This window comes from Phalacrocorax aristotelis, chromosome 3 (assembly GCF_949628215.1).
Source record: "Phalacrocorax aristotelis chromosome 3, bGulAri2.1, whole genome shotgun sequence".
In the NCBI taxonomy this organism is placed as follows: Eukaryota; Metazoa; Chordata; class Aves; order Suliformes; family Phalacrocoracidae; genus Phalacrocorax; species Phalacrocorax aristotelis.
The window spans coordinates 92,938,781-93,069,684 of NC_134278.1; the positions used below are offsets into that span (position 1 = coordinate 92,938,781).

General features: G+C 42.9%; 1 pseudogene; it reads left to right on the top strand.

Annotated features, from left to right (window-relative positions):
* The first annotated feature begins 48,249 nt into the window (after window positions 1–48,249).
* LOC142055069 (small ribosomal subunit protein uS5m-like) lies at window positions 48,250–119,399 on the top strand (annotated as a pseudogene).
* The last annotated feature ends 11,505 nt before the right edge of the window (window positions 119,400–130,904 follow it).

A 130,904-nucleotide genomic window follows, 5' to 3' on the forward strand; every position in this document is an offset into this window, starting at 1 on the left:
ATGTGCAGAAAAAGTAAGGATCTCCCTTAGCTGCCTGTGTCTGGGTACCTATTGGTGCTCAGTTAATATCTGGAAGTGTCTTAGACTGGAATCATTTTTGTGTAGAAATGGAGGGCTGTGTTCCGTTAAGTAACAGGGAAGACTATATCCTGTGACCTTTTCTCTGGTGGCTTGGTATTTATGTGTAGCAGTTGAAATAAGCCCAATATGGCTTCCTGGAAACCAAAGCGTTCTGGAAGACAGTGCTGAGCAGTAGGCTACTAGTGCCTGCAAAGTTCCTGTAGTCTCTTTCTTCCCCACTCCCCAGCAGATTCTGGGCTGAGATGCACCCAGATTTTCCAGGCAGTGATCAACATAGTGGACGATAAAATGGATTTTACTTTAAACGGGATTTTCAGTTAATTGAAGCTAGTTAGAACTTGGTTGCTTCTGCAAATTGTAGATACCTATCTGCACCTTTAGACTTTCTAAATGCCAACGAATTTATTTTTTTTCCCAACAGGAACAGTCAAGCTAAATGCTCTTTGGCTGAATAAGCAGCACTGTATAAAATGTCTCGTGTGTGAAAATGTTTTTTGTACATTTATAATTGTGTTGAAGTAAAAGAATAGTATGAAGTCATTCTTCTTACAGTTATTCAGTAGGTCTACAGTAAGTAAAAACAGGCTGGAATAAGAAGGTCTGCTAACAGTGTGCTAACAGTGATTATAATTAGTGTTCTGTTAACCAATGAGTTGGGTTTTTCCGGACATAAATTGTGTTAGGAATGCAAAGCAAGGCTGACATCAGGAATGAATACTTCCCTGGTTTAAACAGCTTGCATCATTCCATCCAAACTCCGCTCAAATTCTTGCTTTGGAACCCAGAAAGAATGAGTCACATGTGGCTGTAGTTCATCATAGGTGCCTCTTTATTGAGAAACGAAACCTTTTCTGAGCCTGAAAGGTCGTAGCTTTATGTTGAATACGCATAGGAAGTTTGGAATAGAGATCAATGTTTGGAATAATGACCAAGTAAAAGAGCAGTGAAAAGGTAATCACTTTGTGGTTGTATTTATTGCTTGTATTTATTTTTCAGTGACTTCAGTTCCTCTGTCTGAGGTAATGTGAAGGTCTCCTCTCATTTGGATGCTACTGGAGTCCAATAAAATTACTCAGCCAGCGGAGTGCATGGAAACCACCTCTCTGTGCAGAGGAGTTGTGTGTTGTGCAGTTTATAGGGTGGGGCAGAAACATGATCTGCTGTGACTGTCCTCGCTTCAGAATTGCAAATGAATAGCAGCACTGCTTAACGCCTCATGTGGCTTTTTGGAATACCGCTGCCTTTACATGCAGGCTAGTGCGCATATACCATCTTCCTTTCTGCATCGGTTCAGAGGTGCAGGGAACATACAAAAATCTGCTACTGTAAAGTGGCAAACATTATTACTCTGCATATGCTAGACTGACAGCACTGTCACCTACCTGGCCTTCTGGTGGAATGTACAACAGTGGGTCATCACCTCAAAAACACCGTTGGGAATTCCGTTAACTTGGGAGGTAGATCCTGATGCAAATTACTAATTTCACTCTTCCATGACAGACAGCAGAGCAGCTTAACAGAGCATAGGGAAACTTCTGGCCATTAATAATCAATGAAGGGAAACCGTGAAGGTACTGAATAAGTACAGTCCCTCTCCTGTCCTGCCCAGTCCAAAGATAATATGAAGCCTTTGTACCTCAAATACTTCTAAGTTTTGTGTGCCCAGTTTGTCCATAGTTGGCATCTACCAGACACGGCTGCATCCAATGATGACAGCTTTTAATACTCTGCATTTTACACACTTATGTGGATGCGCACGGGTAGTTTAGGCATGTTGAAAGTTAACTCCTTACGGCCTTGTCAATGAGAATTCTTGATTCTCTTTTAATAAGCACATCTTTATTCTTACCGAATCTGTGTTAAATTTCACCTTTTCAAACTAATGAAGCTTCATTTTTATTTTTAAGTCCTCTTGCAAGCAGCTTGACAGATTTTTCTAATCTAATAAACTGAATGCGAAGCGGCAGCGACCTCCTAACATCATTCTGTTACTACTTATGCAATCGAGGAGAGAGCTGCAACGTGCCACTTGGAGTATGGATCCAGTTGTTGCCCCAGCGCCACTCAGTGATGTGTTCTAGCTGAAGTGGGGAATAAAACAAGTGGATTTGGGGGTTACTTTTTTCCTTTGCTCTAGTCAGCCATGTATTTGTTGAAATTAGAAACCTATTTCTGTCGACAGATTCTCTGAGCTAGCAGGTAATGATGTCTGGGGTTTTATAGCAGTGATAAGAAATAATGCTAAAAGGATACACAACTGTAGGCTTTAATTTTTTTTTCCTTAAAGGCTATTGTTTCTATCTGTACTGAGCAATAGAATACAACACAGATGCCGAATACATGAAAAGGAACATTAGAAGTTGTCACCTCATCTGATCATGAAGAAAATGTTTGTAGTACTTGCATTACAAAGAGGATAGCTTCTGATGCCTCTGCTGAGGGGAAGGAGGGACACAAGCCAATGTCCTAGGCAAGTCAAATTGTTTTGGTCTGATTTTGAAAAAGACAGCTAGTATTGTTACTTGAAGCATTAGATTTGTCTAAATAGCTCTGGGCCTTACAACTGTCCTACGTTCTCCCTGACACACTGAATCCTTGAGAACTGAGTGGCTTTTAGATCGTAAAATATTTGGGCAAATTCTTAATTATAACCCATTTCTGACAGGAACTTAAAGTATGCTGAAAATTGGACTCGTGTTCTTTAGCAGTTCACATTTTCTTTAATTGCAGACAACAACAGGTAGCAGAAAGGGAAAAAAAAAAAAGAAGAGAAGCAGCGCAGCAACGAAAGAAAATGGGGGAAGAAGCCCAAAGGCTAATGAAAGAAGAAGAAAACAAAACTGATGTAGAAGTGTCCGGACACAAGCCAGGCATCAGTGGCACAGTGCCAATGAAAAAGAGAATTTCAGCTCTACAACATACATATTGGTATTGATTTAAGTATTTCTAGGGCTGCAGCATTTCTAGGACTCCAACTGTTTGGTTTCAGTACATTCTTCAGGGCATCTTGGAAGGCAGGGTTCTCTCCGAATATCTTCAACGACTAGTAGGTGGTTATTAAAGGAGAAAAAAAGCCCACAGAAAATCATGCCTTGATGGAATGAAGTTTCCTGCAATAGTCCTATTCCAGCACCCTTCTTTGCAGCAAAAGTGATTGAGCAAGGATGTTGACTGAAAGACATCCTTAATGAATAGTTCAAGCCTGGAGAAAAGAATGGAAATACCTAAGAGTGTGGTAAATCTCCTGTATTGTCTATGCTTACCCAAAACATGTAATTAAACAGTTTTAAAGAACCCTTTGCTTCCTGCCTGATCGAGAATGTCTGCTTTTGCCTTTCCATAAAGGTATTTATAAATGTTTCACATTTTTCCATGGGAGATAATATTGACGCGTGCAGAAGAAAATTACTTGTTAAAGGTGACCTACGGCTCTCAACGTACTCCTGGTAGAGTACGCTCTGGTAGAGCACAAGTTACAGCTGAACACAAAAGTGGATTTCTTGTCACTTTGTCACTTGCAGCCCCTGTGCTACCATGCCCCTTTACAACACTACAGTGGTTAACAGCAGGGGCATCGCTACACAGCAGTGGTGCGTGCTGCTCCTTTCTTACGAAGGCTAATGTTGTGAACGTAGGGGAGCAATTCAATTGCTTACTTGTATTGGTAAATTTGTATTTCTAGCAGAAATTCTTCTAGTTCCTACATTAAGGGGAAAAAAAAGTCTCACGCTGTATACTTGTTGCATAGGTAGTACAACTGAAAAAAAGGTGTCCTCCTGTGAATACATCTAAGTGTGAAAATTCTCAGTTCAGTTAACAGCACTTCTCAGGTTCCATTTTTGTACACTTACTGTATGTATTTACAGTGGGATTCCTGTCAGAAAAGCGTGCAAGGTAAATAGGCAGTAGAAGACAACAGTAGTTTAATGAAGAAGAAAAGTTAATGTCTGCTGGAGGGCAAGGTGTGTGGGAGGAGGAGGGTCCATGTGGTTATTAGGTGCAGCTCAGAACTTCAGTGAATACCTCCTGCATCTTCTGCTGTGCGGATGCTATTATCCCTGAATTCATGGGCTGTCTTGTGGCAGATGAGTGAGGACAGCAAATCCTGTGCCTGAGACGGGTTCCCTGTGTATCCAGGGTCCTGTGAAGTTGTAACAGAATGGGAAGGGGCGGGGGGACTAGATCACCTCTGCCTCGAAAAATAGAATTTTTAACTAAGTTAACAATGTGAAATAGGTGCAACTAGATGTTATTTATTAAAAATAACAAAACATTGGCTAGTTAAGAAGTTAGAAACAAAGCCCCTGACTGCGTCATGAGAATGCTCGTGTTTTTTGAGCCTTCAGCCGTTTTAAAAACGATTAGGTGCTGCCACCTCCTGCACATCAGCCCTCCTGCGTTGCTTTGCCCTCTCCTGCTGCGTACTCACACTGTTTTGCTGTTCTTCCCTCCATTTCCCTGCCTGTACTTGAGCACAACTGCTCTAGGAATTGCTCCCATCTACTCTACCAAGTCCTGACGTAATGCCAGAAAGGGTACAGCGCTCTCGTAGCTAGTAGTCTGTATGTCAAAACAGCATGCATTGGTTTCATATGTTTTCCTGCGCTATAGTTGCTTGTGTCTGCAATGCCCCATGTTCATTTGTCTGAAGGGTTTTGGAGGAAAATGCTCCCCTGTTCTGCTCATGTAGGACATAAATAAAACAGTGGTTCAATTTTAGCACATTTCTAGCGGTTGGGATTTAGGTGAGGTAGTTGATTTGGGGGGGGAAAGAAGGCAAAATGAGGAAGTGATCAGAAGTGAAGAAGAGCCTTGTGAGTGGGTGGACCTAAGTAAGCATGCAGGTGAATCTCTGGTGAGGCGGTGGGCAGTGCCTGTGCCTCGGTGTTTTCAGCAGCTGAGAGGCATGTTGGGTACCTCTTCAGCTGAATATTAAAGAAAGGCTTCTTTGAGCCTGGATTAGAAAGAGAAATGCATAATGGGATTATCAATAGGTGTTGCTTCAACCAGGGAAGGAGCCGCCTTGGTTCCTATGCTACCCTGTAAGCATGAATTCAAGCAGCCACCTGCTACCTGACCCTTAACCTATGCCCTGCTTGTCCTCCCCACCTGCACACTTTGAGGCAAGACTTCAATTCTTGCCTCAGTATGGTATGAACAATTTCTCAACTCAGAAAAAGGAGGAGGTTTTATTGAACTCTTTGGAGGCTAATCGTCCTCCCCTAGCTGCTCCATACAGCAGCAGCAGGATCCAGGTGAATCATGACTAAGAGTAAAGCCAAATATTAGATGGGGAAAAATCAAGATGGTACATTTGTCACAACAACTGGGATAGCCTCTGTGGATTGGGGAGCAAAGGCCAGTCCCACAAAGTCTGGGACTGGAGCATTTATCGTGGTACTTCAGGCCTCTTCTTTCAAAGGGTACCTTGAGCTGTCTACATGCTTGCAGGATGGAGGAGGAAAGGTGGCAGCTTGGAAGCGAGCTGTATTTCAGGTAGAGATCAGAGCACGGACTTCTATCAGGAATGTGACGGGAACTCTCTTGCTGAGCATAGTTAAATAACTTACGAGAGTTGAGCGGACAGAAGATTTTTAAGGGCAAGAAGCAATTTTGACGTTATTCTGGTGTTAGCGCCTTGTGTCTTAAACATGGACCACGTCCAAAACATGGTTTGAAATGAGTTCAGCCTATTGACATTTTAAATGTAAGTGTAGGTTCATACTGCTTTGTTGCCTGCCTGCTGCAAAAGACACCCACGTAGTCACAGGTGAATCTCTCTCCTAGAACTGAAGATCTAAACTAGTCCTCTAAACTATGCTCCATTTCACCACCACTCAAAGCAAAGATCACTTAAACAATAGTGGCTGTTAAAGAGAAACCCAAAATTGTGATAAAGATGGTAAAATCCCATATAAAATATTGCGCTCTCAGCCTTGAACAGACATGCTTTGAAGTAGCAATAAGGCATGTTGTGTCATGTGTTCCAGTCCCATCCCCTCCACCCGCCAACCTATTAATTTTGGCCCTTGTGCCCAGGTACTTAAAAGAAAAGCTTTTGAAAGTGACTTTGCAGCAACTATGTATTGCAGTAGTGTCATAAGGCAAGTCAAGTGGCCTGCAGGAACCCAACAAGGTAGGTGAGCGTGGAAGAGGAAGTTGCTGGCAGAGGAAGCAAGGCGCTCTCGTGTTCTCATCTTTGTGAACTCTTGGAGCCTGTGTTACATCAACATGCCTGTTTGATTCCTCTTCCTTAGTGAAATGCTTAATGAACACTAGGGAATCTGTTGCAAACACAAGTAATTCAGAACCCAGGCATTACAAGGATGCAAAAGGTCTCTGAATTGCCTCTGTAAGCATCGGTGCATGTCACCCTCTTGAGTGTTGCAAATGCTCCCCACATGCTGGCCAACTATTCCTCCTTCCTTGTGGCTAATAACTCCATTCTTCCCCAAAGCGGCAGGGCAGTGCATGGCATTGTCTGGCTTCACTAGGCTTCTTCTGCTCTGGGTTGCACAGAGAAATATTACACTTGCTTTGCTGGAGGGGAGAACAGGAAGCCAGTGAGGTTTAACCGGCCAGAGGTGTTGTTGAAAGGTTGGGTGGAGGCAGGCAAACACCGCTATGTCGCCTGTTGGTTAGCATTGCCCTCCTCTGAACTATGCACAGATTTCAAGTTTTGGACAGGAAGAATTTGTGGTTTGATGGTCACAGTGGCATCTCGGTGGGCACACTGAGACTGCATGGCTCTCAGATTAATTAAACAAGGTATTCTGGACTTCTGTTAAATGCCGGGAAGACTGACACTCTCCTGGCAGCACAGAAATGAGCAGTTACAAGCTTCTGGAAGATTGCATTGAATTAAAGATTAGGCACTTGCATTTGTTAACTCAGCATGGGTACAGTCATGCAGGTGGCATGTGTGTCCACAGACCAACTGGAGCCTTTTTCTCTGCCTGAGTGCTTATGCTTGGAGCTGTAATGAAGTTTTTCTCAGCAGAATTCTCTTCTTTGGGTCCTGATGGTTCCTTATGCCCTGATACAGTGCCTCCGCCAGCTCTGCCTGTGCCCAATAGCTCAGCTGAGACCGGCTATTTTATATGGCTTTGCTACAATAAAACACTCACACATTTACCATTTCTAACAGGCTTCATTGAACTTGTGATTATAAAGGTAATTTACAATGAAACAATTAAATAAACAATAAGCTAAAGCACTATACATTTCAAAGGGCTCATATGACTACAACATTCCAACACATTAAAACTTTAAAACAACATTAACACTCAAATTGTACCTACACCTATACTTATCTTTCTAACACGTTTCAAGACTCTCAACAAAGTACCTTTTTGGTTACAGTCCCTGTAAACACACAAGACCAGTGAAACACTCAAGCAATTGTACAACTGAGAAGAACACTACACAAGACAGGAACAAACAATGTGCTGGAAACTGCCTGGGGAATAGGGGGTTTACCTCTAAATTGAACTGACTCTTTGGACAACGAATGGATAACACTAGCATGCTCTCTGGAATACATGTGTGACATCCTTAGCGGGAACAAGCCTCCGTGTCACTCAACACTGTAATTTCACAAAAGCTTTAGGTTAGTGCTGCCTAAAGAAATAGCCCACCTTTCTCTGGCCGTTTGCTCCCGTGCACGTCTCACGCTACTCTTGAGCCAGTGCAAAGTGCTGGTATATTTGCCCAGTGAAGCAGCCAGGGAAACTCATTGAGCTTAACAAACAACAAATTAACATTCAGCAAACAAACATGAAAGAGAACTCACTGTATTCTCCTTGATCTCCCTGGTCATGTTCACTGTGCAGATACGTTGGCACCAGAAAGACACCAGCGCGGTGGGGTGGGGGGGTGGAGAACATGGTGACTGGGAGCAGGAGGACTATTTCTGTAGGCAGCAGTACTCTCAAAAAACACCAGTTACAAACATCCTGTAGAAAGGCTTTACCTTTTCCATTCTCAAACAAGTAACATGTTTTCAAACCAATTTATAGGGCAAATCAAATAGTCAAGAGCAAAACGGTGGACTAGGACAGAACTGCAAAACAACGCTCTAGTACTGTAAATGAGATCTGTTCCTGCTCCATGAGTACTGAAAGGCCGCATGACAGTTGGTACAACAGGGGCTGCTACAGCCAGATCGCTGGCGAGTCTGCTGCTCCAGTATCTCTTCTTTATTCCTGTCTGAGAAACAGTATTGACGTACCCAAAGACTTCATCATCATGAGGTTCTGTAAAATCAAGTTCTTTCACAAAATGGTTTTCATTAACTCCGTGCTCCACCTTCCTGCATGGAGGTGTCACAGGAGACAAAAGGATGGTCGAGTTTGGCTCACCTGGAGTTAAGTCCACTACGATACCAGAATCACTGAGGCTTTCGAGAGAAATTGACCCAATTCCTTCAGTGAAGAAGGCGGGCTTAGAGGACAGGCATCTTGAGCTCTGAGCTCTGAACATGTTTTGAATGAACTGCTCCCCTTCTAGGCTATATGGCACCACATCAGTGTGGATGGTCTGCTCCACCATCATGTTTCTGACTTTCTCCTCCTCCTCCTGGGAAAAAGTTAGTTTTTCATCCAGAACATTTTCAAGCATCTCTTGATTCACAGTAGAATTGGAGGGAGCTGGCTCACTCAACTCAGAGGTTGTGGTGGTCAAACTCTCTTCAAATAAATCAGTCCCGTTAGCTGTGTCCTCATGAAGAAACAGCCCACTATCTGCCAGCTCCTCCAGAGCTTGGTCCTCTGTGGTGGGGCTGTCTGGCATCGTGGTACACAACGGCTTGCCCTCAGAGTCACACGTGTACTCCGGGTGCTGCTCATCTCTCACAGAGCTCTTCAGGGCCATCTCCATGCTCGACACCAAAGATTCCAGTTTCTTGTTTTCAATGCTTATTTCTAGGAAGTATTTCTGAAATTTTTTGTCTTTCTCAGCCAAGCTGTTCTTCATGCTCTCAATAACTTGCTTGAGTTCTTTAATTTCCCTCCTTGCTTCCAAGAGGCTCAGCTCCATCTCCACATGATTACACTCGTCTTCGATCCAGTCTTCCTTCATACGTTCCACCTGAGCTTTGAGCTTTTCGATTTCTCTTTCCCTGGAGCAAAATAAAAATATCGTAACACTTCTGGTGACTGCCTAGTTAAAGAGTCAACGTGAGGCTCCACCTCACTGGGGTGGCTATGCTGCAGAGATGCTCCAAGGAAGAAGCAAATTCCTCCATGCATCATTTGCTGCCACCTCTGAGAGAACTGGCAGAGATGTCAGCTGGCTGCCAAGACACACTGGCTGATTCCTAGCTGGAGTCACCAACCTTGCCACACAGCCAGCAGCCTTGTGGGCTATGCTGTGATCCTGGACACTTTGAGGTGAAAGTGGTGGCCTCTGGGTTAGGTCCAACCAGTACAGCGCTTAACATCTCATCTACTGCCTCACCCTGGAGGAAATGACAAACAGCTGCCTGGATGTGTCCCCTGTGCCTGCCAGCAGCTCGTCACGTATAGCCAGAGCCAACAGTGGCCTCAGACAGCAGGATGGCTCAGGGCTGCAGGCACCTGGCTTGCTTTGCACCCGGCTTGCTTTGCACCCCCCCAGCCCAGCATGGATCCAGAGGCTTCTGCCTTCACTTGCAAGCAAGTGGGGAGAAGGGCCCCCTGCGTGAGATCCAGCCCTCACAGGTACAGATGTCGGGCCACCCAAAGCAGGACCAAGGGGTCCCTGGGACTCTACCTTGGGGCTCCATTCAAACAACCTTTTGTGCCCGTGACAAACTGAATTATCACTCTTAGGGGCAGCAGATGAAATATCATCCTGATTCTTTTTCTATCCTTGGTTTTGAAACCACCTGCAGTAGGTGGAAATTACATTTCCCACTGGCCTATAAGGAGCCTTAATGCCCCATTTGCCCTGACAGAATGTGGCTTCTCTTCCTGCCAAAATGAGTTGAGCACAATTTCCTAACCTTCACTCTTAACCACATGGCCATGGGGTAAAACAGAGAAATAGGAAGCCTCTAGAAATGAAAAACAAAACAAAAAAAAATGCTCTTTGGATAATGGTACATCACTAAGGTTAATTATAATGCCTCTGTGCAACGGTTTGGAAGGTATCAGAATACGACAGGCTATGGCACTGAGCTGTTTATCCAGCAGTGCTTACTTAGTGCAACACCATGTAATTGTTCAAACAAGACACAGTAGCAGGCTGTTCTACAAGAAGCTACCTTTATTAAGCAGTTGCTTCCATTAGCAGCATTTTCTCTACTACCAAAAGATCAATGCTGCTGTTAAACAGCTAATTTCTCCTGGCCCTCTTTCTCAGGTCTGGTGTGGGTCAGAAAATATTTCTATCAATCTTCTCTCACCACATGTTTCACAAAGTCACATCTATTCTCCAGTGTTGTTTTATTTGAAGGGCAGTCGGTTAAAAGAAAGAAAGAGAAAGCAAAGAATTTTATAAAAAATCATGCAAGGGAACACTGTTTTGAAATTGTTTTCAAAAATAAATAATTTATTACAGAAACAAGGAAATCTGCAGGACCAGATGAAAGCAAACAAGAAGTGATACAACAGGGAAGGAATAATCCTATCATCATGTATAAAATTATGGGTTGAGACCTGGCTGTTACCACTTGGGAGGGAGAGACCTGATGGGTATGCTAGAAACAAGGCATGAAAGTGCCAGCTTAAAGCATGGTAGCTGAAAGAGCAAATCAAGCATTTGCAACATAACTATAAGGAAAGAAATACACACAAACTAGAGGATATCACTGTGCTTCTCAAAATGATCCATGGACTGCCATCGGTCTGCATTCAGGGTGCAGTTCTGGTCCCACATCTCTAAAAGGATGGAGCAGAGTAGAAGAAGGTTCAACAAAGGACAAGGAATGATCAGAGATCTGGAACAGCTTCCCTATAAGCAATGATATATCATGTAGGCTAGCACTCTTCAGTTTGGAGAACCAATGCTTTGGGAGTGCTTGTGATAGAGCTCTGCCAAATCCTGAGTGGTGTGAAGAAAGTGGGTACAAGACAGTACTTGGAAGACACAACAGAAGGTTATGACATCATAGGAGTAACTGAAACATGGTGGGACAACTCAAACGACTGGGGAATCACAATGGACAGTAATAGGCTTTTTCATAAAGACAGGCAGGGTAGAAGAGGTGGAGGAGTAGCACTCTGCATTAAGGAAAAGCTCGAATACATCGAAGTCAACTATGGTGATTGCAACTGCTCTATCGAATGCCTCTGTTTTAAAATCAGAGGGGACGTCTCCGAGCAGGACCTCACAGTGGGCATCTGCTACCAACCTGCTAACCATGACGACAATGCCAATGAAGCGATACTTGGGGCACTAAAGCAAGCTTCTGGCCAACAGAACCTGGTCCTTATGGGTGACTTCAACTACCAGTGGGGAATTGGCTGACAGGCCGCACCCAAAGGGTGGTGGTAAATAGCTCTTTCCCAAACTGGCAACCTGTCACTAGTGGGGTCCCCCAGGGATCGATACTGGGCCCAATCTTATTCAATATCTTCATAAGTGATCTGGATAACGGCATCAAGTGTAGCCTGATGAAGTTTGCAGATGACACCAAGTTGAGTGGGGAAGTAGACACTCCAGAAGGGAGAGCTGCTCTGCAGGGAGATCTGGATAGGCTGGAAGAGTGGGCCAGCAAGAACCTTATGAAGTTCAACAAGGAAAAGTATAAGATCATGCACCTGGGAAAACATAATCTGGGAACGCAGCACAGACTGGGATCCACCTGGCTGGAGAGCAGCTCTCTGGAAAGGGACCTGGGGGTCCTGGTGGAGAGGAAGCTCAACATGAGCAAACAGTGTGCTGCTGCGGCCCAGAAGGCCAACATGATGCTGGGTTGCATCAAAAAGGGCATTGCCAGCAGAGATAAAGAAGTCATTATCCCACTCTACCCAGCGCTTGTCAGGCCACACCTGGAGCACTGTGTACAGTTCTGGTCCCCTCTATACAAAAAGGATGTGGACAGGCTGGAAGGGGTCCAGAGAAAGGCCACCAAGATGATCAGAGGACTGGGGAGTCTGCCATACGAGGATAGGCTGGGAGAACTGGGTTTGTTCAGCCTTGAGAAAAGGAGGCTTAGAGGGAATCTCATCACCATGTACCAGTACTTAAGGGGTAGTTACAAAGAAGATGGAGACTCCCTTTTTACACAGAGTCACATGGAGAGGACAAGGGGGAATGGACACAAGCTGCTCTTGGGGAGATTCTGACTGGACATGAGAGGAAAATTTTTCACAGTGAGAACAGTCAACCATTGGAATAATCTCCCCAGGGAAGTGGTTGACTCTGCCACATTGGATACTTTCAAGAGTCGTCTGGACAGGGTGCTGGGCCATATTCTCTAGACTGTGCTCTTGCTAGGAAGGTTGGACTAGATGATCTCTGAGGTCCCTTCCAACCTCCGATTCTGTGATCCTGTGAACTGTTAGGGCTATGAAAAAATATTAACCCCAACTTTAGGAAACTCCTTCTGTTGAAAGCAGTTGTCCAGAAGAATATAAGCAGGGAAGGTATCACGTATGCTTGTCCTCTTATTTCTTTGAAATAGATAAGAAAGTTCTGTGATGCACATGGAAAACTTGGCTGTCAGGTCATGGCATTGCTGTGTTTTTTATTGCAGTGATATCTGAAGGCCATAGTCTCTCTGAATAGAAACCACAGGGTCAGTAAGAAGAAAAATAATGTTATGTCTCATGTTATTATCAATATTAGGAATTTTTCATGCCTGTAGTGAAACTGGTGTCCACTGAAATAAGACCCTAAAATAACCCTAGATGTGGGGAAAGCAGAGTTGGGCTGCTGAAGGAGCTCATTAGTAAGGTCCCCATGGAACCTGCTTTTGAAGGTATTTGGGTTCATGAATGCTGGTCACTTTTTACAAGCCATCTCTTAAGAGCACAGGAGCAGGCAATTCCAAAGTATTGGAAGTCAAGCAAGCAGGGCAGAAGGCTGACTTTGATGAGCAGGGATCTTCTAGAACTTAAGCCATAAAGGAAAGTGTATGGACATTGGAAGCAAGGGCAGGTGACAGAAAAGGACTACAGACATGCTGTTCACCACTGTTGAGAGAAAATTCATGCAGCCAAAGCTCAATTAGAGCTCAAGCTGGACAGTACTAAGGACAACAAAAAGTGATTTTTAAAATATGTTAACAGCCAAAGAAGGATCAGAGATAAAATTGTTCTGTTACTTGATGAGGTCCGTCTCATCACAAACAGGGACATAGACAGCTGCCTTCTCGTCTGTCGTTAATGCTGATGATGGGCCCTAGGGCCCCCGGACCCCTGTGATGGAAGACCGTAGCTGGGGGGATGACAAACTCCCAGTTGACCCTAAACTTGTTTGGGACTTGCTGCTGCAGCTGGATGCACATAAGTCTATGCGGACCAATGGGATTCATCCCAGGGTACTGAAAGAACTGGCCAATGTTATCGCAGGACCTCTCTCTCTTATTTTTCAACGGTCTTGCGAATCTGGAGAGGTCACAGTCAACTGGAAGCTGACAAATGTTATCCCAATTTTCAAGAAGAATAAGAAGAATTACCCTGGTAATTACAGGCCTGTCAGTCTTACGTCAGTGCCTGGTAAAACTATGGAGAAGGTTATTTTGGGAGTGATTGAAAAACACTTAAGACACAATGAAGTCATTGGTCATAGCCAACATGGGTTCATGAGGGGAAAGCTCTGTTTAACTAACTTAATTTCCTTTTTTCATAAGGTCACCCATGTAGTTGACCAAGGGAAGCCAGCAGATATGGGGTTTTCAGATTTTAGCAAAGCTTTTGATATTGTCTCACCACTGCCACCGATGGGAGCAGGCACCATAAGAAGAGCAGAGACTGACAGTGAGGTGCCACCCGAGACAGGCTCCAACTCATGCCATTTGGGAATTGATGCACAAGGTGTGCTCCCCAGCTTGCCTTCTGCACAGGCTTCCCTGTGAATCTAAGAAGGCCAAAGTGGAAGAAGTGTCTTGTTTTTTTGGCTAAGGGACATTTTGTACACCTGTGTCTTGGTAAGGTAATCACCTCATTCTCCTTGCTGTCAGCTGAAATAATCTTCTGGTTCTCCAGGATTTTGTACTGTTCCCCATGAACAAAACCAGGATGGAGACAAGGGAGGAAACACCATCCTGTGCTCCTTGCGACAGAAGTAGGAATGGGCTTTCCCCTTGCACCGTTAGCCTGAGAGCAGCTATTTCAGGGTATGGCTGTGTCTTCACTGGGAAGGAGACGTTATAGCCTCCCAGCACTGCTGGTGAGAAGGGAGTCTAAGGGTTTCCAGTCTAATCCCCTGCTGTCACCAGCACTAGGTTAAGACAAATTCTGAAAACCTCCAGGGATGGAGATCCCTGTCTCTGATGGGCTGTCCTAAGGCTGAATTAAGAATCCCAGGGCAAAGAAGAACTATCCAATTCCTACCTATAACCCAAGGCTGAACTTAGATAAATGCACTGAGAGAGGCCAAATGCCTACCTGTTCTGTCCAGCAGGACTCAGTGTTAATATATTTTGGATATTAGCTGCCATAGCCTAAAAAAGACCCACACCTTGTCTGCTATAAGCTAGGGTTGATGTTGCAGTACCAGCAAGTTTTAGTTTCCGCCAACTTCAAACTAAATTCCAGGTGTCTTTCTACCCTAAGAGCAAAGTAATACTTAGATGCTGGATTGGATGACATGAGGTTTGAGGTTGTGATTTCAGACTGATTTTAAGAGAGTGTGGCTGCAGCTGAACTTGGGGGGCATTGTGTCAGCTTGGTACAGCCAGCCCCACTTGAACATAATCGCTCTGCCAGGAACCCTAACCCTAACCACTAACTAACCCTAACCCCTAACCCTAAACCTAGTCCCTAACCCTAACCCTCCTCCCCAGAAACTGAGACTACTCCTTCTTGCTTGTGCTTCATATTGCCCTGAGAGCAGGTAGAAGACAGCAGTTCTCACAGACATCCTGGTCCCCTTTGCCTGGGAAAACAAGGCAGCGTCCCATTGGGTGTGAACCTCTGGCTTTTACCCAACCATGGACTACCACCTAGATCACTTATCTTGGAAAGTCACATTGGTGTTTGGGGTTCTGGGGGTGGTTGGGGAGTGGAAGCTTTCAGCATCCTGACTCCTGTACCAGCATTTTTCTGAAAGTAAGGTGCTCCTCCTAGGCACAGCCGGCTGTGCCTCTCTCAGCATTCCACATGGACAGGGGGTTCGCTGGTCTGTGCAGAATGTTTTTTTATTAGTGTGGTGACAAGAGCTGGGCCAATGAGACAGGAAAGCTCCTGACTTATTTGAGAGAACCTGTCAAACAAGCTTTTCTCTGAGAGTGAACCAGTGTGGAAGCTTAGCCCGTGTGTTCAAAGCAGGGCTATCTGCACTTCAAACTGTTCGTGGTGTGAGGAACACTCTGAGCTCCACAGCTCCAGAATACATCTCTAGCTTGCTTAATAAGATGTGACAGATAACGTCCCATCCCTAGGTGTTGCTTAGTATGTACCACTCATCCCAGCCTCCTGGGAAAATGCAACATGTTGATGGCCATGTGGCATCTGCCAGCCTTGCCGCGTTTTCCAGTGCATGTGTGGAGGTGGAGCCAAACAACTCCGCACATCCCTGTCCAAATTCTAAAATGCTCTGTGACTCCCCAGTGTTGGTGGGAGGCATCTGGCTGCCTCAGGAGCAGGAACACTCTCGGCCTAGGCTCGATTATATGGAGTTATCTGACAATCATTACAACTTGCAGGTTGTTTTGTAGGATAGAGGCCAGTGGGCATTAAAACATTCTGACAGATGCTGAAACAGTGCTGGGGAAGTGTGGCCAGCTAGGACTGGCTAACCCTTCCTACCAAACAAAGATAAAAGTTGCTGAGGTAGCTGGGAACTGGCAGTGTTGTTTTTATATCTGACCTCCCAGCCAAGAAGGGGAAGCTGGGGAAAAACATATTTCCATTCATTCAGGCAGCATTGACTATATTGAAGGAATTGTAGTCTATTTGTGGCTTTTGTCAGCTAGGGAAGAGGTTAAATTCATGCAACAAATTATTCAGAAGAAATTATTTGCCAGACTCTCATTATGAGCTCTACAGAAGAGAGGAGTTGAAACATCAGATACAATTAACTTCATGTTATAAACCCTTTTGTACTCTAAGGGCCTGGTTGCTGATGATTTTAATAGGAACGTATGTCTGTTCAGCCTGTTTATATCTGCAGGTCATGCAAAATCCATGAAAATCCTGAGATATTGTCCAGGATATGTCTGAGGAACAAAGCAACACCCCAGGCCCAAGCAAGCAGAAATCAAGTGAGAGTTTCGAGTACAACTAAGCATTCCTCAAAGTAGTGAAATATCAAGGCCATAAGTATTAGCACTGAAAAGGATTTTCAAAATGTTTTGCAGCTAGCAGGATTTTGCTGAGGACAAAGCTAGACCAACACCAGTCTTCCTTCCTAATCAGATCCTTAATTACAAGGTCTTTGCTCAATGCAAGTTAATAAATCTCTTCAGGACAAGACACTGTGAGAACATGTTCTGCTCAGCACAACATGGGGTCTGTGGCCAGAGCAGCAGCCCACAATCTGTAGGGTGAAGAAAGTGCAATTGGTTCGTAAGCATGGGAGAGCAACAAATCAGATTCAGCTGACGTGAAAATGTCCTACAGAGTCTATGCTGTTTCACCAGATTGCTCACAGCAGCTCAGAAAATATTGATCTTGACTTTTTTCACGCACTGCGTTGGACTTCTTATACAAATTTATGTTCTTGTCAATTTCTATTTTTTAGCCCTGTTCCATCTAAACTTCATTGGCCAGTGTGAAATGTAATTTTAACCTCAGTTAAAAACAAAAATAGTAATGGAAATTGTTTCTTTTTCTTAGCTGCCAGGGAAATGAAAAATCAATTAGTTGCACAGTTCTGATAGAAGCAATGGGAGAATAAACGGAGGATGAGGCCTGCAGCTGACTAGAAAGCATTTCTTGAAGCATTTTGGAAGGTAAAGTTCATCATAAGTGCCCAGAGGCAAATACTGTGTATTCCTAAGGAAAATGTATGTTGGGCATTTCCAGTATTTATAGCTATCACTTATTCAAAAAGAAGTTTTTAGAGCTTTTAAGATAAATACTGATCTTAGAATAATTCCGTTCAAGTAACCAAACCCGAAACAAAGTTTGCATTAGCAAATAGCAAAAGAGAGACTCAAATCACTGTAATTATTCCCTGAAATCTCACACAAAGGAAACTTAATAACATCTGTCACTTCCTCAGCTAGAAAACAAAAAAGCATTAAAGGGAAAAACCAAGACGGAACCTGCTGAGATAGGGGCCTTAAGCATAATTCATCTGGACTTATTTTCTTTTCTAAAACAACAACTGTGATGGTGACACTTAGAATAACCTACAGTGATGATTCAGTTGCACAGCCCGTAAACAGCAGGGATCAGATTTACTTCACATCTCTACACAATCCAATGTGGGACAAATGCTCTGTAAAACACCACTTATAACTACTGTTAATAAGCAGCTGTGATTTTGTGCTTTTAGTGCAGGGCTTGTTCAAGAAACAGCTGAGACCCTGGCTTGATGTAACTGCACCCAACAGCCTCAGAAAAAGGAAGGTTCCAAAAGGTATTGCTTTGTTTTCTAAAGTATCAGAAGTACCCGACATAGACAACTCAGGTGGAAATAAGTAGAAGAGCAAGCTAAAATAGTAGTTTTGGAGCAGGTTCAAAGTGAATGGAAAGGAAAAAAGGAAAAGCTTTGTCATTGCTGGAGAAGTTGAGAGTAGCAAATGACAAGAATTAGGTTTTTTTTCCTTAATCTCACTGAGATGCCCTTTTCCCTGTGGAAAGTCACTGTGATACTTTTAAACAGGGGTAGGAGGGCAAGGGCACGGAAATTGTGTGACTTTCAGTGAGGTGCTCTGTTATAGCAGCTCTTTCCTGGGTTGCCTCCTCTCATGATAGCTCTGCTACATTTTAATTGAGTACAAGCCTACCGGGGTCAGGCAAATGCGCAAACCAGGGGAACAGACACAACCATTCTTACAGAAGCACCTGGTGTCAGGCATACATTAAAATCTACAGGACATTAGCTTTAACATCTGAAGAAGTCTTAACTATCACTGCTAATTCAATCTGGAGATGTGTTTAATTAAGCTAAGCAGATTAGCAGAGAGATCTGCAGAAGAAAGCTGTTGCTTGGCCTTAACAAGTGAGAGGTGCATTAAGGACTTCTATGCAGGTGAGACAGTGGCTGATGAGTTAGTGGGTGCCCCAAGAACCTCACTGGTGCCCTCACAGGATTTGAGGTCCAGCATTTGGCTCCTCAGCATTTGGAATTCTCTGGATGAACCCAGGTGCCCATATCCATACCTGATGTATAAACCTGCCCATCAGGTTTTTACACTGGTTCAATTCAAATGAAAATTTTAAATTATAGTTTAAACAGGCATGCTTTCCAGCCATTTCCAACCTGTCATAGGGTAAATAACCACAGGAGATGGGATCTGTAGGGACTTTGGCCTGGAATAAACTCCGGCTCAATAAAATACATAACAGGAAACAACATTAAAGGAAAATGATTGCCACTGCGAAAAATCAAATACTCAGGATTTAGCAGGTAACAGATTTACTGTTGCCTGTGTGAACTTTATTCTACCCCTCCCCCCATAACGGTTGTTGATTGCAATGTCGTGAACGGCTTTTTTCTACAGTGCTAATGTCTCTTTTATAGAGGAAATTTTATTTTTTTTAATTTCATAATATTAAACTATAATTCATTGTTAATTTGAATTCCTTCCAAGCAGCTGAGAACTTGAAAATGGCTGTGTAACATTATTTGTGACACTCAAACTGCAAAGGTCTGTGTGCTGTTTAATATTCTTTGGATGTGGCAGAAAACAGTAAGCAGTATTTGCCATATACTGTACACAGTACCTGGCATTATTAAGAGAGAGAGAGGACTAATTCTAGAGTACAGTCTGTTGAGATCAGTGTCTTCAAGAAGGGGATCTGCAAAGGACCAAAACATGGCACTGTATGATGATATTTCATGCACCCTTCATGCAGGGCCCACCACAGATGGGTGTCCACGAGAGAGGCTGCCTGGCAGCTTGGTTGCAGCTGGCAGAGGGGCAGTGCAGTGCGAGCAGCTGCTTCCATCTCCTCCACCAAGCCCCAGGAGCACATGGGCTCCAAAGTGACCAACACTGGAGTCCAGCAAAGAAGGGGATGCCAAGGTCAATATATTGAAGCACTCAGGAAAATGGGAAATTCATCTCAACAGTGTGCCACTGGGTGTTTCTTACAGGGTGCTTAGCTCCTGTCTCCAGTCCTGTGCTCACATCTAGTGCAAACATGCTGGGTGGATTCCCAGCTGGCTTTCCTTGGTACACCACTATTCATGTTGGTGAAATTGGTTGGGTTTTACACCAGCCATGGACCCAGCCTCACCCGAGGGCAGGGGGAATGGAACCGGCTGCATTTTTCTTGGTCCAGGCAGTATTACACAGCTGTTGCCCGCGCACTGAGTAGTTGCTGTTCATCACAGGATTTTCTGGTTGGAAGCTAGGTGGTTTGCACATTCATGTTGGATACGTTGCTTTATCTAGTATGCGTGTGTGCCTGTGTTATACATAATAAATTGCACAAAAGCACAATTGTGATAATATAATAATATATTTATATTATACATGTGCTTACGTATATCATGTTAGCTACTTTGATGAGAGTTAGTGGAATCTGAGAAGCAACCGCTTTTTCAGTAAAACATCGGTAAAGAGGAAGTATAAACTATTCAAGGGTTACTAAACCTGAAGTTAATGAATGGCATTAGGGACACCCAAAGTCACAAACAGCTCTTTGGACTGGGTGAATGCGCTTAGATCCAAAGCAGTGCCTCCCAGCTGGTGCCATGTGGGTTGCACTATAAATATTCACTTAAAAGGGGGTTGCCTCTAACATGAAAGAATGGGAACATGTGGTAATCCTGCTGCAAAGGCAAAGAATCCTGTCTGGATCTGTGAAGAAACCAACTGGGAAAGCAGAGGAAGGGAAGCCGATGCTGCTGTCAGTCCTTGCTGGGCACTTTCCACCAAGCGCTGTGACGTTTCAGCCTGGATTGCATTGTCAAACCGCTGCAAGAGTAGGCCATGCCCAGGGAGGACAAATCCTTCAGGTCTCACTTCATACTGGAGCTGTTTGATGTTAAATTGAAAAGAAATAAATGTTTGTATTAAAAGGAAGACCATATGACCCCACTGCCCTTTTGCCATATGAGACAGTACCATGGAATATTTTTAGCTTTTTGAAATTTGATGTTTTATGTTTCATGTTTTTTCGTGGAGAAGAGTGAAATGGAGAAAAAAAAATCTTTCTTAGGCTTTCATTCCCCTGAGCCATAGCAAGCCTCTTCCCATCCCTTACATTGCAGAATACAGAATAGTGTAGGTTGGCTCTGAAAAGCTCATCCAACTCCCTGCTCTGAGCGGGTCCAATTACATGGGGTTGCTCAGGGACATGTTCAGCTGACATTTGAATACTTGCAAGGATGGACCACTCTGATTCTTGGAGAAGTAAGGAAGAGGGTCAGCAAGACCGCTACCCTGAACTTCAGAAGGGCAGACTTTAGATTGTTAAGGCATCTGGTTAACAGAGTCCCTTGGGAGGCAGACCCACAGGGCAAAGGAGTCCAGGAAGGCTGGATGTTATTAAAGAAGGCAGTCTCAAAGGCGCAGGAGCAGGCCGATCCCATGTGCCGTAAGTCGAGCAGGCGGGGGAGAAGACCGGCTTGGCTGAAGAGTGAGCTTTGGCTGGAACTCAAGAGAAAAAGGAGAGCTTACCGCCTTTGGAAGAAGGGGCCGGGTGACTCAGGAGGACTACAAGGATGTTGTGAGGTTATGCAGGGAAAAGATTAGGAAGGCAAAGGCCCAGCTGGAACTTAAACTGGCCGCCACCGTTAAAGATAACAAAAAATGTTTTTATAAATACATAAGTGACAAAAGGAGGGCCAGGGAGAATCTCCCTCCTTTGTTGGATGCGGAAGGTAACCTTGCCACGAAAGATGAGGAGAAGGCTGAGGTACTTAATGCTTTCTTTGCCTCAGCCTTTAATAGTCAGACTGGTCATCCTTGGGCTTGTCGGGCCCCTGTGCTGGGAAATGGAGCTAGTATGCAGAATGAAGTCCCAGCTGTTGAAGAGGTGGCAGTCACCGACCTGCTCCTTCACCTCGATGTTCACAAGTCCATGGGGCCAGATGGGATCCACCCGAGGATACTGAGGGAGCTGGCAGAGGAGCTCGCCAAGCCACTCTCCATCATTTATCAGCAGTCCTGGTCAACCAGGGAGGTCCCAGGTGACTAGAAACTAGCAAATGTGACACCCCTCTACAAGAAGGGTCGGAAGGAGGATCTGGCCTCGGTGCCAGAAAAGGTCATGGAGCAGATCATCTTGAATGCCATTACGCAGCACATGCGGGACACCCAGGGGATCGGGCTCAGACAGCGTGGGTTTATGAAAGGGAGGTCATGCCTCACTAACCTGGTCTCCTTCTGTGATAAGGTGACCCACTTAGTGGATAAGGGGAAGGCTGTGGACGTTGTCTGCTTGGACTTTAGTAAGGCCTTTGACACTGTCTCCCACAGCATTCTCCTGGAGAAGCTGGCTGCTCACGGCTTGGACAAGTGCACTCTGCGCTGTGTTAAAAACTGGCTGGATGGCCGAGCCCAGAGAGTGGTGGTGAATGGAGTCAAATCCAGTTGGCGGCTGGTCATGAGTGGTGTTCCCCAGGGCTCAGTGTTGGAGCCGCTCCTGTTCAATATCTTCCTTGATGATCTGGATGAGGGGATTGAGTGCACCCTCAGTAAGTTTGCAGATGACACCAAGCTGGGTGGAAGTGTCAATCTGCTGGAGGGTAGGCAGGCCCTACAGAGGGACCTGGACAGGCTGGATCGTTGGGCCAGAGCCAACGGTATGAGATTCAACAAGGCTACGTGCCAGGTCCTGCACTTGGGTCACAACAACCCCATGCAACGCTACAGGCTTGGGGAGGAGTGGCTGGAGAGCTGCCTGGAGGAAAAGGACCTGGGGGTATTGGTTGACAGATGGTTGAACATGAGCCAGCAGTGTGCTCAAGTGGCCAAGAAGGCCAATGGCATCCTGGCTTGTATCAGGAATAGTGTGGCCAGCAAGAGCAGGGAGGTGATTGTGCCCCTGTACTCGGCACTGGTGAGGCCGCACCTTGAATACTGTGTTCAGTTTTGGGCCCCTCAGTACAAGAAGGGCATTGAGGTGCTGGAGCATATCCAAAGAAGGGCAACAAAGTTGGTGAAGGGTCTAGAGAACAAGTCTTATGAGGAGCAGCTGAGGGAGATAGGGTTGTTTAGTCTGGAAAAGAGCAGGCTGAGGGGAGACCTTATTGCTCTCTACAACTACCTGAAAGGAGGTTGTAGCAAAGTGGGGGTCGGTCTCTTCTCCCTAGTAACAAGCGATAGGATGGGAGGAAATGGCCTGAAGCTGTGCCAGGGGAAGTTTAGGTTGGATATTAGGAAAAACTTCTTCACCGAAAGGGTTGTCAAACATTGGAACAGGCTGCCCAGGGAGGTGGTTGAGTCTCCATCCCTGGAGATATTTAAAAGAAGGGCAGACGTGGTGCTTGAGGATATGGTTTAGTGGTGGACTTGGCAGTGATAGGTTAGCAGTTGGACTCGATGATCTTAAGGGTCTTTTCCAACCTTAACGAATCTATGATTCTATGATTCTATGATCCTTGTTCCAGTGTGCATTGTGAAAAATCCATTTCCCTATAAAATGGAGAGTTTCAGAAATACATATTTTCAACCATGGCATTTTCCCATCATAATACTGGATCTGTATTTTTTCCCACAATGCCAGAATATTAGAAACAAAATCAGGAAATAATAACAGGTGGCGCAAAATATTCCAAAATGAAGTAAAAAAAAATTGTCACTGTATTTTTTTGTCAGAACCACACAGTTTTCACAAGGTTTTTATGGTTTGACAGAAAGACATGTTCTTAAGGGTTACTGCCCTTTCCAGTTAGCTCTAACTAGGACTTTGGTCAGTGTTACCATGTAATGTGGTCCTGGCATACAGCCCAGTGCCACTCTTCTAAACTGTGCTCCAGAATAAGAGCTTGTGATGATGCGTTTGATTCTGTAACCTCTGTCCTGGCTTCTCTGTTGCCATTGAAATGTCTCTAACCAAAACACACTGATCTGTGAATGCCAGGACTAGGGGATTACTCTATCCATTCTGTGGTTTTGTTTGGGGTTTTTTGTTTGGTTTTGGGTTTGGTTGGTTTTCTTTTTATCAGATACATTTATATTCAATGGTGCTGTCTACAGCTGGATATGCTCATCTGGCATCGCCCTCTTCCTTCAAATGCTGTTACTAACTTTGATTTTAGTGACTGAATGAAGCTCTACATTTTGCTTTTACTGTTTCTAGGTCTTTCAAAGCCTTCTGGTCTTGATTAAAAGATGGGTAAATTACTCAGTCTTCTTAAAGACGTAAGCCCAGATTTTAAGCATGCAGCTCCCCTCAGCACTAGCAGAGTTAAGTGGTGAAACAGTTGTGGCAGATCTGGGTCCAATTATGCAGAGAACTTTAAAAAGGTTTAGAGGAAGGCAGATACCTCATTTTGCAGATTCTCCCCATATGTAAATGTTTTTTAGTACAGGAAGAGCAAATCAGTAGATGTCAGGGACTCTGACCTTCCTTTCACCACTAATGTGAGCCTACATTTTCTTTTTAATAGCCTACCAAAGGTTTCTCTTATGCTGGGCAGAAAGTGCATTTCAGAGGTTGAGAGGGCTGAAGTACATCTCACCATTTATCTTCCCCCTATTCTGGCAAGCTTTAATATACTAAGGTGTCAGCAACTCAGTGTCAGGTTGAGACAATGCTGGAGAAACCCACTGGAAGGAATTGCCTGGGAATTGCTTTTAGAGGCAGGGTGATCTACCAGCCCCCTGCGTTCAAAACTTCTGAGCCTTGCCCCTGAAAGCTGGGATATTTAAATACTTATATGGATAGAGATTCCTCCTGCTCTGCCTCCTGGTCCTGAGCCAGAAATGAGCATTTATTTCACAGTTCCAAGCCTTTTAACTCTATTTCATTAAAGAAGAAGAAGCAGGAGCAGGAGCAGGAGGAGGAGAAGAATAGCACAAGCTGAGATTCCAGAGTATCAACTTTTTTCTGTGCGTATGTATACATGACTGTACATATACATACATATATATACACAAATACAGACATATTCGTATTTATACATAAAATGTATATATATGGATATAGGTAGGTGTATTTGTATATATACATACATATATATATATTGGACTTATCTCCAAGAACAGCTGTCCATTTTTAAATGGTCTGTTTTCACAAAGCATCTACTGTACATTTCTAGTACCTGACTTCCTGAGCACAGATGCCTGCTTTACAGATGAAGGAGCTGGCTCAACAAGTTTTGTCCTGGAGCTGCGAATAAACCTACTTTTTGTGAGTTCCCTTCCAGGGCATTTTTATGCTGCTCAGCTCTGCCTCCCGGTGTGCTATTGGTCTGACTCAGAAGAACAAAATGATATCTCCACAGGAAATAGTCACGCTGATGGCTGTCAGACCCAACAGACCCAGAGCACTTGCGCAGAGAGAGATGCCAGAGCAAATGGGTAAGGTTTTCCCATCTTTTCTCCTTCACGCCATTGACGTTTGGTTTGCCCAAACCCTCCTGAGCCACCTGCTTATAATTCTCTGTCCATGTGGAGATAACAGCAGGTGGTCAGCTCTAACCTACCCAAAACAGAGTGCCCAGGTCTCCCTGGACCTTACCCTAGCACTGACCAGGAGGCAAAATCCACCCCATTTATTTTTAGAAGCAGAAACTGCAGAGGCTACAAAACCCGGTTGCGTGGGTGTTTATGCGTACATGTGCAAGTGTGTGATTGTGAGGTTACAACAGGTAGGACATCTTGTGTGAATCATCCCAAACAGGTTCTCCCTTTACCTGGGGATGTGTTTGCCTGCCACTGGGACTAGCCTGCCAATGGAGCACTAGCTCAGGTGTCAGGCCAGGGCACAGCATTCTAGCCCATTCCTGGGAGCATCCATCTACCTGAGCTCACTTCAGGCACCTGGGAATTAGACTGCTGCTCTGAAGTCTTCTCTTAGGCTCCTCTATAGACAGCAGAGAGAGATGGATACTTCCAGATGACTAGCCAGCCTATTTGAAAACAGATGTCAGTGAGAAGCTCTGTGCCAGCTGAGGTGGTGGCGGGGGCAGGGGGTGTGTGGGGTGTGTCCCAAGCCTGATCGTCAGACAACTTCTGTCAGTACTGATGCACAGCACGTTTGAAAGTAAATTGGGCTCCTCCCGTTTCCAGAATGCCCTCAATAATGAAGAAAAACGGAAATATCCCAGGTGGGCAGTGGCGACTGCAAGCATACTTAGTGCTTCAGTTATCCCCAGTTGCTTAGGAACAAAATGCAGAATACATTTAGACCTCAAGTTTTGGGAAAATACTGATGCTGAGAATGCCAACCATTTCCAGCTGTTCCCTCCGTAATGCAGGTGGGTCTTCAAAAGCAGCACGCTGGTGCCACATGCATAAGTTCAATGATGACCCTGCTTGGGCAGAGAACACCGTCAAGAGTTTGTCTTACGTGTAACAGCAAAATCAGCTTTGCCGAAAAGGCCACCTTTGTGAGCCTGCTAACACACAACTTAGTGTAATATACCTATTGAAGTTGAACATGCTGGGGCATATCTGATAGCTTGTTTGGCACTGTACATGTTGTGCCCCCAGTTGGGATGTGTATTGTGGACTTAGGAGACCTGTGTTGTGCATGTACCTGCTGGCTGGCACTGCACTGTGTGGTGCACAGCCATTCTGCCTGTGGCTCTTCTTCCTTCCATGTGACTAATTAGGGACACATTCTCATCCTTAATCTCCTTCCAAGTTCTTTCTGTTCTGACAGAGGTTTGGCTGGCCTCAGTTTTTGCTGTTTTGTTTTTTTTTCTCCAGTCCATCTCTCCCTTATTTTTAAAGACAAGTAAGATCAGGATGTAATGGAGGGAAGCTGTGCCCAGAGGTGAAATGCTTCAATAAGAGAAAAGAGGGAGAGAAAATACTCTTCTCTTTAGCCTGGCAGTAGCCAGGAAGAGCTGTAAGTCTCCTGGGAGGTCTTATTACTGAAGTTCAAAGAGGCTCAGAGGAGACTGAAAAAATATCCAGAAAGCTCTCAGCTCCATCCACAAGCCCCTTCCCATCCAATAACTTAGGTGGTAAAATATCTTGTGAGCCTCCTTTAAAGCAGTGAACTAAAGAGTGCAGAGTATGAAGTGGGATTTTATGGCTCTGTGTGAATTTCTGAAATACGTTTACACTCTACATGAAGACTCCACACAGAATTTTAATTCAGACAGTGAATGATTTAAAAGGCAAGGTGAGGACACTTCTGGCCTGGATGGAAACTGTTAAACTCAGTTTATACTCTCCTTTTGAGACAAGAGAGAGAGTGCTGAGCAGGTTGTAATTCTGGGTCCAGGGCTCTTGCAGGGCAGAGGAAGAGGCATCCAATGAAGCAATGTGTTAGGTTGCAAGCAGCCATTCATAGCATTTACTCACAGGTGAGCTATAGAAACCTGAGCAGAGAGCCATAGACCAGAACTACCTCGTAAGAAGAACATTTATCAAGAGATGGGGCTAATAGGCCTGGCCACTATTGCTGAGTAAGCCAAGTCAGGGCTTCCCTGGCACACAGGTGGTTTATTTCTGTTTCAACATAATTCCACAATAAAAGCTCTTTTTCCCCTAAGCATTAGCGATAGATGACAGGCCGTAAGTGTAATTGCATAGCTAAAATACAGCTCTTGCTGCAGCTAATGGTTTCTTTCCTCAGTAAATCATACAGGCAAGAATGTGTGCACTTGGTCCTTCACAAGTATTCTGAAAATCAGAAAAGACCAGAACATTACCTGAGCAGAAAATAGAATAATGTATTCACAATTCATATTCAGGGCATTGGTTCTTTATTCTGAATGAGACACCAAATAGCAGGCAGAGCGAATACCCATCAGCCTGATCATGTGCTCAGCAGAACATGCTTCTGACTGTATTTGTAACACATGGCAATCACTACATTGCTACAGTCAAAATATTTGGCTTTGTTTACAGGTGTTGAAAACATCTCTGAAACTTATCTTCCCAAGTGACTTGGCTTCTTCTAGGCAAAGATAAACAAATGCTTCTCAAGGTGTTTTCAGATCCCTACATCTTTCAGGTTTTCTCAACTCATCACGATGCAGAAAGTTACTCTGAGGCAGGAGCAGACTCCTGGGGCAAGTTTTCAGCAAAATTCTGTCAGTATGTTGCCCCTCTCCACCAGACAGCTGGGCCCATAAATCAAGACTGCCTCAACAACAAGAGGTACAGGATGGAGACTGGAGACCATCTTCAAGACTTAAGTCACCCATGATTGTCTGCCCATCTGTGTAGGCATGTCATAGGTGTCCCAGTGCAACATTTGGGGCACTTCAAATCCGGAAAGGGGTGAAGCAATGGTGGACAGCATGATGAGGGAGGCTTTTGTACTTTCCCTGTTATATCAGCAGTGATGATCTGTCTCAAGTGCCTGAACATGAATGCACATAACATGGGAAGCCAATGAAGTATGTAGGCTTTTCTGGTTCATAACTTTCATTTGTGCCTTATTTTTCTTCCTTGAACTGTAACAGCAGAAGTACAAGGCAGCAGCTCCAGGAGCTTATTCTTGACAAACTGGAGATGCAGCTCAATACAGGTAAGTGAAGGGCTGTACTTGGGTAGGAGCTATGTGCAAGCCTGACCTTGGCTTGGCAAGCTATTGAAGTGACCTGAGCCACTGTCAATCACAAGCCAATCAGGAGGCAATTGTGCTGTCATGGAGAAGGCATGCCTCAAGCTGGGATGTATCACAGGCAGTTGTCCTCCTTGCATGTGTATGGTCAACAGGTTTTTGCTATTTGCTATTTGCTATGGGTCAGCTGTGGGCTGGCAAGCTGTGTCTGAGCTGGGGCATTCATCACAGAAGGGATGTAGGCCTGCTGGAGAGAGCCCGAAGGAAAGCGTGAGGTGGTTTCCAGGTCTGAGGCCTAGGAAACGTGCACTATGACAGAAAGCAAAAAGTGTGGATTGACTTTATTTAACATACCCTGGAATTGCCTTCTCTGTCAGCAGCTCGACTGGGCTTGCAGTCTGCCCTGGAGGTGGCACACTTGTGATAAGCATAAATATTTTAACATTTCATACTAATGAAATTGATTACCATGTGCCCTAAAGATAATAGCCACTGAGCCGTCACTCAGAACATTTTAGGTGTGAACAGATGCATTTTTCCCTGCAGCAATTTCCCTCTGTGAGAACAGTGATGTTAAAGTTTGCCCAGAGAACATTTTAGCAGTTCATGAAACACAGCTGCATATTCTGTGTAGCATTAAAGCAATTCATTTAGTAATTAACTAAATGTATGGTAAGACATTTTAACTAATACTGCTTTTCTTGTGTGAGTGCTTCTCATTCATCTCAATCTAGTGTCGTCCTAGCTGATAGCACAGCAGGGGAGGATTGACTGCCATCCAGGGTGGGGACAGTCTCTGAAGCCGCTGAATGGCCCAGGCAGGCTTTTCATCTGAGTGTGTTAGGTCCTCCCCCCAAAGCAAACATCCACCTCTGCACTGGTCTTGCCAACCTCCTCCCTCTTGTCTCCAGCCTTCCAAATAGCAGTCTTGACATTTCTCCACATTTTGCCCTCCTCTTTTGGACTTCTTTGTTTCTCCTCCTGTGTCCATAGGTGCCATGTAGTTTCTCCCTTCATGCTGCTGCTTCTTTCTTTGTCAAGGGCTGTTTGGGTGGTTTTGCATCCCTGTGGGTTGACCCATGTCCCACAGTGGCTCTTCCAGGTACCTTTGCTCCCTGGGACTGTTAGATGGTAGAGCCAGATCTGCTCTCTGCTGTGCAATGGCATCAGGCCTAGGGGAGCTTTGTAGAGCCAAGGCCCTTGCATACTGGACACCCTGGGACCTGTTGGTCCCCTGAGCTTCAAGGGATGCATTTGTCATTCCTTGCCCTGCACTGTTCCTGTGCTCAGCTCCTTGAATCCCCAGCACTGCAACTGCAATTGCAATGGCCTAGTCATCACATGCACATGCATGCCACAGGACAAGGAAATGCATATTCAATTTCCAGATCACAGTGCTTGCTGCAGGTGATTACCAAGACCTACATCAAGAAAAGCAATAGTCAAAAATTCTTAGGCTACATAGCCATTTGTTTTCCGCCCTTATGAGTGAGCAGGTCTATACTGAAGCTTTCCCAAGGCTGGGATGGAGTCAGAGAGTCCCCATCTGGGTGCATCGCTGGAATCTTTGCAGGTCTTGGTTAGTGCATGTCAGGTTTTTGTGCAGCCTGGATCCTGTCATCCAGCACCAGGAAGGAGTTTCTGCATGCTGAGGGAGTGGTTCTGTGTGCCCCTTCATCCCTGAGCCAGCATCTGGCCAGATAAGCATTGACTCCTCTGGGGCGGCTATGGCATTAATTTTGCACACTGAGGCAGGGTGACCCCAGGGACACCTCAGGGCTCCCAGATTTCTTAGGGCAGGTCCAGGAATGCAATGCAATGGGCAATTGGGAGCAGCAGGTCTGCTGCAAGGAGGCAGCTCTGGGAGAGTCTCTTGCTAGGCCAGCAGCTTGCAGACAGTCATTCAGGACACAGAGCCATAGACTGTGGGGTGAGCTATGTGGGAAGAAGGAAGGAAGATGGATAGGGAGGGCCCAGGCCATTCCTCCAGCTAGGTTTATGCCGAGCAGCCAGATCTCAGGTGACCCCTTTGCTCAGCACTTGGGAAAATCTGTAGCGGGTTCAGGCAGGTACTATATATGCAGAGTTTGCATCCTTCCCCTAGATGGCAAAAAAAAAGATTCAACATTATCTGCAGAGCAGCCACCATGACCAAAATCGTAATTTCACTTCTGTTGTTCGTAAATGGTGATATGATTTTGGTTTTCCTAGCAAGTAATATGACATAGGGCATCCACTGAAAAAATGGAGTACTTTATCACACCACAATGTCCAACATTACTAAAGATATCTGAGATACTCCCTAAATTGAAAAATGGACCCCCCCAACCTCAAGACAGAACTCAGTATAATAATATGAATATAGTTTTTAGCAGCTTCCCTGTATGTTGCTTTGAAACCAGAGAGTGACAATTAGTTGGTACAAATCTTATTTTGGAATAATTTGGCCTTGTCCCAGAATAATTAAAAAACTTTTCTTTTGTTCACTTCCACCAGTACAGAGCATGTGTGATGTTTGTAAGGCAGATGGAAAACTCCTGGATCAACCCACTTTTCCTTGCAAATAGTTTTCCATAGACTTGCATCTCTTTGCCTTGTTAGTACAATGTAGCCTGCAAAGTTCAGCGTTAAACAGAAAACAGAGCAAGATGAGGAGCTCACCTCATCTTCTGCACGTTTAATGTAATTTCACTGCTAGACTTCTCTCACTGGTTTGTGAAATGGTGCTTTGTGTGTTGGTGGTGGGCTGTAATGGGATCTCACAAGAGGCTCCCATGTCACTGCTTAATGTGCTGCTGAGCAGGAATCTGGGAAAATGCTGACCATTATCTCTTTTTACGCACTTGCAGCACCAGACTGGCAGTGAACCGTTGTTGATAGAAATATATTTGAAATACCTCTAGAGTCAAAGTCTGCCACCAACAAATGAACAGGTCATTCAAGGGATTATCACTAGCAGCCTTCCTCTGCTAAACAGCTTACTGAATTTCAATATTGTCAACTGAGACTGGGCAAACTGGATAATATGAATATTAATAATTTCTTTTAGCATAGTCCCCAAAGTATTATTTTTCCCTCTTGTTTAATGTAAGGAAGGTGCTGTGTAACTATTGAAACCTTCAAACTCTTTTCACCCAAGCTTGTGGGGAGGGAGGCAGGGGCAGAGGAAATGGAGAAGAGATGCTTTTTTCTTCACCATATTTCTCACAACTCCTAGAACGCACAAAAACAGGACACAGGTTCTCTTAGGGGAAGGCATTTCTCTTGTTCCATGCAATTTAATGATAATTTGAATGCAGTCAAATTCTCCATCTTGGTCTTTATGTCTTGGATCCTTCCACCCATCTGGCTGAGACTGTGGTTTCAGTGTCTGGATGCTGCAAAACTCACCATCCATGCAGGAAGAAAACAATGGGAAGAGAATTAGAAGGAGAACCAAAAGCATGGGGAGTGTTAAAGGCTCGTACAGCCTTGCTGGCAGGCTCATAACAGGTGAAGAAAGAGGAATCGGTTCCCTGTTCATTATCCTCTCAACCAATACATCCATTTGTGCGTTCTTGCTTTCATCCCAAGGATAGAGCTTTAGGTCTTGCCCTTCGCTGTGAGAGCATCAGTAGTGGAGACTGTGCAGCCCCTCCCTGCTTTTTGGGCAAAGCGGGTAGTGGAAGAAGATTAAGGCGCTGACAGGCTAGGCAGGGTAAGCAGCACTTCTGTCCTAAGGCAGGGTGAATTTGCCCCTGCAGCATTAATCTGCAATGCATGGAAAAAAAAGCCTCCTTTGGTTTAGGAGACAAATACTACAGGCATTGGTGAGACCAGCAGTAAAATATCCTGAGAGTACCATTACAGGATCTAAAAGTGAGCAAAGACAAATGCACTGCTGTTTTGTGCTTCCTTTCTTAGCTGTATCAGCAATTGGGATGGAAAGCAGTGCAGGCCCAGGACCCAGGATTTAATCCCTGGTTATGATCCAAAGATCATAAGATCAAAGATCATTACAGCCTGATTATGATCAGAGTAGAGCTCACACCGGCAATCACACGATATACTATTTGGCACACTGGTACCCTACCTCTGGACGGTGAAAACTTTAGCCCAAACCCTCCTGCTTAGGTGGAATATGAAGGCATCAAAGAATAATAATCTTTTTAAAAAATAAAAAATTAAAAACTGCATAAAAGCTTGAAAAAGTTCTACAGAGAAAGCAGTCAATAAAAATGAGACATTACAATGTGTGTACAGCTAGGATTGGCAGTGTTTAAGAAAACAAGAAAGGAGGTCTATGAGAACAGTGAGTAAAAAAGAGACTGTAGTGATGGAGAAGATGGAATGTCAGGCAATGGAACGTGTTAACTGTACTGAAGAAAGGGTGCTTTCACTCAAACTGCATTTTTGCCTTGCCTGTCTTTGGAATGGATCAGGGCATTGTCCGTGTATCAGAGCAGGAGGAAATATTTCATGTTTATTACAGACAAATACATTTTGATCAGTAGGCCCCAATCATCTGTATCCACAGGTCCAAAAACAATGGCTGAGGAGACAATCCAGCTCACTGAGGTTCATTCTTAACTACTACTAGAATAATTTGAATTGGAAGGAAGGCAATTTTGCCCAGGACCTCAGGACACTGTCTAGTCCAACTCCCCCCAACACAAACAAACATTCTCAGAGCTGTTCCAACTAGATCTGGTTCCTGCAGGAGAAAATCTGGAAACAGTGGAGGAATTGCCAGAGTCTGGGACAAGCTAACATTTTGCACATGTGCAGGCGGTGAGTGGAATGACCTTGCAAATGCTATCAGGTGTAGCAAAAGTAATGGAGAGACAAAGAGGAGACTAGGGTAACGTGGATGAGACTAATAATTAGTGGCAGTCAAAAGGGTCTTCTGGGAAACAAGTTTGACCTAGATTTTATTTTTATGAGAGGCAACAGGTTTGCTTGGCAACTGCAGGTATTTGCATGGACCAACCGTATTTTGGCTTTGGGAGCACAGTGAAGTCGACTGCAGCATTTCTGCGAGACGGCGTGTGTGAGCCAGCTTGTGCTGCCTACCCCTTGAGTGGGTGAAGTGACAGCGTGAGGAGGAGCCTCAATGCAGGCTGAATGAGAGTGTACTCCCTGCTTACCTTGAAGCATTTACATCCCTGAACAGCTGATTCAAGTCAATTTTATAAAACTGCTGAGAGATCCACAGCTTAAATAAACCCCTGAGGCAAAATAGGGAACTTCTGGAGGTTGCCAGGGATCTTGTACTGAGTATTTGCTGCTTTCAGGCAGGGCCCTGTTCCCATCTGCATATGGCAGTGATCACCCCCAGTGCTTCCAGAGCCATATGAGGCCAGCGCTAGGTGGATGCATGCCCCACCTCTGCCTTAGAGATCATCTAGTAAGGAGTGCCTAGACTCAAGAAAAAGGTCTGATATTGATTTCAAAATAGCATCACTAGATATTAAATCCAAGATCCTCATGAGTCCACAGAGATGCCTGTACCTTTTGCTGACTCTGGCTCCAGTTGCAACAGTCTTCGTTCCATCAGCAAGCTCAAATGATTTTAGGAGGTGAGAGGGGTGGTCTATCTTCCTCATGATGCTTGCACTTGCTCATCCCTGCCAGGTCATGGTTTTCCCCATGTTTTTCTGGCCTTTCACCAGCACTGCAAATGTTTTGCCAGTTCTGCATGGGAGGCCTACACTTCAAGAATTTCTTGTGAACCTGTTATAGGTCAACACCTGCCATTCTCACAACGTCCGGAGCAGGTTTGTGCTAGCAGCTTGGATAACTCATTTTTATACTTCTTTGTGGTTCCTGGCTGGTCTGATTATTAAACCAGCCTTTAAAAATGCATATGTTTTTTTCAGCATAAATTTAAACAGAGCAATGCTTTAATTTCTCAGCACTGGTGATGTAGCAGAAGGTCCACTGGATTTGAAACTAGTGATATATTTAAGTAACCCTTTGAGTCTTTAAGGTTTTAAGTCTCCAGCATTAACATATTTTTGTGTTTGACATTTTCTGTGCTGCAGTGGATTTCTGGGACTCTCTCATTCATAGGTAGCAGAGATTATTCATAGGAAGGAAGATTATCAAAAGATTTTTTGATACACCTTTTTTACTAATGGTCAATAGGGTTGGGACATCTGGTTCCTTATAAGGCCTTTGAGACTTCTGTAATCAGTCCTGACCTCTATCTCCTGATAATGTTTGTCAGGGAAAGACTCAGTCTAACGGTTTATTCTCTCCTACTCTGAGAGGGAACAGATATTCCTCCTTTCATTCACACACTGAAGACAATATATCAGGCAAATAAATTAAAATCCCAGCTTTTGCTTTTGGCTTCCCAAAAGCAAAAGGCGCTCAGTTAATTTCCCTTGGCAAGGAATTGCTAGTTTCTTAAGTCAAGAGTTCAGCTTCATACCCTTGCAAGGATATATATGATAACAATGTTTTCTCAATGGCTGTCCAAAAAAAGAGACCAAAGGTCCCTGTTTCGTTCTGGGGCATTACCATGCAATGTCTAAGACTTTTTTCCATGGTGGTGGTTTCTTCTGGGAATCCTTTCAAATGGCCTGAAGATAGAGACTGAACAAAGGCCTCTGCACAGATTTGCTATTGCTTGGAAACAGGATTCTTGAGGCCATGATGTGCCTTCATCAGGGAAGACCTCTATTCTTTGCTAATTGGCAAACAGACACACCATAAGCCATCTGGCCTAAAGACCATACTTTCTTGCCAGGGCTTATCCTGCACTTAAAGCCCTGAAGCTCCCAAAATGTTAGCTCCAGTTAATGGTCTTGAACTACTCCGTGGCACTTACGCCATGGGACTCCATGGGTACTTACACATCTCTACCCTTTCTTCCCTTGCAAAATGGAATCACTTGCACTTCCTGAGTGGTTGCAAAGACCTGCATCAACTGCAGACCATGGACTTGATATATTGCACTTGATTTGGTTATTATTAACTTTGAGTTTTTCCCTCTGAGGCTGAAGTATCCTTTGCTGGGCAAACCAGACAGGGTTTCCCTAAGGCAGGAGGAAGGAGGTAAAGCAGTGTGGTCAATGCAATCTGCGGGGTTAATGGGGCTATGCCACTTCCCATCAGTGAAAGATTTGGCCCTCTGTGCTAACAGCAATCCATGGGTAGTGTTCTGGAGCAGGGCACCCCAAACGTGCTGTTAAAGAACATGTCTTTCAATTATTTACAAATGCTCAAGTAACTTTCTATGCAATATTTTTTAATTATTCACTGTAGCTAACTTAAATTGCATTGCTTTACTTGGGGTGGGGTGAAGGGGGAGGGAAAAGCTACTCTAAGTACTAATTTTATTACTGGCTATAGACATTGCAAAAAAGTATTACTTTAATTGAAGTCGGTGTTCCAAGGAAATTTCTCAACATGGAAATTAAACCTCTTTCCTAGCATACTGTAACTCCTCTTCTCTGGGCTTCCAAAACCATCTTTTTTTTTTTCCTAAGTCTAGTACAAACATAAAGTTTCATCTTATAGTTTGGCTCTTTTTTTGGAAAGAGCATTGGCCTCAGCAGTGATTTCTTGTTGGGCATGCTTCCAGCTGTGCCTTCAGGAGGTGCTGCTGTTGTTAGTTCAGCTGCCTGGACAGCATTGTCCACAACTAGACATCACCTTGGCCTTTAGGCCCTCATCAGTGGGTTGGACTGTTCGTAGGTCAGGATCTGGCACATGAATGTTGAAGAGCAGAAAAGGACTTCAGGAAAATCTAGTGTCTCACATGCTTTGCTTTCTTCTCCTTAAGCATGCTATCTCAGGCTGCCAAGCAAGCAGAAAATCAAAGTATGCATTATATATGTGAAGACATGAGTTCTCATTTTTTGTGCAATTGCTTAGATCAGATCTTGACAGGATGTGGCTGTGAAGTTTTTCCACCGATTTCCCATCAGTCTCTAATTGTGTAGAGGTCCCAGCCCATGAAAACATATCACAGTGTTAGCCAGGGTCCCTCCAGGTACCATCTCTTGGTGTGGGTAAACCAGCATTAGATAAAAAGTGGAAAACACAGATAAGTAGGAAGCAATAAAAAGGAGGAACACATCAACAGACTGTGTTAGAAATGCTGTAGCTTTCTGGCCTTGCTGTGGCCAGACTCTTCCCCAGTCCGTTTCATTGCAGCGACAGGTGCTTCATGGGAGCCCATCTCACCAGCTTCCTCTCCCAGTGCCAGATGCCAGGCTTTTAGGCAACTCTCATCCATGGTTGTGTTTGACTGTGGACAGGTAAGCATGCCTTGTGCACTCCTGTGCTATGACTTGGAAGTTATTTCCTAACTACGTGTCCCAAGCTGCATCCAGCCGTGATGAATGGACCTGTGGTTGGCCTCAGCTGGTCGCCAGGTGCCCACCAAGCCGCTCCATCACTTCCCCTTCTCAGCAGAAGAGGGGAAGAAAAATACAATGAAAAGCTTATGGGCTGAGATAAGGGCAGGTACATCACTTACCAATTACCGTCACAGGCAAAACAGACTTGACTTGGGGAAATTAATTTATTGCCAGTTAATAACAGAGTAGGATAATGAGAAGTGAGAACAAATCTAAAAATACCTTCCCCCATCCCTCCCTTCTTCCCCAGGACCAACTTCTTTTCTAACCTCCTTCCTTGAGTGGTGCAGAGGGACAGGGAATGGGGGTTGCGTTCAGTTCATAACGCTTTGTCTCTGCCACTCCTTCATCCTCACGCTTTTCTCCTGCTCCAGCATGGAGTCCCCTGCTCCAGTGTGTAACCCATGGGATACAGTCCTTCATGACCTTCTTCAGTGTGAGTTCTTTCCATGGCATGCTTCCACAGACTGTTCCAGCATGGGTCCACAGCATGGTCACAGGTCCTGCCAGAAAACCTGTTCCTGCATAGGCTCTTCTCCACAGGATCACAGCTTCCTTCAGGGCATATTCACCTGTTCCAAAATAGGGTCTGCCACGGGCTGCAGGGTGGATATCTGCTCCACCATGGACCTCTGTGAGCTGCAGGGGGACAACCTGTATCACCATGGTCCTCTCCATGGGTTGCAGGGGAATCTCTGCTCCGACGACTGGAGCACCTCCTCCCCCTCCTTCTTCACTGACTTTGGTGTTTGCAGGGATGTTCCTCTCACATTTTCTCACTCCCCTCTACCAGCTGTTGTGTAGCATTTTTTATCCTTTCTTAAATATGTTAGCACAGAATCACAAAATCACAGAATGGTAGGGGTTGGAAGGGACCTCTGGAGATCATCTTGTCCAAGCCCCCTGCTTGAGCAGTGACACCTAGAGCAGGGGGCACAGGAACGCATCCAGGCGGCTTTTGAATGTCTCCAGGGAAGGAGACTCCACAGCCTCCCTGGGCAGCCTGTTCCACTGCTCTGTCACCATCACAGGAAAGAAGTCTTTTCTCATGTTTAGCTGGAACTTCTTGTGTTCCAATTTGCGCCCATTGCCCCTTGTCCTGTCATTGGACACTGAACTGGACACAGTAGTCCAAATGTGGTCTCACTAGGGTGGAGTAGAGAAGGAGGATAACCTCCCTCGCCCTGCTGGTCACACTCCTTTTATGTACCCCAGGATACCTTTGGTCTTCTTGGCCACAAGGGCACAGTGCTGGCTCAGGGTCAGCCTGCTGTCCACCAGCACTCCAAGGTCCTTCTCAGCAGGGCTGTTTTCCAGCAGGTCAACCCCCAGTCTGTACCAGTGCATGGGGTTGTTCCTCCCCAGGTGCAGGATCCTACACTTATCACAGAGACACTACCAACATCACAGCTCAGCTTTGGCCAGCAGCTGGAACTGGCTTTGTGTGACATGGGGGCAGCTTCTGGCATCTTTTCACAGAAGCTGCCGCACAGAAGCAGCCCCTCCTCTACCACAACCTTGCCACATAAACCCAGTACAGGCCCTATTAAGTCCCTGAGAGTGAGCGGCACTTGAGTGGTGGAGGTGGCCGAGTCCCAGAGGCAACCAGGCAGCTGCTGTTCCTGTTAGCACTTTCCCTGGGCGCTCCCAGGAGCAGGGGACAGAAAGACTTCTTGCTTGCTCTGCAGGGAGTTGGAGGTGCTGGAGTTGGTACCGGCAGGGTAGTTTTTCGCTCCTCTTTTACAGCGTGATCATGCTTATTCACCATGCCCAAGAGAGAAGTGTCTGGGATTCCCCTCCAGATGCTGGGGTGTCTGAGACAGAGAGTAGACTCACATCTATTCTGCTTATGTTTGTTCTGTATTTCAGACCCTAGCATAAACCAATTCAGCTGCCCTGGCCCAGATCATCTCCACCAGTTCACACGACCTGCAGACATGGGAGTTGTTTTGTTTGTTTGTCCGTCTGTTTGTTAATTTTTTGAGTGTTGCATTAATTATAAATTTCCTCATACTCTGACATGTCAGGGAGGAAACAAAGAAAACCTCATCACCTCTTTTCTCTAGAAATGTAGTTTAAAGAAGAGATGACAGTATGTTTTAATCTTTTAAAAGTTCTCTCAAGCAAAATTAATATTTATTTTGTGCCCAAAAGCATCCATTTCCTGATCCGTAGCTTCTAGTCTCTGTTATTCATAATGTGTCCTTTGGATTCTTGACATTCCCTAGAGACGTCCCAGACCCTGGTAACATGTCCCTTATTAGGACTGATTTCTACAGACCCTGAATTACTTGTGGGAGGACACTGGGGTCCTCCTCAGCAAGACAAGGCCACCTGGCTGTCATTGTTACTATGAGAGAAGTAGTCCCCCAGTACCAGCTCTTACCACTCCAGCCTCTTCATTTTGTGCTACTAATGGGGGCAGCTGACATGAAAGTTGACCTTTTGCTTGGTTCTTCACTACATTTGCTATCTCATGAATGAGCCTTTTGTGCATAAGTTGAGCTGACTATGGCTCAGACGAGTCATACATATAGGAAGCAACTGAACAGAAGATGCTTGGCTGCCAGATGGCAGGACAGCCCTGGACAGCAGCCCAAAAGATCTTTGTGTCAGTGAGTTCCCCAGCTCATAATGCGTCCTTGCCACTGTGAGGGACTGGAAGGGTTAATGTCTCAACCATTGTTGTAATGTGGGAGGTAGTGAACTGCAGATGGAAAATTGATGGACATGGGGCATAGGGGGAACGTTGGAGGATGTGTAGTCCCAGGTTCTGCTGTGCCTCACCTAGTAACTTGCAGAGGCCATACAAAGTTTATTTGAGGAAGGGGCTTATGACTGCCTGAAAGACCCCTCGCAACCACCCCTCACAGGGGCACCTGCGCAGAAGATCACCACACTTCTGGAACAAGAACCATATAAGCTCACAGGAGGCATAACTCTTTTAGATGTCTTTACCTGCTGGCACTGTCTCACCCATATTCCCAGCACTGACTACTAGAGATTATTTAACCACCAAAGCATATGCAACAGAAAGCTGTCCTGAGGGTCCTGGAGTCATTGCAAATATCGATATCCTGCAGGTAAATAAATAACCTGTTGGTCTGGCATGCCTCATTAAACCATATCAATAAAAGATCTGTATGGGGTGACTCAACAACAAACACTGAATTACTTGCTCTTACTTCTTTAAGTATATTGTTTCTAAAGAAAGAAAACAAAGTCCCCAAATAGGCAAAGGTCCAATTCCAATTTAGAGCCTGTCATTTTAGCGCTGGTAGCAAATGCCTTTGTTCTGTCATGAATTTCTGCCTTCCTTTGGGGTAACTGATATCTTTCAGGATGACCAGTATCGAAGTTGCCTGTTCTGTTCTTTGTTGTTTATACTCTTGTGCCAGATAGAGGCAGGGATCTGAGCATGCAAACAAGACTTGGCAGCTTTATTTCATTTCCTGCCACAGTGGCCCTCGCAAGACAGTCTCTGCAAGAGGAGGTCTGCAGATGTGAGTGTCCAGCTTAACTGCAGGTGCTATTCCTATTTGATTTCTCACTGCATCCTCTATTTCACATCAGCTCTTGGGGAAGACAAGTGCTGAACACCTGTAGTGAAGCCTAGTGTGACAGACCCCCTGTGAGTTCCTGCTCTTGGAGTATGCTCATGCCACCACAATAGTGATGATGGATTTGTGCTAAGACCCTGGATTGGTCAAGTGTGCTGTCACTGCACTAACCCTGCCAGAGCAAATGTCCAGGTCCCCCAACCATGCTGCTAGTTTGGAGTCCGGCAGCTCTGGAGTCTGCTGTGCATCTGAGTGCTAGCAGCTGGTTTTTGGAGATAACAGCCTTCTGCTTAGCAAATGATCCATGTGAGACAGGTGGAGTATGGTTTCTTACTGCCAGCAATGGGAAGGAGAATATATAAATAATGCGAAGAGTTGAACAGCTGCTTTGTTTACTACTTCTGTATCTCTGGCTGCTGCCGTACAGAAATCAGCTATGATGTATTTGATGCCAGGTGGCAATAATACTTAGATCTCAGTGGAAATCTGTATTTCTTTACAGGATGGAGCGGTACTGTCAAATGAATATTGCCCTGGCTGAGAGGTATCTTTGAGCAGCCTTCTGGGCCTGCCAGACCCTGCTTTACACAAAATGTAATCTACATATGTAAACATATGTAATATATGTTTATTGCTCTGTATAACTGATTGACTACTTTCTGATTGCACAGACTTCAAATCAGGTGCCTGGCAGTAACGATCTATTTCAAGAGGCATGTAAATTATCTTCTGTCCTGCCTGGAATTCAGCTGTGCAGCTGGCCACAGAAAAACCTCAATCTATTTCCAGCTTTCACTTTGGCAGGTTATTGATGTGTAGCTTGTAACACTGTACCTCAGCAATGCTAGAGAAATGATGGCAGTAGTCATATTAACCTTTTCAATCAGCTACATGCTGGTTTCACATTGATCTGCTAAGAGCCTGGCAGTGGCTTCTGTGACTCACAGATGCCATCTCAAAACAATTAAATACCAAGGAATGTCATTGCTGAAGGACTCGTAGCAGCAATGTCAGAAATATCGACACACCTTCAGAACTGCAAGTCTGTTTATGACCTTTCTTTTGGCTTCATTAGCAATACTGCTGTGCAATTCCATGTTAACTGTTACGAAAGGCCACTGCACCTGCTTATTTCCCTGCTTGACTCTGAGCACGACCAGCAGCTGTAAGGCCCATGTTGACCACCTGTGTACCAAAAGTGGAAGAGTAACCAGGCAGAGCAAGCAGAAATTGCTCTAGATATGTATGTTGGTATAATTTTGTATTGGTGTCATGGTTTTGGCTGGGATAGAGTTAATTTTCTTCCTAGTAGCTGGTATAGTGCTGTGGTTTGGATTTAGTATGAGAATAATGTTGATAACACGCTGATGTTTTAGTTGTTGCTAAGTAGTTCTTACACTAGTCAAGGGCTTTTCCAGCCTCCCATGCTCTGCCGGGTGCACAAGCAGCTGGGAGGGTAGAGGGCACAGCCAAGACAGCTGATCCAAACTGGCCAAAGGGATATTCCATACCATATGACATCATGCTCTGTGTATTACCTGGGGGGAGCTGGCTGGGGGAAGCAGCGATTGCAGCTCAGTGACTGGTGGCATAGGTCGGTGGGTAGTGAGCGGTTGCATCACTTGTTTGATCGGGTTTTTCCCCCCTGGGTTTCACCTCTCTCTCATTATTTTCTTTTTCATTATATTATATTATTTTTGTTATTATTACTGATTTATTTTAATTATTAAACTGTTCTTATCTCAACCCATGAGTTTTCTTACTTTTGCTCTTCCGATTTTCTCCCCCATACTCACTGGGGAGTGAGCAAGCGGCTGTGTGGGGCTTAGTTGGTAAATGGGGCTAAACCACGACAATGGGGAAGGCACAAGAGTGTCACCTGGTGCCACATCACACAGAATTGTTAGATGCAGCATCACTACAGCCGCTACAACTCTGTCATGCGTATCTCTGATAATGTGGACATCTGGGATTCACATGTCACCTCCTCCATAAAACTGATGCTTATGCCTAAATGACCCATGGACTAAAAAAAGAGGGGGAGAGGCAGAGAAGTGGAGACAGAATACTGACCAAGCCAGGAATGCTTCTGACTAAAATTCAGTGAATGTGTGTATTAAACACCCATTGAAGATTTCAAATTACTGAAAGCTGTCTGGTTTCAGCAGCTGTGCAGCATCCATAGATTAGCAAAGAACTGTATTGTCTTTGTCACTGACCTTAGCAGCTGATCTTTGGTCCCAGAGATACACTTCTGTAGCAGTACTGCGGTTTTACAGCACGGGAGCCTCCACAGGCCGGCACAGCAGAGAGGGAAATGAAACACCATGCAAACTGTAGACAGGAACAGAAGGGTAGCATTTGCTGATGGAATAGCTGATTTTGCTGGCACGGAGCAAAGGAGTGACCATGTGGAAGATGGTGTGCCACAGTTACTCCTGACTGGCTAAGGAGAAACACGAGGTTTTGGCAGAAACCCTAAAAACACTGTGGTAGTAAAAGGCAGCAGCAATCTGACAGGTATGCCCTTGTGCCCTCATGGATACTGCTGATGGCCTTGCTCTGGCATCTTTAATGACACCTTCCTCAAAAAGGATCCTGATGGTGCTCCTCAGTTCCCCAACATGTACAAAAGCAAACTGTTAAAATGCAGGTTTCCATGGGGAATGTATTGTGCTTTCTCCTGGCACCCTCCCCTACCTAGGCGGGCAACTGGCTGTTGTGTTTGCAGAGTGGGGCTGATTTGGCTCTTAGCAGGGAAGCTGGGAATGGGGCCCTTCCATGTGCCACCAAGGCCTGGATCAAGGTGCCCATCTGGGCTGAAAGCTCCCTGGTTCCTCACTATCCAGTGGCTCAGCAGGTTAAGAAGGGTACAAAAACTTGTATCTCCTCTACCTGGGGGGCGTGTTACTGTTCCCGGGCATGCAGATGTTTCCACCACACCCAGAGGATCCTCCTACTCCTTTTTAAAAATGCATTTCTTAGCATTAGCTGCTAAACAGCTAAATACTCCTGAGGCTTCCAAGTTGTAAGGCCACCCACAATTGCCTGTGCTGTCTCACCTCACCCTGAACCCTAGGAGCAAGGTCTGGCTGATTTTCTCTGGCACAGCAGCATGCCTTTGCTAAACAGCCAGTTCTGCTATTTTTGAAACTTACTTATCAGAAAGTGTTCAAGACACCAGTCTCTTCCCTGCTGAAGCGACCCAAAGTGAGTGAAGTCCTTCTGACTCCAGTAGGTCTCCGAGCTCCTTTTCTTTAGAGATGTTTCTTCTTGCACATCTGAAGTTCCTACAAAGGACGAACCAAAGCAGTGTAATGCATTTAGCTGACATATTTTTTAAAATGGGAAAGCATACATTGGGGAGTAACTTTAAACAACAGAGATTTACAGGCAATGAGCCCGGCAAAAAAACAGTGTTTATGTTATCACTTGTTAAAAATTATCAGTCTTGCTGAAACAAATGAGCTAGATTGAGACTTTGCTATTATTCAAAGATAGAAAAACCCTAATCAAAATCACATCTCCCCTGAATTTTTTGTCTGCTGCCATTAGAGTACACTATTCATCCTTCATTGGAGCAGGCAGCGTGCCTTTGAATGGTCCATTATCAGACTGCATCGCTGTCCCTCCCAGTGGCAGCACTGTTCACGCATCAATGACTAATACTGGTTCAAATCTATTTTACTGCCAAGTAAAACAGTTATCACTGGTGAAAAATTGGAGCAAATAAGGTTTGTTCCAAAATGTAAATGACAGCATGCCCAGACAGTAGGCTTACTGTAATTGTTTTCAGTTCTGGTAGGTTATCAGATATGACAGGATTTATCTCTACGCTGAGACAGCAAAGAAATAGCTGATAACATCACTTCACTGAAGGTATTCCAGTGCTGGACAGACCAGATACATGTCTTACAGGAGTGCAGTGGGACCCTAAAAGCACCAGGCTGCCTGACGGATACCTGTGGAGCGGGGCTTCTTCCGCCTTAGCTTCTCCCTTAGCAGAGAGAACAGTGGCTGCACCATGGTGTTTCAAGAACCAGTTGTTCCCACTTCTGGGCTGATCACCCCTCCGCTTCCTTTTCCCCACCATGCGTACATCCTTTCCTGCCTGCCACGACAGCGACATGCTGGCGCTAACCAGGTGCTACCAATGGCTCAGGTCACCTGCTTTCTCTCTACCTTCTCATGGCATCACCCACACCAGCTTCTTGCACAGCAACCAAGCACTAGCACTAGGTGCTTTTCTGGGCCCCAGCCCCCACACAAAGACTTTTGCAGGCTACTTGGGTCTCTGTGGAGCTCAGGGAACATGGGGACACTCAGCATGCTATTTCCCGTTCTAGGGAGAGAACTTTGTGTTCAACAGGGTAAGAGAATAACAGTTCAGAACTAATGGAACCAGATTTTTTAAAGGGTCTGAGTGAAACCCCAAAGCCCCCAAATCCCAAAACCATTCTGAGTCAATTCAGAACTCTGTTACTTTTTCAGACTTGGAAGGTTTTGCTCCAAGATGATTTAGCTTTTTGGTAAGTCCTCTCTTAAAATGTAGGCCCATTTGGGGTGTGTGTGGGGGGAATAATTGTAATAAACAACTCTCATGAAGGAGGAAATTTGTCCTCTTTGAGTGGGATCTTGAAGCTGAATGACCAGTAATGAACTCCAGCAACTGGCTTTCAGGACTACATATTACTCTTTCTCCATCTTTTGCAGTCTGTGCAGCATACTGAGACTGGCTAGCGCATAAGCCAATTCCCATTGACACAAGACAAAACATACTCACCCCTACACTGCTGGCATTGACCAGCTGTAGCAGTGTGACAAGGTAGAGTTGCTGAACAGCCATTTCACTGGCTGCCATTTTTTTTTCCTATGTAAAAAATTTGTACAAGGCAAATTCTTTCTCTCCAGTACATGGTACGCAGAAAGTGGCATTTTCATTAGACCTCAAGGGTGTGTATGGCTGTAGTGGATCCTCGTGCACCCCTCCAGGGAAACGTGCAATTACCTCTCTGAAATGCCTGTACACCCATGCACGCAGCATGGAGAATAAACAGGAGGAACTAAAGATCTGTGTGCAGTCGCAGGGCCACAATCTCATTGCAATTACAGAGACATGGTGGGATAGCTCACATAACTGGAATGCTGTCATGGATGGCTACTTACTTTTTAGGAAAGACAAGCCAGCAAGGTGAGGTGGGGGTGTTGCTCTTTATGCGAGGGAGCAACTGGAATGTATCAAGCTCTGCCTAGGGGTGGAGGAAGAAAGAGTAGAGAGCTTATGGGTAAGACTTAAGGGGCAGGCAAATATGGGTGACACCATGTGAGCATCTGCTACAAGCCACCTATTCAGGAAGTCAACAAGGCCTTCTACAGACAGCTGGAGGTAGCCTTGCAATTGCAGGCGCTGATTCTCATGGATTCAACCACCCTGATATTTGCTGGAAAAGCAATATGGCAAGGCGTGCACAATCCAGGTTCCTGCAGAGCATCAGGGGTAACTTTTTGATACAGGTGGTGGAGCCAACGAGGTGAGATGTGCTGCTGGACCTTCTATGAACAAACAAAGAAATTTGCTGATGATGCAAAACTGGGAGGAGTGGCTGACACACCAGAAGGCTGTGCTGCCATCCAACAAGACCTGGACAGGCTGGCCAAAGCTGGGACAAGGGAACCTCATGAAATTCAACAAAAGCAAGTGCAAGGCCCTGCACCTGGGGAGGAACAACCCCATGCACCGGTACAGGTTGGGGGCTGACCTACTGAAAAGTGGCTCTGTTGAGAAGGACCTGGGAGTGCTGGTGGACAGCAAGTTCACCATGAGCCAGCAATGTGCCCTTGTGGCCAAGAAGGCCAATGGTATCCTGCGCTGCATTAGAAGGAGTGTTGCCAGCAGGTCAAGAGACATTAATCTCCCCCTCTACTCTGCCCTAGTGAGGCCACATTTGGAGTACTGTATCCAGTGCTGGGCTCCCCAGTTCAGGAAAGATAGGGAGCTACGGCAGAGTCCAGTAGAGAGCTACCAAGATGATCAGGGGACTGGAGCATCTCCCTTACAAGGAAAGGCTGAGACCTGCGTTTGTTCAGCCTCAGAAAAGAAGACTGAGGGGGGATCTTATCACTGCTTATAAATACCTAAAGAGGATGGGGCCCAACCCTTTTCAGCAGTGCCCAACAACAGGGCAAGGGGCAATGGGCACAAATTAGAGCACAGGAAGTTCCACCTGAATATGAGGAAAAACTTCTTTCCTGTGATGGTGACAGAGCAGTGGAACAGGCTGCCCAGGGAGGTTGTGGAGTCTCCTTCCCTGGAGACATTCAAAAGCCGCCTGGATGTGTTCCTGTGCCCCCTGCTCTAGGTGTCACTGTTCAAGCAGGGGGCTTGGACAAGATGATCTCCAGAGGTCCCTTCCAACCCCTACCATTCTGTGATTCTGTGATCACCCAGTGCGTAAATAAGAAAGAGAGCTTAATTCTCTGCATGACGCAATTACTTCCAAAAGGAAGAACTGGGAAAAAAAACCTGCAGTGAACATATCTGCAGGAATTTATGAGAGACTAATTGGTTTTATCCTTAGTGACACTGTCAGGGTTACATCCTGTAATATGTGATATCTTAACGCTGTGAGAATGGGCATATTTAAAGTTCCTGAAGCTAAAATAAAAATCCTGTTTGAAATATTATGTCTCGCATCAATTTTCTGCCAGCAGCTGGTCTGTCAGCACACTACAGGAAATTCTTCTTTACAACTTCTCAGTACATTTTTGTTCCATAAGGTACAAAGCAATCATTGTGTTACATGTTGAATATATGACAAATACCGAACACATTGCAGGTTGTGTGCTTCTGCTCACTCATGCAAATCAAGCTATTTGTTATTACTGTAGTCTTTAATACTGGAACTAGTATTCATCAGGAAGAAGAATGGTAATGCAGGATATGAAAATGCCTGTATTGCAGAAGAGGGCATTCACACCATTAACTCTACTGGCTTTGCCACACTGAAGGCAGAAAAGTAAGTGGGGAAAAAAGCTGCTGTGGATCATGTCCAGCAGTTTTCCCTGCCCCAAAAACTGTTCGGAAAAAGCAAGAATTCATCCCCTAGCATTCTGCCTTTTCATTCTTTACATAATGCCTCATAGCCACAGTGGTAGGCACTGTGCAAGAGTAGGAGATGGTTCCCGCCCCAAGGGTACACCAAACAGTACAAGGCACATGCAGCATGCTGAACTGCCAGATCTTCTTGTTACACTTGCTGTTTAAGCTAGTTCAGGGTCTTGAGCAGTTCCTAAAGAGCATTTGGTACTTAACCTGCTGCAGTTCAGGGGAGTAACAGAGCTGTGGGGAGACTGCAAGCTGTGTTTGACAGCACTGCTGTCAGGCACAGGGGAGCCTTCTAAGCCACAGGCAAAGTTGCAAAGTTCATCAATGCAGGGAACAGCTTCTGCTGGAGCTCACTTAGCCCTTTGGATCCAATGGCCACCAGCATTCATAGAGTCACAGAATGTCCTGAGTTGGAAGAAACCCACAAAGATCATCGAGTCTAACTCCTGTCCCTGCACAGGGCAGCCCCAAATTCCCACCATGTATCTGAGGCATTGTCCAAGTGCTCCTCGAGTATTGTTAGGCTTGGCGCCGTGACCGCATCCCTGAGGAGCCTGTTCCAGTGCTCCACCACCCTCTGGGTGAAGAACCTTTTCCTAATACCCAACCTAAACCTCCCCCGCGCATCTTCCTGCCACAAGCGCAAGCATGCTTTGGCTGTCATTCTGAGCAGCAACGCAGAGCCACGGAGAAAAACGCTGCCTCTGAGAAGCCCGAGCCCCCACCCGCTAGAAGCCCTGCACAGCCCACTGCACCGCAGGTGCGCGAAAGGGGAACGCAACCACCGGAACAGAGACCGTAACCCCCAGGAAAACCGTGCGAGCCCCGCTGTTCACGCGAGGTTCTGTTCTGGGCAGAGCCCGGCGCCAGCCCCAGCGCAGACCCCGAGCTCCGCCGAGCCCCACGCCGCACCCGCAGCCCACACCCAGAGCTGCCGGCACCGGCTATTTACTTCAACCCCCTCAGGCCACGGTGGAGACCTGCTTCCCAGCAGCCCTCAACGCCCGCCCCACCGTCGGGCAGGGCCTCGGCAGCCGTTGGGGTCCTGCGACGGGCCTCTGTTGTGGAGCTGTTCTGACGCTTGCCTGTTGGACTTTTAACTGTGCAGCTGCTGGCGGGAAGGGGCCGGGGCGGTGGGGGCGTTTCAGTAAGTCTTCAGCCAAGTGTCAGCCGTCGGTTTTCGCCGCTTCGCCCTAGTTTTCCTCCGAGCCGGTGGCTCGCTGCCTTCACTTTCTCATCAGGCAGCGCGCAGGGCAGCTAAGCGCGGTGGCCTGTGGTGGGGGAAGGGGCCGGTATGGCGGCGGCGGTGGTGGCGATCGGCAGGGCGTGCAGCTATGGCGCCTTCCGAGCGGCGTGGCGAGGTGATGGGGGAGGACGCGGTGCCGGGGGCGCCTCCTCGGGGTGGGGGGTAGGCGGTCACCGCTCGTGGGCCCGTCTCCCGTGGCAGCGGGCCGGTGCGGGCAGTCCCCACGGGAGGCGGTGCCCTGCATGTGTGTGCAGGGAGGGCGGGCGTGCTGCGTCCCGGCCGCCTTCGCGCCGGTGAGAGCTCCCTGTGGCGAGAGCAATCTGTTCCCCTTGCGGCCAGCTGCCGGCCCGCTCTGGGGTCATAGCGGCGGGGCTGCCGGGGACGCGAGAGAGGGCGCGTCTGTGCGCCGGAGGCGGCTGGTCGCCGTCATACGTGGGTGTCTGTACACACGCGCGCTGTATTTTATAAGCCCTTGCACTGATTTTTCCCTCCACTGTATTAATTCCAGTGTGGAAAAAGTGCTTTGCTGTTTGTTGGACTCAGCTCCATCTGTGAGACTCAGCAATGGCTACTGTGGCACAATAATAAATGGCAAGTAATTAACTCGAAAACAACCCTTGGAGAAGCAAGAGCTGCTCTGTATGTGCGTGGATCAGAACACACCACAGTCGCATATATTCCCTTGTCTGTTCAATCGCTCTGGGTCCTACAAGAGCTAGATGAGAATTCTGTTTCATATTTAAACAATGTCAATGGGACTTTCCAAACAAATATTTTTTTAAAGCCTGTATTTTGCTAGGTAGCATGAACCTAGTTGCTCTTGCATGTGTTATTCTTCTCCAGGGCAGGAATTATGATTAATACCTTGTGAAATAACTAGCTTTACACTTGCATTGTCATTAGTGGGCAGGGTTGCTGCTGTCACTACTTATGAATTTCCATGTTTGTTTCTCCACATGCAGTAAACATGTACTTCATAAATGGCCTTTAGGCATGCAGATCTCACTCATCCTCGCCAGGTTTGGGGCAGGCCAGCTATGCCTTTGCAAACCTATATCACTCATCCCATCAGAGTAATCTGGGCAGTAATGTAGGCCTTAGGATAATGGAGTGAGGTGGTTTGCTTTGTAGTTCAAGTATTGTTTTCTTCCCATTCTGTCTGCCCTTCTCCTCTTATGTCTTCCTGGATATTTTTAATTGATAGGAATCTAAATTTGTTTTCTAGACTTGCTGAATTCCTCAGTAGCCACTTCTTTCTGGATTTTAATCCTCTGCAGTCACTTTTCAAAACTCTAACCTCTACTGGAAAAAATAATACATTTAAGTATACTGAGGAGGAAAGGCGAGCATGTATATCTTTTCCATGAAGGGTCAGAGTTGGCTTTGCATTTTTCCTTCAAAAGCTATGGCTAGAAAATTGTCTTTTGGTGAAGGAGAAATGATACTGTATAACTGAAAACTTTTGCTGGGTGGCATTTTCTAAATATATAGTTAATGTTTATATAGATTTTTTTTGACCTGCGTCCTTCTCGTTAGAGAAAATTTAAGTCTTTTCAGTATACAGTGTATACTGTTTAAGCAGTATACTGTATAAACAGTGAATACTGCTGAGGTTTTGACACAAACTTAAGGCTGTGTAGGTGTAGTTACTGCAGTGCCAGGGGCACTTTAACCTTTGTATTGCTAAGTACCCTTCATTTGCAACTTTCCTGCCTGCCTTTCAGCAGTTCTGTCCCCTTTCACCCAAGCTGCCCTGGCACTGTTGCAGAGCCTTTGGGACAATATTTTCCCCTTTTTCTCATGCTGTTGTCCTTATGACCTTGCAGCTGTGAATCCCTTTGGTAGGTTCTCCTGGGTAGCAACTGGTAGGAGCAGGAAAAAATTCTCTTCATCTCTTTGCTTTCCTCTGGATTGTTGGCATCCCCTAATGATAAGCATTTTGGATTCAGCTAGCCTGCATGTACCCAGTGAGGAGTCTAAAAGGGTCCTGATGAAAAGTACACGTGTACTGTGGGAACTTCTTACAGGGGGAAATCTGCAGTGCTGGAGACAGCTTTGGGATACATGCTATGTCTTTCTGTCTCCTTTTGTTTTCACTTTATCTCCAAAGCGATTTCTGTCGTTGGAGTCATTGTATGCCATCAGCTATGCATCCCGCTAAAAAATGTTGGTGAACCTGTCTCAGAATCCCTTATACAGCCCAGGTAGCTTGTGTGCACTTAAGTTCTAGGCAAAAGTCAGGATGAACTAAATTAATGCCTGTGTGTTCTCAGGGAAAGCTGGTGACCGAGGTGGGAAGAAAGGCCAGATTACATTGGTAAAAGTGTATTCGAGGTTAGTATTAGAACACCTGGAAGCTGGGCATGTTTTTTGCTTTCATCAGAGGAGGATGTCCCTTCTTTCTCCTCCACCATGAAAGGCAAAATAAAGTTCTCTAGGTTTTTGTAGCTTCTACAGTCCTCTAAAAACTTCCTTGCCTCCACTCCTAAAAAAAAAAATTTAAGCAGTTAATGAATTTCTGGTCTCTCTTCTTCCTCAGGGCAGTCTATAATGAAGTTCTGTAGCCAAACTGAGCATTTGGGAAGGTTTGAAAGCAGGCCAGTGGTGTTCCCTTGGAGGAGGGAAACATTTTTACTGTCTAGTCACAGAGTATATCCTAAAGAAAAAAATTTTGTGCAGTTAGGCCAGGAAAAGTAAAAGACTGCAACTGCTCCTAAATAATTTATTAAAATAATCTGTGCCTTTTCAGGTGTGACCCTCTAGCTCCTTCTCATTTGCTTACCTTTGTGTTCTGTGTTTAGCCCAGGAAGATAGTGAACCTTTCCATGTGCAGTGATTTTTAAATGCATGGTTTTAGCTTGAGAAATTAAGTTCTTTGCATCTAAAATTTTCCAGGGTAGCTGGAGGATTTTTTGTAAAAGCAGTTTGTATCAGCGCAAAGATTTAATTACTACATGGGCCTTTCTTGACCACTTATGAGATGATGTGACAAAAATAGTAATGATTTTGAAGTGTTGTCTCTGTTGTGATTGTTTGTATAGAGTGCGTTATTTCTGTGCATAACAGTTTCATTTGAATAAAAAGCAGCAAGCAAAATGTCAAACAGAGAAACCAGGCAAAAAAAAACCCCTTCACGGCCCATTAGAGGCTAAGTTAATAGTGCTTGATATCTGCAGAACTGCAATCTGGAATTTAATCAGAACATCTCTGTTTCCTTGTACATAAGCCTTTTGAGAATGCTGTGATTATTTCAGCTTAGAGCCTCCCATAGGTATATCTGGAACTATACTTGAGCAATTTTTCCAAAGGTCTAATTATAACCACACAATAAGCATCTTGATGGCTCTTTTTAAAAGGTTTTTTTTTGCAGTGCAGTTCTTACTGGTGAAACCAACTTCATGCAGTGTTTCTTTCTCTCAGCTATGGAACTTGAGTAAGAACAGTTTTCAGTATTTAATTCCTGTGGAAAATAATTATAGGAGTAGAGGGGATTATTACATTGTTGCCAATTGTTTAAAAAAAAAATTAGCACTCAGGCTTGCTGAACACTGCATTCGCTAGTAAGGTAAATATGTGGATGTCCCGGATGCTTACTATCTTTCAGAATGTTAGGTGATACAGCAAACAAATGGCAATGCATGTCAATTTTGGGCATTGTAGGTGGTGACAGATGCTGCACCCTGTGCATAAATCTCCTAAAAGTGGCATGTTAAACCTGTATGTAGCTGAAATAAAGGTTAGGAAAGTTATAATGAAACAGGTATATTAAAGTAGTAGACTTGTATATGAACGAGGGTGAGTGTTAGAAAGAAATCTATTAGGAATTTAAAGTTTGCAGAAATTAGACTGTTAACCCATTAGGTTTACTTTTCCACCTGTCTTGAGATTCACTCTTCTGTTGCAGCTTGTGAGAAGAATGAAATGGTTTTATGGATATATCTATATTTATACTTCTATATAATTTTGTATTTAGCTAGCAAAGGGCAACACTTAATAGTCAGTGCAGGGTTTTAATTGTAACATTTGTAGCAGGGAAGTAAGGATCACTGGGGAGTTAATGTTAGTGCAGAGCATGACTTAAATATAGTAAGCATGGGGTTTTTTTCTGCTTTGTTGACATGTCTTTTGCTGGTGGCAAGACATCAGTCCAGCATTCATGACCTGCCTTGCTTTTACAAACTTTTCAGTTTTGAATAGCTTATTGTAAGAGACATTTTAAATTTTAAATAAAAGTCCCATCAGGGATGTTTGGAGCATGCGTAGGGAATGGAGGATGTGATGCATTAACTGTACAGTACTTACATGTCAAAATGCTGTTTTACTGAGATGTGACATTTCAAAACTGTTTATATTCTATAAATATTTTATTCTTTGCTCTCCTTTCAAAGTGTCTGTTCCCTTGGTAGCAGTATGTGTAGAGGAGTGTGTGGGTATACTTTATTAAATACCAGCACTTGGTGTTTCAGACTTCAGGAATCATGTGGGTTTGGGAGGTTTTTTTTGCTGTGTCTTCCTCCTCCCTCTTTTGCCCTGCTGCAATACAGAGACCAAAACAGTCTCATCTCCCAGTGTCCAGAATATGGTCAACACAGCCCTAGGCTTTCCTAGAGATATAATTTTGATTGCCAGCTCAGAACTGGTATTCTCTCACTGCCAGTATTAAAAGTATAAATTGCTCTCACTTTCAAAGAGATTGAATCCTTAAAGAAAATAGGAGATTTGTCACTGGTTTCAGTGAAGTCTCACCCTGGGCTTTAACAACTTTTACAATATCTGACTATTACAATTCATTATAGTACCTTTTTAAAATAATGTTGGATTGCCAGACATCTTGAGATCAGTTGAAGATCATCTGACCTTTTTCTATCACACCAGTGTTTATTTGGCTGCTTCTTTGTCTTACATTTGACTTTTTTCCTCTTCTGTGCCCCAGCCCTTCTGTCAGAATTTTATTTCTGCAGCAGTTATTAATCTGATTCCACTGCCTCTTGATTCTTCTTACTCTTGTCATTTTGTCCTGGTTTTATTGCCTCTTTATAGACTTTTTTCAGATTTCCATCATTGTTTTACTCCTACTTTCATTAGCAAAAAAAAAAAAGGTTACCATCTTCTGAAACTAACAACCAAAACAAAATTGCATTGCAAATATTTTTGTTAATGAAGTAAACTGTCTAATACTCTCTTATGTTTTGTTTTCCAAATGAATGTATTGTTTCATAGGAAGAGAATTTAGAATATGCTTTTGTATTACAGAACTGGGAAAGAAACCATCACCTCCCATGCTAGAAGTCCAGAGGACCAATTCAAACAAAGCAATGACTTTCTCACTGTAATGTTTTGATGTACGTTTGAGCCTGGCCCAGACAGTTAGTGGTGTTCCTGATGTTCTGAATCTTGACCAGTTATTTATCTCATTTTAGCTAATAAAATGTTGCTTCAGTAGATAACTCAAAGTGAATGTCTGTAGAGCCAGTTTAACAAACAGGATATAAGAGGGGTGCTCAGCGATGGCAAGGCAGAAAAGCTAAATTGATTCTTTGCATCATTATTCACTGGAAAAAGAAACAAGAGATTTCCGTATGGTACCCCTTGGTGGTGATGGTGGTAAGAGTTAGCGGATATTTCTGAAATTAAAATAACTGTGAAAGAGGTTATGGGACAAATCTGCAGGATGATCGTTAGCAGAATCAGAAACTATTCACAAAAGAATTCTAAGAGAACTCCAGGATGAAAAAGATGAATTACTAATAAGAGTGTGTAACCTCCCCTTTGAAATTGATTTGGTACCTGAAGGGTGGAAGGTGGTAAAAATGGCACCAATCTTTTAAAAAAAGCTTGATAAAAATATTATGCATGCCTTTAGTAATGGAAAACTCAACCTTACAAATCTGTTGGAGCTTGGGTGTGTTTGCTGGTTTGTCTGAGAGAGTCAGTAGGATAACGGTGATCCAGTTAATGCACTACATGCATGGTTTCCAAATAGCTTTTAGCAGAGTTCCTCACCACAGACTTTTAAGAAGTTCAGCAGATGCGGCATATGAGAGGAGGTCGTGGTATGTTTAAATAATTCACTGAAAGGTAGGGATGAGTGTTGGAGCTCTTTTGTCAGATGGAGATCACCAGTGGAATTCCATAAACAGCTGTACTAGTTTGCATGTTCATAAGCTCACTGGAAAAGGGGTTCAGCAGCAAGGTAGTTAATTTTGGTGATGGTATCAAGTTATTTAAAGTAGAAAAGAAATGCTGACTGGACATGAGTGAATGGGCAATAAAATGGTGAATTAATTGCAATGTAGATAAATATAAGGTGATGAAGTTCTAAATCCCTTCATATCCAAAAGACTAAATCACAACTGGAGAAGACTGGTTCAAAGGGGAGGAGGGTCACCATGATTACTATAGCGATAGCTGAGTAGGCTGGAACTCCTCAGTCTTGAAAAGGCTTCCTGGAGAAGTATGAGAAGTCTGCTAGATCACATGTGGAGTGGATAGGAATTGACTTTCTCTTCTGACCTGATAACTATGCCATGGAGCTAATAAAAGGCAGGCTGAAAATAAGAATACTAAAAAGCACCTCGTTCATTATGTGGTCAGTAGTAGGTGTGTGGAACTCCTTACCAAGGAATGTTGTGGATGCAAGATGTTTACATGGTTCTGAGGATATCACCTCTACTGAAAATAGTCAGAGACTGAGAAACTGCAGAGGACAGTATTGTACATATTTGCTCACTTTTTACTCTTCTGCAGGCAGCTGTTTGTAGTGCTTGGTGGAGGCAGAATACTGAGCTGCTTAGGGCACTAGCCTGAACCAGTGCATCTGTACATAAATGTCCAGATTTTCTTTTCTCATTTTTCTCAAAAAAGTATTAAGACCTAGGAGTTGTTATGTCTTTGTATTAAAAGAAGCTTATTCAAGGAAATTATCAGTAGATGGGCTTATGTATGTGAAAAGATCATTTATAGGGCAACAGGAAGTATGTGAAGTGTGCCACTTCAAGTCATGTTTGAGGTATGAAAAAATACGTAAGTGCATGAAGAAGATGGAATTAGATTTTGCAAGTTATTTGGAGGCAGTTTCCAGCTGTAGGCAATTAAAGGGTGCAACAAGGGAAATTATAAATACTGCCACACAGTGCAATTTTAAATTAGTTGTAGATACACGATGTTATTTTTAAAAAAAATAAATTCTTTAATTGCATGCCATTCCAAAAGATAAATACCTCACATAATTTTAGTGACAATTATTCTCAGATGAGCTGTTAATTTAATCTTTTAGATTAACAGTTTGTCATTAAATGCATATTAAAAACAAAACAACTCAAAACTTGAGTGTTTATAGAGTTATTAACACTATGTAGTTCGTATTAGGAGAGGCTGCTAGTTCAGTAGCAGTTTGAAGTAAAAGGAAGTGTTTGGGTAGTGACTAGCATATTCTATGTGTCTCATACTATGACTAACTGATATGTTCTGCATTCTCTGTGAATTTAACTAGAGAGTTAAGAATCTTCTATTCCTATTTTTTGCTGCCTTTTTTTTTTTCTCTAGGCTGCTTTTTATTTTGTGAAAATTAATAGTTTTTCACAAAATTTTCATAATGGAGTTTTATTGTCAACTTTAACTTTTCGTAGAAGTAAATGACAATAAATTCACCTTTTAAGGCTACTTTCGAAGGAACTTTTTAGAACTTCCTGCTATGTTACCCCAGTTAACTGAACTGATTGTTATTTGCCTAGAAAGAGCTGACTTCAAAAAATGTATTCACAGAATCACAGGTTGGAAGGGACCTCAGAGATCATCTAGTCCAACCTTCCTAGCAAGAGGACAGTCTAGACAAGATGGCCCAGCACTCTGTCCAGACGACTCTTGAAAGTATCCAACGTGGTTGAGTCAGCCACTTCCCTGGGGAGATTATTCCAATGGTTGACTGTCCTCAGTGTGAAAAATTTCCCTCTCGTGTCCAGTCAGAATCTCCCCAAGAGCAGCTTGTGTCCATTCCCCCTTGTCCTCTCCATGTGACTCTGTGTAAAAAGGGAGTCTCCATCTTCTTTGTAACTACCCCTTAAGTACTGGTACATGGTGATGAGATTCCCTCTAAGCCTCCTTTTCTCAAGGCTGAACAAACCCAGTTCTCCCAGCCTATCCTCGTATGGCAGACTCCCCAGTCCTCTGATCATCTTGGTGGCCTTTCTCTGGACCCCTTCCAGCCTGTCCACATCCTTTTTGTATAGAGGGGACCAGAACTGTACACAGTGCTCCAGGTGTGGCCTGACAAGCGCTGGGTAGAGTGGGATAATGACTTCTTTATCTCTGCTGGCAATGCCCTTTTTGATGCAACCCAGCATCATGTTGGCCTTCTGGGCCGCAGCAGCACACTGTTTGCTCATGTTGAGCTTCCTCTCCACCAGGACCCCCAGGTCCCTTTCCAGAGAGCTGCTCTCCAGCCAGGTGGATCCCAGTCTGTGCTGCGTTCCCAGATTATGTTTTCCCAGGTGCATGATCTTATACTTTTCCTTGTTGAACTTCATAAGGTTCTTGCTGGCCCACTCTTCCAGCCTATCCAGATCTCCCTGCAGAGCAGCTCTCCCTTCTGGAGTGTCTACTTCCCCACTCAACTTGGTGTCATCTGCAAACTTCATCAGGCTACACTTGATGCCGTTATCCAGATCACTTATGAAGATATTGAATAAGATTGGGCCCAGTATCGATCCCTGGGGGACCCCACTAGTGACAGGTTGCCAGTTTGGGAAAGAGCTATTTACCACCACCCTTTGGGTGCGGCCCATCAGCCAGTTCCCCACCCACTGCACAGACCACTTGTCTAGACCGTAACACATCAATTTCTCCAGGAGGAGACTGTGGGGGACCGTATCAAAGGCTTTGGAGAAGTCCAGGTAAACAATGTCCACCACCTGCCCCATGTCAACCAGGCAAGTCACTTTGTCGTAGAAGGCCACCAGGTTTGTCAAGCATGATCTGCCTTTAGTGGAGCCAGACTGGCTTTTCCCAATCACGTGCTTCAATTGACTTGTGATGGCCCTGAGGAGGATTCGTTCAGTAACTTTCCCAGGGTTTGAAGTAAGGCTAATGAGCCTATAGTTACCTGGATCCTCCCTTGAGCCCTTCTTGCAGGTAGGGGTAACATTTGCCTTCCTCCAGTCCTCCGGGACATCCCCCGTTCTCCGTGACTTCTCAAAGATTATGGAGAGTGGCCTTGCGATGATGTCAGCAAGCGCTCTCAACACCCTCAGGTGAATGTCATCAGGGCCCATGTGGGGGTCAAGCTCGTGTAGTAATTCATATACTAACTCTTCCTTCACTGATAGCGGGTTGGTGTTTGGGTCAATCGGCAATTTTGTTCCCAAAGCCTGGGACCCTACAGTGCTGGTAAAGACTGAGGTGAAGAAGGTGTTGAGGACCTCTGCCTTTTCTGCATCATTGGTGATTGATTGTCCTTTTCTGTTTAACAGTGGGCCTACGTTTTCCTTCTTTTTCTGCTTGTGGTTGACATGTCTGAAGAACCCTTTCTTGTTATTTTTTATGTCTACAGCCAGTTTCAATTCAATTTGGGCTTTTGCTTTTCTGACTGCATTTCTGCACTCTCTGGCTATGCCCTTGTAGTTCTCAGCAGATAATCCTCCACTTCTCCATTTCTGGTGTGCTTCCCTTTTGGATTTGAGTAGACCCAGGAAGTCATGGTTGAGCCATGGGGGCCTCTTGCTCCGCTTACTTCCTTTTCCTTTGTAGGGGATAAATTGGCTTTGTGCTTCCAATAGAGAGTTCTTGAAGAATTCCCAGCTCTCACTAGCTCCTTTGTATTCCATGGAAGCCTCCTATCGAATCCCTCCCAAGTGAGCCCTGAGTGCGCTGAAGTTTGCTCTTCTAAAATCAAGAATCCTTGTCTTAGAGCTGACCTTCAGCACACTCAGCAGGATCCCAAACTCCACAATATTGTGGTCACTGCAGCCAAGGCTATCACTAACCAAGATATTACAGAGCAGGCTTTCTTGGTTTGTGAATAGCAAGTCCAGCAGTGCCTCCTTCCTGGCTGGCACATCTGACATTTGTATCAGGAAACAGTCCTCTATACATTCCAGGAACTTGGTGGATGACATGCAAACTGCCCTATTGTTCTTCCAGCGATGTCTGGGTAGTTGAAGTCACCCATCAGGACCAGGTTCTGTTGGCCAGAAGCTTGCTTTAGTGCCCCAAATATCGCTTCGTCGGCTTCATCAACATGGTTAGGAGGTCGATAGCAGATGCCCTCTGTGAGGTCCTGCTTGGAGATGACCCCTTTGACTTTAACCCAGTGGCATTCGATAGAGCAGTTGCAATCACCATAGTTGACTTCAATACATTCAAGGTGTTCCTTGATGTAGAGTGCGACTCCTCCACCTCTTCTACCTTGCCTGTCCTTATGAAAGAGCTTGTAACTGTCCATTGCGATCCCCCAGTCGTTTGAGGAGTCCCACCATGTTTCAGTTACTCCTATGATGTATTGTTCTTTTGTTGATACTGGATGGTAATAGAACATGACAAAAATCATGCTTATGTTCTGCTTTTAAAATCTAGCTGGAAAGATTGAATTTAGATGTAGTTTAGGAAGAGGTAGAATTTAAATTTTTTAAAATTCTATTACAATTTTCCAAATAACATGTTGAATAATTGATTTCAGGACAGTATAGCCCTTTTTAGTTGGTTGAATATGCACACTGTTTGGATTGATTGATTATGTAAGTAGGAAAAATATGGATTCCTTACTTGGATTCTTCAGAACCACCCCTCTGCTGGTCAATAAAAGAAAGTATATCTTGCTTTCATTGTTGTAGGTAAGCACCTGAGCCTTAGCAGTTATAACATGCTCCCTTTGGCTAATAGAATAGCAACATGTCTACGTTAGCTGAGCTACCTGGCAGAAATGCACCACCATGTCTGCTATATTGAAGTAATCTGTTCTGGAGATAAGAGCATGTGTAACTGGCTAGCTTGTAATATCAAATCCAGAGGGCCATGAGGAAGGTACTTCTGGAGGTACATTCTCCTTTCAAGGTGCCAGAGTAAGTCAGGTTCACGACTTTGCAGAATCACAGAATAGTTGAGGTTGGAAGCCTCTGGAGATCATCTAGTTCACCTTCCCTGCTCAAAGCAGGGTCAACTAGAATAGATTACCCAGGACCATGTTCAGCGGAGAGGAAAAAAAAAAAAGTTTTCTTATATTCAGATGGGATTTTTTGTTTTTAAATTTACGCCTATTGCCTCTTGTCCTCTCACTGGGCACCAATGAGAGGAGCCTGGCTCAGTCTTCTTTATACCCTCCCTTCAGATATTTATATACATAGGTAAGATCCCTCCTGAGCATGCTTTTCTCCACGCTAAATGGTCCCAGCTCTCTCAGACGCTCCTTTTATGAGAAATGCTCCAATCCCTCAATCATCTTTGTAACCCTTCACTGGACTTTCTCATAGAAACATACAATATCTGAAGTTGGAAGGGACTCATAAGGATCATCAAGTCCAATTCCCTGCTCTTTGCAGGACTACCTAAAACTAAACCACATGACTAAAAGCATCATCCAGACACTCCTTGAACACTGACAAGCTTGATGCCCTGACCATTTCTGTGGGGAGCCTGTTCAAGTGACCAACCACCCTCTGAGTGAAGAACCTTTTCCTAATGTCCAATTCTACAGTATGTCCACGCCTCTTGTACTGGGGAGCCCAGAACTGGACACGGTGCTCCAGGTGTGTCTCACCAGTGCTCAGTACAGAGGGCAACAGTCCACCTAACGCAGCCCAGGATGCTGTTGGCCTTTTTTGCTGCAAGGGCACATTTCTGGCTCATGGTCATCTTGGTGGCCGCCAGGATCCCCCAGGTCCTTTTCTGCCAAGCTGCTATCCAGCCGTTCAGCCCCCAGGATGTATTGGTGTATGTGGCTCCTCCCTGGGTGCACGACTTTGCACTTGACTTTGTTGAACTTCATAATGTTCCTGTCAGCCCATTTCTCCAGCCTGTCAAGGTCCCTCTGGATGGCAGCACGACCCTCTGGCGTATCAGCCAGTCCTCCCTGTTTTGTATTGTCCGCAAAGTTGCTGAGGGTACACTCTGCCCCACGTTCCAGATCATTAAGCAAGATATTGAACAGGATCATTGGGCTGATTTCAGATTTGGTTTTCATAGCATGTAGTATTTAATGATGTATATATTTATCACTTTTGATTGTGTCCAGGAAAATTATTGCATGTTTTTCTGCTAGAACAATATTTCTACTTTTGGAGGGTGCATTCTCACTGCATCAGCAATATTAGAAGCCTTCTACCCTTCTTTTCCTTGTGACGCTTTCTATTGCAATATTTCTTCCCCTTCTGCAACTTGCTTTATGCTTCAAGACAGAAGGTTCAAGTCTGATTCGCTTTGGAAAGTAAGCTGTATGAGTAAATAGTACAGTTTTTTCTTCTGGTATGTATGTTTTCAGGAAATGCTGTTTTAAAGAAGAAAATGTGCTGTATATAAACACCTGTCTGTCTTCATTCTCAGGGTTTTCTTCTGTGCCAGTGAAAGGGAGTTGCTGTTCGTATTCTAGCCTGGCATGGGCTTTCCAGACACGGTGTTCCATCTCTGCCCCCTGGAATGTGACAGTTGAGCAACGGAGACAAAGCAGTTTCTTCAATACGTGTAAGTCTCGAGTTGGATTAAAATTATTATCTGTAGTGAACAGAAGTAGGAAAGAAAATTTTGCTCTGGAGAGATACAGTCATGAAAATCTATGTGTTATAACCGTTTGTATCTATGCGAGTTACATATCTCCTGAAATTATAGTTGCAACTACAGCAATTGACGGAAGTGCATGAACAATGTCAGTTTATCATCTTTTAATAGCAAGCAAGGGCTTCATTTATGTTACAGTGAATCCATCTAATATATTTCATTGGATGGAAGGAGGAAACACCTTCCCCTCTGTTTCCTAGTCCTTTATTGAAAGCATAAATTGTGTGTTTATGTTCAAAATAATTTTTGAGCCACAGGCTCACCTGTTCAAGGTGTGCTGTCTCAAAATGAAATAACTAAAATGCAATACTGTGTTAAACAAAGGCTGTCGATAATGTCCTGCTAATTGTCTGGCCAGCTGCAGTATTTTCCTCCAGTCCTGAAAGGAATTACACACATGCTTAACATAATTGGGAAATGATGGCTGTTTAAATTCACTCTTGGGACTGTGAGCTGAGGTGGCTGAGGAGCCATTCCACTTGTTTTGCAGTTCCTTATCCTATCCCATAGTGGAAGAGAAGGAATAGTAAGAACATAGTCTAGGGAGGACATAATGGCAGCAGTTTGAGAGTCACAGTTTTTGACTGTTTATAAGAGCTCTGCAAAATTAGGCTTTCAGAAATGGTGGTGCCATCCTATTTTTCTCAACAGTGGAGAGGCAGAATACTGTATTTGCTTTCTTTACATTTGCTGAAGAAGTGGGGTTTAAGCAGTCATGCTGGCTGTCAGTTTGTCTTACCCAGTTAACTTTGACCATTGACTGATTTCAAACAACTGAGGGTAGAGAGGTCTCAGAAGACCTGCAGAAGGTTGCAGTGTGAACAAGAGGCTCTGCCTGGTAAAGGTTTTCTAAGGATGCCAGCTGCAGGAAAAATTCATTCACAACTTTTTCTTAGGCACCCAAGCAGTCACAAGGTAAGAATGTGTAAGGAGCTAATCACTGTTGTTATTTTGTTTATCTTAAATTTAAAATATAGTGCTGCAAGTGATTGCAATGTGATTAAATTTTGTAGGTTAGACGTTTCCTTAATTATGTTTACATTCGTATTCATAAAGTCTAGATGAGGTCTGTTTTACCAGGAATTTTGCCAGCTGTCTTGTTAAATGACTTAATTAAAGATGTTTGTAAGATGAGTGAATTAAAAATGTTTGTTGTGATCGCATCATTGTTTGACTTAATAAAATTTTAAACAGGTTGTATTTAGGCAAACTACCTAAAACTACTGGCTTAATTAATAAGATGTAACAGCTTGGAAGTATTTAAGTATACCTCCTTTATGTATTCAGCAGAGACAGTAGTCATCAGATTTGGAAGACTGAAGGTTTCATATTTCAAAGTACAGTTATTCTAAGAAGAGTTTCTTTTACAGAAGTCAAACCCAAAATCTTTAAAATTCAAATGAAGTAGATACTAACAGTATAAATCACTCATATCCTCTAGCAGTGCAGTTGCTTCAGAAGTGGTAACATTAAAAATGCAGATATGACCATTTTATGTGAAACAATTATCAGGTAAAATGTCAGCCAAATGACAGTCCTTTGTGACTGAGAAAGGTGACTATACTTTTCTATCTCTTTAGTGAAGGTTTACTTCTCTTCCATCATACTTTTAAACAAACATATTAACATGCTCTTGGTAGTAGGGTCATCTGTACCTTCAACTTAACTATTAAACAAGTTTAACTCATTTAAATAGAAGGAACTGCAGTTATCCTAGGCAGTCTGTGATCCTTACCCAGATAGCTGTCTCCTGCAACTCTAAGAGAAACAAACACAGGGTTTTATTCTTGTCCAATGACATGTTTCAGTGAGTTTGTCATGAAGTAATATAAAATGATCTTGTTATTCCAGGCTTAGCTTCTGTTCCTTCCTCCCTCCTTTCCCCTTTCCACCCTCCTCACTATGGAAAGCAGTTCAGTTTCCATTTACTTAACAATTTCACATGCTTATTTAGATGTGTGGAAAGGCCTGAGGTTTTTCAGATCATGTTTAAAAAATAAATAATTTCCTCTGCAAAGTCTTACCTCCTTTTTCAGTGCGTCTCAGTAGACCTGGTACTTGCAGATAATGTGTGGCTTGTGCCTGTTTCAGTCCAACTTTTATCTGAGACAATAGGGCAGGTCTGTTTCCCGTACTTCTCAGTACATTTATGTGCTCTTACGTGCAGGCACACACACTGGGGAAACGCCACCAGTCCAGACTTTCTGAACAGATGCTTGAGCTTCAGTTGTTCAGAAACACTGATAGGAAGTGCTGTATGTTTAATGGAACAAGTATGTATCTATCTGGCCTGTAGGTGAGGAAAATGTGGGATATAGACCATCTAAATTTGATAGCCACAGAATTGGGTTGAAGTATATGGGCTGTCATTCCTGAAGGCAACAAGAGGCACACAGATGTGCCATGAATACTGAAATGATTTGGCTGTCTCCCAGCCATAGGAGTTATCTTTGACCCCAATTGTCCAAACCAGCAAGCACAATTTTCTCAACATTCGTTGTGTATCCAAGTGTATGTGAGAATAAAGAACTTTTATTTGACACTGAGACTATATAAAAATTAAGCTTTCCTACTCACAGTATTGAAAATCCATTAGTAGTCCTTGGGAAGAAATGAAGAGAACCTAATTTCTGTGTTGCTAGGTGATGTTTCTTCTTAGGTTAGAATACAGAATAAGGAATATGATGGTTTTTCAGAGGTTATAGAACTAGAATGTTACAATCAAGGGAGAATCATTTAGACCGACAATATAAAAATCATACTCAGAGTAATACGTTTTGTCTGTAGAGGCTTTGATTTGCTTATGGAAGCAATTGTACTCAGTATAAATCTGTGTTTGTGTTCTGTGTTGGAAACAGCGGTTCCTGAAAGCCTGCTCCTTAATTATATCTTATATTAAATTTTTTTAGTCCTATGTGAGTTTTCTTTGGATTAAATTATTCAATTCTTCTGCCATTCCTAATTTAAGAGTCAGAGTGAAAATATGATTTTTTTTTTTTTTCATTTTTAAAGAATTGAGCACTCCAGGTAAATAATTACTGAGCTACCACTTTTCATTGTCAGTAGTAACATATGAAGAGTTTTGATGTTTCAGTATTAAGGATGTAAAGACCTCCAAATATACAACAGCTTGCTTTTTTTTCTTTTTTTCCTTTTACAAAGGCATTGAAGAATAGTTGGCTAATTGGCTTTAGTCAGAAAAAGGGGAGTGAATATTAAATGCCTTACTTGTAGTTAATTGTACTAAATGCCTTAATTGTACTTAATGGGAGGGGGGGCTATTTTATTGGGTTTTAATTTGTTACTGTTCAGTGTAACTTTTGTGAAGGCACTTGGCCTCTGGTTTTTATTTTGTTTTGAGGAAATGAACCAGGACAATGGCGTTTAGCTTTCAAACCTCACTGAAATCTCTGTTTTCCATATCCATCTGGTGACGCTGAGGCCAGCTTTGTAATAATTATTGTTTATTAAAAAAAAGCTGTGAATTAAAGCTTTAATAGTCAAAGCAACCTTCAAAAGATAGTAGCATTTACAACAGCATTATCATCTAACTTAAGGTCCTGGGTTTTTAATAAGAGGTTATGAAGAAAAAATAAAATTTCTCAGATGTTTGTCAGGATAATTTACAGCAGTTTTGGTTCTTTGTTTAAACTAACAAATTTTTAGTCTGTTAATGACTGGGTTTGTAGCTGGATTTATTCAGGATTTGAATTGTGATTAACCTGAAAATCCTATGTCTGCAATTTCCTGCTGGCATTGTGCTAAATTGCCAGTTTTAAAAAATGTGAAATCCTAATGCCAAGTGTACTTCGAAAGCATGCTCAAGGTTTGCCGTTAGTTTGAGTTCTTCACTGTGTCTGTGTAGCAGTATGAATGCATCTTTCAGGATAATATATTCCAGCTCCAGAAGTTTTGTTGTACTATCATAATGCAATAGATCTGTTTCTGGTTTTGGGGAAGCTGCCCAAAACTTTTGCATGCTATCCTATGGCAGTAATATATTATAGAGACATCTTTTTGCTGCCAAAAAGTTTTCAGACATGCCTAAACTAATTCTGTTCAGCAATCCACATAACAAGAACTTTTGCATTTTTTTATGATATTATTAAACTTCTATGAATAAGCAGGTAGCGCCTAAAGCTTCAGCCTTGTATTAGCAAAACCAAACAGAAGCCAGAAGGTTTGGTAGTAGATGAGGGTTTTTTTCTGGTTTCAGTATTCTGAAAATCCAGCTAGCAGTGAGAAGTAGAAATGAGCTTAAATTTTCAGTGGAAACATTTCATGTATGGGCTGTTCTAATTTTTAGTTAGTGAAGTTCATCTAAAACTATCTTGTATCTGTCCCATGGTACTTCTCTTACATGGCCTCAGGTTCCTCTTTATGGCCTTGCAATAGACCTTGTCTTTCTCAGACATTTTCAGTGTCCAGATTCTTGCAGTTCCACAGTTAGATACATCCTGCATCCAAATTAATTGACTCATTAATGCGCTGTCTAGACTGAATGCTTTATATTCTTTACTACTTCCTAGGTTTGAATAAAGGCGCTGTAGAGCTAACATATCCTCAGAAGATATCTTAAGAGGGTTGAGGCAGAGTTGTGAAAAGGAACACATATTTTAGTAAAGCAGCCCCTTTTTTAAGTTGTCACTTCGGGGGAGAAGGGGAGTTTTTAATCTTCTCATTCTCTTTCAGCAGAACTCAATACCAGATATGCATTATACACTTCCATTTAGAATGTAAGGGGTCTCTTTTGCAGTTGAAGAAGGTATTTTGAGTGTGGTCATTTAGGAAACTTGAGAGTAATCCAGCACTATATCTCATTTCTTATGGGTCCATGCTTTTCTGCTTGCAGACTGGGATTAGACAGGGAGTCAAGAAATGGTTATGTCACATAATGGCAGACAGTCGCAGTTTGGATATAAAGGAAGTAGCAAGGGCAGTTCTAATTTGGGATGAATGCACTGATTTTGACGAAACTGCTTCAGAATCTTGCCTATTATAAGTAATCCATCCAATATTAGTATGCCATTGTTCCACTTTTCTCTCATAAAAAAAAATCTATTTGTATTATCATCTGCACAGTATTCCCTTTTGAATTGTGGAGGAGAGGATTCAACCTATTAAAATAATTAAATAGTTTCCGTAAGTATCTTTAACCAGGCTGAGTGAGTCTTGAATTCAAGATTCCATTTGTAAAACTAACAGAAAATGCTCTATCAGAAGCATAACTTGTCGGGAATAACTGGTGATATGGACTGAGTTGACAGTCTCTGAACAGTATATGAGTTCAGTTAAAGTTTATGAAGGGATATAAAATCAGACTCCATCTTTGTTTTGGATGGTTCATTTCCATTTTGGAATTAAGTATTTAATGTAATTGTGAGATTGCCTCCAGCCACTAGTAAGTATCGCACTTGAAATTAAATGTTCACATGTGCAATTGAAAGTGACATCTAAATAATTTGCTTCATGTTTGATTCATGTTCAGCCACTGCAGTGAGTTGTAGGTTTTACTCTTAAGACACTGCTCTGTGTACATTTTTGCCTAGCACCTTTATCTTAAATGCTGTGTAGTTAAGGTTATTGTTATTAGACACTTTTTATAAGACTGTTGAGAGGGAAAGTAAGACATGGTAAGGCCCAGATTTAAAAATACAGTTGAGCACTCCTTTTCCTGACCTAAGCAATTTAAATTGCAGTTCGTTGTCAAATCCTCGAGGGTTAGCATAGTTCATGTAGGCTGCTCTGTGCCAGCCTCTGTCCTAGGAATCTTTTAAATACTAGTGAGGAGGGGGCTGGAAACAGAAAGCTCTTTCTTGGGAGTGTTTTTTTGGAATGGAATTAGTGAAAAAACAGACAGACATATATTCTTGCAGAAGTTGGGTTGGGTTGGAAGGGACCTTTAAAGGTCATCTAGTCCAACCCCCCTGCAGGGAGCAGGGACATCTTCAACTAGATCAGTTTGCTCAGAGCCCAGCCCAGCCTGACCATGAATGTTTCCAGGGATGGGGCATCTACCACCTCTCTGGGCAACCTCTTCCAGTGTTTCACTACCCTCATAGTAAAAAAAAATTTCCTTATATCTACCCTCCATTAGTTTAAAACCATTGCCTCTTGTCTTTCTGCTACAGGCCCTGCTGAAAAGTTTGTCTACATCTTTCTTATAAGCCCCCTGTAAGTATTGAAAGGTTGCTGTAAGGTCTCCCAGGAGCCTTTTCTTCTCCAAGCTAAACCACCCCAAGTCTCTCAGCCTTTCTTCATAGGAGGGGTGTTCCACCCCTCTGGCCGTTTTCATGGCCCTCCTCTGGACCAGCTCCAACAGGTCCATGTCTTTCCTGTGCTGAGGGTTCCAGAGCTGGACAAAGCACTCCAGGTAGGGTCTCGCAGAGCAGAGGGGCAGAATCACTTCCTTTTGATATTGATAAAGATTCACTTATCTCACTTTACCCTAACAATACTGTGGCATATACCTCTGTCGTAGAACAAAAGCCCCAAAGTGAATGAAAGTCTGCTTTGTTAATGGCTGTGAAGGACTATGTAGTGTTGCCAAATTTAAGTGAAACTAGGGGAAAGGTAATTCTGGCAGAGGGAGATCACAACCACCAACTTAAAGACCACCCACTCAGGAAACCTGCCAACCCAAAAGGTTAAGGAAGTAAAAGTCTCAAAATCATAGTGGGCATGCATAGTCATTTACATGGTAGGTGAAGAATTTTAACGAGTCATTTAACAGAATAATAATGAATATGTATTGGATTATTAATATCTTGTGTATAAATAACTGTTAGTTTCTGCCAGTGGTGTGCTGGTTTGTACCTTGCACCCATATCTGTGCATTTACATAATAAAGGAAAATACCTTGGCTCCATGTGTAAGTTGGGCAATGCACACCAGGTAACAGAGCCAAGTTTTTGGGGCAACACCTTTGTCTGCTGCCACGCTTCTTTTGATGCAGCCCAGGTTATGGTTGGCTGTCTAGGCTGTGAGCACACATTGCTAGCTCATGTCTAGCTTTTCATCCACCAGTACCCCCAAGTCCTTCTCCGCAGGGCTGCTCTAAATCCCTTCATGCCCCAGCCTGTATTGGTACTGGGGATTGCCCTGACCCAGGTGCAGGACCTTGCACTTAAGTCCTGCAAATCAAGTAGCTTTTGGGTCTGCAGATTCCAGATGGGTGTCTTGACTATTGAATTAAGTTAAAGGACCCTTTCCTTTGGATGAAAGGATCACCATCACTTCCTTTGCCTTCTCTCTCCTGTCCTGAGCCAGCTACATCTACCTCACTCCCCTTGCAAACTCTTCCTGGGCTTTCTTCAGGGAGCTGCTGGATCAAGCACCCATTACGCTGGCAACTATCACTACTATCAGTTTTTCTTGCCGTGTTGTCCTTGAGCAGCCACATGAGGTAGGCTATAATTGACCTGAAGTTCAGATTTCTCTTATACAAACTTTTAAACGTGAAAATTATTTCATCAGATAGTGTATGTGAGATATTACATTTATCCGGCTGTGCTGGCTGTGGATAGCTAAATACAAACACTATTTTTAAGCCATTCTACAGTCATTATTTTTTGTGTATTTTTAAAACAGCTGGAAATTCATATTAGTGGAATACCTCGAGTCCTTCAAGGAAGTTTCCTTTAAACCAAAATAGATTTAGCATTAATTTGAATTAAGAATTCTAAGTGTTAGTTGTATAAAATACAAAAATCTTCTCATCTGTTTTTAACTTTGGGTAACTTAATGACCTGATTGTTTGTTGTTGACTGATAGAGAAAAAAGCTTTAAGCTCAGTTCTTTAATAGATACTATTTCAGAATGTGCTTGCAAAGGAGCAAAAAAAGAAGCTGCTTCTATTGTTCTTCCAGTCTTATTGATGGCTATGAGTTCATTAAAAACCTGGAGTCTCTTTAACTTACACTGGTTCTTGGTTTTTTTGTTTCTACTTCATTGTGATTTTTGTCTTTGTAGGCCTAGTTTATGTGGAAAATAGGCTCTTTACATATTACTATTAGTTTTCAGCTTAGGTGATTTCTGTACTGTAGTTGTGTTCTGTAAGCTGCAACCTGTATATGCATCTTATATGCCTTATTAGGGAATAGATGCCTTAATAGGGAACCTAGAATTTGATGTTGAAAAGCTCTTCTAGCATATGTTGCCACTGGAAGTTTTGCTGTGGCAGTCATACCAGTGGTTGCCTGAGTATTGAAGTTTTTATTATAGACACAGGCTTAGGTTACTGTTCTCACCTTGGCTCTGAAGTTTTGAGAGTGAAGGCACTGTTTTTTATTCTTTGCTTCCCTAACATGGAACGTAAGGAATTTTTTCTGCTTACATGAGTTGGCTCAGAAAAATCTTGTTCTCCTCCCAGTTCTGTTACAGGAATTCTAGGCTAGGTTTTTTGTGCAGGTGGTCTCTTGGCAACCTGATTATAATTGTAAATCAGTTTGCTTCTTCAGGTGCATAAATGAGATTTATTTAGCTAATTGATATTTTAGGAGCACTTCATGATAGAAGAACTGAGCCAGCTTGAGGTAGCCATGCTTGAGCTAGAGGTTGGAGTTGGTGAAATCCTGTGCTGCCTTCAAACCTAAACAATTTTGTGTTTCTAAAGAAGACCGAGACACACTTCTCTGAGGTGTACAGGCAAGCAGCAAAGGGCAGTGAACACAAGTTTGGTCAAGGAAAATTCTGGTTATGCAGTAGGAAAAAGTTTTTTATCGTGAGGGTGCTTTAACACTGGATCAAGGTGGGGGCTCCAAATAGGTTGTAGAAATTCTTTTACTAGAGATATTAAAAATATGACTGAGCAACTCTCTGGCCATCTTCACATAATCTTGAAATTGAATTTAGCTTTGAGGTTGTCTCTGCTTTGAGTGTGGGATTAGATCAAGGGCCTCTTAAAGTCCATTGTAATGTAAATTTTTCTGTGAATCTGTGATTGCAGTGTATTTTACTCTTTGTACAGTGTTGAAGATGGGGAGTTGAATTTCACTAAAATGTACAAGGTGACACAAGTAGAAGCAACAATATGTTTTCATAACTTCAAATTTAGTGACTTAGTAACTTAGATCCAGTGGGGAGGGTGGATTGTGTGTGTTAGGAAAAAAAAATAAAGCATGAATCCCTTGTTCTTTAAAACTAATGGAAATAAACCATACACATGCTTAAGACTACAAATTATTGTGAATTTTTCAGGCTGTTTTTGTAACTAGTTAAAGCTTAAGATCAGAGTCTCAGAAATTAATGAGAGATGCCACTATTCTCAAGATTACTGTACCTAGCAGGAGAAAAAGGGCTTCAGAAGTCCAGATGGAGAACTTCCCACCATGACGGTGCACTGTGCACAGCTAGAGAAATTGTTGTTATTTACGTGCTGCAGCACTGGGGCCTATGCTGTTCCTTAAGTTGATTCAACAAATTCACCGTTCAAGATATTTAAGGATCACTCACCATAGTGAAGATGTACTGAATGTCCAGTGCTGCTTTAACTGTTCAAATACTGTGAACAACTGCATGTTGAATGTACAGTTGCAGAATTTTTATAAGAGATGCACAGTTGAAACGCTGCACACAACCTGTCAGAAGAAAAGCATTGCTTTTAGGGTGAGGAGTTCTGATGGCCACCTGGAAACAAGAGTGTGCAGAGTGTTTGTGTTCTCTAATTTCTCTAAATAACTTTTTTCCTGAATTGGCATGTTTGTCTTGCTCTTCGGTAATTGATTCTGGGCATCTGGTGATTGTGTAGTAGCCATGAAATTATAAAAAACCCCCCTCGTTTAGCATGGAAATTGTGAATGGAACCCGAAGTACCAAACAATCAATACATAGAGGCATCTTATTGGGACATTTTGTAGATTGATGTAATTTGAACACTGGTTCCTAAAAAATTCTTAGTTGTAAATTTTAATTTTTTCCCATAACGGAAAGGTACGTAACTTACAAGGACAGTGTTAGAGTGATTAATTTTCTGAGATCATCAGCAACATGCAGGTTAAACAAAGTACAGGACTTTCAATTTTACAATGATTCAGCACCCTGGCATGTGGCTGAGGCTTCATTTAATGGTGTAATTCACCATAACTAGCAGGTTTATGCATCAATCAGTTCTACCAGAAGGTAGCTGTTACTAGATATGTAGCTTTACCAGAAGTTTGAGAGTTTTGATAAGATTTCTGAACAGCATTTTAGTTATTGCGGTCTTCCATTTCACAAATGGAGGAAGTATCTGACCATAGTTCTCTTTGGCTTTGGAGCCTTGTTTTGGTTAAATTGGTAGAATAATGACAAAATTTGTTGTGATCCGTTATCAAAAATAAGAAAGTATAGGTTAAAAGCCAATGCTTTTTAAAACCCAAGGTTTTTTAAAAAATTAACTACTCATGGGCCTTTCAGGCTTCTGAAGAAAGCTGTCGTTTTACAAGGAAAGCCTAATGTTTAGTACTCCTGTAGTTAGGTCTGACAGAGAGGGTTGCAGTTGTCTTTTTGGAGAGATCATAAAACCCAGTTTAACTGGAATAATCCAGCTCTGCTTGTACCTCAGCAGTCTCAACACTTAATAATTTAATTTCATCATGTCAGTTCAGTGCCATGTTAAAAAGTCTTATTTGATGGGGTATTGATTTATTGGCAGTGGAGTTGTCACTGAGAACTTGTGTAATTTAAAAGTGAGTGGATTACTGTGTTTATCTTAATACCAGTATTAGATACTGGCTATATAGTCAGAAGTGGAGAAGGCCCTGGGGGTGCTGATTGACAGATGGCTGAACATGAGCCAGCAGTGTGCTCAAGTGCCCAAGAAGGCCAATGGCATCCTGGCTTGTATCAGGAATAGTGTGGCCAGCAGGAGCAGGGAGGTGATTGTGCCCCTGTACTCGGCACTGGTGAGGCCACACCTTGAATACTGTGTTCAGTTTTGGGCCCCTCAGTACAAGAAGGACATTGAGGTGCTGGAGCCTGTCCAAAGAAGGGCAACAAAGTTGGTGAAGGGTCTGGAGAGCAGGTCTTATGAGGAGCTGGGGTTGTTCAGTCTGGAGAAGAGGAGGCCTTGTCGTTCTCTACAACTACCTGAAAGGAGGTTGTAGCGAGGTGGGTGTTGGTCTCTTCTCCCAAGTTACTAGTGATAGAACAAGAGGAAATGGCTTTAAGTTGCATCAAGGGAGGTTTAGATTGGATATTAGGAAAAATATATTTACTGGAAGAGTGGTTAGACATTGGAACAGGCTGCCCAGAGAGGTAGTGGAGTTGCCATCCCTGGAGGTGTTCAAAAAAATGTGTAGATGTGGCACTTCAGGGCATGGTTTAGGCGGCCTGGGGGTGTTGGGTTGATGGTTGGACTTTATGATCCTAGAGGTCTTTTCCAACCTTAATAATCCTATGATTCTATGAAGTGTTATAAAGATTAACTTCATTATCTTTCTGGACTCTCAGCATATCCTGCTTTAGAAGGATGACTTAATACTAATTGTTCATGAACACTGACAGAATGACCTCTCTCTCTCAGCTTTGCCTGTTCAGAACAAACACTGAAATGCAACTGTCAGTAGTGAAGAATTTGTTTATAAGCTATCTAGGACATGAACAGACTTTTCACTGTCTAATACAAGGTTGCATAGTTCTTATCGGAGATGCGTGTCCTTAAAATGTTAGCCATAACAGTAGACTTTTGAAAGTACAACTATGTCAGAGAAGAGTGAGTATGGAATTGTTTTTAACATCTTCTATGATGTTAAAATCTTGATGTCAATCATGTCTTGTTCTACAACTGGAACTCCTACAAGGCGAAATTGTACAAATAAGTGCCATATTGTTTTCCCTACTCTCATCCTATTTTGGCTATACCTAGAGACCAGCTCTGAGGACAGGCCCATCATTTGGTTTTCGTACCTTTTTAATGCTTGGCCTATTCTTTATCAGTCCTTAGTGCTTCCAGTTCTGGTGAGGTGGTAGAAATATGTGTTTTTTCTAAGAACTTACGGAGCCTATACTGTTTTTTCAGAAGTGTCTTTCAAAACCAGCAGATACTGAATAGGAAAACTGTACGTTACAGTAGTGTCTTAGAGGCGTAATTTTAAAATTGTAGAACATGAGAAAAACCTTGCATGATCAGACCAAATGTCCACCTAACTGAGCATCCTGTCTCCAACACCAGCTGATGCTATGGGAAGAAAGTAAGAATTGGATGAGCATGTAGGGATGCTTCCTTAGAAAAACCTCACAACCTTCAGTGATTTGTGACGTGGAATTTTTTGAACGTATAGCTCTAGGTGGCTTTTTCTTCTATGAATTTGTTTGGCTACTATTGAGGCCCCATGTAAATGATCTGACAAGAGTGTGTTCTCTTTTCTGTAGATGGGTAAGCATGTGTTCCTCAGAGAAGGTAAGATAAGGTCAAGGAAATGCCCTCTGCACTTAAGCATAGTGAGGTTTGTGAGGCTTGGTTCCTAGAGGAGTTGATTTTTAAGCCTTTGACCTGCCTCCAGGAAAAAATGTCTCCTTGTGGTTATTAAGCAGTTGAGTTTAGACTGTGTAATTTATCAAGCAATTTGTAATAGAATACGTAAGCAGCACATTCCCTTTGCAGATGCTCTTTCATGTTTCATGGGTTTTTTTGGAGATGGTGGCAAAACTGTTGGTGTCTGGAGAAGGAAAGACGTTGAAATATCATACCTTTTATAGAATTCACCTGCTAATCATAGAATCATAGATTCGTTAAAGTTGGAAAAGACCCTTAAGATCATCAAGTCAAACTGCTAACCTATCCTCAAGAACCACGTCTGCCCTTCTTTTAAATACCTCCAGGGATGGAGACCCAACCACCTCCCTGGGCAGCCTGTTCCAATGTTTGACAACCCTTTCGGTGAAGAAGTTTTTCCTAATATCCAACCTAAACTTCCCCTGGCACAGCTTCAGGCCATTTCCTCCCATCCTATCGCTTGTTACTAGGGAGAAGAGACCGACCCCCACTTTGCTACAACCTCCTTTCAGGTAGTTGTAGAGAGCAATAAGGTCTCCCCTCAGCCTGCTCTTCTCCAGACTAAACAACCCTATCTCCCTCAGCTGCTCCTCATAAGACTTGTTCTCTAGACCCTTCACCAACTTTGTTGCCCTTCTTTGGCCATGCTCCAGCACCTCAATGTCCTTCTTGTACTGAGGGGCCCAAAACTGAACACAGTATTCAAGGTGCGGCCTCACCAGTGCCGAGTACAGGGGCACAATCACCTCCCTGCTCCTGCTGGCCACACTATTCCTGATACAAGCCAGGATGCCATTGGCCTTCTTGGCCACTTGAGCACACTGCTGGCTCATGTTCAACCATCTGTCAACCAATACCCCCAGGTCCTTTTCCTCCAGGCAGCTCTCCAGCCACTCCTCCCCAAGCCTGTAGCGTTGCATGGGGTTGTTGTGACCCAAGTGCAGGACCTGGCACGTAGCCTTGTTGAATCTCATACCGTTGGCTCTGGCCCAACGATCCAGCCTGTCCAGGTCCCTCTGTAGGGCCTGCCTACCCTCCAGCAGATTGACACTTCCACCCAGCTTGGTGTCATCTGCAAACTTACTGAGGGTGCACTCAATCCCCTCATCCAGATCATCAAGGAAGATATTGAACAGGAGCGGCTCCAACACTGAGCCCTGGGGAACACCACTCATGACCAGCCGCCAACTGGATTTGACTCCATTCACCACCACTCTCTGGGCTCGGCCATCCAGCCAGTTTTTAACACAGCGCAGAGTGCACTTGTCCAAGCCGTGAGCAGCCAGCTTCTCCAGGAGAATGCTGTGGGAGACAGTGTCAAAGGCCTTACTGAAGTCCAAGCAGACAACGTCCACAGCCTTCCCCTTATCCACTAAGTGGGTCACCTTATCACAGAAGGAGACCAGGTTAGTGAGGCATGACCTCCCTTTCATAAACCCACGCTGTCTGAGCCCGATCCCCTGGGTGTCCCGCATGTGCTGCGTAATGGCATTCAAGATGATCTGCTCCATGACCCTTTCCAGCACCGAGGCCAGATCCTCCTTCCGACCCTTCTTGTAGAGGGGTGTCACATTTGCTAGTTTCTAGTCACCTGGGACCTCCCTGGTTGACCAGGACTGCTGATAAATGATGGAGAGTGGCTTGGCGAGCTCCTCTGCCAGCTCCCTCAGTATACTCGGGTGGATCCCATCCGGCCCCATGGACTTGTGAACATCGAGGTGAAGGAGCAGGTCGGTGACTGCCACCTCTTCAACAGCTGGGACTTCATTCTGCATACTAGCTCCATTTCCCAGCACAGGGGCCCGACAAGCCCAAGGACGACCAGTCTGACTATTAAAGGCTGAGGCAAAGAAAGCATTAAGTACCTCAGCCTTCTCCTCATCTTTCGTGGCAAGGTTACCTTCCGCATCCAACAAAGGAGGGAGATTCTCCCTGGCCCTCCTTTTGTCACTTATGTATTTATAAAAACATTTTTTGTTATCTTTAACGGTGGCGGCCAGTTTAAGTTCCAGCTGGGCCTTTGCCTTCCTAATCTTTTCCCTGCATAACCTCACAACATCCTTGTAGTCCTCCTGAGTCACCCGGCCCCTTCTTCCAAAGGCGGTAAGCTCTCCTTTTTCTCTTGAGTTCCAGCCAAAGCTCACTCTTCAGCCAAGCCGGTCTTCTCCCCCGCCTGCTCGACTTACGGCACATGGGATCGGCCTGCTCCTGCGCCTTTGAGACTGCCTTCTTTAATAACATCCAGCCTTCCTGGACTCCTTTGCCCTGTGGGTCTGCCTCCCAAGGGACTCTGTTAACCAGATGCCTTAACAATCTAAAGTCTGCCCTTCTGAAGTTCAGGGTAGCGGTCTTGCTGACCCTCTTCCTTACTTCTCCAAGAATTGAGAACTCAAATGACAGTATGTGTTCTAAGCTAAAACCTGGAAGAGAATGTTAGTGTTTGAAAAGACCTTAATAAGTTCTTTAATATAATACAGATGCATAGATGTAATGGCATTAGTGGGCAACAGTACATTGAAAGAAGCGTATTTATTATAACATGTTCATTAGTATTTTTATTACATCATTAATATTAATGTCTTTGGATGTCTGCTGCTGTGCTGCCACAAGGCTATTTGTCATCAGGAAACTTAAGGAAGAGTTGCTTGTAAGTGAAAGAAGTGAGCCTGCTCAACTGTTTTACTCCCTTCGGTTTTCCAACTTACTGATATTTGTCTTTCTTTGTAGTTTATATTCTAAGCAAGCTGGGAACTCATTTTAAGGAAGCAAAGAAATCTTTTAATCTCAGTTTATCAGGATCTAGGATACTGCTTTCTGATATGGATTACAGCCAGTCTGGTAATACTTGTGAGTTACGGAGATGTGGCCTAATATGCATCTTCCTCTGAAGTAAGCACTAGGGTTCCTGAAATTCAAGGATTGTATAAAAAGACAAAAAATCAAATCCTTTGCAGAACAGTACAAACAACTTTTATGTAGATGAAGCAACACAGAGTAGTGTCATACAAACTTACTATTAGTGGTTGTTAGCAATCAGCTTTCATAAAGCATGCTTTCAGCAAAATTCAGTAGGCCACAAAAAGAAAAATGTAAATACCTTTATTGTAATTCGATGTTTCCAGGCTAGCAGGAATATAATTTTTAAAAAAAGAGATTGCTGGTTACACAGTGTTTTCTGAATAAGCTAAGAAGCTTAACATGATTGATCATCAGCCTTCCAACTCATGCAGCAGTCTTATAGTCCACCTTAGAATGTGAAAAGCTGCATCATGCATTACCTGCTTACCACCAGTCTTTTTCTACATTGAACCTTAATGCAGTGTTACCTTAGGGTAATATTCACTACTGTAGACAGTCTAGTACCTGTCACAGTTTGGTTTTATTGAAAGTAACATGCTGAGTCAGCAATGAAATTTTTCTATTTGTTGAGTTCTGTGCAGCTTACGATTGTTTTTTATGATTTTATTTTTTGCATTTAGCACACATACATGCATCAGTTTGTTGTAATCAGCTGGAATTTTTTTTAGTGGCTGACAGTTCAGGCACTGGTTTTGAGCTATTTGATACAGTTACTGTTGTGGGATTTTTTTTTTTTAACCATAAACCTCTGGACATTGGGATTTACTTGAATGTCTAGAAAAGGGAGTGTAATTTCAGATAGAAGTTTCTTTTTTACAAATACTAAAGCCTACCCAGGAGCCAATACAATTCTTACCTCACAGCATATAAGAAGTGTGATAAATGTTGCTGTTATGTGCAATCCATGGGGATTTCTGTTTGTCTGTAATACACAATTTCCACTTGTCTGTAATACAGGCGAAATCTGCATTACATACTTCGGCTTATTGTACTATTTCCACAATATATTATGTGGGTATGTAGTGACTTTCTAGGCCATTCTACTCTTGTCAATCTTGAGGGAATACTATTTTGTAGCTTCCTGGACATGTTGTGTTGTGTGTCCTTCCTTGTATGTTTGCTTTCTGATGTACTGAGCTTTGATCACTTGATTTAGGATTATACTTCTCAAAAAAGAATCACAGGTATGCACCCCACTTTGAAAAGGATTTTTGACAGAAAAGGTGGGCGTCGTACCTTTGGAAGAGCCACCTTGACGGTGTATACAAACATACTCAATACAAAAATGAACCTGGGCACTTAGTGGTACCTCTTGAAATCCTGGATAGTGCCTGTCCCTTGCTGTGTTGTCAACATAGTAGTTCCATGCATTAATCTTAACAAGGATGAATTGCTCTTCGGAAGCTGTAGCCATTTGAGCATAGTTATTTTAATTTCCCTGGTTAAAAGTGTTTACTGACTTTCAATAAACAAAATCAGTTTCTAATCAGAGAAGACAAGAGATTGAAACTGCCATAGTAACACTGCCCCTGGGTGAAACACATAATAATATTAATCTGCAAATATAACAATGGTGATGCTTGTGTATTCCATGGTGATAGCCTTCTTGTCTGGACTAACAGGATGAAACATTGTCTGTGATGTCTTCTTCACATCACCAGTTTCATTTTGGTGTAGGTTTTGTGGTTGTTTTGGTGAGGATATCATATATTTCCATCAGTTGGGCAAACAGTACTTTGAAGATAACTACCAAATATGTGCTTTCTAAGTCATGCTCTCATACGATGGGTGAAACGTCTTATCATAGTGGATGTCATGTACGTGGCTACTGAGTGAGGAGGCCTGACCAAAGCCCGAGCTCTGCGATGAGGCTGTTCAAAGTGTCTTACGTTCATCATAGAATCATTAAGGTTGGAAAAGACCTCTAGGATCACCAAGCCCAACCCTCAACCCAACACTACTATGTCTTCCTTCCTCCTTACATTCCTTTGCATTTGTACAGGCAAAAAGGGAAACCTCCTGTTTTGTCAGAACCTGAGAACAACAGCAGATCTTTGTTGGTTAACTTTGTGTATTTTTTGGCTTTTAAAGTGGGCTAACTTTGAATATTTTTAGGAGTGATTCGAGTTTACTGTCATTGATAATTGCCCTTGGATAAGTGCTTGCAGGTATTGCTGCTCTGAGTTACTAACACATTATTTTCTTTTAATGACCTGGGATTTAATACCTTACTGGTTACTGGTTAGGAATGTTTGCCTTTAAATTGATTTTGAAAATCCTTTTAAAAACCATGCACCTTCCTGTGTACCTATCTGATTGCAGTCATCAGGAGTAGAGGCGCATCTCTGCACCAGATACACATACACGTCGTAGGAAATCACTTTCTTAGCAAGGCAGTAATCCTACAGTTTAAATCCCAGCAAAGATCAAGCACGGGTTAACATTTCAAGGTTTTGGGTTTTTTCAGCTTCAGTTTCCAATATAAGCTGTACTTGTACATTATTTATGAATGCTTTTTTATTTCAGTGACAGCTGATGAGCTATGGAAAGGAGCTTTGGCAGAAACTGGTGTGGGCGTGAAGAAAGGAAGAGGAAAGAGAAGGAAGAAGAAGCTAAGGAAGAATCTCAATAAAGGCCAGGAGATCGGTGAAGGTAGGTTGACAAATAAGGGGCTGGAGACATGTCTTGACCTTTTCATGTATAGTGTTTCTTGATTTAATAAATTGACAAATTGCTGTTAATTTCTGTGGTGTCAGAACTGCTTGATTTGTCTTTTAAAAAAATACTGATGTTGATTAATGTTGTTCTTCGTTTTTAAATATAAATTCTGTGTCATAAAACACACTTGAAATATGTGAGAACCTTTCCTTTTATTGCATTTTTCCAGTGTGCAGAGTTTCAGTCCTAATTTGGCATAAAATATAATAATTTTTTTTTTTCTGTTATTCTTAAGGACGCTCCGGTTTCCTCTGGCCTGGTCTTAACGTTCCTGTGATACAAAGTGGTAGAGTCCAGGCAGTTACTCAGCGAAAAAAAGAAGAACGAGAGAGAATTCAGTCTCAAATTGTTCAGCAGAGAGATACATGGGAGAAGAAAAGAAAAATAAAAGTGAAGAGAGAGGGAGGATGGAGTGGGAGTTGCTGGGGAGGTGTCATTCTGGATCCTCCTGACCCAGGTCCTAATGGAGGTAAGAAAACTGAATATCTGTCTTAGTCTTATTTAGGCTTTCTGGTAAGGGACTCAGAGAAAGTGAGATCCAAACTTTTCCTGTGATTGAAAATCAATTTTATACTTCTGTCTTATATAGCCATACATGAAGCAAGGCAGCTAAATCAAATAACAAGTTGTTTTAATACCAGTTAAATCACTGCTTAGTTTAATATAGGTATTACAGACTCTATGAAATTATGCTATATTACAGAGTACTGTATTATGTTGTAGACTGTTATAGGAGTCTTGAAGTATGGAAATATTTTTCTGTTTTCAACAATTGTCTTGAATATGAAATGTAGCCATGTTTTTCATAGTTTCTGATTTATCCCGCAGGATCTTTTAAGGCTTTTTTTTTTTTTTTTCTAGTTCCTATAATGAAATACAGTTAAAGATTATGTAGTTTGAATGTAACTAATGTTTGTTTATTTATTTGCTGCCTAGTTTTTAATATCGTAGTGAAACTAGAGGCCCTATATGTGGAGTGGAGAGGTGACCTTCACTTTTTTTGCAGTGTTGTCATTCAGACCACTAGAAATTCAATAGTATTGTTTAACATTTAGAAGACTAATCCTTTCCAAGTATTTGAATATGAAAATGAGTTGTTACTCATATTCAGCTGAGTTTTTCTTGTGAAGCACTTAATGATGCTTGTATATTTATTGTTGTCTTTCCATAGGCTTCTATAGTAAGATGAGCTAGGAAAGGTGTTTTCTAGCACTGTTGTTTCAGGCTTGTTGCATACTCCAGTCATTCTAACAGTTCAGCTTGTTCATGTTTTCAGAACTCTCTTTGCCCCAGTGCAAGCTTGGATCTTGGAACATACATCGCAACAAGTCAACATAAATGGGAAATTACGTGTATGGAATCACAATTATATTGTTGCCTGATCTTTTTGCAGTCATCTGTGCTCCCCTGTGTGCCTGGTGCTTTGTTGATTAATTTCTTTCTGTCTGTGAATATTTTCTGGTTACATTCTATTGGGCATTAATTAAAAATTCAGGCATGCTTTGAACCAAGCCATTGTGTAGAGGGAGCATTGTCTTTCCAGTGTGATCTAATGTCTTTGTCTGTGTAGACTGAAGTTACGCTGGTATTTTTGTACCTTTCTGCTTTGTATATTCATGCCGTTGTTGCTATCTACTACTCTGTTGCCTTTTCAGGTTTTCCATTGCTGTAGCTGGTATAGATGATTTTGTGGCTTCTGTCTCCATAGTATCTGAGATACATTGTTTCCCTCAGATTTACCTTGTGAATTTAAGGAGAGATTGCCTGCCCACCACTTCAAGTATTTTTTGGTTGTCTTCAATTTTAAGACCAATGCATTCTATTTTAATATCAGCATAGTTCTGCAGTATACAAATGAAAGATTTCCTCTATTTACTTCCCTGCATTTCATTTTATTACCTTGAAAGCAGATCTTTTGTGGGAGGTAATGGTGTGAGAATGGACTTGGCAGTCAGCGAATCTTAAAACTGAACAATAGAAGATTTGAGAAATTAATTAATTTTTCCAAATTCCCCATAAGTCAGTGGTGGAATACAGAGAAAGTCAAGAAAATTTCACGGTTCTAGTTCCATACTTTGAACACCAGACTATGTTGGTTTTAAATTCAAATATATTTTTAAGTAGTATATTCCATTAAAAGAGGTGGCAGCTGTTGCAAACAACATTTATGCATGTCTGAATTTTACCTTCTGGTGTTTTCCTTGATTTTGCTTTTGGCTGATACTGTTGATGTTGATTACTTGCGTTAAAGTTGGCTGTGTGGAGGGCTATAATAGCCAGGTCAAGTTCTGTCAAAAAGAAGAAAGGGTACTGCAGTCAAAATAGGAAAACGAAACTGTTAGCTTGTATTATAAATGTGCTTGAGAAAAAGCAGTTTCCAATTAGTATACACTGATTTCCTTTTAATCTGCTAAAATTGTGGGGATTTTCAGATCCCCATAGTTCTTTCAGCATCTTCTTGTTCAGATAATTAATGATTTTGCAGAGGAACTGGGACATTGGCTGCATGCAAAGCACTGTCAAAGTGGTAGGAGGAATAGACCTGAAATCACCAAATGCAATGAATCCTCTTGTCCTGACGCTGTGGCGTGGCTGGATTCCCTGATGTCTAAGCAAGCACGAGCTCTGATTGAGATACCGCAGTTCAGCCCTTCTTAGTATTCTGATGTTAGATTCTGTAGTAGCAAACGAGGTTGAGCATGTGCTGCAGCTTCCTTTAGCAGCATTCATATTTCCTAATGGAAACAGGTACAAGAAGTTTGTAGAAACCTCCATGTTGATAGCCTTCAACATCTGACAAATTTGTTTGAAATTGACCAGTATGTTTTTTTAAAAAAATAATTGGGGACATACTGTGATTTTTATATGCTCCATTCTTGCAGGGCAATCTTCTTCCACTACACCTTTACTTATTGTGCTAGCTATGAGTAGAGAAAGACCATATTTTTCAGTTGCAAATAGTTATTTTTCTTCCAAGTTTACAGTATTTCTATGCAACCGGAGAGGTTTCAGAGGGGGAACAGAGTGCCTGTTGGCATTCATATCCTCTACTGTGAGCTAGAAGTCTACTTCTTGTAGACTAACAAATCTCTGAATTGTGCCAAGAGGATCATGTTTATGATCATCTTGGAGGTTATGTGTAAACGATAAAGCAATGTTTGGTGAAGGAATGAGTCTCCAGTTCTTCACCATTATACTGTTTTCAGCTCCCCAGCCTTTCTCCAGAATCTCACTGTGACTACACCAAATAAAATAAGTATTAAATGCTTTAATTAACACTGTTTGTCTATGTTACACTGAAATGCTTTTGTTCATGAGATAAATTGGAAAAGCAGGAGGCTGGAAGGATCTCTTATCTATTCTGCTTCTTGTACCAAGACGTTGCGTTTTGCTCCACTGTCCATTGTTTTCAAAGTTAGGGTTTTTTCCCACAACCAAGCTGATAATAGAATACTCTTTGTGGAAAATGTATCTGTATTAAAATGTAGATCAATTATAAGTATACTCTCAATTGCATAAAAGGAAACAAATACATTTGCAATTTATATTCATGTGTTTGTGCGGTCATTAGGTTTTGAAATAGAAACTCAGAGAAAATTGGATTCTTTGGCAGTATCCATGATTTGCAGCAATTTTGCCTGCTTTCGTAAAATGGATTTTGAGAAATCCTAGTGGAACTGCTGATAGTCAAGCCTCAGGGATCTGCTTGCTGACTTTTCATGTGTCAAGGTGAAGGCCTTTGGAAAAGATCTGAGCGGGCTGCTGTTTGCATGGAAATGCTTTCTCATTTGACTTTCTGTCTTTGGAGGCGGTACCTGTAGATGCCCGCATCATGCCCAGAGCTTTCCAGTATTCTTGCTCTTTCCTCCCCCACAATGTTGTAAGACATTAAAAAAAACCCCCAAACATATACTTCTTTGAAGTCCCTTCTAATGACAGCAGAAACTTAACTTTCTGTGCAGTGACACTAAAGAATATGTTCAGCACTTAGAGCTGAATATGTAATGCTTATCTGAAGAGAGCTCTGTGTTCAGTGTTTCATTACCACTGTGATGAAAAGACCTGAACACAGATGTGACGTAGAAGTGATGTTTATTTTACAATGCAAAACACCTTAACTGTTACTAGACAAAATAAATGATGCTGTAATTGTCTTTGGTTGCAAATGGTTTTTTTCAGGCAGAATCTGAAATTGAAAGGGGAAAAAAAAGTCAGGCAATGTGATTCTTGATTATAAGAAGTGGCTATGTATTGCTTTGTTTTATCCTCCTTCTCCCCTTCCTGGAATTTCACAGAAGTATGTATCAAGAAAAACTTGCAATTTCTTTGAATCCCTTTTGATTGCCTAATACAAGTTTGAGAATATTCTGAACAATATTGAATAATAGTTTGGCCATGATGGAAGTGACCCATTTAGTGATTTACCTTTTTATTTTTTAAACATTTACAGCCTTTGCTCAGTGTAAATGAAATTTGGGGTTCATTTACAGTTCTAGAGCAGTATTTAGGGAAGAAGGCGGTTACGCTGCCAGCCAGTGAAAAGTGAAAACATTGTTTTCATAACACACCGTGGATAGTTGTTTTTCTTAGCATTTCTGCTATGTTGGAAATTATTAGGAAGAATATTGGATATAATTTAACAAAAATGCTTCAATGTAAGTGGTAAGTTGCAGTGATTTCCAAAAGAAGGCTTCAGATTTAATTTGGAGAGGCTATATGGTTTAGCTTGTGATCAAAATAATCAACAGATTCTGAGGATGTCTCAGTTTTTCTATCAGCTTTGCTTTCTGTGTGATGTTCAAACCAACCAGTTAAATTTATATGTCTTGCTTAACCATTAAAAACTGATTGTTTTTCCTCCTTTTTGCTACGCTAGTTATTTAGATTGGACAGTCATTGGAGACAGTTTCCATCTTACTTCGCTGCATGCATGGTACTTAACAAGATGAGATACTGATTGCAGTTGGAGGCTGGGATCCCTAGTAGAGCACAATTAATGTATTTAACAGTTGTCATCTCTTAATTATAACAGGAACTGTGTTGTAATTATAATGAGAGTAGTATTACACTTTCTGGGAAGTTATTTTAGCTAGATTTTCTTTAAGTTAGTTTTCTTCACATACATGGGTTTTACTAAAGAAATGAAAAAACCCTGTGCTTTATAAATGAGAGCTACATGCTGTTTCTTCACTGACCTTATTCTAAAAGAGATCGAATGAATAGAGTCAAGTATAAAAACATATTTGAGGTCTCTTAAAAAGGAAGTAACTAGTAAACCTCACTTAAGATATGTTTGTTCAAATTATTCTTACCTTTTCTACTTACTGCTGAGATTAATTTATAAATTACAGTTACCTAAAAGTTGTGTCCTTTTTAAATTATACCACCTGCAGGGAGCTGTGCTGATAGGTACATAAAACAAGGAAATGTAATACCCCATTTTTCTCCCAACAGAAACTTTTGAAGATTTTGAAACAAGAGTCATTGAGGTAAGCATTACAAATCTTTTCAAAGACTTTAAATAATTACCAGAATTTTTTATTGAGCTTGCAATTATTTAACCAGTCTTTGCTAAGTCAATCTTATAGCAGTAGGAATTAGTCTGGTATTCTGTTTCAACTGCATGACATAATCTGTCATTCTTTCCATTGTGGCCTTATCCTCTCTATTGAGTAAATAATACCTAATCCAAAGGCAGCTTTGACAACTCTGAAATGGCGAATGCCTGCAAATAAAGCTTTAATAGTTTATGTACAACCATAATAAGAAACGTAGTAAAGTGCTAGCGTTATTTCTCAGGCAAAACTACAAGTAGGAAGTTGTATAATTCTGCTTGTAAAATAAATAATTAATTGAAGCTGGGGAGGGGCAGCTCAGGGCAGAGAATGAGTGGGATGAAGATCTCATTTTGTGTGCTGCTCAAGTAGTAGAATATTCACTTGTCCTAGATGTCTTAACCTATGATATTTGTATCTTCTGGAAAAACACTCTGTCAGAATTTCCCATTCATAGTTTTATATACACACTTTGTGCTTATCAACATGGTAAGGATGATGGTTATGACAAGACTAATGCAAGTCTTGTTTCCACCCTCATTTCTAAACAGGTTGTATTGCATCATCTCACTTGAAAAATATCTATCAATCAAAAGTAGTAACTGACAAAAGATGTCTGTTTCTGGTATTTTCCTTGTCTATGGGTTTTAGTAAATAAGATCTAATATATGCTGTAAATCCTGCTATCTTTATTTGCACGTAATAAGGTTGACTCCCACGTGCTTTTTTCCCAAACTTACTCCTGATTGGACTTCATTGAATTATTCTCTGTACTCTTGAACTCTGACCCTGGCTGACTAGGGCTTTTTTTGTGGAAGTGTGGAATGTTTTACATAACAGCATATCTGACCTAGGTATTTAATAAAATCATTGAATCACCTTAGAATAATTTTGTTGTGGTAAGTTGAGAAGCTACAGAGACTTAAAAATAATTAATCTCTTACATTTCATGACATTGTCACCTTTTTTTAAACATACAGTAGCTTTCCAATGTGTAAATGGTTGTATGCAGTGCCTTGATTGGTGGGAAGTGATATTAGCTGACTACTAAATTGTTGTCGCTCAAGATATTTGCTGCCTGACAGCAAAACTTCAAGCTAAAGGGTAAGGTCCTTAGCACTACCAGTACTGTAGTGACCCAAATTCTTAATGATTTCAACAGAAACACAACTCAGAATGTGGTCAGAGAAGATACTTATTGCAAATACGATAAATATTATTGTATTTTTTTACTTGTGAAATGCAAAGCATTAGTAATGCAGATATGTGGACCCATGTTAATTCTCTATGGAAAAGCCATTATTGAAGAAGGCAATTTGCAATTCATTCCACAGCAGACCGTTAACAGTTAGTGCTACATACACCCACACTATCGCAAGATATTTTATGCTTCCCATTTATCTTATTAGTTTTTCTTTCATTTCAAATACATTAGTTGCTATGGAAACCATAGAACTAGTATAAACTTTGTTGGGGGGAATAATGACTTCAGGAATAAATTGATTTCTTGTAACTCATTTGGTCCCAGTTCAGAATCAGGTGATGCATAGCATCTAGAAAGGGAGCAGCTCTGGAAGTGAGAGCAGTTGTTGGCTTTCTATCCTTGCATGTTCCCTTCTCTTCTACTTGCGTTCTAATTTTAGAGTTGGAAACTACTTGGCCACTGCTACCACAAGTCTCACTATCTGTGTCCAGAAGTTTGGTTTTCAGATAACTGAAGTATCAAAATTACTAGGTATTATATAAATAAATGTGCTAAAAGGACTTAATAGTTCCTAAAATGATTGATCCATTAGAAACATGTACAGTGTGGAAAATAGACTACTTCCAGCTGGGGGCATCAGAAAGCCCTCAGATAAGATACGATTTGGCCAAGTCTTTCTTGTTCCTAAGTTTTGATCTTACTGGTGAAGGAGAAGGGGCTGAGAGAAATTCAGTGTTTCCTGCAGCACTTTTTGGTGGGGTGAGATCTTAGAGCCATGTTCAGCTCCTTGTGCCCGGAAGCCCACCTCACTAGCCTGGGGAGCCCCACAGAGCAGGAAACTGTGCCTCTGTCTCTTCAGGTCAGCTGCAGGGTGGAGGAAGGCATCCTTGCGGAGCATTCTGCAGAGGCAGTTGTGAGACAGCACTGCCATTCTGGAAACAGCTGCTGTAAGGTGACTTCCTTTGCATAATTGGGCACCAGAGTGGAAGAATCTGAGCCTCCAGTAGTGGCCACTGAACTATCACAGACCAAATGAATTCCTCAGGACTTTTTGTCAAAATTTGGATTGTGCTTTGATTAAACCTTGTTATACAAATATATGGTGCATAAATCAACCCTGTAGCTTTGTGTGTAAAGTAATGAGAATCATAGGATATCTTGAGTTGGAAGGGACCCATAAGGATCATTGAGTCTAACCCCCTGCTCCTCGCAGGACTACCTAAAACTATGACTAAGAGCATTGCCCACACACTTCTTGAACTCTCACAGGCTTGCGGCTGTGACCACTTCTGTAGGGAACCTGTTCCAGTGACTGACCACCCTCTGAGTGAAGAACCTTTTCCTAATGTCCAATCTGAACTTCCCCTGACACATCTTCATTCCACTTCCTCGTGTCCTATCGCTGGTCACCAGAGAGAGAAGATCAGCACCTCCCTATCTGCTGCCCTCCTTGAAAGTTGTAGGCTCCAGTGAGGACACCCCTCAGCCTTCTCTTATCCAAGCTGAACAAACCAAGTGACCTCAGCTGCTCTTCATAAATCTTGCCCTCGAGACCTTTCACCATCTTGGCCATCCTCCTCTGGGCACTCTTTAATAGTTTGATGTCTTGCTTATAACTGAGGTGCCCAAAACTGCACACAGTACTCCACCAGTGCAGAGCGGGGCAATCACCTCCCTTGACTAGCTATGCTGTGTTTCATGCAGCCCAGGACACATTTGGCCCTTTGGCTGCCAGGGGACACTGTTGACTCACTTTCAGCTTGCCGTCAACCCAAATCCCAAGATCTCTTTCTGTGGGGCTGGTATCCAGCGTCTTATTCCTCAATTTATATGTATAACCAGGATTACCATGTCACTTGCTTTTGTTACATTTCACATGATTGATGATTGCCCAGCTCTCTAGTCTATCCCATTCTCTCGTAAGGCCTCTCTATCCTTAAGGGAGTCCGGGGTTCGTCCTAATTGAGTGTCATTGGCAAACTTACTTAATGTACATTTGACTCCTGCATCCAGATCACTTATAAAAATACTAAAGAGCGCTGGCCCTAAAATTGAGCCCTGGGGAACCCCACTGGTGAGTGGCCACCAGCCTGAGGTAAACCCAGTCACTATAACTCTTTGAGCCCGACCTGTCATCCAGTTGTTCACCCAATATAGTATGGACATGTCTAGCTGTATGCTGGATATTTTGTCCAGCAGGATACTGTGAGAGACAATATCAAAAGCGTCGCTAAAATCTGAAAACCCCACATCTGCTGGCTTCCCTTGGTCAACTAGACAGGTGACCTTGTCATAAAAGGAAATCAAGTTAGTTAAATAGGACTTTCATGTCATGAACCTGTGTTGGCTATGACCAATTGTGTAAATTTGTCACTTAAGAACACTCTCATGTTATTTACTTACCTACAGATTAAATTGCTTATTAGATTTATGTTCCTTTCAGGATTGTCATCAGAACTTTCATTTGCAATTAATATTTAACTGATTTATTATTGAAAAACTATACTAGTCTAACTGCTGCTTTTAAAAAGAGACTTCTTTCATTTCTATTCACAATCTGAGAGCCAAGGTATTAACCTGAGTCAGTACACGTTCTCTGATAGATGCGCATCAGGTCTTTTTGCTTAATATCAATGTTGACACCCTTTTATCACTACAAAATAAAGTGACTCTCCATTGAGTTGTTATGCAATTTTAAATGGGTAGAGGTGATGGTTCATCACTTTAGTCTTGTCATTACTAGAGCTTCTCTTACCAAAGAGCTCTGTGAAACATTGCCTGTGTTTTTAGCCAATAATCTGTTGTATTTCAATCCAGACAAGGTATTTGTTCCAAAGTATCTGTGTTTGAATTTCTTTTTAGTTTCACTCACAGCATGTTATCTTGTGTTCCACTACCAAAGCTCACCAGTGATGCCCTTTTTGGAAGGGATCACGCTCTCTCTGTCCACTACTATGCACTGCCATATACTGTTGGAACAACTGTTTTTTCTTCATGCAAATCCTTTTTAAATCCTTGATCTGACAAAACTGGCAAGGAGTAACACGTTCTTAATTAGTAGGATGCATTTGAAAACGGTTATTCTGTCTCAGGATTTTGCATTGTGGTCATAGTAAAATCTCATATTCAGATTTTAATCTCTTTGGGACTGCAACTGTCTTCTGCACTGCATATTTCTAAACAAGCTTTAAATGCCAAACATTGATTTTCTTGCCAGACCTTATGTCTGATTGCATTTTTCTTGGAATGTGGCCAAACATCTCCCTTTTGAGACAGGAAAAAGTGAACCAGTCCCTTGACAATAAAATCAGAGCTGCTGCCTAAAGCACTGTGAAATCAAGTGTTTAGTTGGTTTGGAGAGAAAGGAAAAGGTTGCCCTTTAAATGGGGTTGTAGTCAAAGAGGGAAGGAGATGGCCATGTCCCAGTCCAGAACAGGATCAAATGTATAGAGCGTAAAGTCCCTTTATCTACCAGTTTTGCAGGGTTCATTGCAACACAAGGCTGCATAGGTTTAAGAATAGGATGCAATGTGTGAGAGACCTTAAAGCTACATGAGTATCTAGTTTCCGTCACTGTTTCTTCTGAGAAAAAAGCAGATGCTTCAAGTTAGGGAAATAAATAAAGTACTTTAATAAGGCACCATGTAAGAGTATTGTTATTTAGAGGCTTAGGATAAAGGGTGGAACCAGAAGCACTGAATATCAGCTGTGAACCACATCTCTCATGGAGGCAAAGTTTTCTGTCCTTTTGTTTTTAGCTCTCAAGTCCCTGTCACCGTTTGTGTCACTTGTCTTTGGAATGATGGTCAACTGCCTTTTCTTGAAATTGATTTGCCATTCCTTGGTCAGGTACTTTCCATGAAGAAATGTTTTATGCAGAAATTACTTTCACCAACATTTGAGAATTTTTGTGTTACAGGAGCCTATCCATTGTCTTAATTGAAAAATATGTGGCCAGAGTAGGTAGAATTACCTAGTTGCCAGAATTAAAATGAAATACCTGTTAAATGGTCTTGAGTAACTAATAAATAGTCTGTACTGAGTGCAAGAGTAAGAACAAAGTTAATATAACTGCAAGCAGTATTCAGGTCTTTTAAACTGTGTACAAGTGTAGCCTGTTGGAAGGTGAGTTACTTTAAGTATTTGATTGGGAGAGAGGGAATATGAGAAACATTTCTTTAAAGAGAAACTCTGAAAGTTAAAAGAATAATCGGGCAAGTCAGAAGTTGAGTTGACTGACAGCTCTACTCCAAAAGAGCCTCTCAAGGTTCTTTCCTGTCCTGATAAATGAGCTTATGGGTTTCTTTATCCTTGATTATCTTCCTGCGTTGTGCTGTGATGACCGTCAGTTGGGAATCCACCCAGCAGCTTGAATGATTTCTAGATTAATCCTGTGTATTAAAATCCTTGCTTGTTGCAGTGGTTTTGAGTATCTTCCGAGACATGGGAAACAATGATGTCAGACTGGGTAATTAAAAGTCATGAGTTGGTTTATAGATTTTTAAAAATCCTCCGAAGGGGAAAGGAATAAGCTAGTTTATGTGTCTGCTGTAGTAAGGATAAGAAGCAACGAATTAACGTAATGAGTGAGGGAAATTTAGAAATTTAGAGAAGAATGAGTTGCAAATGGAAAAGTTGAATACTAGAATGGATTGTCTGGGAGTATATGGGATGTCTGTCACTGGAGATTTTTAAAAGCAAGTTGCATAAATCTGTCAAGAGAGGGTGGGGAGACAAAATCGGTAACCTTCTAAGACATTTTCCTATGATTCTCTAAGACTTTTCAGGTGCATTTCATTTAATCTGTAGGACATCTTTGTGCACGCCAGTTTTTTCTTACTTCATAAGTAATTTAATTATTAAGGTTAGGGCAGATTTACCTTCAAAGATATGCACTTGGCTCCCAGGTTTTCATCTGACCCTACAATGAGGTGAAAGTAGATCTGTACTATTCTTAGTATATGTGATGGGAGGGAACAGGAGTGCTTTCCTCCCTAGCAGCAGCTGGGACTAGCCTGTAATCTAGTCCATATATATATATATATGTATGCGGAGATATATATATATCTGTATGTATGCAGGTATATATACCCGGAGCAGATGAACTGTTCTTTTTCTGTTTTGGATGCGTTTGAGGGCAATGCTGCCCTGTTAGAACTTCCAAAGGACTCTACCAAATGTCCTACCTGAGTTAAAAATATATTTCCTTACTTCTCCTCATTTCTAGAGTCCCCTCTCCCCCAAAATGTAGCGAATCCCTCCATCACTGAGCTCATGTTTCTTTCTTATAGTCTGTTTGCCCTGAAACAGCATTATGCAGGCATTGTCTCAGATGTTTCGGCTGCTCGATGGTATGAAGATGTTGAGCAAAATCACTTTCCAGTATCTGCTGCTCCAGTGGCGATAACATCCTTGCAAATGAAAAATAGTTTCTTTTTCGTTTTTTTTTGCCTAACATCTTTAAACTTTTTTATAGACCTTTCTTTGCCTTGCTGCCTGAGTCATTTTTTTCCTGAATTAAGTTCTCATCTCTTTTTCTTTTTTTTAGTATTCCAGCACTTAGACCTTAGAGTAAGATGAGTATTTGTAGAGTCCCTTCTGTTATCTTGACAAAGCTATATTGTTCTCTGGATATGATAAATATTTATTTTAAAACTAAATTGCTATTTAAGATCAATTTTTACTTTCCAGAGTCCTCAACAGAATGTGTGAGGTGATACTGGTATGCACAAGAACAAATGAAATGAAAGTTAATGAAGGATATCTTTTCCATTAATGCGTGTACTCAGTCTAAATCTTAAGATAACATTTATGAAAGGATCTGACCTTCACTGGCAGTTCATATTTAATGCTCTATATGTTTTGTGTATCTAAACAGACATGAATATAAACCTATACAAATGAGTTTGGTATCAAGAGTTTTTGTTCTCTCAAGTATCTCTAATATATTCTTGTCAGATTTGTCATTGGTGCCTAGAGAGGTAGAAAATAAAATGAGTAGCAAACTTGCACTTAATGTCACAGGTGGTTTATTGCAATAATAAGTACGTTGCATGCTTCCATACCTTATTGCATATGCTAGTGTGCCTATGTCTAGACTTCTCCAAAACAGCTTTTAAAGGATAGTATTATTGGGAAAAAAGCTGGTGATCATCTGATCATGTGTAAGTGCTCACATTTTATGCATTCTTATTTTAACATGCAAAACACGTTATTCCTACGTTTAAAACCACACGTGTCCAGTTTCACTTGAGATGCTAAAATATCAGAAAGCCTTCTCTTTTTTTTTTTTTTTTTTAGTTCCTCTTAGATCAGCAGTAGCTCTACACACAGTAGATTGTTGAGGTGGGTTTTGGAAAACCCACACAATTTGTTAAAGTTGTTTAAGTAAATGAGTTGTTGGAGCGGACTGGGCTCTCTGGGCTTTGACTCTGATGTAGCAAAGACCATTTGGACCACTTAGCCTTCAGCTGTGTCTGTGTTGGAAGGCAACTTGTAATAGTTGAGTTGCATGGGCACCGCTCATAAAGGAAGTGATTTTACTTAATGAGCCCTGCAGTTGGCAGAGCTTTCAGTTAATTGAAAGGACACATTGCAGAAAAGTGGCTGTTACTTTGTTTCTGTGACATGTCACAACTGACTGTCAGTTTGGATACCACAGTAGGAATTTACTAAAGTTGGCCGTTTTGTGCTGGCATAATTATTTACAGTCAAATTCATTAGATTAAACAACAAAGTGAGTTGCTGTGCAGTGCTTCCATGTGCTATAGAAATGTGTTTCAATGCTTTATTATATCTGAAAAATAAAAAAGCTTTTAGAAGCAGGCTGGGGCTCTAGTGTTAAATGAGATTGCCACAAATGTGAACTGAGAGAGAGGAGTGTTTTTTTTGCAGAAAAATAGCAGCAGCAGCAAAAAAGCTTCTAAATTCAAAGCAAGCAGTTAGCTCATGGTAATTAAGTCCTATAATTTTCTGATAGCAGGTATGAGTTTTGAAATAAACAGATCTTCTTTAGCATTCTTAATTTAAATAGATGGCATACATGATGCTATTTTTATGTCTTTTCCATAATTTTTATTTTCGCAACAGTACAGGAGATTAAAATAATGTTTGCTGGGAAATTATACTTTGCAGCAGGAAACTGAAAGCCATTTTTAAAGGACTGTCTTATGAACAAAGATACAAAAGCCACTTTCTGGTGTGATTTTGCTACTAAAAAGGCTGTGCTCCCTTGCTGTGAGAGAAATTGCTTATTGAAGAGTTTTCTTATAGTGTAGAAACAGAAAAGCTAACTTGATTTTTCCCTGCTTGTAGAATACAGTACAGACAAGATCAGATTTTCATGTAAAGTAGAGCTAAAGTTGTCACAGAGAAAAAGCTAGCTTGAGTAAGTGTTAAGGGGCAGCAGCAGGGACTGCGTATTGGTTTTGTTTCTGTCTTTCTTATAGACAATTGCGTTACTTGGAGTAGGTGACTTGTGCTACTTGGACTGTTTCTTTCTTTCCCTGCCAACCTGAAGGCAGATTTCCTGTTTTGCTCATATATTATGCATAAGAAGAATTTCTGTGAGTAAAACTAGTGGCAGTATTTACTGTCATTTAACATAATGTAATAATAGTGGTAATGACAATTTACAGTTGTTGATATACGCCATTCTTATTAACTGGAAGGCTTCATTTGGTGTATCATCCATCCTCAGATGGATTTTTCTTTTCTCTCCAAAATCAACATAGTAACATAGTAAAAAGAAGTAGCCTACATGATGTCAAGTGTTATGATAGTATTTTTCTTGTAGTGCAATCAATATTAGAAAGTAAGACCTAGTAATCAGTAAGGTCTGAAAGCACATAACACGAGGCTTTGAATCTCTTTCATGAAGAGGAGCTTGGTAAGGGAGAAAATAAAGTTATAAATTATGCCCTTTGCAAAAGGTAGATCTCTGGGTTTTTTTGTCCAACACAGAAGTTGTCCTCTGCCAGGTGTGAAAATTCTGCCTTTTGATTACTCACTATTATGGTCATGCTTTTTTGTTTCTAATAAAGAGAACTTTACTTGAAGAATTTTGTGCAAGCATGGCCCCTTGTAGCTGGGTCAGTGCAATCTTTCCAGTGGCAGAACAGTTCCCTTTTTCAGCTAGATGGTTAGGATATGGTACTTCCATTTTTAAACAAAAGAAAGATTGAATTCTGTTTGAATGTTAAATTACAGAAAGGTATAGACTTGCTAAAGAAGTGCAGGTCAGGCAATACACTCAGTTTGTACAGAGAAAGGGTGCAAAAGGCAGCAACATGAAGAGACTGATACTATCCTTAATGCTGCTTTCTGCAGATACAAATACACTGGTGCTTTGGTTTATATACAGAGCTTCGTATGTCATGAGCTGGGTCCTGGGATGTTGGTACTATCCGTTTTGGTCCCTGAAATACAAAATCATTTTATGTTGCTATTTTAGTTCAGGGTTATAGATCATTCTTTCTGATTTTATAGGTAAAACTGTATTTGGACCTTTTTATTTTGGGTGTTTGCGTGGTTTTTGTTTGTTGGTTTAACTTTCTAAGAGTGTGGGAAGGGAGGCAATAGAAGAGGACAAAAGAGATCTTTTTTTAACACTTGCATAGTAAAAATAACTAACTCGATCTTCCTTAGATAGAATCAGTCCAAGTAAATTGCATTGAGTGGGTAATTCAGTGGATATTCTGAAAAGCATACGCATTTTCCCAGGAATTGAGTTAGCGATGAACCCTGCAGAAGGCCTCTGAGAAGAAATACTTTTGTCTTATAATCAAGGTAGTGTGCAGTAAATGAAGCCCAGTTCTACGCCTTTCTCTCTCCGTTCATATTCGAGTCCTGATGTGGCACGACTTCATGCAAAACCTGTAATTTCTTAAAGCTGGTGGTTTCTGACAAGTGAGTTTGGTCATTTGCTTGTTCTTCCACTGTTTTATTCAGACATTCAGCTGGATTCAAGCATGCTTGTTTTGATTGTCTGAGACCTGTTTGGATGCAGCATTTACCTCAACTGTTGCGTGGCACTTTGGAGAAGCAAGGCTGAAGAGAGCAGTTGGAAAAAAGCAGTTTTCTGATCAGGGTCTGCACAACTTGCATCTGATGCAGGTTGTGCGGCCCATATGCTGCCCATTTGGATTGCTCAAATTTGCAAGGCAACGTACTGTGTAAATTAGACTTTATTTTGTGAGCTTACTAGCAAGGAAAACACACGCACATATCAAACAAGCACTCAAATCCCTTTGTACTGACTAATATGAACACATGAATTCACTGGTTCATAATATATTTAATGAGGTTTCTAACGCAGAAGTCCTGTAATTCGTAACTTGCAACTTGTAACTCATGTACCTGTGAGCAAAATAGTTGCCAAACCAACAGTAAGAGTGCTCATCCTTCCTCCTCTGCAATGGCATGGGCATCCCCTGTGGCACACTGGGAAACACAAAAGTCTCAGCAGTCTGGCTGCTGTTGGACTTCAAAATATTTTTGGGTAAGCTGACAAATCTATACCATCCAGCTTGGAAATTTGGTCTGTACCATTGCCATGAGTTAGGGGATTCTGAAGAAGCTGACAGACAATCGGTATGCAAGGATGATGGCTGCTGGGGATGGCAAGCTGCAGGTGGCAGTGGCTGCATAATGACCTTTAGCCCCCCCTTGGCCATTGTGTTTGCCATCATGTTGCCCTCACTTCGACCTAGTGGAGCTGCTGCCAGCATACGTCAGGCCTTAGCCTGAGCTGTGTCTTAGCCAAAATCTGAGCAGGAGTAGAGTGAACAGTCACTATTCCTAGCTGGAAAAGATTAGCAGGAGTTTCAAGGTCTATTTTCTTGCAGTTGAATGTCACCTGTACTCATTTAATCATCTGAATCCAGCCCTTGGCAAATATCAGTGGGACAGTAGAGTCAGTTGGTTGTATGGTGACTCTCATTCTGTTCTGGGACTGTTCAGGGACAGTGACACTAGGAAAGAGTGTCACCAAGCCACAGAGAATTGACTTATCTTAGAAACAGTAGCTTTATGCTGGCACGTGGCAGGGGTAAAGTCAGAAAAACAAAGGTTGTTGGGTCAAAATGATATGAAGGTCCTTGTCTTAAGTCCTTCTAAATGTATTGTCACAAAAGTGCATGCAACTGTAGAGAGTTATCTGTAGGGAATATTAACGCAGAAGAGAGTTATAACTGTATCACTCATTTTGTCATTTGTTTTGCATCCACTTAACAAAAATAAATTGTCTAAGTGCAGCAGCGGGTTGTTAACAGAATATAAGGCCATAGTTTCATCTTTCCATGAAGTAGCAAAAAAACAACGAGTACGTGTTTGTTTTAAGACCACGGAATTAATCTTGGCAGACTTGCTGCTTATGACAAAAAGAATATTCCCTAATATGCAGTCTGAAACCTTCATTTCCTGTAATAAGTCATTGGAAATTGTTTTCCTAGCTATTGTTTTTGCAAAGGCTGCAATAAAAAAGGCTTGTGAAAAGGAAATGCTGCATGAAATTTGAAATTACAGTGTCTGAGATCCAGTGTTTGACATCCTTGACTGAATAATTATGTGGTATACAGGATACTCTCTGAGTAATAATTTACTTCAAATGAGATGTTGACTCAGAAGTACTTTTGGACTATTGGAGCTCTGGATTTTGCTTTTAGATCTACAGGGAAGTTTTCTGTTCCCTGGATGATACTGACAGTGTCTTGAGTTTGACAATGAAAATTTGAGTCGGTTTTTAAGATAGTACCTGAAGCAGCTTGTCATGGGAAAGAATGAGGGGTCAGAGCTGTACATTGGAATGTATTTCTGATATTCTTAGGGTTCTCAAGAGTTTTGGCCTGCCTTTAAAGCAAAGTTTAGGGATGCTACCTTCAACTGGTTCTACTGATTAAATAATTCAATCTTTTTATCTCTTTTAACTGTCAGCCTGTGTGGATAAAATAATTGGCATTTGGAACATTCAGAAGCTTTAAACTGAATTATAATTGGTGATGATTATGGATCATCCCCTGAAAAGGAAACAAAGCCGTTTCAGAAGTAGTGTGGCTTTGAGCATGTGTTATCGTGGGTTAATCTAAAGAATTTGTACTCAGATGTGAGCTATAGTATGAAGCCACGTTTAGACACATGCTGTGTCAGTAGGGCATTTGAGCTATATTATTTTTCCTAGTGAGTTATACAACAAGAGTTTCACGCATGTGAAAACTATCAACACTAAAAATAGTTTAGTCAATTGTTTCTCTGCAGATTGCGCTCATTACTAATTTGGATGAGAACTCCACTTGGGGTTTATCCTAGAGCTGTGATGAATCAGCCCACATGAAAAACACTTCGAGTACCTGGTCAAAAACTTTCATCAGTTTTGCTGAGTGAGGGGTTGTCCTGGTTTCGGCTGGGATAGAGTTAATTTTCTTCCTAGTAGCTGGTATAGTGCTGTGGTTTGGATTTAGCATGAGAATAATGTGATAACACTGATGTTTTAGTTGTTGATAAGCAGCGTTTATGCTAAGTCAAGGGCTTTTCAGCTTCCCATACTCTGCCAGGGAGGAGGTGCACAAGAAGCTGGGACAGGGCACAGCCAAGACAGCTGATCCAAACTGGCCAAAGGGATATTCCATACCATATGACATCATGTTCAGTATATAAGCTGGGGGGAGTTGGCCAGTGAGCAGTGATCACTGCTCAGGGACAGGCTGGGTGTTGGTCAGCAGGTGGTGAGCAGTTGCATCACTTCTTTTTCCTTGGTTTTGATCCTCTCTCTCTCTCTCTTTTGTTGTTTTTCTTTTCATCACAACTTGTTACTACTATTATTTTATTTTATTTCAATTATTAAACTGTTCTCGTCTCAACCAACAAGTTTTCTTACTTTTGCCCTTCTGATTCTCTCCCCCATCCCACCAAGGTGAGGGGGAAGTGAGCGAGCAGCTATGTGGTGCTCAGTTGCCAACTGGGGTTAAAGCACAACAGGGGTAGGAGTTCAGATTATTTTCTGTATTGCTGTTTCATCACTTGCCATGTCCTTGGGGGACAGATGCACTGTGAACAAGATGGCTGGTTCTAATCTTCCTGCTTCTCAGAGGTTATAGCTACTGAATCAAACTCTTTGAGAGAGAAGTACTTTATTCATTCTACCGATGGCCAAGATGGAGAGAGTACTGACTGTTAAGGTATGTGCTAAAAGGCCTGTCCGCTGACACACAAAGGAGCGCAGAGGCATAGCAGGTATAGGAACCCGACTAACACCCTGCCGGCACTCCTCCCAGGACCATCACAGGAGAGCTGTAACCGCATCAGTGGCTCATCTGCACAGACCAGAGGGGCACAGAGGCAGGCGAGGCAATCAAAATTACAGACTCGGAGAAAAAGGCACCCTGTTTGGCTCCTTCTGGGGCTGTATGGGGTATCGTCGGCCCCATGGCCCAGGGCTGATGTCTGTCAAGATGAGGCTCTCCAGAGCACCCCACAGTCTGAGGGGGGCTTACTGCCAAGGGATAAGGGACACATTATGGAATACAGGGGAAGAGCATTTCAGTATTACACAAGACTTATGGGATGTCTAGGGCAGGAAACAAAGGGAGAGCAAGGGAGAGATCTAGGTGATCTGGGAAGGAGTAAGTGGGAAAATAGAGGGATAAGGGATAGATAAGATAGCCTTACATGTAAGCAGGGCTGGTCAGTATGCGTGTCATGCCATGACCTGTGTCTGATCAGTACAGTCTCTCCTGACTTCTTATTAAACTCAATTTCTAACCATTTTCTTGGGCCAGGGGCTCTTGTTTACTGTGTGCATGTATGCTTATGGAGGGGGGTCTAAGTGCCAGCAACTAGAGTATATATCTTTCCCACTAATGGACCTTCGTCCTGATCGGGGGGAGAGAGAAATGGAATGAGGCTGTTAGTGCTGTTTGTGTGAGTGCTGTTCATTTCTGTTTGGGTTGATCTGTAGGGCTTGCTGTGTATATGTGCATATATGTGTTGTATAAGTGTGTTTATGTCTGTGCCCGCTGGGATTGCATTCCCAGCTTTCTTTATGGGTACATGGATGGAGAGTATCTCCTCCTTTAAGGGTGCATGGTTAAGGACCTTTCCAATGTAAAAAGGGAATAAGGGAGAAGCTGTAGAAGAGAACATACAGAGACACAAACCTGACTGACAAACTATAAGGCAGGTGGTTATGAGAACCAAACCTAGTCAGCCACACTAATTGCTAAGGGTATGTGGAATGTGAGAGTGTTTATTTCATTAAGATTATCTGATAGAGGTCCAGTGGGATACTAAGGAAAGGGGAAAGCTGTAAGCAAAATACACGGAGACACAAACCTGATAGACAAGCATAATGGGGGCAAAGAAAAGAAACAAACCTTGTTGGTCACACTCATTGGTAGGCTATCAAAAAGCTGCAGGCAAACCAGTACTTTGCAGCTGATAAGGATGCAAACCTGAGGGTCCACGATGTTGGAGAGGTGTTGCCAGAACTATGCAAACTGGTGAAGGAATGTGCGTTGGAAGGGTCTGGGGAAGAACGAAGGAGGAATAGGCAGAAAGGAGTGTAAAAGGAGCTGGCTGCATTTAAGCTGGGGCCAGTCCCTGCACTTACCTGAGCCCTGTGCCTGATCACCACAGTCTGTCTTCTTATTAAATCCTTTCATAATTATCGCTGTCATATCTCTTTGTCGTGTGTGTGTGTGAAGTCTGCAGGGACTAAGTGCAATGACTTCTTGGGAGGACTGGTGTTGAGTGGACACTGGGCCAGCAGCTGGAATCTGACTGGTGATGTGGGTGCCCTGTGGCCTCTGGTGTCAGCTACTGGAAAAAGTGAGGGTCCTAGCATCAGTATTTGGAGGGGCCATAGTTCTTGGGATCTAGGGAGCATCCTACAGAATTTGAGCCCAGAGTGCCAGCGACATGAGGGGACCAGTGGGAGTGAAACTGGTGCCAGCAACTGTAATCAAACTGGGGGTATGGCCCCCCCTGACTTGTGGTGTCATCAGCTAGAGAGAGTGGGGTCTCAGTGCAAGCTACTGGAGCAGGTGGGGGTCTTTGCCACCAGCCACTGAAAATCAGCTACTGGGAGTGACCAGGGTGAGTGAAGCAAGTCAGAGGCTCGGTGCTGGCGCTTGGGACAGGATTCCAGGTCAAAGCCTGTCTGTCTGGTACCAGCTGCTGTGGAGGCAGCAGGGAGGTAAGGGTCTGTATCTGCCCCAAATCCGGTGTTTGTTTGGCAGGTGTAATTTACTAGCAAACTTCAAGCTGGCCTAGCCAGTGAGTAGAAAGCCTGAGGTCTGGGCATAGGGTCAGGCAAGCAGAGGACCAGTTGTTCGTATTCACAGGGACCCGTGACTGTGCAGTGCCTTTGAGATGAGTGTGTGAGTGCTGTGTTTTCTACTGAGGACCAGGCTGGACTAGCTGGCAAGTAGAAGATCCATGAAGCAGGTAAGAGGGCCTGGGCATTGCTGTCAGATGGACTGGGGGCCCATGCTGGTACTTGGGGGATCCGCAACGTGCATGTGCTTGTGAATCTATAGAATAGGGCATGTGGGCCTGCACTAGTCAACTTCCATCTCTACCAGTCGAGGAAGGAGATGTGGCTGTCTATACTTAGGTTTTATGCAAGTCCTATATGTACGTGCTGTTTTAGGCAATGCCTTGTCTGTGACATACTGTAACTGGACGTGTCAGCATCCTGCATGTGTGTCTCTGGGATACATAGTTGGCTTTGCTACTTTTTGAACCTGCAGCCACAACCCTCAGCCTGGCTGGGCTGGGCTCCAGTGGCCAGGCGGGTCAAAGTCCTGGGTCCGGACCTGTGGGAGGTGGTGTCCACTCCTGATATCCTTTAACACCTTGCTACTTGTGGGACCTGGGAACATGGAGCTATGGCAGCCTCATCTGCTGGGCTACTGAATTCAGCTCACCCTAACACATACTAAACATCAGTATGGACTGACAAATTCAAGAGTTAGCTGTTCTTGAGAAGGTCATATCTTAGTAATCATAGCAGAAGACAGACTAATTTGCCTTTTCCTGAAGCACTGCCCTTGCCACTGCCCACCATTTCCACACTTTTAGGGAAGCCATATGACACCCTTATCACTTGTCAGCAATACTAGTTCTGTCCTCCAGCCAGCTCGTGCAATTTCTGATTTTTAGGTAGAGTAGGTTTAAGATAGAACTGGGAGATGTTCTGTCACTGTGGTAAAATTCTGCTCTGCCCCTGGTGCTTTTCACAGAGGAGGCTGACAGGGGCATGAGCTAGCTAACATGGGCTTGATTTTTGTTTACAAGTTTATTCCTCAATTCTTTTGGGTGGCTGGCTTCCCAAGCCTTTTAGCTATATCCCTGAGCCTCTCTAGGCTCACTTGCATGGAAGTGCTTTTCTTTCAGCATTGCACGCTGCTCTTGTTTTATCTTGTCTCACCTTGTACCTTAGAGAAGTATTGGGAGCAGAGGACCTTATGCCATGAGGGGATCAGCCTGTGCAGACGCTGTCCTGGGATAACAGCAGTAAAAGTGCCAAGACTGTGGCCTAGAGGTGGCAGGTTCCTAAAAATCATGACTAGAATGTGATTGCTAGAAAGAAGGACTTTCCAAGGGCAATCAGTTTGGCCTGTCATTCATTCTGCTTTTTCAAGAACAAAGCTTATAGGGAAGTGTTGGGATTTTACCTTTTTCTGACAGACTGCAACAGCTGATACATACTTGAAATCACAGTAATCTTTAGCAGCCTGTCTCTTGACTGTAGCCTATTTCCACACTTTAAACTCCATCTTTGAAACTGTTGCTTGCTATTTCTTCTCCCAATAAATGTTTGAGGTGGTTTCATTTTATATTTGAGAGATGCTGGTTTTTCCCAGCTGTCAGAACAAAGCTGAATTTGCATTATCACCACTGGATAATGGAATGCAGGGAGACTGAGGAGTGTCAGTCTGAGGGACACTGTGATTAAGGTTGAGCATGCGTCTCACTTCAAATTTTAAAAAGTGCCTTTAAATCTGGCTTGAGTGGCAATCTAGTAAATAGGGGTAATTGTGTCTTAGTTTCAGCCACTTTTCAGAGGTCATGCTGTTTTAAAAGTGGCATATTGTATTAATTAATTATGGTGCAGGTTAACGATAGGGTTTCAGCTGTGTGCTTTATTTCCAAGACGGAAGGGAAGCATTGCTGAGCACACTCCAGAAGAGCACTGCTTTCTTTGATGTAAGGAAGCACGGGGCTGTGGCGGGGAGAATCTAAGGACACTGTTGTTGCAGCAGTCATGGCTGCCTGCGCACATTACCAAGCTTGAAAGGCCTTCACAGCGTTTCAGGAGAGATGTAATAGCACTGATTGTGATGGGTGACTGAGTACATTTTCCTTCAGAGCTGCTCAGAAACAACTGACAAGTGCAGTTTCAGGAAGGCTTCTGGAGAAGCTCATTGCGTGTGTCTTTATTGCCACCTTCTGGGAAGGGAAAAGAATAATTTCTTTGTAGACTAGATTCTACAAACATCACACCCTTTATTTTTGACAATATGCATGCCAACTTTTTTTTTTGCACAAGTACTTATTCAGATTGGCAATGGAAGACAAAAGTATGTGCAAAGCAAAAATAGTATGCTCTTGATGCTCCTGAGGAGATCATTCTACTTCACTCTCTTTTCTTTCTTTCATCATTATTTTGCATTTTCTGTAAATAGCCTATTTCCACAGGCACTTTCATCTTAGGGGGCTTGGTTTTTTTAGATTGTTCTTGTAAGCAATAAGATTGCAGAAAGAAAAATGGCTTGGAATAAGCAATTAGCAAAGGTGATACTTCTTCAAAGTGCTCTCTAGGGTATATGTGCACCTTAATTTAACAGCATCTTTATTCTAATGACAGCAAGGTGGAATTTTTCAGAAGCACTCGTTCCCAATCTATGCCTAGTGATGTCAGTGGAAGTTTCTTTTTTTTGTGAATTTCGGTACGAATGTTTATGCCATGACCAAGTATTTTATACTAATCTACTTTCAGATGTATAGCGCTACAACCAAACTAGCTTACTGAAGAATTACATATAGGGTAAAGGGGAGAGCACTGCTTAATTAATGTATTAACAATGCATGTTTTATTTAGCTGTTGTTATAATTTATGGAAATCATATTGAGGCTTCAAGAAAGTAGATCCTGATGCATTTAAGGGGAAGAGGAGAAATGAATCGTGAAGTAATTTGTATCTTTTGCCTGGTAATTCTGAGACACAGATATTAACACAGTCAAGCAATATCCAGTATGTTATTTTATATGTATATATACTATATATTATATTTTTATATTTTATATATAGTTTATATATTATACCATATATAAGCTATATATAAAATATATGTCTGTATTTAAATAAACAAAACCAAGGAAACTAGAACAGGAGCTAGATGGACAAATGATCCTAGATGATATATTAGACCATTTAAAGTGGGAGACTATAAACCAGTGACTTGTCTGTAGTCACACAGGGGAGTCCGTAGCAGAGGCAGAAACAAATTTAGATTTCCAGAATGATAACCATAAGGCTACCTGCCTCCCTGGTGGTGGTTGTGTCCCCCCACTCCAAACTAAATAGCTTTCTTGCATCTCTGCTTCAATTTCTTGCAGAGTTTCTTTAAATGTTTCTAGTTCCAGGAATGAAATACCATTTTCTCCTTCCCCTCTCTTAAATTAAGTCTTCTTTTTAGCAGCTGTCATCTCAGTAATGAGACTGCTTTCTGCAGTCTGCAAGTAGATTTCAGTCCAAAGTTTTAACCCATGTAGAGCAACAACATGCCTTGAGCAATTCCTGAGTGCTTCTAAAATATGTTGAAATGTGAAGGAGGCAGTGAGATATTAATGTCACTTTCAGTATTTTTCCATGTTTTCTCATCACAATTGAAATCACACATGAAGATAGTGGCGTTAGAGCATTATCTGTTGTGCAGCTAAACACAACAGAGGGAGTATTTTCATGAAACTACTGAGGTAACTTCTGTGTCTGAGTAGAGGTTTTTAGCAGCCTTTACGTATTTAATGCCTTGAAGCCAGTGTTCCACTGCAGATGATACCCATTGACAAAGACAATATATATTGTAAGGTTTCATCACAAACCTCTAATTCCTTTGGTGAACTGACTCTCTTTAAAGAAAAAAAAAATACAGCTGGACTATGCCATAACCAGATGCTTTGTAATTTATTTTTTCTTCAGGTGAAAAATGTGTTTTGTATGAAGGCAAAGGAAGGCAGAAAAAAAATCAATAAGTGCCTTAGTGGCTATTGGAAATGGTAAAGGGGCTGCAGGTATGTGCATTTACTGTATGTGAAAGATGCCAAATTAATAATTGTTTGTGATAGGACTTCAGGAGTTATGGTGATTTAAAAGGACTTTTGATACTTTAAAAAAAAAACCAACTACTTTTTTTTCCACTGGGCAATATTGAAATACCTGTAAGAATGTTGAGTTTCATCTCTATAAAAGTAAGCTTTATGATCAAATTATATATGTATTCCTTTGGGCGCTTTGTTTTGTACTAAAAAAAGAAATTGGGAAAAGTAGTAGTATGTGATTAGGTTTGGAGCATATATTATCCACTGGTAAAAACAGCTTTTATTTAACTCTAGAGTGATAGAACTAACGACTGGTAGATCCTACCAGAAGGGGTCATCTATGCTTTCCTGTACACACTGTTTCTTTTTACTGTAGATACTGTTTATGTTTTAAACAAAGCCTGAAAGTATTCAACTAAGCATATTTGCATTTGTTTCTGCTAGCCTTAGGCACCTAAGCTGCAGAGTGTATTTGTTTATTCTCAAGTCAAAGAGTTAGGCACCTGCAAAAGGTGCCTGGAATTGCAGATGGGCTGATGTGCCCCGGGAAGCATTCATGCCCTTGCACTGATGGTAGAAGAAAACAGCTGAGTGTGCTCTTCACAGAGGTGCCTGTGCTTGACTAAAATGAATCTGGGCCTCCACGGGTAGTAGGGCAGATAAAGTCATGAGAAAGTACAAGGCAGTGGATAGGGATTTCTCTTTCTGGTTTTGAAAATCATTTTCACGTTGTTGGGGTTCTTGGGTTTTTTTTTCATTTGCACTAACAGCGGTGACCACTCTGCAGCAAAGGGCAGCATGATCGGTTGTGCATTCTTCTGGATTATTTTCTATCTAGTGTTAGTATTTCTAGGTAGAATTAGTATAAATCTGGCTGGGTTGTTTTTTTTTTTCTTCTCCCTAAGTCTCAGGCGAGTCCCTTGGAAGTGTTACTGCTTTTAGTTAAAAAGGGCTTGTTATTGGTAGTCTCAGCTAGCATCTTGATTCAGAAATTCGTAATGAATCTGTCAAATCAGAAGACCCTAAATTTCTTTCTGATTCAGCCTCTTCAGGAAGCTTTCTTATTTTATTGAAGTTAATCATTAAAAAAAAGAAATCCACTTTATGAGCTTCCTACAGATACTATACTTTTAAGGAAAAATAGAGTACTCAGGCCCTTTGAGCCTGGTCTCATAGTAACGTCAGTGATCTGCGGCTTGACCCATTTGTAGGCTTTCTCCATTATGACTCTTTATAACGGTCTCTTCGGCATACATTTTCAAGTCTAACCCTAGAACTGCCATCTACAGCATAAAGTAAATAGGACAAATCAAAAGAAGCATAAGATTATGAAGGATCTTGTAATACGAGCTGTGAAAGAGACCTTTTTTTTCTTTTCTTTCTCAGCAAAGACTGGAGAAAGAATACTGGTCAGAGGCATTCAGTTTAGTTCTGATTTCATTGTAATGGAACTCTAAGCACAGTTACGCATGCAGCATAGCGATGACCAAGCTATTTCTAGAAGCAATCAGACCATCTCAGTGCAGCATCTAAATTGGATTAAGTAGCCCTGGATCCCAGCTGATATTATGGTACTGCTTCTTGGCTTAGTAAGATCACTCACAGCAAAGACATAGATGACTGATACCTGGCATGTTGCACCGTGTTCCTCTCCTCAGAAGTTTGGAAAATGCTGCAATAAGTAATGACAAGTCTTTCTTCAAGTGAAGTGTTCAGCCATCTTGACCAGAAGAGCCTTTGAGTTGGTCAGAATTGATCTTGACAAAATGAGGAGAAGAGAATTCGCTCTACTGCAGCTTTTAATGGGGTTGTATGCAAAGTAAAAAGTTGCAAGAAAAATTCTTAGTTGAGTCAGTTACGGCTGTTGATGTGAAACTCAATGTAGAGAAAGCTGAAGTAGTTTCTGTACTATGGTTGTAAATTTTCTAATAAAGCAGGTTGCATTAAAAAAAAAAACAAACCAAAAAACAAAAACAAACCCAAACAACCGACCAAGCAGAAGGGAACGGATGAGGCTAGACAGGGCTGACAAATACATATTAGTACTTCAGTGGAAAGATATAGCCAGGTCTTAATACATTGGGTATTACTGAGTATGTAATACTTAATATCATATACTGGTAGAGCCAAAGGAGACATTCCATGATGTGGTTGTCACTGTCGCTAAGGAAAAAAAAAACCACCAAAAAGCAATCAACAACCTGTCACTGTCTTTTTAAAAAATCTGTAAAGGCTAGTAGATATTCTCAGAAAACTGTATTTTCTCTTAAGGATTTTCTGTTTCACTTTGTCAGTTACAAAAGTTATTGGGTGTCCTTCATTTGATGGTACCTGCTTTGCTTTTGGGATGGGTCAGATTCTGAGACAGAATTTAAAAAGATAATGCTAATACCACTTAATTGTAAAGGCATCCATAAAGGAACTATGCAGCCACCCTGTACAGCAATGAGTTTTTTGTAGGTTTCCAGTTCTGTTATTGAGGAAATAGTGTTTATCTTTCACTCAGTTTTCAAATACCAGGAGTTAAAGGCTTTTTTTTGTTGTTGCAGGATAAGTTTTATTTAAGAAGCACCCTCGAATGTGCCAAGTTTTTCTCCATAAGGAGATAGTTCTCAAGCATTCTCTTGTGGATACAAACGAATGCACATTAGAATTCCTGTTAGACCTCAAATGGACTTAGAGATAAGACAGCTGTGCAAAATTAAAAGAAGAATCAGCTACAGAAATAGACTGTGAATAGCTGTGAAGTTAATAGTCCAAATAATAGAGGCATGTATTGTATTGGTGTCAGAGTACGGGAAATTGCATTCACGTTGCTATGTGACTCTAGTAAAGGAAATCCTGCTTTCAATATATGTGCAAAGCATCCACCTTTTGGATGTAAGTAGCCTCCTTTTTATTATGAGCTGAACAGATATCTCCAATGATGGGATATGTGGGAGCTTTAATAAGACAACTGTATTTCCAGTCAACTAGTTTTGCAGAACTTCATTTATGTGAAAGATTAAAGTCCGGATGTGTTCCTTGAGCTGAATTTTAATTTCAGTTTGGAGGGGAGGAAAATTTATATAGAGAGCAAAGTGTGGTTCTCCAGCAGAAAGATGTTATTCTGAAAAAGCTCTTCCTACCTCTTCTTTCAAAAGCTTTGTAATGAAACTTGTTATTGCTTTCATCTGTATGTGCTGAATGATTGAATTGAGGTTGCCCAGGTAACTTCGTTTTTGGCATTTTCTAATCTATTGCATGATTTCACAGCATTAATATGCTGCTATTGTGCTCTGTGTGTATTTAGAAGAATAGTACCATTTCCTTGCATTTTCTTGTGCAGGAGTTAGCAGGTGACAGGGACCTCTGGGTGCATGGTGTTTGCACAGGGAAAGCTGTCTCAGGAGGTAGCTGATAGCAGACACTTCCCTTGACTGTCTGCTTCTTCCACAGCAGTCTCCAGGCTTGCAGTCATATCCTCTTTGCTTGTAGCACCACAGCAGTCAGCATGGTATTTCTTTCCTAGGTATCTTCGAGCCCATTTCTCCTGTAATGTCTGCATGAAATTAGTGAGTCATTGTTGGCCAGTGGGTCTAATCCCATCGATTTTTGGATTAGGCTTTTGGATACTGGTAACCCACAGCCCCAGCTGACACAACAGAAGCATCAAAGAACCAAAAAAGCTAGACCTGCTGTTTTGAAGTTAAATTATTTTAATTCAATCTACCTTGACACTGTTGGACTGCAGTTTGTAAAAATGGTTGTCGCATCCTCTCATTCATTCTATAGAGTCAGGTGTGAGCTGACTGCAAATACTCTGACACTGCTGTGAAATCTCTTCATCTCTACCACAGTTCACCTGGTAAATAGGAGTAGGTCTGAGGGTTCAGAGAGAATTAGGTAGCAGTTTGTAAACTGGCAGTCTGCTTTTTCTCTGATCTACAGGCATGCGTTTTTTGCAAATGAACTATTGTGTTAAATGTGGTTTTCATATTCTCTATTTCGCTATTAGAAACCCAGTCTTCTCCTTTGCTTCTAGGGTCTCGGGGCTACTCTTTGTACAGATGTAGTTGATGTATCTGCATCAGCTTCCTGTTTTTTTCTTCCTTCCCTTCTTTCTTTTTAAGCAGAAGACTGGATTTTTTTTTGGCTGAAGCAGTTACCAGTATTCAATTGTTTGAAACAAGTTTGGGCAAATACACAAAAGAAGTAACTTAAGCCTTATTTGTTTCATTTGACAACAGCCAATTGGCATCCAGGTGTTAGGTAATCATAACTCCTAAACTGTTACTTTTTACGGTTTCTGTTTTTCTCGCTGGACCATTTTGTATGATCTCTGCAATGTAGCAGAAATAACAGGTAATAAACATGGCTGTGAAGTTTTTGTTTATTCCCCTTTGCTTTCTGAAGGTCCTGCCTCGTGTATTTCTCAGTAATAAAATGACTCTCTTCTGTCTTGCAGGTTTTGCAATGGGGAAAGCAGGTGACAGGATGAATGCTTTACGGAAAGTATGTTGACTGAATTATTTGTTCTGTCAGGCACAAATCTATCTCGTCCTATCAAGCACAAATAATCATACCTACGCTTTTTTTTTAATAATCAGTATGCTTTGTAGTCTATGCAAAGAAGTCAGTCCCTGTACATGATCCATGCATTGTGATCCAAACAATCATAGGATCATTTAAGTTGAAAAAGGCCTTTAAGATCACTGAGTCCAACTGTAAACCTAACACTGCCAAGTCCACCACTAAACTATGTCCCCAAGCACCACAGCTACAAGTCTTTTGAAAGCCTTCAGGGTTCGTGACACAGTCGCTTCCCTGGGCAGCCTGTTCCAGTGCTTGATAACCCTTTCAGTGAAGAAATTTTTCCCAATATCCAATCTAAGCCGCCCTTGGTGCAACTCGAGGCCATTTCCTCTTGTTCTATCGCTAGTCACCTGGGAGAAGAGGCCAACACCCACCTCACTACAACCTCCTTTCAGGTAGTTGTAGAGAGTGATAAGGTCTCCCCTCAGTCTCCTTTTGTCCAGACTTAAGCTCATAAGACTTGTGCTCTAGACCCTTCAACAGCTTCATTGTTCTTCTTTGGACATGCGTAATGAGGTTGCCCTACAGTGAGATTCTGTTAATGCACACACTGTTTTCTTTCCACTCCCTTTTCTATGGCCATATACCTACCTTCCCTTGCTCACTTGTTTCCAGTATCTATATAGCATACAATCTGCTTTCTACAGTTAGTGTGTAGGAATTTTTCTCTTAAGCGTGCATAATGCCCTTATTAAGGCTCCTTTAGACTTCAAAATGTTACTTGTCCGTCTACATTAATCTAGTTTGTGTTGTAATGCTCAACTAAGCTATCAAAATAGCAATGCTAAGATACACAGAGTTTGATAAAGTTGTTACTTATATTGAGAAATCTTTTTAAATATTAAATCTGTTAGGAGAAAGCAGTTCTTTAAAGAGAACAATTTCATTGCCAAAAAGTAAATGCTTTAGATGTGTCAAACCTGATTGCCTAAGTTTTCTTTCTTGCTTTTTTCGCTGTCTAGCCAACTGAACAATCGGTAAATTTCAAATACTTTGCAGAAAACCTCAATAAAAAATGTTTCCTGATTTTATTCCCTAGGCAAAGAATAAAGCAATACGCTGCTTACATTTTATAGAGCTATATCAGAACCACACAAGTAAGTATTATGATTCTTTTAGACTCCTCGTTTAACTTTCAATAAGTACTGAATATACCAACAAGAACTGGTTGCAACTAGTTACAAAGCATAAAAAGATGTTAACCTGATGTTGACCTGATCTGATGCATTGTTGTCCTGGTTTCGGCTGGGATAGAGTTAATTTTCTTTCTAATGACTGGTATGGTGCTGTGGTTTGGACTTAGTATGACAATAGTGTTGGTAACACACTGATGTTTTAGTTGTTGCTAAGTAGTGCTTATACTAGTCAAGGACTTTTCAGCTTCTCAAGCTCTACTGACTGAGAAGGCTGGAGATACACAAGAACCTGGGAGGGAGCATAGCCAGGACAGCTGATCCAAACTGGCCAGAGAGATACTCCATACCATATGATGTCATGCTCAGTGTATAAACTAGGGAAGAGCTGGCCGGGGGGCCAGTTCTTGGGGACAGGCTAGACATCGATTGGTTGGTGGTGAAGATGTGTTTTTCATCTACATTACTTGGGTTTATTTCTCCTTTTTTTTTTTTGTTATTTTCCTTTTCATTACATTTATTATTATTTATTATTAAAAATATTTAAATTATTAAACTCTTCTTATCTCAATCCACAAATATTCTCACTTTTACTCTTCTGATTCTCTCTCCCATCCCCTGGCAGGGGGGTGGGGAGTGAACAAGCGGCTGTGTGGTGCTTACTTGCTGGCTGGGGTTAAACCACACCAATTGTGTTATTATTCTTCATGCATGATTTCGTTTCTTCAGCATGCTGTATGAAATCTTAGCCCCACATTGTTTTAGCTAGACAGTGGTAATGTCAGAGTACATAGTCTGTCAATCTCTGGGTAAAATAAATCACCATTACCTGGAATGAATATGCGGTTTACTCTTTACTTTCACTCAGGTTTGTATCCACAGTTGTTGGAGGGTCCATGAAGAAAAGTTAAGATTATCTAATACAAGATGTTGTTTAAATATTGAGTGATTTATCTCCCTACTAGTCTCCTGCCTTTTTGCTGTGTTTAAATTTGGATACTTAATGCATAGTATTTCAGGTTCTTTAAAAATGGGGGCGGGGGAGCGGGTAGTAGCAAGATTAGATCTCTGCTGGCAGAATTTTAGTTAAGGAAGTCAGATACTGTCTGGGCATCTCTTCTCTACAGTCAACTCCTCTGTGCTTTTCCCTTTTATATGTCAGAGATGATTCCCTGCTGAATCAATCCATGTATGCTGACAAAGCCCAGCAGCTGGGGAGAACGTGGGCTGGAGAAGTCAGTCTGATGTTTCATGGTAGCTTTTTGTTATTTCAATTTAATACCATACAAGTTCTCTCTGATGTTGGATATGGTACCAAATATTCAGTTATCTTTCAGAAAAATTTTGATAGTACCTTGCAGAGTATATGAATATTTAACGAAGTCATTGTGTAGCTAAATATTCAGTATAATAAAACATCAGCTTGCAAATACAAAACTGCAGTTATCCTCATGAATCTATTCCTTGAGCATTATTATTTCACACTAACAGATTGGCAATTTGATTAAAAACTGGTGGTGTTTCCACCGTGCTTTCCATTCTACTTAACATAGAGGTCCTCTCTGAGCCATCTCGACTGCGGTGCTAGAATGCAGAGAGCGAGTCACTGAATCGGATGTACATCGCAGCCACTGACCAGAGGATATGAGTTTGGGGTTCCTTTGAAGTAGAGAGAAGCAGGAAGACTGGAATGATAAATATTCTGTATGGAAAATCCAAGGATGCTGAAGCGTATGGGGAAATCTTAGGCTAAAAGCTGAATTACTAGAAAAATCTGAGTATGAGGAAGAAGGTTAAATTGTATCATGTGAGCTCACTTCAAAGCTAGATGAGGATCATTGGAGGCATAGAGACAATTCATATTTTTCAAGTGAAGGTTGGGTTTGTATACGACAGTAACATAGTATTCAAATATTCACAGTTGTGTAAACATTCCAAATCTATTCCAGAAATTTACCTAAATTAACACTTCTCTTTAAAGAACTCAGAGGAGAGTAAAACCGACTTCCTGTTCACAGCTCTGAAAAAGATAGGTACTCCTTAAATGTACTGAGCTAAAGCTTTCCTGGAAGGAAGAATTTAGCTGTAATGCCTTTTCCTTATTTTTTTCCTCCCCTCCAGTTTACCATGACATTACAGCAAGATTTAAAAGCACAAACATCCGCATGAAGAAACAAAACAAAGGTAATTAAAGCTGCCTGGAGATTTTGAATTTTTATTAATTACTGACTGGTATTTATTTGTTATATTTGTGCAATGTCTGTTTACTTCGGAGGTGGATCATTTGGTGCTAGTCTACCATGTTTTAAATGTTGAAGATGATAAATTATTTTTCAGTAGAAATACCTACAGTTGATGACATGGCTTTGTTATTGTAAATTGGGGTTTGACCCTCTTAAACTGGTGGGAGCTCTCTTCCTGGTTTTCTTTCACACTTCCAAAGTGTAGTTCCTTCTGCTCTAAATTACCTAGATGTGGAAAAGTCTAATCTAATAGGATTGATATTGGAGGTGAAGGCATTCAGAAGAACCCTGCAGGTTTTTCTTCTCATCATTTGCCCCACACATGCTTTGGAGAACTGATAGGCTCATTCCAAGATGCTTCTGTGTGCCTGTCCCTCCTAAACCCATGCTGGGGTAACATGGGCAGATACCCTCCCTCAGACTACATGTGGTCATGAGCTGGAGCCAGGACAGCATCCAGCCTGCTACTTCCTCAAGGCTGTTACTACTTTTATTTTCCCTAAAATCAAGAGCTTGCAGTGTGCAAACTAGAGGGATTATCTACCTTGGCTTGTACCTCTCTTTTGTACTTGTGCTTTTGATTTCTTTGCAAAGCACTCTTCATCTGCCTTCGTTGAATTTCAGTGTGTTGGTTTCAAACTGTGTCTCGTTTGTCAGACCTACCTCCACTGACTTCTTCTGACCGCCAGTACACTTGCAGCCTTTCACAAGATTATATCCTCAACCCATTTTTTTCAGTCTGTGTTCCTCTGTCCAAGTTGTTAATGAATGTACTTGCAGGTATGAAAGCCATTAAAAATCCATGGCAGGATCCTATCTGGAAAATGCACTTGACCTGACAGCAGACTGCTGGTAGTAGGGACACATACTTCAATGATGATTTCGCCCAGTTCTTATTTCCCTAGGTTTCTTTTTTTTGTTCTTCTTGTTTTGTGAGAGTATCACACCCAACTGTGACAGAATACAAGTCCAGTCCTGTCACATTAGCTCCTTAGCCTTGGTAGCTTGTTGCTGCCAGTTTTGGACAGTGCTTTGCCTTGTCTGAGTATCTTGCTTGCCTTTTCAGTTACACAACACATTCACATATATTCAAGTATCCTCCAAAAACCAGGAAGCACTTTTCCACTTAAAGAATATTTTCCCTGTTTTATAACTGATGGAATTAGGTTGTGTATTTCCTGAAACAGGTTTGATGTTATGTAAGAAAAAATTGTGCTTATGTCCACTGTGCTCTGGGCAGCAGGCATCACTGGCCTTATTAAGAAGCATAACGATAGATCAGTGTGTAAAATGTGTGTGAGAGGGAGACTTCACTGTGTGCTCATGACCAGAAAACAAGCCGCAACATTATATGTCTATGCAAAATTGAGTTTTTAGGGATGGTATAGATAAAACTCTTGCTGATTTTGCTTTAGTCCCTGACAGGCTTTTTGTTTTGCACTCTAAGGGAAGGATTCATAGCAGCAGCAGAATTTTAGAACACTTAAATGACCGGTGGACATACTACAGAACAAGATTTAATTTGCATCAGGCTCTGGACTTTGTGTCTGCCATCATTCCAGATCGCTCCTGTTTCTAGCATGTGCCAGCTGGGTGGAAACTACCGGGGGTATTGCTTGTCCGTGCTGCAGAATATGCTACCTTTTGGAGTGCGGACAGCTCTTCATCTTCATCTTTGACTTGATTTTACAATTAAAGTATTCATGAAACTACTCAGCTAGACACATTGATACATCTCTCAATAGTGTCAATTAGTTCCTAATGTGAATTAATAAGAGGAAATGCAAAACAGTTTATCAAATACACTTTTGTGGCTGTGAAGCCCAGCACTGATACCCTGTAGCTGTAATTAATAGGTATAAGAAATTAAAATTCTTCATGGTTTTCATATTAGGCCATTGCATACGTAGACTGTCTTCACTTAAATATAGAAGATTCCTTCTGTTTGCTGATGGCCTTGCAGCTGTATAGTTATGTATGCTGAATCCTCTTGCTTTGCATAATTACAGCTGGCAGTTTATTTCCAGTTCCTGTGCATAGGACTCAGGCAGCTATCTAAATAAATGATCGCAACAAAGCCTAATGCTTTAGTAGAAGAGGTAAAGTCACTGCTATATATACTTAAACGCTCCTTTCTTGCATTTATTCCTGATCCGCGCAAAGTGGAGAAAACCCCCATCACATATTCGGGATTACATATTGGACAACTGAAAATCCAGGTTAAAAAAGCAATGTAATGTGAACATGTGAATGTGAATTTAACTTGGAGTAGACCCTTAGTGTGGATATAAGGTGGATGTTCTATTCCCAGACTCCGAAAATGCAATATAGATTGCCCATAACAGGTTGTGTTAGTTCATAGGAAGGATATATTTTAAATACTTTTTCTGGTTACCTTTGTATCTTTTTCAGTGTGAGAAAATTTGGTACGTTTAAAATGACCCTGTTCTCTTGCATAGGCTTCACTGACTTAAACCACAGTAAGGCAGTGTGAGTGCCACAGACAAACTAAAAATGTCTGAGCATAACTTTGTCTCCACAGCTGGAGTTTGCAGTTGGAATCCTTTCCTTTTGAGTTTGGAATAACTTTTGTTCAGTGACTGATAGACTAGTTTGCTGGCTTCTGGGTTTCATGTATTGACAAACTGCAGAAACATGATTGAGAAGAGATGGGAGAAAAACAACAATAAAACTGTCAAAAATTAAATGTTTTAAGTCACTGAAAAGGAAACTTTGACAAACAGCCTTTCAGAGGTCATTCGCATGTAATTGTGTATAAAACTTGACTTTGTTTTGTAGCATAGAAAATGGTATTTTCTCAGATGGCAGGAAGAATGGCTTTGGACAGTTATAGTTTCTTGTCCAATTATAGGTTAAAAGAAAAAGGGACATATTGGCACATAAAACATGCAGCACTGGAACAGACTTTTTTTTTCCTCAATTACTCAGCAGCAGCAAGTCTGTCCTGCAGAGCAGACTAATCAATAACCTGGCTTTTCAGCTTTTAAGCAAGAAACATTAGAGCTATCACAAACCAATTTTTAAAGATTAATAGAGCTAGGCTACATGAAACAAATCTCTCTGGGGAAGGAGAGAGCACAATTAGAATCCGCAAAAGAACAACCCTCCTTCATTAAAGTCTGGCAAGTCTAAGAAACCATTTGCAGTTAATGCTAATATACTATAATTATGCATTGGAGCTAATATAACACTCTATGATGGTGATGGATGCAGATGACATCCAAACCTCTGTTGTATTTGTGGATTTTGAAATATGTTTCTCTCTCCTTCCTGCTCACCTACCAATTTCCAGTTGTTACAGTTACAAGCTTTTGTAATTTGGCTTGTGATTTCCACAGGCGCACGCAAACTTTTTTCAATGATCTTATTGCTTTGAACGGTAAGTTGAAAGCAAATGAGCATCACATCACTCATTTGTTTTTTAAGCTTGATTAGAAGAATTGTTTTTTTCTAGAAATAGAGTGTTTTGCTGTCTTTCTGATGCAGTCTTTAGCTCCAAGGAGTCTGTTACCTTCTTTATTTCCATTCCCTGTCCTTTACGTTGTGCCACTAATGCAAAAACAAAGTGTAACTCATGCCGGCTGCTGGGCCAGGAGAAAGGAAGTGATGTCTCTGCACGGTACCTTGATGATCTGTGCTGTCTTACTGTCTTACTAGCACACAACATTCTGCTACCTTTTGTGAGCTGAAGAGGACAAGCATAACTTTTTTGTGGCTGGTGGCTAGTGGCTGTTATATTTTGCATGGGCTGTGAAGTTGGTGAATTGCTGTTGTTGAATTGGGAGGCAAGTAACAGGTTCACGTTTTGGAGATAAACTGCAATGTGTAAGTTTGGTACAAATGGGTGCAGTGATGGCTTCCTCAATTTGAAAGCAGCTTCAGTCCCATTTCACTGCTTAAAGCTTTGCTTAACAAGAGCTGAATAAAATAAAAATGCGGTAGGATTTATTTGGCTACCCAAAGGTCTGTGAGCAGCGAGAGACACCAGTGCCAGTGGGCACTCACCCTCTTTCCCAGCAGCTCTGTGTTTAGACCAGACTCTTCTGTTGGAGCATTACTGCCCACAGACTTACTTGGACTTCCCTTTTCCTTCCCTCCCCAATTTTGCTGCCAGCTCTGGGTCTGATAAAGGCGTTGAGCACAATCTCGGGCTTTAGGAAGGCACTGTAGGTCTCTCATCCAGCAGCAGTCTCCCTGGGAATGAGACACACTAACATTGCTCCTACTGCAGAGTCCTTCTGGAAGGAAGCTCAAAGGACAGCAGTGCTTGAGCATGCCAGTTGTTTTGAGCAGTAACTTCACCATATGAGACCAGTTTAAATCTCTCTATCATGTATGTGAACCAGGACTTTAAAGTCAGATTTACCATCATTAGGAGGTACTGAAGTTGTCATTCAGCAGTTGGTCACCTGAAATTGCAAAGGAAGAGGTTTTGAAGAAATGTAGGTATTGGTTTTTAGAAAAGACAGTCTTGGTCAGGATGCAGTTACATTTAGATTCTCTCCCCTTATAATGGTTTCTTTTCAAAACTTGTTGCCTTGCTTCTCTGCTAATTTAATTTTTTAAATTAGTTTTAGTTCTGGGAAGTACTAGAGTTATTTTTCTGCTGGGAGTGGGAGAAAGAAATTGCCTTTTTTTTAATTAATGTTCCCATTAATCAATATCGGGTGGTGGGGTATGCTTGTGGAAGGTTCTTCTAAAGCTGCCAATGGTACTTCTAAGGAATACTACCAAACCTGTGGTATTAAACAATTCTTCAGGTTGCATTTTTATGGATTTATGTTTTGAGTTTATAGGTGGTGACATTTTCATTTGGTTTTGCAATATCTTAAGTAAGGTATATTTCATATAAAAAACCCGTGATCTTTATGTTACCGTGCCTGCAAAGACTGGGAAGACTGGGGAGAATGGTCTTCCCAGAATGGTTTTGCCATTTTTAAGATATAATGTATTCTAACATGCTGGGTAACAAAAATAACTAAGAAAAGGTCTTAGTTCTCTCTTCTTCCTTAGCTAAGTTCTATGCTTACAAATAATCATGCAATGCTGAGTTATACTTCTTTTTTCCCCAGGGTATGGTCTTCGTTGCCACCGAGCTATCATCACCATCTGCAAACTAATTGGCATTAAAGACATGTACGCCAAGGTTTCTGGATCCAAAAACTTGATTAACGTTACCAAAGCTCTCTTTAAAGGCTTGACACAACAGGTAGATTGCACTCTCGGTGGTTCTATACATTAGGTCAAGGGACAGAATGGGATTGATATTGTAGTAATTAGTGGGCAAATAGTTTATGTTCTAGGCTTAAAATTAAGTACTTTTCCAAAGAGCAAACAAAATCTGCATGTGAATAATTCCTCAGCAGTTACACAAAGTTGTCCAGTCAGAAATGGCTGTATGTAACTCTAGCTGTTCCACATCCAAGTGCCTCCAAGAGACGTCTGAATTTCTGGGCTTTCATTGAAGTATTTTTGGTGACATTTGTAAAATTATGGGCAGAGGAAGTTGTGGCCCAGGTTTGGTTGCTGCTGCTTGTTTGTCAGCATTCTAAATTTTCATTGCCTAAGGACCAAACGTCACAGCTGCTTCTGTCGCTAGTATAATTAACATCTCTGAAATAAGTCAGGGAGGTGGTGTCATTTCCTCTAACTCCAAGTGCTCACAATGGAGGTGTCTCTGTCTGAACCAGCTGTCTGTGCTTGATGGAAAGATCCAATATGCAGCATTCCATCTGACTTCCTTTGAACACCAGCCTTAGGATGAGTCAGGTCTTTTGAAATTCCTGGTTATCTCATTTGGTTGTAGAGTCTTGGAAGCTGCCAGGATTTAGCTGCTTACATTCTTAATGTACCCCTGCAAAGATATAGTTGCCAAATCTGTCAGCCTGTCTTAACCAACTTTTTCAGTTGAGCCTCGGGAGGGGTGGGGGGTCATGATCCTCTTTGCCTAATTAGGTAGCTACAGATGCTTTTCACTATCTGAGGTTAATCAACTTGAAGAAGTCTGTCATATATTTTCAATGCATTGTCTCTGAGAAGTCTTCCACAGAATGAATAGAGTAGAAGAAGAAGAAGAATGAATAGGAGAATAGAAGAAGGGCATGCTATATATAATAAAGCAATGCAATATTATTGCTTTGAGAGGTGTGTACTTGATATATTTCCTTGACTGCCCTGAATGGGAAAAATTTTCTGTTCCGGTAGATGCTTATTCTGTAAAATCTGAGTGTTAACAAAACAACTTGTATGTGAGGAAGAGGTATAGTTGAAAATAATATTCAATTCATATCATTATGTTAGCTAATATTACTTTTCAGGGCAGTAATAAGCACTTTACTGTTGTCAAAGCAAAATTTATATCCATATGAAGACATAAAAAAGTTACTGCACGTTACTAACGTGCATCCTTATTAACAGGATGTGCCTTTTCTGGCCAGATCCTTTCCAGAAGCAAGTTCTTCTAGGATGACATTGTAATGCTAGTATATCTGTAGTCTATCTACCTGAATTCCTGCTGCTTATGCAATTAGCATATTTGAAACCCACGAGGATGAGCCTGACGAGTCACTTAATTTATGCAGTGTTTAGACTATTTATTAGTAAACTTCTTTTTTTTTTCCCTACCCCATATACCATGTAGAGACTGACCTGAAGTAAACCAGCATGATCATCATTGCTTTGATTGTCTTTTCTCTTTCCTACTCCCAGGAGACTCACCAACAGTTAGCGAACCAGAAGAGTCTCTATGTAGTGGAGTTCCGGGAGGAGCAGGGCCCTCTGCCCATCGTAGTGGCACTGCCTGAGGGGACTGTTCGTGAGGATCCCGAGCCTGAAGATGAGGTTCCAGACACAAAGCTGGAATGGAGTGAGGTGAAAGAAGCTCAGGGAATGAAGAAGTCTTCCTGGGCAAATGTCAGACGGGCAGCGTGGTAAAAACTTCAGTCTTTCTGTCTTTTCTGCTCAGAGGTGCAATTGGGAAAGTCCAGCCCAAATGGACAGGTTGTCTAGGCTTACATTTCAGAGGGGAGGGCACCGGTAGCTGTCTCATGACATTCATATGCTGCTCCCATTGCTACCATTCAGTACCTTTGTTTGCTTTCCCACGATTCTTCTGACCACTGTTCAACTAGGAACATGCAGACTTAAGCAGCTGGTGAACATGACTTTGACTTTAAGCATGTATTTACTTGATTCATTAAGATGGTGTTTAATCAACAGACCCCATGTTTCTTGGGAAACTACTGAAGATATAAGATTGTGAAAGCAATAAAGAATCCTCAGAAGGAGTTCATTGTGGGTTTGTTGGGGTCTTTTTTGCAAAATGCCAATGTCTGGGAGATCTTGAAGCAAGCAGCAGTAGTGGGAGTTAATGTATGCACTCTCCACCTCCTTCCCTAGGCTCACTCATTATGGTGGGGGAACTGTGAAATCAAAGTAGAAGTTGTGTGTCCTCTGGTGGGGGGGAGGGCAAGGTGATGGTGGTGGCCAACAGCTGGAGTTGTGCAAATACTGTTCATGCAAGTGGGGGAGTTCCCCAAATGAGGCGGAGCCCAAATAGCTGAGGACAGCCACCCCACAGTCTCCTGTGGGATATTGCAGTGTTATGACTGCCATTGGAAGTCCGCTCCAAAACCTGCAATCCAGCCTTTCTTATGGTAGTCTCCTCTGGACATGTGCTGGGATAAGACCTAACTTCATTTTCTGCCAATTTGATACTGAGCACAGTAGTCGTGGACCCTACCCAGAACTTAGAAAGTGCTACAGCTGTCAGAAGTTTAAAGGAGAAAAAGAACATCCATGATACATGCCAGCGTCTGCCCAGAGATGGAGTAAACCCCTTCATGTAGCAGATCTCCAACTGAAGCACACAGAGGTACATGCTAGATGATAGATTGGAGGATCCGTCACCCAACTCCTACCAGAAGATTTCTCTGTATGATAAAAGGTGTTTCTACCACCTGTTTTGTTAGTACAGGAGAAAACACGTTAGAAATACTTCAAGATCAGCCTGGGAAGTTATGTCCGAAGTTCTGATGTTAAAGACATTTAGGAGCAATATTTTGCCTTGATTTCAGTGCAGGTTTCTAAAGACAGCAGTCGCGTACGTACGAAGAGGCAAGGTGAATTTAACTGAGTTGTACCTCACTCTGTTAATGGAAATTTTAATTCAAAGGCCATGCCTGCTGAGCAGTTGGCTGAAAGCTTTATTCCTGTTTGCCAGCTCAATTTAAATCCACCTTCAGCAGGATTGCAAAGTGTTCAGTTTGCAAACCTTCTTGTTAGCAGCATATAAAACTACTGTTCAAGAGTATGTGCTCACGCTTAGCTTGCATCTTACTGTTGAGCAAAATCAAGAATGAATAAACCTGGGCTGAAAGAATCAAATCTTGCTGCATTTAGAAGACACTTTAGTTTACCTCTGTCCTTGCAGAAACTGAGCTCAAGTGAGTTGACTCTGCCACTGGCCAGAAACAGCCTGAGCTTGGGTAGTAGAGAGAGCCTAAAGTGCTGACTGGATCAGCTCTTGGTCAATTGTTTCCCTTTGTTGCAGTGAGCAGAAGGGTCATGCCAGCATTTTCTCTCTTCTTGGAATGAGGAATGTGTGTGTCAGTAGCAGGTGACTGCGTCCTACTTGGAGATGTCCTGCTACTTCCTTGCACTCTGTTCTTGCATTCCCTCACCCAACACATCTGGAGAAGCCCCCCATATTCTGGCCTAAGCATGGTGATGGTGCCACAGGAGATCATACAAGGCCACTGCTGCACAAAAACTGGGGATGTGGGTAATGTCAAGGTCTCAAGCAATGCCCCATCTGCATAGTGGGATGAGATGGCAGAACTGGGCAGGCCCTTGTGTGATCTTGGGAATGGCTAAAGAAAGACAAGCTATAGGGACAGGTCCTTAGCTAGCAGCACCCGATGCAGAGCAAGTTGTAAAGTCCATCTCTCCCCAGATGACCTGGACCTGAACACTCTTCCTTGTGCATCCCAAACAGATCTCACACCATATATTCCCAGTTTGTGAGGTATATAGGCCATCACTCTGCACAAGGGAGACTTGCAGACAGACATCTCCCTTGAACCCTTCTTGGTCACTCAGTAATTTCTGTTCTCACTGCTAGTGCAAGGTAGAACAACACATCATTCTCAGTGAATCTTTTTTCCATCAGCTAAAGCGCTGGGAAGTGTCTGACTGATTTCTAGCCCGTGCCTCCAAGAGAATCCACACAAGCCTTGGAGGTCCACCTTGCGTGCTAGTAGAAATGAGGAGCTGCAAGGCAAGGAAGTGGTAGGGTGAATGTCATTTGCCTTTTCAGAACATAAAGGAAGTAATGTAGTAACCACCAATCTTCCCCTTTCCCCAAGGTCTGCACACCAGCTCTACTTGCATCTGCTCCCACCAGGGTCTTCAGGGCTCCTCTGCCTTGTCTGTGCTCTCTGGAGGAGGTTTAGGGCTCTTCTTAGATCCACAGGACAGTAACTCATGTTTGAGCATTTCCATGAATTGGGAATCCCTGTCCTCAAAGCAAATGGGGTTTCAGTGCTTGATTCTGTTAGCACAAGGGGGACCAAGGAGTAGCACAAGGAGACCAAGGAGTCTCGGTGGAAAGATCCCAGGTGGGGAATGGACCATAGTTGGGTCAGGAGAGGGGGAGGCAGGCTGAGCTGGCCATGAATCAGACTCTGCCACAGACCCACATGGGGCTTTGATCCCTCCATACATGTAATCTTTTGTGTGTTTCCTGTTTTCACAAGTTTGTTCGTATTAATACAGATGCTTGTATGGATGTTTTACCCAGCATACAGTTTGCTCATCACTCACAGATAAACCTGACTGTAAAATGAGAAACATCAGAAACTCTTGCATTTCCCATGGAGGTGACCATAATTTTCTATTAAGTTTCTTTGCTTTCAGACAAAGCCAATTATTCTCCTACAATTCAGGAGAAGATGGAAGTGCTTCTAACTCATTGCATCACTGGACACAAGGTATCCAATATACAAATATTTGGGGAATAGCTAACATTGCTGTTAAGAAGCTGTTTAATTAAGCAGGAGCAACCAAGGTTACAATCTGAGCATAGTTAATGAATGATATGTCTGTAACCTTGCTTTTATCACAGGAGCTAACGTTTTGACTGTCTTCAAGTGGATAGTTTGTTTTAACTAAAGTGTAGTTACCTGCTTTCTAGAGTAGACACCTGCAGACCTCCTTGTTTTGCTAAGGAAGCTGGAGAAGAGCAGAGATGGAAACTCCAGTTACACTACCAGTTGAAAGCCGGTGGTAGATGCGGGGATACAATAAACCCACTGGTTTTAAAAGTGTGATGGAACTTGTAAGTGCTCTAAAAAACCAGACTGATTTGTGGCTTTTTAAATGGGCGTCTCCATCTAGCTGCATCTGCAAGGGAAGGGGAGGATGCTGTTGGAGATCAGGTGCCAGGCTGTGGGGTTTTGGAAATGTCTGAGCAAATGCATAGCCTGTGATGGAGCAGCCCCATATATTGGGCCAGGCTGGGAGCTGCTCTGTAGGCAAGAACTGCAGGTGCTTTGTAGTCAACAAACTGCAAGGGCTAACCGTGTGCAAGCAGCACTTAGTAGAGCTGGCTCACTCACATACTGGGGAGTCATGCTAATATGCAGTTAACCCCAGACAAGTATCTCCACGGGAGAAGGATCAAGCCTGCAGTGTTCATTATGGCAATATTTCCAGTGGGGTGACAGCAAATTCTCAGGCCAATGCTGTCCTCAGGACTCTCTGTGGGGATGAGATCTGGTGCGCACATGGTAGATGGTTTATAGGTCCTGGGAGATCCTCTGAGCTCTGGGCAGCATCTTTCCCTTCAGAAGCACTGAGGTGTGCCATTTTTGAGGCAGCTACCTTGGGCTGCCCAGCTTCCAGGGCGTGTAGGGCTGTACTGAGACAATACAAAGGATGGGCACAGTAGGCAACGGAGACCTCAGGGTGCTTTTTTTCATTTTCTTTTTCTAATTTTTGTTTTTCTTTCCACCATGCAGGGACCATGCATATTGCTGCAACTCACCTGGCACCTGATAGGTGCAGTTCAGCAGCCTAGTGCAACAAAGCCACACCTCACGGTGTCACTGCCCTGTGCTGGGGCACAGCAGCCCTGTGCCAAACAGGGACACTCATTCACCTGCAAGCTGTTCAGCTGCATGGGATTGAAGTTGGGGCCACACTGGGAGGGTTTCAAAGTTGCAGCACTGCTTTGTATCAGTTCATTTGGATGCTCTTGCCCCTGTGGTGGCCCTTCTCCCTGCCCAGCCCTCCCCAGGCAAAGACTTGGCCCAGGTTACACTGGGGCCACAGGGCCTCCCTCCCAGTGTAATGTCCACAACCTTATCTCAGCCTGCTCCTGGTGGTTTTTTTTTTTTTTTTCTCCAGTGCTGGTTTACAGCAAGGTTATGCTAATGCTGGGGAGGAGGTATCTCAGCAAACCAGGTGGAGCCAGAAGGAGAAGGACAAGCAGGTGAACTAGTGCAGACTGGTGTAAACTGGTGCGCAGCAGGGAAGGGAGATGCAAAGGGCAAAGCAAAGCAGAAACAACCGGGGAGGAGAGATGGGAGCCCTGCCAAGACATTGGCTGCATATGTGATGGCCACAAGGCGTAGGGATATGGCTGTGAGGGGACAGACAGCACAGTTTGGCACAGAGGTGCTGGCCACACCTGAGTGCAGAAGGTAGAGATATATCACATCCCAGGATCCAGGGTATGACCACAAATGGCTGTCTGCCTTTGTAAGTAGACCCAAACAGAAATGTGTCTTTGTATTTTAATGCTAAATTCAGGGGCATTATCTGGGTTGTTGCAGGGCAATCTGGTTATTGCAGGGTGAATCTGGGCACCAAACCCAACCCCACCCACCCCCATGATGATGTGATGTTGAAACCAGTTTCAGCTGGTGCATGTTAAACCTTCACAACCAAGTGCCACTGTCTAAAGTGGCTGTGAGTTCCCGTCCTCCTGAAAAGGGGTTTCTTTTTCCACCTCTGTTGCAATCAGCTTGAGTTTGTCACACTAACACAAGCAAAACAGGTCAGGCTGGTTTTCAGCAAGGAAAAAAAACTCACGATTTCAGGAATGAAGAGCACATCTGGAAAAGTTGTCAGAACAGCCAGGCCGCTGGGCAAAGAAGTGGTGGAAGTTGCTGAGGACATTGTGAGCCTCTCCCACGGTGACTGTCAGCTGCTCTGGCTCTAGCTGCTGGAGGTAGAGGTTGCTGCCAAATGCAACCTTCTTCCCTCCCTCTTTTCCTTCCTTCTGTCCCTCCCCTTCTTCCTGCTCTTCCTCCTGCCCTCACTCCTTCCTGTTGGCAGATGAAGAAAGCTGTGAATGGCACAGGTGTGGCCAAACCCTGTGACCAGGGGCTACTTGGTGGCTGATGGGAGCCACATGGGAGGTTTTCAGGAGATGTGAGGAGCCCTGAGGCATTTTGAGCACAGCTGTCTGTACACAAGCTGAGCGTGCAGGGCAAGTCCCTGGGTGGTGGTGGGTGGCACTGCCTTATACCTGAGGGCAGTAGGGAAGACCTGTACACATCCAGACAGGCAACCTCTCATCCCCTTTATTTGCACAGTAGATCAGCTTGTCCGCCACCCACATGAGCTGTCCGCAGCAGCTGCCACAAGGGCAGCTGGTGGACAGGGCAAGACAGGACATGACAGCTACTGGCAAAGAGCAGGGCTGAGAAACCTCTCGCAGATGGACATGCGTCCCAAGACAAGGGCAGCTGAATCGCAGGATGAACCACTTCTATCATCTCAGAGGGAGACTGGATATGCCAAGGTAAGAAAAATGACATAAAATAATGACATTTCCCAAGCCATTTGGCTTTTTCCATGACATCAATCCCTTGGCAGCCCTTTCACAACCACACCAACGCTGGGCCTCTCTGCTTGCTTTGCCATGTAAGTGGCAACCTTGCCAGAGCCCAGCAACAAAGTGGACACTCACCTGCTAGGGCTCCAACAAATAAATGACCGGGACTGAAACCTGTTGACAGTTCATCACTGCGCAACCCTGGAAGCGTGCATCTTCTTGGTTTTTTGGGGGTATTTTAAATCAGCTTCAGTAAAATGTCTCTTAGATTTGTAAATCGTTAGGAAGAACAAACATTGCATAATGCAGGTGAAGTGCTTGGAAATGTTCTGACTTAAATGTTGTTGACATGTAAAATTGTCTGAAACCTCAAAATTGCATGTTACGGTTAAAAAAGGAGGAGAGAATTGTTGGGGTTTTCCTTGCTGAAGAGTAGTAGTGCTGTGTTAATTTTTAAGGAGAATTTCATACTGAAGGGGCTAAGATTGTAAACCTTTGAAAAGCCCACTCGTGATTTGCATTTTGGATTTGTTTTGAAATCTAAAAATTATTAATATTTTAGCTCTCTGTCTTTGCTTTTTTCTCTTGAGCTGTGGAGTTGTTTAGGACACTTGATGTAGTATATGTACATAGATCTGTCTTGTTCTTTTGTGTAATTCTTTTTGTAAGGTATTACGCTTACTTGTTACAAGTACAGTAGTCAAGTACTCCATACAAAGTCTCAGATGATTTTTTTTAGCAAGGTTGATAGGCAATACCTTCTGGGTTTACAGTTTCTCTTGCAGTATATATCTGCGGTGTAATTAACTTCTGACATTTAACATTTCGGCATAGTACTTGGCAGGCCTGCCTCTGTTCTCAGCAGACGGTAGTAAGGAACTGATCTGTAGTCTCTTAATGCTAGAAGACTGCCTCTTGGTCTACAAAATGATCTGAAGATTTCAGACAGCTAAATGGGGGACAAAGTCTCCCCAAACCCTCCGGAGTGTTAATGCTGACTGTACTCCAGCAGTGCTTATTGAGAATGAAATCCATGTGCAGAAAAAGTAAGGATCTCCCTTAGCTGCCTGTGTCTGGGTACCTATTGGTGCTCAGTTAATATCTGGAAGTGTCTTAGACTGGAATCATTTTTGTGTAGTAATGGAGGGCTGTGTTCCGTTAAGTAACAGGGAAGACTATATCCTGTGACCTTTTCTGTGGTGGCTTGGTATTTATGTGTAGCAGTTGAAATAAGCCCAATATGGCTTCCTGGAAACCAAAGCGTTCTGGAAGACAGTGCTGAGCAGTAGGCTACTAGTGCCTGCAAAGTTCCTGTAGTCTCTTTCTTCCCCACTCCCCAGCAGATTCTGGGCTGAGATGCACCCAAATTTTCCAGGCAGTGATCAACATAGTGGACGATAAAATGGATTTTCCTTTAAACTGGATTTTCAGTTAATTGAAGTTAGTTAGAACTTGGTTGCTTCTGCAAATTGTAGATACCTATCTGCACCTTTAGACTTTCTAAATGCCAACGAATTTATTTTTTTTCCCAACAGGAACAGTCAAGCTAAATGCTCTTTGGCTGAATAAGCAGCACTGTATAAAATGTCTCGTGTGTGAAAATGTTTTTTGTACATTGTAGGGGAATAGACAGGGATCGGCGACCGGAAGATCACGGGCTGTGACGGAAAGGTAGACTCCTCCCCATAGGAGTGGCAGGAACAGGAAGCTCAAGAGCTATATAAGCGTGTGACGCAGCTAAATAAACGGACATTTTGTATCCATCATATTGATGTCTGTGCATCACTGTCCCCAGGGTGGGTAGAGCCCTGTGTCCCGGAGATATGCGGCCCAAGATAAGTTCTCCCATAGAAGCGTACAGCAACAAGTGGGGACCCCGACGTGATCGGCGGGGCGGCATGGCAAGTTCGCCGGGGGGAAAAGATAGCTTGGGGCACGCAGGGGTGGGACGGGGAGCCGCAGGACGGCGGGCGCGCCATGGAATCAGTCGTAAAGGTACTGAAGGGATTGGGGAAGGAATATGGAACTTCGATTTCGAAGGCGCCTACCTCAAAGGCCATCCAATGGATGATTACGCGGGGGCTCATACGGAGTCCCGCAGACATATTTAATAAAGATAACTGGGTGAGAATTAAAGAGGAGTCAGCCGAAAGGGCTATGATGAGAAAACGGCAGTACATACAGCTCTGAGAAAGATACACCGGTTACTATTGAAAGCTCGGGATGATCAGGAGACGTGGCGGCAGGCGCGGCTGTGCCTGCACGGCGCTACAGGCGACAGTAGCCCGGAAATAGACCCAGGATCGGCAGTGGGGACGCAGACAGGGGCAAGCATCGCGGGGGATGCGGAAGAAGCGGAGAGTTCGGACGGAGTAGCCTGGCCAACTACTCAGTCTGAGGCTCCCAAAGAGGTGGATCGGGAAGCGGCGGTGTTCCCTGTTGAGCCAGCAGGACCTTTGGAATGCCCCCCGCCCCCCGCATACCCCTGGGACGATTTGGCACAGGCGCGGGGAGGGTGACGTGCCAGCGGACGCAGCGGGAGTGACGGAGCGGAAGGAGAAAGATGACCAGCGCCGGAAGCAGCGCCGGCAGCGGCACCGCCCTCTGCCCGACCCTCGAGACTGGCTGCCGGGGCAACCCTTGAGATGGGAGTCGGACGAGGAGGAGGATTGGGGTGCCTGGAGGGGAGGACGTGGGGGGGTATAGATCAACCTCGAGTAGCAGCGAATGAGAAGTTGGGGGAGAAACCGATGCCCACATGTGGGAAGACGGGGCAGATCGCCTGCAGCGCGCAAAAAAGAGGCATAAGGCAGCGGGGCCTCGGAGGACCAATCAGAAGGAGGGAAGAGAGGGACCGCCAAAAGGGGAGGTCCGGAGCGCTGCAGCTCCGGAGGGGTCCGCGGAGGACGTGCTGCGGCAGCTGCAGCAGGCTATGCGCGCACTAGGGGAAGTAACTGGGAGGCAGACAGGACTCTTAACGAAGGGGGCGCCCCAGCGACAGTCGAGTTACCTAACTGGCGGCTGATAGCCAGAGATTGTAGCCTCGATGGAGTAAGGATAGAGATGCCCGGGATATTCCCTGTCCGGATAGCTCCTGGAGGAGGGGCAGGGAGCTGCAAGCGGTAACGGAGAGTTCCCGCAGAGCGTATAGCAAAGTGGGCAGGTATGAAAAAAAAGCGGAACCTTGGCAAAAGATACAGCAAGGACTAGCAGAGCCGTTTACAATGTTTTGTGACAGGTTGCAGAAGGCTATTACAGAATCAGAATTGCCACAAGCAGCCAAGGAGGCAGTCCTTATGGATTGCCTCCGAAATCAAGCAAATCCGCAAACACAAGATGTCCTCCGCACCCTGGCGGTGGGGGCATCATTGGGTCAAACCATCAGGCATGTCTTGCGCCAGGAGGCGTTGAATCAGCATGGCGGTGTGGGAGCGCACATCTGCCAGAACCCTGACTGTGGAAGCGAATAAAGGGTGATGGTGCAAGCGGCCGGGGTGGGGCCGAGATGTCACTTGTGTGGACAGCAAGGGCACTTTAAAGCTGGGTGCCTGCTAGCGGAAAGGGGGGGACGTAATGGAGGAGGAGCACGCCCAGTAGGGAGGTGCTGGGTGTGTGGGAAGCCAGGACATCTGGCAAGAGATTGTCCAACTACAAAGCCGGGAAACGGCCAAAGGAGGGCGAAGCGAGGGGGATTCGCGCCTCCTGTGAGTCAAATGGCCCCCATCATGGTGCCAGTGCCAGGAGCTTGGCCCACCGTAGCGGGCCAAGGGGGAGTGAACCTTCAGGCAGGGGAGCAGAACCAGCAAGATTTGCAGGTTGCAGCCCCCGCGTGGCCTTGGTCATAGGCTGTGACGAGAGACCCATGGCGGCGGTGATGATTACCCCGCAAGAGCCGAGTTGCCCGGCACGGATATGCCTGGGAATGTTAATGGATACCGGGGCAGACGTCACAGTGATGCCACTCGAACGGTGGCCACCAACTTGGCCCCTTGCCATGGGAAAACGTATAATAGGGGTAGGAGGAGAACAACAGACGAGGACTAGTACTTGCCCGGTAAAATTCGAAGTCATGGACGAGGAGGCAGGGAAGCTTCTCACGGCCGTAGTGACCATACTAGTAGCAGATGGGGTAGCAAGCCCCTTGTTGGGGCAAGACGCCCTTGCCCAGATGGGGATCGGGTTGAAAAATTTAGCATAAGGGCCACTGCCTCAGAGGGGCTTCGTCACCGCAGGTTAGTGTGGAAAACCGAACAGCCCGTCTGGGTGGAGCAGTGGCCCCTGACAACAGAGAAAACAGAGGCTGTAAGAGCTGTAGTAAAACGAGAGCATGAAGCAGGGCACCTAGAGCCCTCGATGAGCCTGTGGAACGCCCCTATATTTGCTATAAAAAAGAAAGATAAAAACCAATGGAGGATGCTGCATGACCTTAGAGCAGTAAATCAGCAAATGGAGGACATGGGGCCTCTCCAACCTGGCCTACCAGATCTGAGTGCTGTCCCGAAAGGATGGCGAGTCATTGTTTTAGATCTCAAAGACTGCTTCTTCAGTATTGCACTACATCCAGATGATAGAAAGAGATTTGCCTTTACTCTGCCCGCGGCGAACCGCGCAGAACCAGGTAGTAGATGGCAGTGGAGAGTACTTTCGCAGGGGATGAAAAATTCTCCAGCGATCTGCCAGAGGTATGTGGCTTCTGCATTGCAGCAAGTAAGGCAACAGTATCAGGAGAGAACCTATATGATCCACTACATGGATGACGTCCTCATAGCTGTGCCCACCGAGGCATTGTGTGAACAAGTCTTTTCAGACACCCAAAGGGGCCTTGCGGGACAGGGCCTCAAGGTAGCTGAGGCAAAGGTACAGCGAGGACCAGTGTGTGGATTTCTGGGTGCTAGAATACAAGGTGATTGCATACAAGCTCAGCCTATTAAACTTACACCTAAGGTTAAAAATTTACACGATGTACAGAAGCTGGTAGGAGCACTGCAGTGGTTGCGGACATTCGTGCGCATCACCGGTGAGGAGATGCAACCTTTCTGTGCGTTGCTGAAAGGGACCGACCCATGGGAGCCCAGGAGTTTAGACCCTGAGGCAGTCGAGCAGTTGCAGGTGATAGAACGTCGAATGCAAAAGGAAGGAGTATGGCGGTGGGACCCTCAGGAGGAATTAATTGCAGGTTGGATTCTGACCGCCGGTGGAGGATTAGGATTGCTATATCAAATACGGACAGGGGAAGAAAAGGCACTGTGATGGGTATATCAGAAGGTTCCCAAGGATGCATTCTCCACAAAAGTCAAGGTAGCCGGGGGAATGATTTGGCGTCTGCGACGGGAGAGCAAGGGAATCTTTGGAAAGGAGCCAGATAAGCTCACAGTGCCGTGGAATGGGGAGAAATGGCGGAAGGTGGTAGAGAGTGAAGAGGATATACAATTGGCAGTATACTCATACCCAGGGAAAATCGTCACAGGCACGGTACAGAGGTGGGCCGAGACAGCCAAAGTGGTGGATTTGAGTGTGGATAGTAGAGTTTTGGATACCCCTCACCCAGGACCAACATATTTCACAGACGCTTCCTCGAAGACGAACAGAGCGGCGGTAGTGTGGAAAGAAGAGAATAGTTGGATGCGCCAGACGTATGAGGAGCAGGGTAAAAGTGTGCAGTGGCTAGAAGCGAAAGCGCTAGAGATGGCCCTGCGAAAGGATATAGATCGGCATATAAATGTGTGCACAGACTCCTTATATGTGTATAAACTATTCATGTCCATGAAACGAGAGGGTGTACCACACACGGAAATTGCCTTGATGCTAGAGGTTGCTTTATCGCAGCGAGGAGCAACTGTGACAGTAATTCACATTCGCAGTCATCAGACGGGGCCTGGACCACTGATTGAGGGGGATCGCATGGCTGATGAGGCAGCCGCGGGAGTCTGGACATTGACGGAGGCAAAGAAACTG